Source organism: Falco cherrug, chromosome 10 (genome assembly GCF_023634085.1).
Source record: "Falco cherrug isolate bFalChe1 chromosome 10, bFalChe1.pri, whole genome shotgun sequence".
Taxonomy (NCBI): domain Eukaryota; kingdom Metazoa; phylum Chordata; class Aves; order Falconiformes; family Falconidae; genus Falco; species Falco cherrug.
Window position 1 is genome coordinate 36,242,477 of NC_073706.1, and position 137,586 is coordinate 36,380,062.

Genomic DNA, 137,586 nt, shown 5'->3' on the forward strand with positions numbered 1-137,586 from the left:
TTGCTTTTTACCCCTGTCCCCGTTCTGCATTTCCCCTGTACATCCTGTGGGACTGCCAGTTTAGAGCAAAAAGTGTTTTGGCATCTGTGTTTCCACCTCAGAAGTCTGCTGCAGCATCATTCCCGCAGCATCTCCTGCTCCTGGAGATGATGCTTCCCTGAGCAGCAGGGTACTTGCAAGCAGGCTGTGTTTCAGGTGGCGGAGGGGCAGCCCAGGCACCTCTGCTGTGACCAGGCACCCAGTGTGACGCGCCTTGGTGCCCATGTGAAAATCTGGCAGGACTGGTGTGCTGGGGCGGCCAGGCAGAGCTGGGACGGGTCCGGTTGCTGAGGCCTCTCCCCCCATGCCTGCGTCAGCCATCGGGCACCAGCGGTATCGCTCCCTGCTGCCGGCACCACCCCAAATTTCTGCAGTGACAAGGCAGGTTTTGGGCTGACTTTGCAAGGGAAGAAGTGTGCAAGCATAAATTCAGTGTGACAGCGATGACGGTGAAATAGCTCCTGTGCATGTGCCTGGTGCTGCTGCTGTTGGCGCTGGGAGATGGACCCACCCAAGCAGTGTCGCCTCATCCTGTCTGTCCTCCCGGCTGTGTTGGAGCGCTGCATCCCCCTTCATCCCCACTGCACGCATTTCCCGAGCCCTCACACGATGCATTAACAACTGTGTGCCCGTGTGGGTCAACAAGCTGCACTTGCAGAGCCCACAGGGATGGATGCAGCCCTGCACCCGTCCCCTTGCAAGTGCCTGTCCCCTTGTGCTAAGTGCCTACAGCCACGCAGTCCAGCCCAGCATTGATGCAGGGGGAACACGGAGAAGTGAATTTGCTGGGGCACAGCAGCGATGCCCGCTGGCTTCTCGCAGGCAGGAGGGCAGGTTTTGTTTCCCAGTCCGGCAGGGAGTTCCCCGCTGGCTTTTCGCCTGCCTGAGCACCGCTTGGGTCAGCAGTGAGGTGGGGCTGATGGAGCTGCTGGGGCCGCCCGGTTCCTGGGCTGGCAAAGCAGATTTTCCTGTTTTGGCCGAGCCTTGCAGCCACCAGCGCAGCTGCACCCTGGGCTCCGTGCCTGGCGGGGTCCCATCTCACCCCGCAGCATGCCCCTGGCACGTGTGACAGCAGTGGGGAAGGGAGACTGAGGCTGGGAAGGACACTCACCGGTAAGTCCCAGTTCGTGAATGCGGTCAGCACAGGCTGGGAGCAAGAAGCAGGGCTCCCCCAGCCCCTTTTCTGGGAGCAGGGATGCTTGACGCTCCCTGCAGAGCCCACTGAGGCTGTGCTGCCTCTCCCAGACCACAGCAGGGCTGTCCCCATCGTCTCCAAAACAGCAGCTCGGGTCACCCTGTGGGGCTGGGATGAGCTGGTCTTTTAAACCAGGGCCAATGTCAGACTGATGTGACACAGCCCATGGGGGTCTGGTGCGGAAAAAGTGCTGAGACACCTAATTCTGTGTTGGGTGGGTGTCTGCTCACCCACGCTGTTGTGTCTACCCACTGCCACAGCCTGAAGCCAGGGCTGGGCACCTCCTGAGTATCGCAGGTGTGTCACCGGGCACTGAATTCCTCATGTGGGGACAGGAGAAACTGATCATTAAAGCTACTGGTGGCAAGGCTGTGCGTGGAGCTTGCGTGTCCTATGGGACAGACGTCCCAGGTGGCCCTGGGCAAGTCACTTAACCTGCACTGCATTGCCCCAGCGATGATGCCGCAGGCGCGGCAGCAGTTCCCACATCCTTCCAGCCCTATGCCTGCACGTGGCAAAGCCCGCTGCTGGATAAATCAAAGGCTCTTGCTGGCTTTGCAGACTCAGCAGAGGGAAGCGCAGGGCTGCTTTCTCCCTGGGAGGATCCCCGTGCAAGAGCCAGGTGGTGTTGGCAGGGGGGCAGGCGGCTGGGGCAGCAAATGGGCACATGCCTGCCCACATCGGCCACGGCGCCAGGGCTGGGTGCCACCAGCACTGTGACGGCTGCAGACCCGCTCCCTGCACAGCCTTGCTCCTGGCACACCGTCCTGCTGCCGCTCCTCACCCGAAAGGAGGCAAGAAGGCTACCAGGAAGCATCCATGCTAGAATGAGAGCTTGCTATGGGGAAAGCAGTTAATGAAGGACCGTTCTGCTTTAAATGTGAAGCCTTCCCATAAGCCACGTCAGCGTTGCCATGTGCACAGGTTGGGTTTACGCAAAATTTCCGAGCTAGTGTGACCCCAACCTGGTGGCACCACTGCCACCCGCCCTGCTGCAAGCCCAGGAGCAAACCCTCCTGCTGCTCAGCCCCAGAGAGGCTGTTAGCTAATGGTGGGGCTTGCGTGGGGCTGAGCAAACCCAAACCCTTCCGCCGTGCTGCCTGGCCAGGGAGGGGCCAGCGCAAAACAGCTCTTGGTTTTGTGGGGATTTCCCCCCCCCCTACAGCCAGGTGATTCCACTTCTCAAAAACGAAGGAAAATGCCCCAATCCATCCTTCCTGCTCCCTTTCCTTTCCTAAGGCAGGCTTGCAGGGTACAAATGGCAAGGCTGTAGGTGAGGGGCCAGCTAGTGCAGAGCACTCCCTGCCCACAGTTCTAAACCTTCCCGCTGGGCTCTGCCTTTTAATTGTGTTTGCTCTGGTTAGAGCCCTGGGCCACCAGCACCTACTGGGAAGGAAATCCTCAGCTTGTTAATTTTGCTTGTGTCCCCAGGTCACCCCAGTTTAGCCATGGCAGTGACAGCCAGGAATGGCAGGTCAACAGCCTCCCCGCTCGCTGGCAGCCCCGTGGCCATCAGCACCACGGCTCGGCCGGGCTCCCTGGGCGGCTGGCTTAGCCGGATCCCACGTGAGTACGGCGGTGCTTGCTCTGCTCTCTCGGGCAGCATTATCCAGTGGGGTCCTGCACTCTGTGGCTCTGTATCCACTTCTCCCTCTCTCCAAATCCCTTTTTCCAGTGGGGTCTGTCAGGGTGGGTATGCTGTAGAGCGGTACCGTGCCACTCCAGGAGTGCAGGGCATCCTCGCTACCCATTTGGAGAAGGGTCTCCAGCTGCAGCCTCTCCATGGGACACTTGCCCAGGATTATAGGGGCAGTTTTGAAAGTACAACAGGAACAGATTTAAATCAACTCTGTTGTTTTTTTGCTTGGATTTAACTCTTCTGTCCATCTCTGCTCCCCAAACATCACACCAGTACCCAAATGGGCACTCATCGCTGTGGCTGTGGCAGCGGGTGTTCTCCTACTCCTCTTCCTCATCTGCATCATCAGGTGCTGCTGTGGCAAGAAGAAGCCCAGGAAGAAGGAGAGAGTCAGCTTGCATGCTGTCAGCAGCAGCACCACCGCCAGCCTCGTGCGTCCTGCTCTCCCTTCTCCCCCATCTCCCTCCCCTGGGTGCTGCCTGGTCCCAGGGCGGTGGGAGTGCAGCATGGCCAGGGATGTGGCTGAGCACGTCCTCAGGGTAGCGCTGCTCTCTGTTGCAGGTCCAGCCCGAGGCGGAGGACCTGGAGCATGGTGTGGAGCAGACAGGGCGAGGAAAGCTGCAGTACTCCCTGGAGTACAACTTCCGTGCGCAGGAGGTAGGGATGCTCGTGGCCACAGCACAGCAGGGAAAAGGCTTTGGTCCTGCATGGTCCCTCTTTGCTGCCCACTGAGGTGGCCCATACCCTCTTGCGCCTCACCCCCTGCCCGCAGCCTGCCAGCTCTCATGCCTGCACGGCATGGAGGTATCCTTCCTGCTGCACTCGCTTGCTTCCCACCAAGCCCTTGGTCATCTGGCCCCATCCCCCTCCAGCTGGTGACCTTGTACATTGCTCCTTTTAAGTTGAAAGTCGGGGTGAAGCAGGCAGCTGAGCTGAAGGCCATGGACAGCAGTGGCACATCTGATCCCTACGTGATCACCTACCTAACATCTGATGTGAAGAAGAGGTACGAGACCAGGGTTTACCGCAAGACCCTGAACCCTGTGTTCAATGAGAGCTTCACTTTCCAGGTAGGAAACTAAAGCTGCTGATGGTTTTTTTTGTCCCGTCAAGAATGTTGCAATGTTGCTCCCTGGGAAAAAAACCTCTCCAGGGAGGGAGATGTCTTTGCAACTGGGATGTGGAAGCACCAGGGAGAAAAACCTATTATCGCATCTGCTGCCCTATCCTGTGGGGCAGGGCTGCCACTGAGGAGTGAGTCCAGCTTTCGGGTCCTCCCCCATAGGTACCCCAGGCAGAGGTGCCTGAATCCACGCTGGTGATGCGGGTCTGTGACTTCAACCGCTTTGCCAAGCATGAAGTCATCGGTGAGGTCCGGCTGCCCCTGGCCAGCGTCAGCCTGCAGCACGTCATCGAGCAGTGGAGTGACCTGGCAGTGGGCAGTAAAGTGAAGGTTGGTCCTGGTGAAGAGGAAACTGTTGGGAGGGATGTGCTGTTGCTTCACTTGCCGCCGCCCCAAGCACCAGGTCCTTGGGGGCAAGCACGAGGGTGGGGGAGACCCAGCAAACCTGGGGCCAGCCTGGTGCTTGTGTCCCAGATGAGCCTGCTCCTTTGCCCAGTGCTCATCACTGGCATCTCTCCATCAGGAAGAGCAGCTGGGTGAGATCTGCTTCTCGCTGCGCTATGTCCCCAGCACTGGCAAGCTGACGGTGCTCATCCTGGAAGCCAAGAAGCTGAAGCGGATGGACTCCCATGGGCTCTCAGGTCAGCAGGGGCTGCTCATGCTTAGATCGCTCTGCTCCTGCCCAGGCCTCAGTGATGGCACCAAGAGCTGCGAAGCCTTGTAAGTGCCTCTTAGTGTCAAGCCCTGCTTCTTGCTGCCACCACCATAGCCACCCCTCACTGGCTTCAGCCTTCCCCAGCACAGATACTCCAGCTTTGGGCAGAGCTGGAGGTATCTCCCAGGAGGAGATGTCGTGGCTGGATGGTATGGGAAGCTGGTGGCAGGAGGAGGTGAGCTCTGGGCAAGGGGAAGAGGGATGGATGTTCGCTACAAGGAGCGACACATGGGATGCTGGGAATCGCCCAGGGAAGCTGTTTCATGGCTGAGCTCCTTGGTCAAAAATTGTCACTCTTGCCAGTTGTCCCCTCTCTCTGTCTCCTCAGATCCTTTTGTCAAGGTACATCTCATCCTGAACAGGAAGAAATGGAAGAAGAAGAGGACAAGTGTGAAGAAAAACACCTTAAGCCCTTACTTCAATGAGGTGCTTGTTTTTGAGGTGCCTTTCAATCACATCCAGGTAGGCTTCCCTGTAGTACCCAGGACATAGCAGGTCCTCGCTGTGGCCAGCCCCCTCCCACTGATGCTCTTTCTTGTGTACTCCCCCCAAGAACGTGGACGTGGTCATCTCCGTCTGGGATCACGACAAAGTGACGAAGAACGAGCCCATTGGCAAACTCTTCCTGGGCTGCCGAGCCACAGGCAACCAGCTGCGGCACTGGTCTGACATGCTATCCAACCCCCGCCGGCCCCTCGCCCAGTGGCACAGCCTGCAGCCCCCAGATGTGGTTGACAAAGCCCTGGGGCTGAAGTCCCACCTCAAGCTGCCCCTGCCCCCCAGATAGTGGGGGGGTCTCCTCCTCCACCCAGTGGCAGGACAGACAGCTTGTGGAGGGGCGAGGGGCTTCTGCTCAGCAACATCTAGATGTGTTGATCCCAGCTCGGTCTCAGCAAAGAGGGGACCGGTGGCTCTTCTTGACCAAGAGATCCCTGGCTGCTGGCGCAGCTCATGCCCTGTGTAATGCCCGGAGCTGGGCAGCTCGGCCCCCCCGGGCAAGGCTGGGCACAGAGCAGAGGGTGCTAAGGAGATGGTGTGGGTGCAGGAGCTGGCTCACCCCAGCTGCTCGTGGGCCGAGGGGACAAATACACAGAACTTCAAGCTCATGCAAAACCACCATGTCCGTTGATGTTTTTAAAGCAGAGGATTGACGTCCCAGCAGGCTGGGGTGGGCAGTTTCTTTGGTTGTGAATAATTCGGCAAGAGGCAAGTTCTTGGGAAGGCTTAATGTGCCCTGTGAAGGCTTCTAAACAAGACCTAGAACTTGAAGCCCCCTAAGAGGCTTGAGAGGAGAGAAAGAGGACGTGCTGATGAGGAAGGTGTAGAGATACAGGACCAGCTCTTCAGCGCCTCTGTGATAAGTGTGCTCTGTGTTCTGGCTAGAGCTTAACTGAGATGGCAAAATCAGCCACTGGTTGTCCACGTGGCTTCACTCTGCCCACTCTCAGCTGTGCAGCCCAAGATGTGACTCGGGCTATGGGGCTCCTCAGCGACCATCGCCATGGGTCAGGCAAATGAAGATGCACAGCGTCAGCCCCACGCACCCCGCACGGCCCCGCAGTGCCGGCGCAGCAAGGTTCGCACTCTGGCACCTGGAGGTGCTGCCAGGGTGGAGGGGCTGAGGCTCTCACTTTCATGCCATGGTCATGCTACCCTGATGAAGGCTGGGTTGCAGCCCTCACCTCACTTCTGGGCAGGTTTCATGTCACCTGGGAGGTTTTTGTGGCCATGTGTCCCGCCCTGCCCTGCTCTGTGAGGCCTTGGGTATGGGCTATGTACAGAAAGATGCCTCCTAGAAAGATGAGGGCACAGGAGAGGTGCCACCATCCCTCCCCATCCTTGAATATGCTGCAGTTTGGGGTGGCTGAAGAGCATCTCTGAGCCATCTGCAGGAGGAAGCTCGCTGCGTTAGGCTGGGGGAGGGAATCGCTCTTGCTCCAAAATATTTCTGCTACAAAGCAGCCATAGCACGTGGAAGATTTGGGCTCCTATCATGGAATTTCGGCCCTAAAGACAAAAGTAATTTGCACCGTGGGGAGCTGTGGGCATGACGCTAATAGCTATCGCCTGGGCTCTGGAGGGGAGAGAGTCTGGCACATTAATGAAGAGCCATTAATATTGAAAAGCGGTTAATCTGCAATTACCCAGAGCTTCATGGAGCGACCCTCTGAGAATTAAACAAACACGGCGAAGCTGAGGAAGATGCTGAAAACTCTGGATAGAGATTAATGACCTAAGCTTAACCATAAAAATCTGCTGTGTCTGCTTCTTGATAAATATGCTCCTGGCTTCGCCGTGGCTGTGAGGAGGGAAGAAATGACAGGATGGTTTTGAGATGGCTATAACAAGTGGAGTGTGGCTTCTTCTGGGGAAATAGCATCTGCTGGCAGCCACTAATGAGACAGAGGAGGAAATCAGTCACCTGAGAAAGACTTATAAAGGGATGCTTTAAAGCCTCAACCTTCAGTCTCAGCCTTAAATCAGGCTGGAATGGGCTGTGCAGAAGGGAACGTCTCTGAATTGGGTTTGGGGTCCCAAATCCATCGCCAGGTTGGTTTTTGGGGATGCTGTGTGGTGATTTAGGGCCATGAAGGACCCAGAAGTGCTTTTGGAGGTGCTGGGAACAGGCATTTCTTATTTGTGTGTGTGTGTGCACTTTTTCCAGCCTGCTTTTTTGAAGTCACAGCCTTGAGGTTCGCTGCATAATTCACAGGGCCGAGCATCAAAGCACGTATTAGTCCCAAAACGGACAAGGCTGAAGAAGGTGCAGGTCCATCCCCTCCTTGAGAAGCATTACCCCTGACACCAGTGTCTGCCATCCTCTCTCCAGCTTGGCCCGGCTCAGAGCCCGAATCCCTGGCGGGTCCTGGGGGCGCAGAGCTGCCAGGGCAGCCCGGGGTGCCTTTGGGGGGGAGCCAGGGAAGCCGGGGGCGGACGCCTGGATGCGCTGGCCCTGGGCACCCTGGGGTGAGCCTTGGTGCAGTAAAACTCAGCAAACCGATTTGTTTGCTCAAGAGGGAGAGGTGAGCGGGTGGGGATGATCTCCACCCAGCTCTGGTTTTTAATGCACCACCGAGGCTGCTTCCTTGCTCTGTCGTTGTTTTCCCTGCTCAGTCTGCCCGGTGCTCTTACACCGAGGCTCTGAGCGCTCTCCTCCGCTGGCAGGATCCTCTGCGTATCTGCTGGCCGCTGTTTGAAGCAGGGCTGGTGCAGCTGGGCTTTGCTTTGTGGCTTATTTCACCCAAAGTGAACGGAGCCTGCTCACGGGGAGGCAGAGAGCCCGTCTCGCGTAGGAGCGCCTCCTCCCCTCGCCGTGGCCTTGGCAAGGTTAGCTGCCCCTCACCCACCAAGGCCAGATGTCTGAGCATCTTCTGCCTGACCAGCGCTCCTCATGTACTCGGGGGGCCGGGAGCAGGAGGTTCCCTGGTGGAAGATGCAACAGGAAAAGTTAAAGGAGGGGGAAACCAGTTCCTTCTCAGCTTGTGTCTGTGCTGGGTTCCTACGTCTGCATCTAGAGGGCAGGACAGGTACGTGCTCCGAGCTGCGCCTGAGCCAGCTGGTCTGTGGCCCCTGCCAGAGCCTCACCAGCCAAGATTTCTTCTTCTGGAGACAGAGCGTGTGGGCCGAGAGGGAGAGAAAGCGGTGATGCTGTGGTGCAAGCCCGTGCCCACTGCCGCAGAGCCGGCTGGCAGCCATGTGGCGATGCCGGCGTGTCCAGGTGGCTTTTTCCAGGAGGCAGGAGCCAGCTGGTGGGTTAAGGGGGGCACGAAAGCAGGTGTCCAAAGTCAATCTGCACGGTGCAAGGTGCCGGGGCAGTGGGTGGGGAGTTTTTTCCTCTGCTTCATGCAAGGGACAGTCCCTCTGCATTTAACTAGCAGCTTTGCAGGTTGGTGGCAAGGCAAAAAGCAGGGCTTGCGCCAGGCAGAGGTCTGTTAAAGGAGACACAAAGTACTGAAAATGGAGGCGTTTGCTATGAAGATTTAATACTTTAGTTATTTACATCCAGATCCAAGACTTCTGGCTTCCTGAATTCCCTCCCAAAGCAAATTGTTCCCTCGTTCAGGGTTTTTTTGTAGTATTTGTCCCTGCACTTCAGGAAATCAAACGGGAGAACTGCACCAGAAGAAGGCTGAGCTTTGTACGAGCTTGCCACCAGTCATCTGCCGTAAAGCTAAAATGATTATGGGCTGTCATCGTTCAGCCTGGGTATGGGCTGGCTGTCCTCCAGCCACAGATTTTTTGGCTAGTCTCACAGGTTTTGAGAACTGGAGAGTGTCTAAGCTCTTCTCACCAGGAGCAAGCGTGCCTGTTTTATAAATATTCGTTAGCTAACATCATTATGTCTTGCGATTTTATGGGCAAAACGTGTACTTTGCCATGCATGGGTTTCTTTCTCAAAAGCTCCAGCTCCTCACTTTGTGAGGTCTTATGCAGATTTGAAGCTTTTTCTTTTAAAACATGTTTTTATCCTTTGTGGTTGTGGTTGGGGAAATATATGAGGATGCCTCTTGGCTCAAAACCCGGAGGCAGTGTGAGGATGGCTGCCTTTTGATCAAGGCTCTTGCAAAAGAGCAAGGGCTCGCCCTGCCACGCTGCGAGCCTGGGGAGGCTGGTGGAGCACAACGGTGGAGGGAGACCCCACGCAAGAGTCATTGACCACCACTGAGGTTTGCAGGGTGGGTGGGAGGAAAGCTGATACCCCTCGGCTGGAGCAGGGGAAGGGTGTACCACTCCCTCTCAGGGGGCTCAGGGCCACACTTTCACCAAAACTGCATCTTCCAAGCTGCCCAGCACACCGCCCCCCGGCTGGCTGCCCAGGGGGGGCTCCCTGGAGGAGATGGGGGAAGCTTCTGGCTGTCCCTCTGGAGTGGAAGGGATCATTAAAATGCCTTGTTTCTCTTCAAGGCCAGTATTTATATTGAAAGCACCTGCATGTGAGTACTTGTACATGGCCATACAGAGTTGTTCTGTTCCTACAGGCTCTTGTCCAGACTTGGTGATGAGTAGAAGTGAAGCGTAAAGAGCAGGGTGGGGATGTGGTGTCCATAGCCCTGCAACCTGGCTGTGCTCACTCTGCTTAGTGCCATCAGCAGGAGGGGACCAACGCTCCGGCAAGCCGGCACCCCAGGACTGGCAGAGTGGTCTGCAGGTCCGGGGAGCCCTTGGGGTGTGCTTGTGCCTATCTCGGGGCAACGGGGTGACTGGTATTTGGGCTGGTTAAGGGTAAGGTCTTCAGGGCCTCTCGTGACTTTAAGTGCTGCTGTGGGCAAAGCCAGCTGCCAGCTTGTGTCCCCTTGCTCATGCAGCAGGAAAGCTGTGTTTCTGTGGTCTTGCCAGTCCTTTCTTCTTTTTTTTTTTTTTTTTTTTTTTTTTTTTTGTGGCAGACGGAAGAGGCTGAGAGCACAGGGTCCCTGGCACAGGCATCCCTTGTGCCCACAGATCTAGTCCCACCCCTGCTGCTCCCTGCCTTGTCCAGCTGACTCCTCTTCCAAGGCCAAGCTCTCCAGCTACTTCTCCCTCTTCTCTTGCCACTATTGTGGAGCTCCAAGCCCAATTCCAGCCTCCTGTCCCATGCCAGCTCCAAGAAACCCCTCAGGGGGAGCTGGAAAAAAACCCCCCACATCCTGCGGTGTCCACTGGTCCAAAACCAGGGGAGCCTGCGTGTTCCCCTTCACAGGACCCACCATTGCTCAGAGAACTGACTGCATCTACCCTGGGGAACCTCAATACTGCCTGCAGCGGGCAGGTGCTGCGCGTGGGCAGCACTGACAGCATCAGCGACGTGAGCAGCCTGCCCAGGGGCGGGTTTAGGCACAGCTGGTCATGCCTCAGGGTCGGCATCCAGGCTCTGCTCCATGGGCGTCATCACAAAATGGGGCAACCCTGCTTCCCAGACATTGAGTGCATCGAAGCCTCTCTGGAGAAAAGGAAGCGTGTCCTCATCCACTGCAGGGATGTTTACTCTCTGTGTCCTACTTGTGGCATTCGGTACCTGATGGTCAAGCACAGCATGAGGCTGCTGGCACTCTGAGTTTGTGAGCGTGCAGTACCCGCTGAATATCCAGGAGTGTCATCAGGACCTGCTGGTGAGTTTGGAGATGTCCCCGCAGCCTGGGGACATCAACATCATGTGCCTGAAGCACTCCCTGTCAAGGAGGATGGCATGGAGCTAAACAGACAAGGTGGCTGCCTTGTTTGGCAGCAGCCCTGGAGAGGAAAAAGCAAAAACCTAAACTCCATCTCACGGGTGAACGAGGTGACTGTAGCTGTGGGGTGTGTACGACAGCAGTGGCACAAGATGCAAAGGTGGTGGCCTTCCTTTGTGGCAGTTCCTAGAGGCTGGTGTCAGCAGAAGTAGAGTGTGGGGAGCTATTTTAGGAGTGCACTGCAGGGAATGTCCTGGGCAGACCTTGCTTTGCTTTGGCTTGATGTGAATTTGGGAAAGCAAAGGGCAGTCAGACGCTGGTTCCCTCAGTGGTCCTGCCTGAGCTTTTACCACGAGCACGGCTGCTGCTGAGGAGAAGGCTGTTCTTTTGCTGTCACCCTTGATATAGTGTCATCTGGTGTCACGTCACTCCATAGTGCCTGTCCACCTGGTGCTCATAGGATGCTGAAGAGGAGGCAAGGTGTAAGGGTGAAGGAGGTGCCCATGCTTGCATGGATCCATCAGGCTAATCCGTCCAACAGGTGGAGGTTCCCTGAAGGAGCCTGGCCCAGAAGTACCACGCAGGGCAGAATCTCCTGTGTATGCTAGGTCCTCCCTCTGCCTGGCCTTGCGGGATGGTGAAAGTCCTCTGGGAATGGTGGACCATACCCACGGCGCATTCCTCTAGCACAGGCGGAGGGGAAGGAGGGAAAGGAACAAGGTCACCCGTCCCATGGGAAAGGTACACAAGTGCGAATGGTGCGTTTGCTCCTGGCCCCTGCGCAATACCCTCACTCATACTTGGTATTCACAGACCGAGCTCCTCTCTGAAGGACTTGCCTTGAGCTTCTTATGTCTTCCTTGAGGTTTTCTGCAAGGAACTTGTTCGTTCACCACTCGAACACTTACACTACTTCCTTTGGAAACCTCTGCCAGTCTTCACGTTAACCATAGCTCCTAACGTTGGGATGGTTTGGTTTTGCTGTTTTTCCTGGTCCTCTCTGGGTTTCTTCCTCATGATATTCTGGGTCTTTGGCATCTTTCTTTTTTTGGGAGAGCCGCCCAACAGCTTAACCTCTGTGCAAGGTGGCTCCAGGGAAAGCCCCACGCAGACTTGGAGGCTTGACCTTCCGCTCACTCCGTTACCACACTCACCATCCGCTCGTTCTGCATCCTACAAACACACCCGTTGTCCTGCGAGAAAACTTCTGGCTTGCTTGCTTTGAACGTCTTTATTCAACTGTTTCAGGCCAACACTTGCCTATGACAAGGTGATAACCAAAACCTTGAGCTCAGAGCAAACCTCTCCTGCTGTGCTGCATGCCAGGACCCCAGGAGGTTCAGAAAGCCTTCATGCCACCAGGCTGAAGGAAATGCCTTGGCTGTGGGGAATTTCTGAATGGAGGACTCCCCCAGTTATGATCCCTTCACCAAAAGCTGGGCTGTTCTCTGGAGTACTGGTGGGCCAGCAGTAGCCAGAACACCTGTAGCTGTGTTGAGAGTTAAAGAAAAGGGCTGTAGGGACTTTGGATAGAATAATAGAGTCAGTTTAAGTCCAGAGTCAAACCTGGCTTGTGGAACTGGCACTGAGAGACGTGAAGTGGCTAAGCCTTTCCTGAATGGGTGATTTTAGCTGTTGGCTGTTGAGCGTGGACACTGTCTGTCTGCAAATGTGCTTGCTTTGGTCTCTGTGCTTTCATTTTCTGAGAAACTGGCTTTAGCTGGGACAAGCAGACATTCCTCCTGCCAAACTGTCTGTTCTTTGCTGACGTCCAGATGGGAGGTGGATGCTGGGTGCAGTGATGCCTCTACCGATGAGCCTTCCTCCGCAGCTGCAGTGAGGGATGCTCCTGAGGGCAGAAACTGCTGGAGTTTGTGTTTTCTAGGTTGGCCTGGACCTGAAGACCCCTGTCTCCATTTGAGCTCACCATCTGGGGGACATGTATGTGCCGGAGGTGGGTGGGGACGAGGGCTGGATTGGCCTGATCCTTGTTACAGCTCTTCCCAAGCCCAGCTGCTTACTAGGTGCTGGCCCACAGCCATTACCTGGGAGCCCAGCTGAGGGCAAAACCAGCCGGAGCCTCTGCCCTGCACCTCCGCTGTGCATTTCCAGGAGTCTCACTGTGGACTTGCAAGGGGGTAGCTCAGACCTACAGGCCATCACACATTGTCACTGCGATGTTCACTACCCAAACCATCTACCTCTTGACGTTTGAGAGGGACAAAGCCCAGGACCCAACCTTGCCCACACCAGGGCTTTCTCCTTCTTCCACCTGCTACAGGGGAACCCCCCTGCAAGACACCAGCCCCCTCTCAAGGACACGCTCTTCCTTCACTGGCATCTGCAGCACAACTTGCACGATGCTAAAGGTGGTGAAACAGGAAGCTTGCAGCAGCAGATTTGCTGCTATCTATATAACATCTGAGGGGCGCCTGGAAACTATTGTCAGGGCCATGTCTGTATCAGCCTTAAAAAACCCCAGCTGGAAGGGGAGGGAGCGCCTGGGCTGGGGGAGGATGGGAGCTGTTTGGCCTCCTGTCTCCATGGGATCCCCTACACACATAGACTCCGTGTGCTGTGGCTGGCACTGGTGAGTATTTCCAGCTACATTTCCATCTGCCTCCCCTTCAGACCCATGGAGATAGGGATCTGGGGCATCCCACGGGAGCGATTACCTTTCTGCCTCTCCCAGCCCCTGTGCTGCTGTGAGCCTTGGGGCTGCCTGTAGTGGCTCCACAGGTTTGTTTTTAAAAAAACCTTGGTTGTGTTGAAATATTTTACACGGGGAGGAGCTGCAAATGCTTCCCGTGTGGTAAGTGAGGTTCGAAGAGCATGCTAATGATGGGTGGCTCACTCTGGGATTGCTTTTGCATGCACTGTCAGCAGTGGGTTGTGGGGTGCAGGCTCTTTCCCCCCTTCATTCCTGAAGGACAGAGCTGCTCCCAAGCCCTTGCAGGTGAATGGAGCAGTGCCCTTGTCCGCAGATGACCCACTCTGTGTCTCCAAGAGGATATTTTATTAGGGGCCTTGCAGGTGGATGGCTGCATGCAGGGAGCCCAGGCTCCCCACAGCCTTGAAGCCCTGTCTAGTGCGGCTGGTTGGTGGGAGGAAGAGGGAGAGGAAGGCTCCCTCCTTGGCACTTCCAAGGAAAAGCCCCTCCCCGGCTCCTCCGTTCGCCCACTCCATGGGTAGAAGCTGTCCTCCCCCTCCCCACCCCTCCACCCCTGGTGGCTGCCCTGTCCTCAGGGGCTGCCTGCCCCAGCCAAGGGAGGTGCACAAGGGGCTCTTGCACATCATTGGTCTGAGAAGGTCTCCATGCCCTTAAAGAGAAGGTGGATTTTCTGCTGAGCCACCCGAGAAGCCCTTTTATACCTCCTTACTCAGCCAGCTGCCAGCAGCTCGCCTGTCCGGCCAACGGGACTCTGATTGTCTCCTCCAGACTTGGGTGAGCTGTTTTGCATGTCTCTTAATGACCCAGCTTGCTCTTAGGGGGTGATGGGGAAGCAGATTCACTCACCTGAGTTTTAGGGTGATAAATACCAGGTGGAGGGTGACCTGCTGGGAGAAACGGGTGCTAATAAAGCCTCCTCCATCCTTTGCCTGTTGGAAGGGGTCTGTGCGTCGGCAAGTCTCCCTCTGAATTTTCCAGTGACCTTTTTGGTTTTATGCCTTCCCCTCCCCTGGCTGGCTCTGCTTTCTGGCTTGAGTGGCGAGCGGAGCCGAGGCTCCCTAGCACCGACCTTCCCAGCGCCATAGGACGCAGGATCCTTGCGTGCCATAACGCAGCGATGCTGCCTGCCTACACCGCTTCCTCCAGCTCCCAACCCGGTCCTCGCAGTGCCCTCCTCCCCAAAAGCACCCTTGGACAGGGTCTGAAATCCAAGTTTGCTGTGTCCTCCCCCAGAACAGGTGATTTAAAGCCCACGTTGCAGGCAGCGAGCCGCAGCCTGGCGTCCGTCCCCTCGCTTCCTCAGCATCGCTGCCACCAAAGCGGCTGTGTGTACGCAGGGCAGGGATGGAAGTAAAAATAGCTGGCGTTCCTGGGCCGCCCTGTCCCTCAGCTGTAGCCCAGCCACCTGCGGTGGCTTTTGCTTCGCATCGCCCTGACCTCCCTGAGTCACGGGGGCTGGCACCGGGAAAAGGCTGCCGTCCGAGGAGACAGCTGCAGCTCCTTCTGCAGCTCCCTGACCATTTTTAGAAGCACTTTTCCCCCCTCCTCTCTAAAGTAATGTGATGGGCCTGCACATTTTCCAGGATAAAGTTTCCTTGGCCCTGCAAGCTGTGCCTCCTCCCTCGGGCATGAGCCCCCATTAACACTTTGCCTCCCGCCGGAGCCTGCCAGGTCTGCCGACGGCTGCTCAGGACACTGCCTGCTCTGCCGGGGACTGCCTCACCTTGGCCTTGGCCAACACTCCTGCATCCTTCCATCATGAGATAAGAGCAAGAGCTATTGCTCTGCTGGAAAAGTAAAATCCTATTTACGGGGAAATAATTTACAACAAAATAAAGGTGCTCTTCCATCTCTTCCCTAATGTGCTGTGTCATACCTGTAAGATTTCCACTCAAAGGAAATGCAAGGAATTGTGAGGGGAAACTCTTTGTGCCTTTACCAACTCGACAAGAGCTTTCAACCCTGTTCTACATCGCCTGCGCTGAGGTCACTGCAGCAGCCCCCCCGCCCCGTGCAGGGGGTGCATACCCTGGTAGCAGCATCCCCTGGAGTCCTCCCTTGTCACCTGGGGTGGCTGCCAACCTTCCGCAGGCTTTGGGGTGTTTCTGGTTCATGAAGTGAGGCAAGACTGCATGGCAAAGGGAGGCAGTAAACTGAAAACAGCTTTTTCCTCTTCTTCCTTCATTGCATAGAACGGTTTCTTGGGGGTCAAACAAGAGAAATACCTGCAGGAATTACCGTCACAAATCTCTCTTCTTCTGGCTCAGCACCAGTTGGTCTGGCCCAGAAGTCCTACGATGCTGAGGTCTGTGTGGCTGTGAGTGTGCACATGTTTGGCCCTCACCCACAGACTGCAGCCTAGTTCCCTATACGACAAAAATTTGGGGAAGTTGGGAAATAAGACCAAACCTGTTCCTCTTTTTTTTTTTTTTTTTCTAGAGGAATCTTGCTTTGTTTTTAAACCCAAGAAAGTCACCACCAGCATGAATAATTGTGAACCTTTTTTATTGGTTTTCATTGCAGGCTCACAACCATCTAAAGCAAGATGTCTGAGTAAGTTCCCATGTTTCTGTCTCTAATACATTGTTGGCATTTAAAAACTTTTGTTCAACCGCCGACTTTTTACTCGTATTAAGATTCCTTCGCTTGTTTCCAGTTAGGATGCTAACTGCCTTTCTCTCTCCTTTCCCCTTTCTCTTCCTTCGCTTCCTTGTCCATCTGCTTTTCCTCAACAGTGATGAGGTAAGTGTGTTTCACCGGGGTTTTTCCTTTAGCGATGCTCATGGTATCATTCCTGGCTTCACCGTTCCTCCTTAGGAGGAGCTGCTGGGTGTGTGTGTGTGTGAAGAATGGTTCATGGCAAGGCTTTCTTGCTGACTCCTGGCAAAGATGGGAAGGAGGAGAAAAATCCCTTTTGAAGGCCTTTTCTGCCTCCTGGCTTGGGGTTAGATGCTTTTTTTCCTCCTTCCCTGCTTCCCCAGCCGGCCACGAGATGGTGCTGGGAAGGCGGTGGTCCAGAGCCACCTCTCCTCCATCACCCACCTACCACCCAGCCCCAGGTCAAGCATCCTCTCGCTCTTCCCCACACCCAGCACCTCATTTTCTGCCCACCAAGCACTGCCAAATCGCATCTCAAAGGCAATCCAGGGAGATCTGGATCCAGGGGAGCATAAGCAGGGTGGAGGTCGCATCCTTAGTACATTCTCCCTGGCTTCTGGCAGAGCCAGAGCAGTGATGGGCTCAAAGCCCAGGGGTGGCTGGAGAAAGGCAGGGGAAAGTGCGGGAGGGTTGTCAGTGGCTGTCAGTGAGCATCTCCTCTCAGCGTGTGTCTCCATCCTGCATCTCCGCTTGGCACCTCCCGCTACGTCCAAAACACCACAGGCTCAAGGTTGTCCTCACTGAGACAAAAGAGGACTTCAGGGACCCACAGAAACTCCCCAATATGGTGCTGACGTCCAACAGGTGCTTTTATTCCCCAGCAAACCCAGTGCCCCCAGAAAAGGCTTGGAGGGAGCTCTTTGCTGAGGTACCAGTTTTCAGATGGAGAATAAGCCCTGGGCTAACGGCACTCAAGGGATCCGCTCTGTTGTGGCCCGTGCCTGGATTCATACAAGCAAAATCCTGCTGGTTACTGGTGCTCGCATCTCTAAGCTGGATGCCTCTTCTCTGCAGAGTCCCCCAGCCCTGCCAGGAGGACCGCAGCCCCATTTGCCTATGCAAAACATGTGAGATTTTGTTACGTTTCGCTCTGCAGATCCTTATCCACTTCCTCCTCTGTGCAGCACAGACTCACCGAAATGCTGCTTTCTACTCCCCCGCCACAACATCAGATGTCAGGGTGTGTTTCCCCCGTGCTGGCCATGCTCAGCCTTGCTCGGTCCTCTGGGCAAAATGCTGAGGGAGCAGCTGCAATGCAGTGGCACATCGAAGTTGTGGCTTCCTTTTATAAATAGGAGACCTGTTGCTGCTGTTCCAGCACATCACGGGTACAGAAGGACAGGCTTGGTCTTCCAGGCTCCCCAAATTGTTTCTCACCTGGCATGCCAGGGTGAAGCCAGTCTGCACCTTGCAGCGTCGTGGCTCTCCATCTCTCCTGGCCAGAACAGCCTCCAGGCCTGCAGACCTTCCAGTTGTGTCTGTCCTCCAGCTGTGAGGAACCCCCTTCAGCATCACGTGCACTGGGTCTTTTCAGCTCCAACAAATGACACGAGAGATTCATGTTTTCACCTGCCTGGCCATCCTTCTCACCAGATGTGCCATGGACTGCTCAGAAGTAAAACCCACAGGTCCCGAGTGCCCGGGGGCATCGGGGCTGTTAGCAAAGTGAAGCACATGTCTGAGTGAAGAGGAAATTACAGAAAAGGCCAAAAGTCTCAGGAAGCCAAGTTTGAAGTTATATGCACATATCTTCATCATCCTCATTATCTTTTCCTGAGGCGCTTGGTAGGTTTTAGCTGGCAAAGCTGGGTTCAGCAGGGAGCTTCACCTTTGAGTGCCGCTGGCTTGGGGACCAACCGTGTGTCAAACCGTCCACCCCAGCTGGAGCCTGGCAGGGCTGCAGGTCCTCGGCGGGATGCAGGATTGCAGGGGGAAGGGGAACGGGAAGGGGAATGGGCAGCTGATAACCTGCTTTTCTCTTGTTCCTCCTTCTTGCAGAAAAAAAGGAGGGCAGCCACGGCCCGTCGGCAGCACCTGAAGGTATGTGGCACTGCTGGGGCTGGGCGAGGTGTGTCCTGACCACATCCTGAGCCAGCCAGCTCTCATCACTCTCCCTCCTGGAAGAGGCCATGATGTACAACGTGCCCCCCTCCCCCCCCCTCCCCGCTCCTTACTGGGTCCCCACCAGTATCCCTTACCTGGAGATGCTGGTGTTGATGGAGAGCTCCCCAAGCTGCCTCTCCCATCAGAGCTCTCTCTCTTTTGCCGACCCCCTGTCCCCGTCCCTTGCCTCCACCCCATGCTGACCATCCTCCTGCTGCCTTCCAGAGTGCTATGCTCCAGCTCGCTGCCACGGAAATAGAAAAAGAAGCTGCTGCTAAAGAAGTAGAAAAGCAAAACTACCTGGCAGAGCATTGCCCTCCTCTGTCACTCCCAGGATCCATGCAGGAACTTCAGGTAGAGACTTCTTTAACCCTTTCGCTGTGCCAGAGCAGAAAAAATTTGGCTCCATCAGTCAGCCTGTTGGTTCTACAATGGTCTTCCCATCTTGTCCCCCTTCTCACCCCGGGTGCCCTGGAGCTGGCTGGGTTGGAACTGGCTTGAGAGGCAGCTGGAAACAAACAAACAAAAATGAAAAAAGGGTCTGGCTGGCAGAAAAGCTGTGTTTCTAATGGTGTGTTGAGGCAGCATTTGCATCCAGCCAGAAGCATGGAGACCAGGAGCTGGCCTGCAAGCTGCCCTTTGCTACCTGCCCTCGACACCGTCTGGTTTTCTAAACTGAGGTCTTTCAGAGTCAGGAGGGAGGAGTCATGTGTGTGGGTCCTAGCAGTCGACATCCCTCTGCTTTTCCTCCCAGGAGCTGTGCAAAAAGCTTCATGCCAAGATAGAGTCAGTGGATGAGGAGAGGTATGACACAGAGGTGAAGCTACAGAAGACTAACAAGGAGGTGAGTTTCCCCTGGAGCCATCCTTCAGTGGAGTCTCCAGCCCATCCTTCGTGTTTCCCTGCATGGCTTGGGTCCATCTCATGAAACCCCCGACCCGTTCTTTCTCTGTCCCCCTGCATTTCATCCCCCCACAGCTGGAAGACTTGAGCCAGAAGCTCTTTGACCTGCGGGGCAAGTTCAAGAGGCCACCCCTGCGCAGGGTGCGCATGTCTGCTGACGCGATGCTGCGGGCCCTGCTGGGCTCCAAGCACAAGGTCTGCATGGACCTCCGAGCCAACCTGAAGCAAGTCAAGAAGGAGGACACTGAGAAGGTACTCCTGCCCTCTCCCCTCTGCCCATATGGAAGTTGGCCCCTGTTTTTCGGGGCTCACGCCCCACTGTGTGATAGACAGGGTTGAGTGTAAGCCTTTCTCCATAATGTTTTTCCTGCTCAATATTTCCTCCTCTGGCACTCACGATGGTGAAAAAGGAAGGTGCAGCCCAAAAAGATGTACAGCATGGGTGGAATTGGGCTCCTTTAGCTGCCACGGGGTTTTTCATGGGTGGACAGGTGGAGAGCCTTGCCTGGGTGGGTTCTCACCCTGGTGGGCACCGCTCACACCCCTGTGCCCATCCCTCCCCCAGGAGAAGGATCTCCGTGATGTCGGTGACTGGAGGAAGAACATCGAGGAGAAGTCTGGCATGGAGGGCAGGAAGAAGATGTTCGAGGCTGGCGAGTCCTAAGCACCTGCCTCTCCACACTCATCCTCCGCTCTCTCCTGTCCCCACTGTACCCCCGGGCTCGAGGGCACCGCCTGGGTGCCATTTCTCTCTGGTTTTGCAAAGAGCTGCATCCTGGCAGCAGCGGTGTAAATAAAGCTTTGGTGGGAGAGCTGGGTGTTGCATGCCTGGGGGACCAGACCCTGACCTGTGCCATGGTGCCGGCAGGGTCTGACCCTGCCGTGGGGGTCCTGGTCTGGACAGGGAGGCTTTGGCAGGGACCGTGCTGTGGGGATGGGGATGGGGGACCTCTGTGCTGTTGGTCCCCCTCTGAAGCTGGGGATGCTCATCCCCCTCATTGCAGAGGAAAGGGTGAGGCTGTGGCACCAAGCTCTGCTGGCATCCTCGTGCCAGGCTGTAACACTGGCTCCTGGCCACCTCGGTAAGAGTCCGAGCCCTGGGCAGGTTGTAGAACCTCCACCCGTGGTGGCAGCAGCAGGAAGCTTGGGGAGGGAGCAGGGCCAGGAGCGGTGCTGGCTGGGGGCAGGAGCAGACCCTTCGGCTCCATCGTGCTTTCAGAGGTGTGAAGCCAGGGCGAGCTCAGCAGCTCCTGCAGCAGCACCCTGGTCCTGGGGCACTGCAGGGCGCTGTGTTTGGCGCTGCTGGCTGTCCCCAGAGTGGTACGGGCACTGTGTTTGGTGCTGCTGGCTGTCCCCAGAGCAGTATGGGCGCTGTGTTTGGCGCTGCTGGCTGTCCCCAGAGCAGTGCGGGCACTGTGTTTGGCGCTGCTGGCTGTCCCCAGAGTGGTATGGGCACTGCAGCTGGCACTGCTGGCTGTCCCCAGAGCAGTATGGGCACTGTGTTTGGAGCTGCTGGCTGTCCCCAGAGTGGTATGGGCACTGCAGCTGGCACTGCTGGCTGTCCCCAGAGCAGTATGGGCACTGTGTTTGGAGCTGCTGGCTGTCCCCAGAGCGGTACGGGCACTGTTTGGAGTTGCTGGCTGTCCCCAGAGCAGTATGGGCGCTGTGTTTGGAGCTGCTGGCTGTCCCCAGAGCGGTACGGGCACTGTTTGGAGTTGCTGGCTGTCCCCAGAGCAGTATGGGCGCTGTGTTTGGAGCTGCTGGCTGTCCCCAGAGTGGTACGGGCACTGCAGCTGGCACTGCTGGATGTCCCCAGAGCAGTATGGGCGCTGTGTTTGGAGTTGCTGACTGTCCCCAGAGCGGTATGGGCACTGCAGTTGGTGCTGCTGGCTGTCCCCAGAGCGGCGTGGGCGGCAGGGCCAGCAGTGGGTCACCCTGCTCCCTGCCGTGGTGGGGATGTCCGTACCCCTTGCTTTCCCCTTGGGTTAGCCCAGAACTTCCTGATTTCGAGCCACCGGCAAGACCTTAAAATAGTCCTAACAGTTTTTTAAAAAAATGAAACCCCCCATTTTGCCTTCCCTCTGCCCCATCCCCCCATGAAGCTTCCGGCACAGCTCACTTCTGCCGAGCGCAGGAAAAGTGAAACGCAGCCCTCGCACCCGAGCTGTCCGTGGGGCTGCCGCGCCAGCCAGGGGAGAAGATGTCAGACTCGGAGGGGTGCCAGAAGGGTGCAGAAGGTGTGAACCAAGTGGGAGATGAATCTCCTGGGGAGAGCGAGAGGTGAGGCCTGGGGACCCAGTACCCCAACACCACGTCTGCCTCCCGGGAAACTGGGAGGCTGGAAAACTGGGGGGGTGGGGTGGGGTGATGGTGGGGAAGGAGGCTGCGTGGCCGAAATGATGATGACCCATGAGGCTGGAATGGGTCAGATGCTCTTGCAGGCTTTTGACAAGCTCCTCCAGCTAGGGAGAGGCTTAGGCTTCCTAATGGTCTCATCTTTGAACTTCAAAGCCCCTGGGAGGGGGTTAATTAAGCAGGGAACCGCAGCTCCAGCAGCGGGCAAGCTCAGCGAGGGCTCTGGTGACCTGGACCTGCTCCATAGCTGCATCAGCTCCATCTCTAAGACCAGTGGGTGATCTGCTGCCTCCCCTCCTTGCAGCAAACGCCGGGCACATCTGCTTTCTTGCTGTGTCCCCTATGTCTCTGACCAAATTAAGCTGGCAATGTTTTAGGCTAGCTGCTGTCAGGTTGTACATCACCCTGTGACTCCGCTCTGCTCTGTTGCTTCATCAGCAGAGATCGTAAATTCTGGGGTCTGTTCACTTGAAAAAAACAGCTTTCCATAGGGGTTAGAGAGGAGAGATCAGCAGCAGAGCCCACATCTGTCTGTGGTGGAAGCAGGCAGAGATAAGCTCGGCTGAGGTGTATCACCCAGAAGTACTTAGGTTTGGACTGGATTCAGGCTGAGCATCCAGGGAGCTTGGGGGGTTGCCTGATTTTTCGCCTCCAACTTCAAAGCTTGCATTAGCATTTCCCTCCAAGGCTTCTGAAAGCCAGCGCAGTTAACGTCTTCGATAGGAAAAAAACCCCAAACCCTTGAGTGACAGCGAGAGGAGAAAGGCGCATCACCTCCTGTCACTGCTGGTTGCAGTAAGTAAGTGTTTTGGCTGACACCTGACAGCAATTAGCCGTGGCTGAAGGCTTCACTGGAAGCTTCAAAAGGTGCTGGAAGGCTCCGTGCGCGCTCCCTGCCGAAACAAAGGGGAAGCCTCGGCTGCTGGGGGAGCACGGGGGCTTCTCAGCACCACGGATGCGGTTCCCAGCGCCGCTCCAGCCCGGCCGTGGCCTGCCGGCGGGCTCAGCTGGCCCTGGGGGGCAGGGGGCAGGCGGGGGTGGCCCAGGGCAGTGGGCACAGGTACGGCAGGAGCTGCTGCTGGGGCAGCGGTGGCTTGTTCCCTCCTGCGTTCCCTGCCTGAGCTTCAGCTAAACAAGAGGCAGCAAGAAGGACCTGCAAGGGGTCGTTCGGCAGCACTCCGATGGCCTTTAGAAACGCGTTTAAAAAGTGCGTATGTGAACAGTGGCAGCAGGGCGGCATATCCTCCCTAGCTGCATTTTAGAATTTTAATGGAATGTGAAACTTGATGGCAAAAGTAGCGAGAAAAATAACTTCCTTTTGTTTTTTTCTGCAGAGAATTACTTTCCCTCCCAATTTAGGTAATAGTTTCATGTGCAGCTCTAAACTTCTCCTGTTTTTACTTGTGCTGTATAAATACTTGCTGGGCTCTGGTGATTTCCACTCCCAAAATGGAGGAAGGAAGTGTTTACTCGCTGCTTGGGGCTACCTTTTGTCACTCTGTGGCTAGCTCAGCTCTCTCATCCCCTCTCCCTGGGGACAAAGCTCTTTGCTAGCTGACCCGTGTATGGATGGAGTCAGAACAGTGCTCCTAAGGCAGCTTGGGGCATGCTGGAGGTGTGAGCAGTGATGGAGCTGCCTGGAAAGTAAATCCCAAGGCTCCGTGGTGTAAATGCACAGTGAGGAGATATGGGGAGAAAAAAGGTGCTGGGTTTGCTTAAGCAATGAACCGTATCTAGCTGTGCACGTGTATACAGAAGAGGAGCTTGCATTAGAAAATGTCCTAGAAATCCTAATTTGGGTATAGCTTACTCTGTTTCCCCGTACAAACAAGGACATGCTGGCAAAGTCTTGGTAACACCAGTGTAACACCAGTGTAACACCACCTGAAGCAAACTGGTGTTACGCTCTCTTCCACGGCCTGGAGCTGTTCTATAGGAAACCGCTGCGGTGTGAGCCTGATGCGAAGCCTTCCTGCAACCAGCAAGAAGCTGGGGGGGCTCTGGGGAGGTGGCTGCTTGGGGTGTCCTGTCTTGATGGCGGGAGGTTGGGAGCCTGCTCGGTGTTGGGTCTGTCACTTGGAGCGCTCCCCACGGAGCTCTGGAGGCTCCAGCAGCCCCTGACCTGAGCTGCTGCGCTCTTGTCTCTCACGGATGCTTGCACCCGTGCCACAGCGCCGCTGCTGCGCCACGTCTCTCTTGCCTGTGGGGTCTGAGAGGAGAGATGGGCTTTGCCCAAATTCCCTGGGGCTTCCCGGCCGGTGAGCCGCCGGGAGCCTGGGCAGCCCATGTATGGTCACCGCCTGGGGACAGCCCTGCGGCGCGAGCCCTGGGCTTTTGCTTTGCCACGTCTGTCCCCAGCTGTCCTGAATTCTCCACATCCTTAGAGGAGTCTCGAGGGTCCTTGCTGGGATGACTGCTGTTGCTAAGTATACCCGTGGCTGGAAGGGGGTTGTCTGGGGAAACTGATATGTGGAGAGTCTTTGGACCCCTCAGCACAGCGGGTTCCTTGGGGAGGGATGGCTGATCCTTGCTCGGGGGTTACCGGTCCCAGTTTGACCCAGCTGGGCTCATTGAAGTGGAAAGATAGTGGGGAAACGAGCAGGGGAGGGCCAGATGGATAATGTAATGAAGCTGGGCAAGACTTTGTTTCCAAATTGGATATGGATGCCCTGGCAGGGGCATTAGGGATAAAGAACAGTCTCTAATGATAGGGAGGTATCAGGTGCCTTCACTGCCCCTTTCTCCTTGCAATAAAAAATAAATAAAAAAAAAAAGCCTGCCTTGCCTCTGAGCTTAGTTTGCAGTGTAAAGCTATGGGTGTGGAGGTGTGTGCATCAAAGTAGGGGATTGCCCAGCAGCCTTTATTTGAATTGCATTTTCTTTAAACCACAGAAGACTCTTTGCTGGCTGGAGGGCTTGCTGTTTTAAAACTCGTGGGGTGAAGTCTGGCTCCGAAACTTGTGGAATCCCTTGCCCCTGGACATTGGAGAGGCCTGGCTGTGGGGAAGGCTGGGCTGGCTGTGCCCGGGACCACGCTGGGGGCTGCCAGGACAAGGTTTTGCCAGACCAGCATTGCTGGCGTGGGGTGAAAAAGCACATCTACTGGCTGCGGTGGTGCTGGGGCTCCCGCTGCTCTGGAAGAAAGGGGGCAGAGGCACAGCCCAGCCTGCACCCCTGGGGTACCCAGCCCCTCTGTCTGGGGTGGGGGCAGGCGTCCCCCGGCTGCATCCCACGAGGGGGCGAGCTCTGCTTGGCCTGATTTGTTCAACAGCACCGATAATCCGCAGCACTGAGGAAGGCGATGTCCAGGCAGCCTGGGGGCACGGCAGGGCTTTATCGCTTGGTGGAGCAGGCAGGCATCCCTCGGTGCACATGTCACCGAGGGAGAGCTGCTGTCAGAGGGTGCTGTGGCACTTTGGTTCAGGGAGGATCCTGGTCTTGGGACCCCTCAGGGTCTGTTTGCAGCCCCCCTGCCCACACGGGTTAAGCTGTGTGGACTTTCCCAGGTTTGCTGCAGCTGACACAGGATGAGTGCTGCTCCCTGGGCATGGCTGAGCTCAGCCTAGAGATGTGCGAGGTGTGCGGGGGGCTGGTTTGGGAAGGTGGCAAGGGAAGAGGGCTTTTCTTCTACCCCCTGGTCTGGGCGTCCTCCCCAGCATGGGCGTTTTCACGGTTGTGCTGCTTCGGAGGGTTTCAGGCCTTTCCCAAAATCTGAAAGCCCTTTCCCTAGCAGTAACTGGAAGTGTAGAAGGCGGCAGCAAAGTGGTTAACCTTGGCATGCCCTGGGGATCCTGGGCCCCTCAGCTCTGACCTCCACTGACCCCGCTAACCCAGCCCTGGAGATGCTCTGCCTGCATCCCCCCCTGCATCCCCTGTCACATCCCTCACCCCCATGACCCCACGCCCAGCTGCAGGGTCCACACGGCAGCTGAGCGGGCTCCTTGCTGCCTCGGTGCTCTCCCCAGCACTGGGCTTGCTCCCAGCCAGGCACTCATCCAGCCTGGCTGCAGCCTCCAGCGGGACGCTGACTCGCAGCTGGGCAGACCTCCTGGCCGGGAGGTGCTCCGAGGCCTTGGTCGTGTCACGTTTTCGTCGGGAACAGCTTTTTCTTTGGAGGTGGCCTGAAGAAAGTTGTTGCCCAGGTGGGGACTGGTGGCCACCAGGCTTCGGGGAGTGTAATCTGGCTCCAATGGATGGTGCAAACCTGTTGTGGTCCTCAGGGGCTCGGAGGAAATGCCGCAAGGATTTGCTGCTCTCCCTGCAGCTCCCCAGTACAGTCTGGCTCCGTGAGCCTGGCCGGGGAGGACGGTGCCTGGCGCAGGCGAGGGAGGGCTCTGCTCTGCCCAAGGCAGCACCCAGCTCGTGCAGCAGTGTTGACCTCCCATGGCTGTGGTTCCTGTTCCCTTAACATGAGTCCAACAAGTTCCTCATCATGCAGAGTCTTTGGGTTCACTGAGGAGGTGCTCTGGCATCCTTTGAAGCCAAAGGCATGGGGTATGGGTTCTCCTGGGGTGGTTCTGTTCTCCTCAAGCCCTTCACAAGGAGAAACGCAGATCAATGCGAGGAAGCACAGGGGTGAATTTGTATGATGGGGACTCGGGGGCCTCCTTAGCCAGGTTGTGTTCTGGATCATGGTCATCTGGTGTGTGGGTCAAAAATATGTCCTAGGAGGTCCTGTGCATGCTAGGAAGGCAGCTGTCCTGCACGGCACAACTGCAGTACGATCAGTACTAGAACAGCACCTACAGTGCCCAAGCAAGGTCAGGGTGTCACCGTGGTGGATGCTCTGTAGCTATCCCAGTACCTCCTGCCTCGGAGCAAAGAGGACAGGTTATCTGTACTGCAAGGCCAGCCAGTTGAGCCTGAGATGTTTAGGAAGGGGAGGGGATGCCCTAAAAGTAGGACTCACCCACTGTGGACTGGGTACCCAGAAGAGGTGGCTTGTCACATTGGGCCCATGTGACATCTACCAGGCTTTGGCAGGTGTCTTAGGTAACCCAAGCCATCCTCAGTGGCACTTGACACCTATGTTTAGGCACCTGAATTGCTCGCTGATTGCCCAATATTTCCTAGGAAGTACAGGACACTGCTGAGATTTGAGCCGAGCTCTCCTGAGGCTTGGCCAGGGATCTCAGCCTGTCCAGGTGCTCCACAGAGGCTCAGTCGCGAAGGGGTTAACCAGCCCTGCTTGGAGCCCGTGTGTGTTTTCCTTGCCAGTGTATCCATCCTAACACACACCAGATGTGTGAGGCAGCTGCTGGAGTGTCTTAATCCCAGGTTTCGGCACTCGGAGTGGTCTTTCTCGCAGGCAGGTCTGCAGTGGTTTTCGGGGGGCTCCACCGCTGCTCGTGCAGTGCCTGGGCAGGGAGGCCAGCAGCCCCCGTCCTCTGCAGGAGAATTTGTGGCAAGGCGGGATGAAATATCTTCTGTTATTTGCTGCTTGAAACAAGTCCCTCCTGGGATGGGCTGCTGGGGCTGGCAGCAGAGCTGATGCTGATAGCTCTGTCTTGAGTCAAATGGGGTGAGTATAAACCCAGGAGCTACTTGGGCTCACCTGTCTCAAAGGAGCAGTGGTGGCTCGTACGGATGGGTAAAGATGAAGGTAGATGAGCAAACCCAGTTGGAGTTATTAATGAATGGAAATGGCAGCCAGTGGGCTTCTTGATTGGTGACTTGCACCCAGTGGCTTAAAAACTCGGAGCCACCTGGGAGCGACCGGTCTGAGATGTGCAAGACTGTCTATTTGGAGCTCAGTTGAGTTGGATTTCTCTTGCTATTGCACAGATGTGCAGACCTGAATGCTTTTCTACATCAGCACCATCCCACCGCCTGCCATAAATCTGTGCCAGTTTGCATCAGCTGGAGGTCTCCGGTTCTTTTGCTTACACTCTCAATTTGAAAATGCATCCTTTGCTAGGGGTTAATTCTGCATTACGAGAACCTTCTCTCCCAGCTCTAGGTGTATGTTGCTTGCTGCAGCTAAATAGACAGTATGTGCAACGGCTTTTATCAAGCCCTTGCCAGACAGTTTGGAAAATATGATCTCTTCTTCTGTGCTTGTGCATGCATGTGCTTTTCTGCTGCAAAAGCAGTTTCCAGTGAAAGCTTGCTCCAGAGCCATTAGCATCGAGAAACGCTAAACTATTGACAGACCCCCAACAATCACAGCCGCCAGCCGTTTGGGAGTGGCAAAGTTCTCCCCCAGTAAAATTGATGGCAGTAATAATTTCCTCTTAAGAGAAATGCTTCCTTGCAGTTGCCACTTAGCTTCACGTACCCAGAGCCGAGAGCAGTGTGCCTGAGCTGAGCTGCCCTGAAGGACAGACTAATGCGGTACAGGCTGCGCACCCCTGCTGCGCTGCGGCTGCTCCTTCCTCGGGGTGGCATTTGTCCCTTCTGCTGCTTCTCCGCTCCAGTTGCCGTTTTCCTGCATACAGCCTTAGCCGTCCCTTGTGGAGAAAGGCTCATCTTGACTTTTCTTTGGGTCTCACTTGGGGACATTAATGACTCTCCTCCCTCTGGATGGAGGCACTTGTTGGTCTTCAGATGTCTTGGATACGTGACGGTACTTTTGCCCACCCTTTCATCGCAGCTCCCACCCTTTGCCCAGCTTGGTGAGGGAGCCATGGGTGGATATTGGGAAGTTGAGATGAGATGCCTTTCCCCAGGACAAGGTGCAGCCTGAGGTGAGGATATAGCCTGGAAGCAGGAGCTGTCAGATGATGCTTGGGGGTTCCTTCTTATCCATTAGTCTACCCTGACCCCAGCCAGAGTAACCAGCCCGGCAGCATGAGGCAGGGATTGATGGTTGCTAAAACCGCCTGCGTTGCACAATGCGGTGCTACATCACAGCCCCAGGCCAGCTGCAGATGAGCTAATAAGTTTATATCGGGCAGAAGCTGTATTTCACTTCTTGAAAGCTGTGCCGCGCTGGTCAGCTGAGCAGTGTGGCTTAGGCACCGGGCTGTTCTCGCACAGCGCTGCTACCTTACAAATCAACCAGATGTGTTGCTTGGCTTTGGGTGATGCTGAAATGCATCGCACAGAGGCCACTTGGTGAAAGAAGGTGGTGCCTCTATTACAGGTTGCTCCTCTCTGACATTAAACACGGGAGAGGTCTGAAGGTGTCCGCGGCTGCCCGGTGTCCATCTAATCCACCTAGCCAAAGCGAAGGTCACTCCATTTATTTTCAATGGACATTCAAAGTTCAAATTCCTTCAGCAGCTTTCCAGACCTTGGTGAGCAAAGGCTAGTGACGAGGTGATGTGATGCTCTGAGGCGGCCTTTTTTAGTCATTTCCTACAGCATCTGCCGGCGGTGGGACAACCTCCTGGCAGCAGTTCCCTACAGCTTATTCATCCCGGCAGGAGCCCTTTGTCCTGCTTCTTGGCCCTAAGGTGGAGAGGCATCCCAAAGAGATGGAGCCAAGCTCCTCGGGGCCAGCAGTTCTCCTCTTGTCCTGTAATGACCCTCCTGCGTGGGCTGGGAGTGTCTTATCTGCAGCCATTGTTTTGTCTTCCTGTCTCTTTCCCAATGGCTTTGCTGATAGAACCTAATATATAGATATGGTGCCTGGTGCTGGCTGCGGTAGCCACGCTGGCTCGCCATGCCGGACCAGCTGCACCCCTCCAGGGCTTGGCTGAGTCACTTGGCCTTGGTCCTGGTCTGTAAAACCCAGATGGTAGCTCACCGTGCAGCTCAGGTGTATCCCTCTGCGCTCGCGCAGCACCCAGCGCAGCAGGGGCTCTGATGTCCTTCAGCTGTGCTGGGCTGCCCGGTTAATGCTCACACCACCCCTCTTTACTTCCCTCCCCTGGCTTTTTTAAATCCAGCTTTTGAATGTTGCATTTGGTTCCTTCTCCCTCAGTCCCCTCATCCTTTGTCCTCGTGTGTATCACCCTTGGAGCAAAAGCACCTTCTCTTACAAGGCTTGTAAGCTCGTGTCTTCCCCTCCCTGGCAGGGGAAGTGAACTCCTGGGATATCAGGTTTATGGATGTACCCATGAGGTGCCCCGGAGGGAAGGTGCCTCCTCCATTCTGTGTGAGGGTGAAGGCAGCCGTGGGGTGGGTGAAGAGGGATGCGCCTTCTAGACCCAGCTTCCTTTCCCTCTCATTTTTGCCTCCTTGCATGTCACAGGAAGAAAGTCATCGCTGATCCCAAGCCAAGGACTTCAGACTTACTATGACACGGTGCTTGTTGACTCTTTGGACCCAGCCCACAATTATACATGTTCTTCGTGTTGTTCCTCTGAGCGCACGAGCCAGGCAAAAGCTCTGGGCCAAGACAGCCCCCGCCTACAGCACCCCTTCCCTGAACACCCATGGTGTCACGCGTTGGCTTGGGAACGTCCCCTCCTGACCCACAGCCTGGGCAGAGGAAGGCTTGCTGGGGAGCATCATTGGGACTGGGCTCCTTCCCCTGCACCCTGAGCTCATCGCACAGACGAGATGCCCTGACAGCATGTTTCTGGCACTTGTAACGAGCTGTTCTGGTGTGAAGGAGATAACGCGCTGCTTTTGGCTGCTAGACACCCTGTTTCCTTGGGATTGTCTCTGGCTGCCTGCTTTGGCCTCTCTGGCTGCTCAAACATGAGTGCTTGGCAGAATGAGCTGGACTGAGCTAACCGGGAGTTAGGGATGAAGGTGAGATGAGCAAACCCTATCCATCAGGCTTAATGTGGAAACCACACCATCGATGCAGCTGCCGTGCCAACCGGTGTGCCCCTTTCACTGAACTGGGGCTCCCAGGGGGCTGGACCAGTGCTGACATCTGCCAGGTTGGTTTCAAAGTGGGGGTTGCATGTGCATGGTGAAGAGAAGTTGGGGAGGCGTGACGATAGGGAGAGAGGTTTGGGGTGGCAAAGGGAAGGAGGCACCACTTCAAAGGCAAAACAAGGAGACCTTATCTAACCCCTCGTCCTGGGGGGGCTGCTGGTGGAAGCACAGGGTCTCTGGCTGAGACAGGGCTGCTTAGTCCTTGCTGAAGAGGTGAGACTGTTCCTGCAAGACCATCTCCTCTGGGTGAGATCCCGACACTGACATGCAGGCATGGACCTCTGGAAACCATGCTGGCAGCTGATGGCACCTATAAAGAACCGGCTCTGGAAGTGACTGTACGTCAGGGCTCACGCTGACAGTGCTCTGCATCCCAACAGTACTGGAGATTAAAATTGCTTGGGCTGCATTTCTTTGCTAGCAGGACTCGAGTCTGTTTGTTTCTTCTTTTCCTAGACCATGTGTTAGCCTCCAACTGATTTTGCAACTAGTCCTACATAGCAGAGTGATTGTGTAATTAACGGGAACTGGTGCGGCCCTATCTCTCTGGGACTCCCGCCCTCCTTCCTGCAGCGATGGAGACAGACTTGCTGCCTCCCGACGTGTCACCTTCTCGGCTTCCCCTGCTGCTGGGAAGAGCTCTGGGAAGCTCTCCGGTGCTCTGCAGTGTGTTTCTGGGTGCTCCACGCATCCCTGCTCCTGTAGTGGGGTGTGGTTTTGCTGCAGAGATTTATGGTGGTTCTCCTAGCTTAAACTGTGCCAAAAAATAACAGTTGAATTAATTCTTTGTTTTTCTTCCTGCGTCTGCTGTACTCCTACCCGCTTCCTGGTGGGACCGGGAGGTTCGTTTCTGTGAAAGAATACAAGCAGCTGTGGGACTGATGGTGACCTTACTGTTCTTGGATGCGTGGTATGACTCAGACCGATGCACCTGGGCTCGGCAGCGAGTGAGGGAGGCCAGGGGAGAGAAGGTGCCTCTGTTCTGCAGGGCGATGGTGTGGGTTTTCTCCTGCACTGCTCTTTCTTCCGTGGTCCCTCAGGCCCAGCCTCTGTGCTTTTGAATAGTGGGTTGAAATGCTCCCCACCCCACGGAGATGGGGACAGTGACTCTGTCCATGTGTCACTTAGTACACAGTTCCCTCCCCTCTTGCAAGCTGTGAGTTTAGAGTGTCCTGCTCTGCTCTCCTCCCCCGTGGTCCAGCAGGACCCTGCTGACGATGGAAGAAGGATGCGTTTTCTTGCCATATCTGATGTCTTTCTCCAAGATGAAAGCCAGGAAGAAGGGCAGAAAACCTTCCCCAGAGGTCAAGCAGCACAGCCACCTTGTGCAGGCAGGAGGATTCTCCAGGCAGAGCTCAGTACCAGGAATTTCTCTTCCCGGAGCAATGCAGAGCTCAGCCTGCTGCCTGTTGCAGTGTAGGGACCCTTTTCCTCACTGCTTTCACTTCTGGTATTTCCAAATGATCTTAGCACCTTACACCATAAGAGCTAATGTCAAGACCTCTCTCTGGTCCTGGATTTCATCACCCAGGCGTGGTTTTTGTCAGCCATGAAGGCCCCCATCTCTGAGAGGCAGGCAGTCCTGCACTTGGGGTGGAAGTCTGCCAGGCGCTTGCAAGACGAGGAGCTCACACGCTGGCACGTTCCCGGAGACAACCCGGCTGTGGAGGCAAGGCGCTCTTGCTGGGGGAATCAACAGCTTTTCGCTCTGCCTGTTTCTCTGGAGGATCTCACCTCCAGTAGGTACTGGTGTGCCATCGCCTCTTTCCCGCCCCGCAGCCAGCAAGCTCCTGCCTTCTCCTGGTGACAGGGCTGCATTCCGCCTTGCCCCTCCTCAGCTCCTGCGGATCGCTCGGCATCCCTGCCTGAAATAAGAGTGCTGCTGTGATTTCATCTAGTCCCCAGTTGTTGCTGGCCCATGGCTGCCAGATTTGTCTCTGCCTGCCAAGGCACCTCCATCTTGCACCCTTGGCTGCCCTGGACCATGGGACTCACTGGCAGGTTTGGGCTGATTCTCTCAAAAAAGAAAACCCTATAGGTGCCTACTTCATCTCAGGTCTGTGGGCAATTGTGGTGAGGTCAATAGGAGTGTTCACATGCTAAAATCTAATTACTCCTGTAAGTACTTGCAGGGCTGGGACAGGCTCTTTTTCAGAGACGAAGACCTTTTGTGGTGGATCTCTTGCATCTTCTCACCAAATTTATATGGAAAAAATGCAGTGTGACAGCATCTGAGCAGCCCACAGAGTGAGGCCAGCATCAATGTCTCTGCTTAGCGGTTTTTGTTGTTCCTGATCACTTAGGGGGTGCTTAGTAAATAACTGAAGAAAAATAAAAAGCTGTTTTGAAATGAAGAGACAGTGGGAAGGAGGGAAGGCACTTCCTTCTGATCTGGCTTTAATGACCTTCCTTTTTATTAAGATTTCTGGGTGTATTTCACAGGCACTTCCCCATTTCAGCTTACCAGGCGGCAAGAAACACTTCTGCAGAAGTGATTGAAAAGAAACATTTAAATGAGATGAGAGGGACTGAAAGCAGGAGGAGGGTAAGGGGCTAAGCAGGCTGGTCCCATCATAACTGCTCCCATCTCGGAGACAGCCAGAGGAATTGTCCCCCTTCCCGGGGGGGAGCATGGGCAGGCCATGCCATGAGCACCATGGTTTGCGGGTATAAGGAGGGCTGGAATTTGCTAGGTACAAGTGCAGGCACCTGCCAGTTTGCTAGAGCAGGAGATGTCATCCCCAGAAAAGGCAGATGTGGAGCAGGAATGTGAGTTAGGGAAAAATAGCCGCTTTTTTTTTTTTTTTCCCAAGACTGCTCCCATGATGGGGTAGCATGAAGAGCAATTAGCTGAATGCATGGCAGACGGGCATTTTGCTTTAGCAGGTGGCAACGTTGTTAATCCTTCACCAAACACTCATGCATTTCTTTCATCTCCTGGAATATTAGTGTTTCATGGAGGTGAGCCAGATTTTTTTCTTTTTTTTTTTTTGCTTTTGCTCAAGTTGACAGCTGGGGAAACTGAGGCACGGGAGAGTCGGTCACTCGAGGAGGTGAGGAGGAGGTGTGAGAGCAGAAGCAGGGTGCCTGCTGCTTTCCTGCCCGGGGCTGCAGCCCGGGGGCTCCCCCCAGCCCAGCCGTTATCTCCATCCCAGGAGAAGGTTTCTCCCTCCCAGCACGAAGCCCCTCGGGCATCGGTGTCCGGTGGGTTCACCGGGGGCGCTGGGGACCCGCGGGGGGTGAGCCCTCGGCCCGGGGCTGCTGCCGTGAGCGGGGCAGGGGCGGCTCGGCGCCCTCGGAGCGCAAGTGCCCCCCGGGGCTCTGCTCGCGAGCGGCGCTGGGCGATGGGGAAGGCAGTGGGAAAGGTGGAGCGGGGAAAAAAAAAAAAAGGGAAGGGGAGGGGGGTGAATCAGGGGAGGAGAAGGGACTGGAGAGGAGGAGGGAGGGCGAGGAGAGTTACAGCGAGGAGGGCGAGGGGCAGGGTGGGAGCGCCGGGCTTTGTGTGGCGGGACCCCCGCCGCGGCTCCCCCGTGACACTTCCACGGGGCGGAGGGGGAGGGGGAGAGGGAGGTGGAGGAGCCCAGCCGGGGGTGTGGAGCGGGGGGGCGAGCAGAAACAAAAGGAAACCAGCTGCAGAACTTCCTGAGGGCGGGGAGGGGGCGGCGGAGCGCGCAGCCGGGCGGGCGGGCAGCTGCCTGCGGCGCTGGGGAGGGGGCGGCAGCCGGGACCCTGCCCGCCGCTCGGCCGCGGCCACCATGACCAGCGCGGTTTTGAGGAGGAACTCCAGCAAGCAGGGCCTGCAGAACCTCATCAGGTGAGAGCCCACCTGCCGGGGGGCCGGCTCCGGCTGCGGGGGGGGGAGCCCGGGGGTCGCGGCGGGCAGGGGACGCGCTGCGCAGCGCCCGGCTCCGCGTCCCTTTGCATCAGCTCGGTTCCCTCCTCAGCCCCGTTCTCCGGCAGATGGAAGAAAAATAGATCGGGGGGGGGCCCAGCTCCCCCTCCCCAGCGGCAGTATGAGAAAAGCAGATGGAACTTGCTGATGGCTTTTCCAGCAGCACGCACCGCTGGGGGAGCTGAGCACAACTGCACCGTGACGCTCACCTGAGCCGGCGGGGGGCCCGGCCCCCCCCGCGCTCTGCCACGGCTCGCTGTGCCTTTTTGTGTCCCCTGAGCGCCGAAGGCTTCTGCTTAGAAAAAGGATTATTTATCCGTTCGTGTATTTATTTATTTAATTATTTGTTCGGGGAGGAAACGTGCGCTGTGCATGCCGCGATGTGCGTTTTCAATTCAGAGATCTGCGAAGGGCCGGATCCTTCCCGGGCTGCGCGCTGACCTAGCTCCTTCGGTTTAATCCATCCCCACAGTGCTCCGACCCTTTCTTTCGGAGTACAATTCCAAAGGCAGGGAGGCGGATGGTTCGGTTGGGTTGGTTCCCCTTGTCAGCCGGGGACAGCCACATTGTCTGCTGGCCCTGGGGTTCGCTTCCATGTGGTCACTCGGCTTTTCCCTGGGGCTGGAGATGCTGCTCTCCTTGGGAAAACCCGGCTGGTGGCTCCAACTGGGCAGCAGAGAGGCACTCCTCGCCTCTTTCTCTTCCGTGGGAGCAGCTGGGTGGGTGAGGGATGGCATTAAGGAGTGACGGACCCGCATCCTGCGTCTTGGGCACCTCTTGGCTCCCTTGTGCTTGCCGGTGCCTGCTGGTCTCCCGCTGGGAGGTGGAAGATGCCAGCATGGGGGTTGTTTGGACAGCCCTTTTCCAGTTACTTTGGGATTTCCCTAGCTGGTAACGCAGCCTCTAAACCTCACCTCTGACATGAGATTCTTGCCTTGGAAGTGAAACTGGCTCCTACAGCCACCCAGTCCCTCCCACCATCTCCCAGGGCCCATTCCAGACCCAGGGGTGCCAGCAGAAAAGCTCCTGCTGGTGACACGGGCCCCTGGGATGGCAGGCGAGCAGGAGGAGCTGGCTCCGCTCTGTTCATCTCTGGTTTGGCCCGTCACGCATCTTCCCTGGTCTCAGCCTGGAGGGGCTGGGGTCTCAGTTACACATCCCTGCTTGGGAGCAGGGCTCAGGCAGGGGCTCGCGAGGGGTAAGGAAACCTCCACGTGGGTGTGCAGCGCCCAGGGGTGGGCTCCGACCTGGGGCCAGCTGGTACCGAGGAGGGCCAAGCAAGTGAACTGGGGTGGGAATCACCTGCTCGCAGCCGGGCGGCAACTTATTTTGCGAGGTGGCAGGTCGGGGGGAGCAGAGGGAAGCACATGTGCCTCATACACAGAAAAGGGGTGTCCAACGAGCTGTCCTTGGCACAGCCCAAGCCAGGGGTGTTTTCCTGCCCTTAATGGTGTCTCCAAGTTCTTCCTGCTGTGGATAAGGGACTTTTGGTGTCCCAGAGACTCACAGGGGCTTTTACCAGAGGAACTCTAAGATGACATTTGTCCCGAGTGAGGTTATTACGCTGAAGCCGGCTGAGGTCTGGCTATGTGGTTGTGTTTCCCAGTCCTGCTTACAGACAAGGAGGGAGGTGGAGTGTGAAGATGCGTGAGGGATTTCATCCATGGTTTGCACCCAAAAAGCCCACTAATGCTCGCAGGGGTCAATAGAGTAGGCACGATCTGCTCCAGGCACAGCACAGCCTGTTTTGCAGTTGTGTTTTCTCCTGGGGCCATTTCCCTCCTAAGCCTGGCCGTGGGGCTGGCTCTGCAAGCCCTGCCACCTCGGGTGTGGGAACAAGCTCCTTCAGTCAGGGGATGGCTCGAGGCTCCTGGCTTGAGGATACGTTGCTGGCAAGATTGCCGTGCTCTGTCTTTTGTCTGTCCCAAGGTGACCGCAGGCAGAGCGGTTACACTGCATAGGTCCTAGGCTCTTCTGATGTGCCCAAGTGCATCGGTGACCTGGAGCACAAGAGTGAAAATGGCTGCTCAGAGCCAAATTTGTGAGCACCAGGGATTTCGGTGTGATGCCAAGATTTACCTGGCCGCTCCTGCTGCAGAGCGTCAGCAGGGGAAGACAGGGAATTACCTTCTCTGAGCATCGCTTAGCCAAGGGAGCTGCTTGCTGGGCTGTTCTGCAGCTGCATTAAGGGACCCTGAGCTGGAACCAACCTAAAAGTATTCTGGATTTGGTTTGAAGAGCTGAGTCCCAACACTCAAGCATCCAGCCTTGTGCTTGAGGGAAACCCCCCAGCATTTCAGAGTGGCCCAGGCCGGCGTGTGGCGGAGTGCCTGGCGGCCATCACCTGAGCATCGCTCCCGGGAGCCAGATTTACGTGCAACGGCTTTTCCACTGGCCCTGCTGATGGGTTTAGCACAGGCGGTGCTTCGCGGTGGGTTGCTGTGCTTGAGAGCGGTGGGCCATGTCGGAGGCTCTGCCTGCTGAAGCGCTGAGTCAGCGCTCTGGGAAACATCCTTCACCTCTTCCCAGCCTGGAGGTGGGCTGGGAAAATGAGCCCTCCTTGTTCCTCGCTGCCTTTGCAGAAGGTGCGGGCAGGAGCGTGCCGCTTACGTCGGAAAGGCTGGAGGCTGAAAAGAGCCCAGGGTCATACCTTGCGGCTGCAGAGCACAAGTGGCTGGGCCAGGCATGGGGAAGGATGGGCAGCTGTGGTTTATCTGCCTCCCCTGCTTCGCCCTGCGTGCCCGGGCACTCCCCTCCTCAGCACAGTCTGCCGGGATGTCCCTGGGGAAGGATCTCTCCCTTTGTGGCAGGTTAACAGCGGTGATCCCTCACACGCCCACAAGACTTTGTATTTTTAAAGTCCTCTCCAAACATGAGCCCCTTTATCTTGCTATTGCGGTCTATTTTTCCTTATCCTTCTAATGGATTCCTATAAATAAGATAGGGATCCAGCGCCTGTCATGTCGATTCATTCAGTTCGTTATCTGCTCCTGCTGGAATTTTACTCTAGCCGTATTTATCAAGCCTCCAGTGTTTCACAAAAGAATATGGCTGTTTAATTAACCTACAAATCAGCCTCTCTGTAAATCAGCTGTGCCGCTCCTCGAAACTGGATTATCAGGCCTCTTGGTCGCTGCTGCTCCCGCTAAGTGCTGCGGTGCCTTGCTGCCGTCGCAGCCCCATAGCTGGGCTGGCGGTGCCTGCCTGGGGCATGCAGCCGTGGGGGAAGCGTGCATGCAGATGGGTGCGCGTTAGAAGCGCTACTGCTCTCCTCTTGGCTGCTTTGGTTTTTATCCAGCGTGTGGGGGAATCTCGGGTGTCATTAGGAAGCGAGCTGTGAGCTGTTCTTGAGGGGAAAGGACAGTTTTCTCTCACGCTGCTCGTATGCTTCCCAGCACAACAGGGGAGCTGGCCCAGAACAGGGGCTCCAAAGCACAGTGCTGCACGGGCAACACGTACACCAGTGCCTGTGATTGCGTGTCGTTGCAACACCATAGATGCTGGAGTACAAATAATGCTGCGGGGAAGGGGGACTGAATCTCGAGGATGAAAAAGCTCAGGGGAAGTAAACGAGTCGGAAAATTAGATCGGGTGATAAACCTAATTATTTCCTTTGTAGGATGGGACTTTTGCTTCTTTATCTTCTGTGGAGTCATTAACATGGGAAGTCAAGCCATGAGATCTGAAATCATGCTTGCGCGTCCCTGCGTTTTGGCCCGCCATACATGATGAGATGCTTTCCACCTCCAGCCGATGCCAGCACTTGCGGTCCTGGTGCCCACAAAGTGGCTGCATGGCCCCTTCTTTCTCCTCGCAACGCGCTGCTGCGTTGTCGAGCAATGCCCTGGTGATACTTGGAGTACTCCAGCATTAAGGGTAGCTTTAAAATTCCCTGAACTCCTTGAATTTTGGTATATATCAGGAGTGCAATATTGAGTTTGATGGGGATCCGGGGCTCTGCCCACCTCTGCGGGATGCCTTCCTTCCCGCCTGCCTGCATGCGATGTTGCCTGGAGCTTGCCAGGATGTGTCTCAGCAGGGAAGATGCTACTCCAGTATTTCTGTCCTGACCTCCCGAGCGCTGAGCTGGGAACGAGGAGCTTGAAGCGCTTGGGAGGGCTGGATGGTGCTTTGAAGGGGGAGAACATTTTTTTTGGAAGGTGGTTGATGCCAGGACACGGTCTGGGCACGGTTTGTTGCCTGGTAGGTGGCTGCTGTCTCTGGGGGCTGTTGCAGCACCCCTTTACTGCACCTCCCTGGGTCGTGGGTGGGCACAGGGAGTGAGGAAAGCTTGCCATGAAGAAGTGGGGCAGCTCTTTAGGGGGAGACGGGGAAAATGAACGTGCAGGAACAAGCTAGTAGCAGAGCTGCTGCGTGGAGAGAGGAAGGAGGGATGCTGGCATGGGGCACAGGGCCTTGGTTGGTGCAATTCATACTTTGCAATGCTGCCTCAACCTTTCACAAGGAGCCTGTGGTCCCTGCAGTGCTTACCCACCATGGCCTTCCTGAATCCACCCTGTTTTGATGTTTTTATTAGCGGCTGGTTTTTTTATTCCTCTGCATCCCATCGCCGGGGCAGGGCAGAGCTGATGGGCACCTTTGTGGGTGGTGGGTGGGAAGGGAGCGGTGCCCAGTCACTGCTGGCAGGGAGCAGTGGCTGGGGGACAGATTGACCCTGGTGGGATGTGCCCAGGGGCTTGCCACATCCCAGTGTGGCTTCTGTGGCACCAGCTGCCTGCAGAGCGATGTCACTGTGTTTTGCAAGCCAGGAGGGACCAGGGGCTTTGCAGCCCAGCTGAGCTGTGGGGCGAGGTGGGGGTAAGGGGCCAAGCCAGTGTGTGGCGGGTGCCCCCTCCCTGGGTGCCTTGTGGGATGCCCACCCTCTGCTTTCCCTCCAAGGAGGGCAGCTCATCCTTCTCTCTCCAGTTGTAGCAGCTCATCCATCCCCTCTGAGTGCCCTGTGGATCCATTCCCAGATTTTCCCAGCCCTGGGGCTTGTTTCCTCCGAAGCACTCCACCTACCATCGCCTTTTCCCAGAAGCCAGCTGATGGGTTTTGTCTGCTTTTAGCCTTGCTTGTCTCAGACTTCTACCTGCTCTCAAACAACTGGATATTTGGCACTTAAACTTGAGCCCGTGGAAATTTTGAGGAGCTGTAACGAGCCTCTGAGCCCCCCGGGGCTGCAGCCACAGGTTACCCGCATCCTCTGGCGGGGTGGAGCAGGACCACCACGTGTATTTGAGCATGGTTCAGCTGGAAAGGGCACTGGATGGGGAAGCTGAGGTCTGAGGCTTTGCAGCTGGGATGGTGTGTGAGAACAAATTTTCAGCTTCCAGACTCCTCTTTTAAATTTTTTTTCCTTCTCCCGCCATTTGTATGACTTAACTCTTTCGATGGAGGACACTAAAACGCAGCAGCAGCACCACCCCTCAGCTCTGCGGTGGGCAGGGAGGCAGAGGGCAGCCGGGGTTGCCAAGTGCTTCCTTCCCGTGGCACGAGGCTGGGGTGGCCGTGCCCTTAAGCCACAGGAGTTGCAATCAGTATTTGGGGGCAAAGACTGTTTTTTCTCACGAGGGCATGCTGCCTTAGCGCAGCAGGGACTGAGGGCTTGCTGCTGACTCTGGTTCCTCTTGCAGCACAACTCATCAGCGATGGCCATAAGCGAAGAGAGCCTCAGCTCTCCCAAGGCGCAGAGCAGCATATTCTCACGGCCTCCCTGCTGCCTTATGCCACTGCTTGGGTAGCAAACCCCCTCCTGCTGCCGGGGCTGCCGGGGTTGGGGGCACCACATCGCCCTAAGGGCTGTATAGCTAGTAGTGCTGTAAAAGGCAACGCGCCTGATATGAATCTCACTCTTAATCCCTGCTTGAAGCAGGGGTAAGGCTGTTGCTTGGCGCCCTAGGCTCAGACTTGTTTTCTAGTGTGAGTGTATCAAGGATTGCTGGCTGACTGTAGCCAAGGCAGGGAGGCTATGGAGGCACGCATCTCTCAGAAAGGTGAAAAGTAAAATACAAAAGTTGGGTATTGCAGTCCAAAACCTCTCGGACAAGTCTATTTTCTCCTCGGACGTGCTTCTTCCTTGCAAAAACAGAGCCCAGACTTCCTGCTTTTTAGAAAAAACCTCCGATTTCTTGAACCTTAGGGCTGAGATGGAGAGACCGTGAGAAAGGGCTGTGGTTCGAGGTTCTGTGCAGCACTGATTTCTCACACCTACTGAATACTGTGGAGCACTGGGAGGGCTCGAACTCCAGCTCTTTCTTCCCCCCACCCCCCCAAATTCCTGACCGGTGATGTTATTACATTACCACACCAGCCTATCTGTGCGCTAAGGACCCACGGTCCTGGGGGCGCAATCCATCATCTGGTGAGGGATTCTTTGGGATTCTGTCTGCCATGATTAAAACCAATAATAATAAAAAGAAGCAGTCGTTCCCATCGGCTGCCTCGTGCCTCTACGAGTGGGCTGTGCGTCACTCCCGGCATCTGGAGGTGTGGACTATCCCCTGTGCCTTTCTGGAGCCGCTGTCAGATGAGGCTGGGGGTGAAGGACCAGCCCTGCCCGTATCCCTCCTCGGAGGCCGCTCCTGCCATTCACCACCAGCTTTCTCAAATGTCTCTCGTTTCGCTTGTGGAAGCAGTAAATTACCAGCTTGGGGCTTTCCCTGCACGTCACGCCACAGTGACAGGTCAATTTTTGCAGGGAATTTGAGGAAGGCTAAACGAGACAGAGTTTTATACCTGGCACGTGTGGATGCACGGTTGCACATCTGCACATCTTTCTTTGGGCAGAAATGGGATGTGCTTTTGTGGAGAAAACCCAAGGTTCATTTAAAAAAAGAAGAGTTGCTCTTATTTTCGAGGGGGGATAGGTCTCTGCTGTGCTGCGTGTGGGTTTTCTTCCATTTCAGCTTGATGAAAGTTTGGGCCGTATCGTATTCTGTCCAGATGCCTCGGTATGCCCTTATCGCGCCAGGCGTGACGCCTTTGACACCCCCACTCGGGGGGCTGGCAGGGGCAGGCTCTGCGGCCGGCCGCGGTGGGAAGCAGCTCTGTCCTGTTGGCATCTTGCAGGCGAGCCGTGATTTATAGGAGAAATGGGGAGACGTGGCTGAGACTGCCCAGCTACTGGTGGGGTGGGGAAGCTTGGTATGAGAAAAAGGCTGAGGGTGAAGCATATACGTGCATTTTTTTTTTAGCTTGCCCCCCCGCTCTGCCCCCCTTCTTGCTCAGACTCCAGCCTGGACTCTGAAGGGAGCAGTGCAGCTGAGGAATTACATGAATGTATGGGAGGGAGAGGCTTGTGCAATGTCTCTGGCTGCCTTTGACTGACAAGCTTGTCTTTCAGAGCTACGATAACCATCTCCCCCGAGACCAGGCTGAAATAAACTCCAGGCTGTGACATAAAAATTTGTGATTTTATTTCTTTTCCCAGTCTCCCTGTGTCATACTGCTCTCCATGCCCCCTTCCTTATCCAATAGGATGATTACCCAGCTGTAGTCTTTGCTATCAAGCCACATTACTCCTAAGCCAGAGAAACCTGTCCATCAAGAAGCGTAACTGTTGCTTGCTGTCCGAGCCGGTGGTGACCAGAGATGCTTTGCCAGCCCGTGTACCCTGGTGTCAGGGAGCGCAGCTGTGGTTGCTGGTGCTCAGCAGCAGCCTCTTGTCAGGGCAATTAATCAGAGGGCTGGGATGCTACTGTGTCCTTTGTGGTGACCTTGGACAAGCCCTTGAGCTCAGGGACAGGTTTCTGAAGGTGTCCTGATAGGTGGAGGTAAACCTGGGTCTTAGAGGGATCTTTGGAAAGGACTGAGATGCTGAACCCTGATGCCTGGCACTGGTGCCCGTGGTGTGAGGTGTCCCCCTGGGACACTGCTTTGAGCCAGGGCGTACGTGATTTGCGGGGATGGAGAGAAACTGAGCCATGGCAGCATGAGCGTGCATTGCATGCTAATGTCCTCAGCCACGACTCCTGCAGTGGCCTGACACCGGTTGTCCTGAATGACGCGAGCGGAGGCATTATCTGGGTATTTCAGCATGCTTGACTCAGTCACACAGATCCATTATATGCTGTTTATAAGAGATAAATAAGTGATTGATTTCTTGGCGGAAGGTCAAGTGGGTGAGGGAGATGCTCCATTGTAGCCTTTTGAGGGTGTCCTCTTCCATTTCACATGACAGGGTGAGCTGCACATCTCTGTACCCCTGCCAGTCATGTCTGGACCCTTTATAAATGGGTGACAACTACAATATGAAATAAAGCCTGGCAGCTCTGCTCCGCCACAGGGTGAACTTGTTGACAGTCCGAGGCCGTATTCTGTCACCGGGACAAGGCGATGGAGGCTGCAGTGGATTATGTGGGAAGGAGAAGGTCCCTTGCATAAGTTTCTGGCATCTCCCTGTCCCCTAACCTCACCAGAGAGGCCGGCGGGATGGCTGCTGGGGGATGCAGGGCTACCCTTCCTAGTTCTCCGCTAGTTCATGCAGCCCCCACCTCTCGTGGGTAATATTTTCAGCAGTGGTGGATGCTGTTGCTTTCGCAGGTGATGGGGCAATATATCTCCTGGGAAACAGCAGTCGTCACGCCAGGGGTCGCATATAGCTCCTCCTAAACCCTGTTCCCAAAACTTCTTCCCTCGTGAACCCTGGCTCTGTGGGGCAGCCTACCCGACAGAGGCAGCGACCAAAATCAACACTGACCTGGCCCGGTACCCCGGCGAGCTCAGGGGATAGGAATGTCCAGTGTGCTGGTAGAGGGTTCCTGGATTTTTCTGGCACAGGTCTGCAAAGCCCAAAGCCTCCAGGAGGCATTTCATTTTCCTTTCTGGAATTAGCTTTAGTGCTGAAGGTTGGGTTTGGGCCAGCAAAGCTTCCTTTGAGCCATCGGCTGTGCAAAAGGCTCCTTGAGTCTGCAGCGTTTCCCTTAAACACAGCTCATCTGGTGCCAGAAATTTCCTTGCCTGAATGTTATTATCTCCTCAAGTGCTGGTGAGGAATTGCCCAAAGGAAACGTGACCTTTGCAGCAATGCTGGCTTGTCTGGAGCGGGCGTTCGTGGCCATCTGCAAGGGTGCAGCCAGAGCGCGCGCGCCTGTAGCATTGTTGTGCAGCGGGAGGAGGCGTGTTGTGGGGCAAATGGGAATGAACCCCCTCCCTCGGCTGGGGGTCCAGAGGGAGGTGAAGTCAAGAAAGAGCTGGATCAGAAATGGGCAGCCAGCCCCTGTCGGAGCAGAAGTCTGAGCATCCCGGACGCTTGCCCAGCTGTGGCACCGTGGCCAAAGCTGAACCAAGGTGCTTTCAGCCCATCCTTAGACCTGTGGAATCTCCTCACCTCCTCGGGAGGAGATGAGCCCCTTCCACAAAGAGTGTTTTAGCCCAAAACAAGACCTCCCAAAGCTGTTGGCAGGGATGGAGGGACCACATAAGAGAAACGACCCGGCCCTGTGATGAGGTCTTGCCACAGCAAGCCTCGCCGCAGCTCCTGGCTGCTGGGACAGCAGAGTGGTCTCTCCACTCAACCTCCCTCCCTCCTCCAGTCCCCAGAATGGTTGTGTGAGGGGTTGAATTTCCTTTCACCTCACATGAAAATGCTTCAATACAGGCATGTGGCTGAATGCAGGAGTGTAGCACGCTGTAGCTCATCTTGCAAGCCTTCAAGCTTCAGGTCTTCTTGCTTTCCATTTCCACGCCCTGTGTGGGGTGAAACAAAGCGGGGAGCTCTCAATCCCACCAGCAGCTATCAGCCTGCTTCTTCCCAAAACTGCCCCAGCCTGGGACCGATCTGGGGCTGTGCTGGCTGGAGCTGAAGGCAGGGGTATGGGGTATCAGCCCAATCCTGAAGTGCCAGCTAATTATTTCTAGAAATGGGAAGGGTGGCTGTGCAACGCCACTGTGGGCTGAGCACGTCGAGTTACTGAATGAGACTGCGAGGAATTAGAGCAAACGGGAGACTGTGGCCCCTTCTTAGAAAACAAAACCATTTGGAAATTAAATCTTTCCACCCTTTAGCTTTGAAAGGCAATTTAACAGCTGACCCCTTCCTCATACTTGGGCTTGTCCCAACTGAAATGGCACATTCTGTCTGCGGTCCCACAAAACCTTGTAGCTGACCCAAACGCAAGGACTTTGGCAAGGTTTAGTTTCTCATCTGCTTAGGGCTTTTTTTTATTTTTTGCGTGGTTTGTTTTTTGCTGAAGACAAATATTTGTGCAGCTAGGACAGTCAAAAAGGTGTCATGCTTTTCCCTCCGCCTGTTGGTGTGACTACTGCACCCCGAAGCATCACTTATTAAACCTGTCTCTGCTGCCAGGCTGTTTGAGCATGAAAGAGCGCTCCAAATCTGCTAATAAACTGGTTTTCGGTGTTTGCTGGAGGGTGCTGATATTTCCGAACCCAGGGTGAATGAGGGCTCTGGGGGGGCTTATCCACAGCCCGTCTTGCTGAAAGGAGCAGACACGGAGCTCCCAGCATTGCAGCCCTGCCACGATGCTCAGTGTGTTGGAGCTGCATCCCAGCACGGTGGTGGGCAACTCAAAGGCTGGTTTGCTCTGCGGCCACAGGAGCTGGGAAAGATATTTCCCTGCTTTTGCAAAAAAATCCTTCTCCCCAGAACGGTCGCCCCCGGCTCTGTCCTCAGCCGGTTCGGAGGATACAGGGACAGAATAGCGAGCCGGTGAGGTCATGGGGAGAGAGTTAGTCACATCCAACTGGGAAAGGGAGAGGGCTGCCAACCAAGGCTGCTCTTGCACCATGGAAAGCTCGCGTGGGTCGGAGCGGACCCCCCCTCCAGGCTCCCCTGGGCACCCCGGCCAAGCCAGGGGTTGGTGCAGCCTTGCCTCTGCACCAGCTTCCCCAGAAACTGGAGGGGGCAAAATAATTAAATCGAAATCTAACTTGTTCTGGCATAAGCATGAACCTTGCTTCTCATAACTGGGGCGATACGGGCTAGAGGGGGTTAAAAGCCTTTCCGAATCGGAGACTATCTGGAGCTGTCGCACAAGGGAGGGAGATCATGGTAGAGTTTAATGAATGACTTCATTTATATATTAAAAAAAAAAAAACAACAACCAAAAACCCCAACAACACGGTGGCTTCCTGCCAGGCCCACAGACAAGGGTTTCTATGGGAACCTGGGGGAAAATAATAAATAGGAGTGTGGGACGAGTCGGGAAGGGAGGAGGGGAGCCCAGGCTCTGGTGCGGGTCAACTTTATTCCCCATGGAGAGCAAGGTGGCAAGGGGTGACGAGCGGGGAGAAGGGCGAAGGGCGGCTGCATTTGCTGCTTGCAGAAAGCCCCCACCCAAAACAAGGCAGGCAGGAATGACACCACGGTGGAGCCGTCTCTTAGGCCTAGACCCAGGATGTGCTCGGTTCCCTGCTCCCCCATGCACTCAGCAGGGATGGGTGACCTGTCTCCATCCAGCCCCGCATCCTGGCCCTGCCACCTCTGGGGAGGTGGGAGTTTGGGAGGGCAGGGATGCGGGGTCACCCCCAGCATCCTGCCGGGGTGGTGGTGGGACCGCTCCGCAAAGGGAGGCGACCCGGGCTAAGCTAGGCAGCCTGGCTGGTGCTGCGGAGTAAAACAGGCTCCAAGTGAGCCTCCCCTGGAAAGGCTGACAAGGTTCCTAGTGGAATTACAAAAGCCAGATTTTTCTTGAAAAAAATATCTCAACTAATCCCAACTTTTTTCTTTTTCCTTTGCTGGGAGAAGGGGGCAAATGAAAATCAAATGAAAGCAGCATCTTGGTGAGGCCCCCTTGCACGGTTCATAGTCCAGGCTGTGGGCACAGCTGGGCAGGCTGGCAGACTGATGCTTCTGGGGTCAGCTGGAACGTGCCCCTCTTTCGCTCAAATGAGGGATGAAACAAGTCTCAGCTAAGGCATTTCTGGTTTGTTTTTTTCCTTTTCCCTCTCCACAAGCCCTTTGCCCCAATCCGAACTGATGTCACAGCGTATCTCCTGCAGAGCATCGGGACTGCAGTCCTGGGGGTGTGCCCGAAGTGGGGGCAGGCGCAGGTCGGGCTGGGTCCTGCTGCTGGTGGAAGATCACCTTCCCAGCTCCTGTGTGCATGCGGCTCCCATGTGCATGCCTCGCACGAGAGCGTTTCTGCAGACAGGCATGCAAACACCAGGGGAAACAGCCCTTGTGATCTGGTTTGGACCTGGCTGAGCCAGGGGTGAGTGGGGAGAGGGAGCATCTGCCCCAGCATCTGCCCCAGCATCAGCCCTGGGTACCACGAGTCAGACTTGCCCCACTCCAGCTGCCATGACAAGTCCGTTGGGTGAGTGGTGACCACACCGTGGTGGCATGTCCTTTTCTGCCTGCATCCCAGCCGGTGCCGCCAGCGGTGGAGCAGCAGCCGATGCTGGGTGGCGATGCTGGGTGGCGACTGGTGCTATCGCAGGAGGAGGAATGTGGCAGCCGCCTTATCACTTCCTCGGGGATGTAAGAGGCCATTCTGCCGACAGAGGTGTTATTATCCAGCAGATGAGATGCCTGGGAGAAGCCAGGGCAGGTTTTCCTTCTCTGCAGGGGGGGAAGGAAGTTGGGCAGGGCAGAGAGGAACACAGCCGCTGCCCTCTGCCACCGTGCCCTCTGCTCCTGCTTAAGGAAACTCACCCCCAGGGTGCCGATCTCACCCTTCCTGAGCCAAAGCTTGAGACAGAGGGGTGGAATTTCTTGCAGCACTGCAAGACCCTTCACAAACCCTTCCTGGGGCGCAAAGCTGCTTTGCAGGGAATGGTGCTTCCCAGTGGGCTTCCAGCTTGCAGGAAAGCGGCTGCTGTGGGACGAGGGGGATAGGCACCATGTCTTCCTCGGGGTTGGGAAAGGCTCTCCTGCACCCCTCTCCCAGCCCGTGCATCCCACTTTATCCTTGCACATCGGCTGGTCCCGCTGTGGAGCTGTGCCAGTGGAGCTGGGGATGCCACTTGGAGGACCGCTGCTCACAGCGGGAGCGCTCTTCTCCAGGAGCCCCCCGCTTGCTGTGGGGAGCCCAGGCACCTCGTGGGGATTATTGCCAGGTTTCACAGGCACTGCCCGACAGTGTTAAGGATGGGTTTTCCTTCTGTCCTGGCAGGCTGACAGCACAGTGGAGTGTGGAAGATGAGGAGGAGGCGGCGAGAGAGCGGCGACGGCGGGAGCGGGAGAAGCAGTTGAGGTCCCAGGCAGAGGAGGGCTTGAATGGCACCGTCTCCTGCTCGGAGAGTGCGAGTCCGGCGCAGGAAAACCAGTAAGAAATACCCACAGATAAATCCTTCAGCAACACACTCTCTCCTTGCAGCAAAACCCTCCCGCATCCTTGGAGCAGCTGTCTGCCGTTTGGGGTGGTGTGGGGAGATGGGGAAGTTCCCTAACAGGTTTGTGTTGGGGGATTTAGCCCAAACGAACAAATATGTGTTTCTCATTTGGGCAAGAAAAGCCAGAACCTGTGCTTTACACGGGGTTTTTTTTTCTGGTTTTTGGTTTTTTGGTTTTTTTTTTTTTGTCTAGAGCCTGAGTGTTCTACTGCCCTGAGAGTTACAGTAGGACAGCTTGGGCCAGGCTGAGCTCAGGCAGGGAGTCCACATCACCAGGGCTTTCAGTGCCTTGTTAAAATTCAGCTTGTGAACCGTCCTACACTGAAACTAATGGAAGTTCCTGGTATCTGCGATAACAGACACATGCCTCAGGATGTGACACACAACCCTGGGCAGATCATGGTGCTGGTGGCCAAGCAAGCGATCACCTCTTCTGGCCGGGCTCCCCGCCTCTCCCTCGGAGGGGGCTGCCCTGGCAGTGGGCAGCGAGGAGCAGCTCCTGAGCTGGTGCAGTTCACAGCTCCAAGGGTTAAAGTTAACTTCATGCTTTAATGGGGCAAGTCCTAAATGGAAATAGCTCAGGAGGCATTTATGGAGATGCTGAGCTACCTGCTGTCAGAGGGGAGCCCCCTGGAGAAGGGATAGGATGACGAGTCACGTCCCCAGCACCCCACTGCAGCATCCACCACAGCCTCCCTGTGTCCACAGTTCAGCAGCCCAGGGGCTGTGCAGAACTAGGGCTGGCACAAAAACCAGTCTGCGCTCTGAGTTGACAAACTCAGTCTCCCCGCTAATTCTGTGTTCCAACTTATCTAAATACGTTAAGCACAATGAAAAGTGGCAGCAGGGTTTGGGATTACAGTCAGAGAGAAGCAGCAGCTTCATTTTACTGAAAAAATAGCAAAAGCTGTTTATAAAAATCTGGGTTTTTTTCCATGAAAAGATCAGTTATTTCTTAGATACTTTCAAAATTATTCAGGACTCTGTTGGTTTTTTTGTCTAAAAGCATTGCAAAGAAGCTTCAGAATCTTTTGTGGCAATACACCTGGTGATGTTCTGCAGACAAAATCACTGCAGTCTGCCCTAAAAGCAAACAGAAGATCTGGAAAGTAATAATAATTGTTAGCTTTTCCAAAACCCCTTTCACACAGGGCCTGGAAAATAATTCGTAAAGGTCTTTAAAACAGCAGACAAGATCTCTGCTTTGCCGGAAGATGCTGTGAGCGGCCCCGGCACAGAGCAGCGTGCAGCAGCCCCAGTCCCGTGGGTATAGGCACAGACACGCTGCTGGCCCCGTGGGACCGTTGGCGTTGCCCAAAATTAATCAAGTGCTTAAGCATCTGTGAAGGGCGGTAATGACAAGAACAACTCCTAAAATAAGGGGGTTTGCTCCCTGCTCCCTGACGCTCGAGCTCGCTGGGCCAGGCTTTACCAGAAGGATGTTTCTTCTTTTCTGGCCATCCCCTGGTTTCTCCTGCAGCTGCTGACAGCCACCTGGGCTTGCTCACGCAGCCAGGGTCAGCCCTGGCTATTAATCTTCCGAAAAGCTTCACTCTCCCTTGTGTAAACACTGCCTCCTCCTTCACTCGGCACTTCCCATGCCGGGACTCATCCTGTCCATGTCTCTTCTCTTTGTGCAAACCCACCCTCTGCATTTCCTTGCACCAAAGGGACAGAGCAAAGCTCCTCTGCTGCCTTCCCCCCGCTAAAAAAAGAGAAATAACCTGCAGAATGGCAGGTTTGCAGGAAAGACACGCATGGCCTTGGGAGCCAGAGGGATGGATGACAGCTTAAGGGACGATGCTGATGGGGCTGGGCTGGCTTAGTGTTTCCCCTGGGGCTGTGTTTGTAGAGGGGCACAGGGAAGGGACCAGTTTTCAAACAGCATTTGGCCAGTTTCCAGCGTTCCTTGGGAGCTGCTCAGGGCCGCAAGTAGCAGAGGGATTCTGCCTTGGGCATCACCAACACTGCAGCTTGCCTGAAGCCCTGAGCAGGGACCCAGCAGATCCCTGCTCCCATCCTGGCTCTGCATCAAATTTCCTGAGCGTTATCTTGTGGCATCCACAAGCTGCTGCCACACACGCAGCAGAAAATAACCCAGCCTGGGCTGCGATGTCCTAGACCTACGCGGCATCGCTGTTTGGCAGTCCAAGGGGATCCTGAACCGTGGCAGGAGCCGGGCTGTACTCAGGCGTGTGGCCGAGCAGACATTTTCGGTGCGCACCCCCTGCTACCCGCCCTGGTGAGCCTGGTGCTTTTGTATACCCTCAGCTCCTGCATCAGTTCAATAGCAGATTTCCAAACCTCAGAGAAGTTTTCATATTTATTTTTTTTCCCCCCATATTTTTGCCCAGAGAAGTTTGCCCATATTTCAAGCCACCACGGTCATGGAGGAGACCAAGCATCTCCCGACACCACCGGAGAGCCCAGAAAGGCAAAGCAAGGACTCTTCCATGTTTATTATGTACTTTGAACCTTTGAGTTTTAAACTAATCTGTGAGTCGCACATCCTAATTCCAATTCACAGGTGATGTGACCGCCCTGTATCCCAAAAACATCTGCCAAGCCACCTCCTCAGGCCGATGCTCGCAACACCCCTGCCCACCCAGGACCCCTGGCTGGGAGGCGAGTCTCCTTCTGAATGCAGGGGGGAAAAATAGGAAACCCCCAGGGCTCCCCATGCATGGCCAGCTCGTGTCTGGTGCTGGGGGGCTGTGGCTCCCCACAGCCGTGGGGCGTTCCCAGGCAGGGAGCTGGAGTCACGCAAGCGCTTGTGAGTGGCTCAGAGCTGCAGTGGAACGTGAGGATCCAACCCCGACCTTGAGCTGGTGGCCTCATCTTCGGCTCTCGGTGACCTGTTCAGGCTGCTGCTGCTGTCTTGCCTGTGGGGCTGCGTACAAGCACAGGACAAGCAGCAACCAAGTTTGAAGCACGTCTGGTCCTAACAAGCTAGGGCCAGCTTTGGCAGAGAAGAAAAACCACACACTTCTTGGTGCTGATGTGCTGCTTTGCTTGTCTTCTGCTTGCCCGCGTGCAGCCCCGGAGCCCAGGCAGGCAGCAGGGTGCTTCTGCTGCAGACATGGGGCTGCTCCTTCTTCCTCTCCATCTTGCAGCGATGCCCTGAGAGACCCCTCTGTACAAGGGCGCTCTGAAACACGTGTCAAAAGCATCTTCTGTAACAGAGGACAAGGCTTCAAGTGGGATTTGGGAGTGGCCAGAGGAAAGAAGGTGGAATAACTGGGGGGAGAGGAGGATGGTATCGGGCTGGGGGCTCTTTCAGACCAGGTTTGGGTTTTTTGCACCGCATCCTAATTTTCCTTCTTGCTGTGTTTCAGCTATGACTTTAAGCCATCTGGGACTTCAGAGCTGGAGGAGGATGAGGGGTTCAGTGACTGGTCCCAGAAGCTTGAGCAGCGCAAACAGAGGTGGGTAGGACACAGCTGGACTAAGAGGAGGGGAACCAATGCACCCAGCAGAAGGACTGTCCCCGAGGAGGGGTGCCCAAGCCCAGCTCAAGCCTAGCGTGCATAAGAACAAGGCCAGAGGCTGGAGCGTCAGCAGGGCAGGATGAGGCCCGCACCGCTGGGATGGATGCTCTCCGCCGGCCGTGCGGGCTGGTGAGGAGGAACAGGCTCAGGGGTGCTCCAGGCTCTGAGGGTGTTTGGATCGAGCTTGGCACTCCAAGCAACAGCCTGCCAGGATGCCTGGGTTTGGCAGAGCGACAACAGCAGATTTAAGTTCACTGAGCTGCTGCAAGGGTTGAAACAACCTCTAATATAATCCAGGCCAGCCTAAAGAGCTGGTCTAGGTTAGCGCTGCTTCCTTACTCCTGTCATAGTGGGTGTTAATGGCCCCAGCCCATCTTGCGCTCCAATTCTCTTTCCCTGGGGGAAAAACAGGCAGCAAAGAGCCCCGAGAGGGGCTTGTGTGTTCAGCTGTTTCATCCCCATCTGCCGTCGCTCACCCCTTGCTGAGCTGAACCAAACTCCTGCCTTAACCACTTCCCTGGGACACCGTCTACCTGCACGTGAACTCTGGGACTCAGCTGTCTTGGCAGCTTGATGGTATAGTGAATTTTGCCCCTGTGATGACACAGCCTTTTCTTTACCCCCAAGACTGAAAAAACGCCTAAGATTAATATTTAAGGCTGAACAGATAACTAGAGCTCTCCTCTTTCTTATGTCTTTCCACACACCAGAGCTAAACCCCTCTGCACATTGGACCTTTGCAGCTCAGAGCCCACAAGCCTTGCTCAAGCACCTTGCTGTGCTGTTGATAATAACGTCTGTGGGAGCAATTAGAAATCAGCCCCACCTGCTTTTTGGCATGCTGCCTCTTTTTCCACCCTACTTGCAAAAAGCTTGTCTGGAGAAAAAGGCTGCTGTTATTCCCTCCTTGGCCTTCAAAAGAGAATTAGCTGTAAGGGTTGCGTTATCCTCTCCTGAAATCGCTCCTTGGGTTTTTCTGTGATGCTTGTGTGTTTTTTCTGTAGCGAGGCAGGAGGGTGCTGAGCAGGGGAGGGAGGTGGCATCCATGGCAGGTGAAGCCCATCAGATGGGGTGATGCTTTAAGGCAGGGGCTGTAGCTGAGCAGTCTTTTGGCTGGGGGCTGGCTGCGAGAGGCAGCTGGAGCGGCTCAGACCCTGGGGCTTACTGGGAATGGGCCTCTGGTTCCCTGGTGGGTGGCTGTGCCCTGCAGGGTCCCGGCAGCAGCTGTGCCCTGGCTCGGGTGAGGGGCAGGCTGGGCGTGCGGTGCGAGCACAGGAGGGCTGTGCCCCACGCTTCCCGGCTCTCTGCTTACCTGGCAGGGAGCAAACCCTGATTTTTCACATGCAGGGTGTTTAGGTGGTGGCTATGGATGAGGGGGTGGAGATGGTTGCTGTCAGGTGGAGCTAAACCAGCTTGTGCAACCCCTGAGGACCTTGGTGTGAAGGTGGTTTTTTGTGTTTTTTTTTTTTTTTTTTTTGTTTTTTTTTTTTTTTTTTTTGTTCTGGTTCCCTGCTTTGGGGGAGGAGGTCCATGCAAGAGGGTGGGAGCTGTGTCAGGCTAGCTGCCTGCCATACAAAGCTGCTGTGGTGCAAAAGGCATCCTATAGATTGCGTTGTACCTGCTGGCCTTATTTTTTATTATGAGCTTGCGCTTTAGCTGGAGGCATTGCAAGCATTCTGGTGAAGAGAAACTAGTTTTCTGGCCTTTCAGAGTCTGTTTGCTGTTGGTGACTGCACTGATGGTGTGAGAGGATGGCCAAGCGAGCCAGCGTATGCATCAGCTTTTTCGCTGGGCATCAATGAGGAGGGCTGGATGGTGGCTGTCTGTCAGCTGCCTTCCTAGCAGCAGAGAGGTGTGGTAGAAAAGCCTTACTTGAACCTTTTTTCAGGTTTTAGTGCTGGCTGGTGAGGTGGAAGCAGTGAGTCAGCCCTGCACTTTGGTGGCTGCCCACTAGCCAGCTCTCTAGCCTTGCTGTCACAGGCTGGGTGATTTTTCTAAGAAATGGTTGGAAGGAGAAAGCTGTCCTCCAGCTGGGGAGAGTAAGATGGCCACAACATTGTGGTGCACCGCTGTGAGCTGCTGAGAGCTCTGTGGTTACGTGCTCCCCTCCACCAACTGTGCCTGAAGGCACGGGCTGCTCTGCTTTTGCGAAGCTGATGGCTTAAACACATTCCTGGGTCTCTTCAGCCTCAGAGACCTGGGGGAATCCTCCTGTACAAACCCCACTGTGGTGGTTTGAAGCCAAGGGGTGGCCCTGGTTGCTCTGGGACGCCTTTGTTTTACTGGGCCATGGCATGGGCCGAGGTGTAATTTATTCCAGTGGGCACAACCGTGGTTTGGGTGCGGACAAGGCATCGCTCACGGAGCACTGTGCCTTGCAAGCGAAAACCCCACGTGAGCAGCTCTGCAGCCTTGCCCTGCTGTTTAGTTTCAGCTCGGGAAAAGGGGGATCTTGGGAAGCATGTTCATGTGGTGTTGGTGAGACCCTCCTCCAGCGAGAGGCTCTGCGATGTGCGAGACGCATCCAGGCGGAGGAAGGCTGTTTGGTGCTCCGCGCTGGATGGGTGCAGGGAGCCGTGGGGACAGTGTCAGGTCCGCGTTGGTGCCCCAGGACCACAGAGCATGCTGGTTTGCCTGGGATTTTGGCTGTAGTTGAGCAGACAACTGAGCCAGCACTACATCGTGGTGACAGTGTGCTCTCTGGGGTCTGAGGGGGGGTCTGATCCGCGTTTTCCTGTGGGTCTTGCCTGCAGTGAGGCTGGGAAGGTGAAGGTACCTTCAGCTCTGCCACAACTCTTAGTTGAGCTGAGTCTTGGACACTCAGTGTGGGAGTGTGACGGGACTGGTGTTACACCTGGGTGCCTGGAATTAGGTGGGACCACGAAGTGGCTGTGAGCCCTGGTGTCAAACACCCAGCAGGCTGTAGGATTGGGGATGTGTGTGATAAAACTGGATTTCTAGAGGTCTGAGGCACCTGATGGTGTCTGTAGGCTCACAACGATTTTTTTTGGTGCTTTGACCTCTGTCCCCCTCCTCTAGGTCTCCACGACAGTCATATGAAGAAGAGGACGGTGGTGTGAGGGAAACTGAAGTCAAACTGGAGCAGATCCAGCTGGGTCGGGAAAGCCTGGAGGAGATCCAGGAGGAGAATGTAGTTATCAGGGAGGAAGAGAGGCTGTGCCAGGAGGAAGAACCGGTCCAAGAGCGTGAGGAAGAGGAGAGAGCTGAGCAAGAGGTGGGATCAGGAGGAGCTGACCACCTCCTCTTCACAGGGCTGCTGGGGGAGCTGGGGGCTGCTCTCCAAGAGCTCGGCTCACCATTGCTGCTTATGCTGCCGGGTGCTGAGCCCACGTAGATGTCCTTTCGTGGTGTAACCTGGGGCTGGTGCTGCTCTCGCCTGTGTCCCCTCTGGGGGTGGCTGCAGGCAGCCTCTGCCCGCTGTGCCTGTCCCGGGGCTCCAGGTGCCAACTAGTGTCCCTGCAATCCCGAGAAGGAAAGTGCTGCTATTTCTCCTGTGGTTTTGTCGGCAGTGAGCAGGTCTTCAGGAGAACTCAAATCTAAATTTTACTGCTTGTTTTTTCTCTTCTCCAGCCTTTATTGCACCTTTGGAGCACTTTGGCTTGATGTATCTCTCAATCTTGCGTTGCTCCCAGCTGAGGCTTTCTTGCCTTGCTCTTCTGACAAGGTGTAATTCCTGGTTAATGAAGGAGACAAACCTGGAACTTGAGAGGTGTGCGAGTCCAGCAGGGTGGCTGAGCTTCAGATATCTTTTGTTGTAAATGGATTTTAACTTGCTGAGGCTAGTATGCTTTCTGCATTTGAACCGTGTGTGTGACTCTCTCTAGCCCTTCATTCTAAAGGCAGCTGCTCTCTCTCCTTGTGGCCTCTAAATGAGAAATTCAGGTTTTCGTATCTCCACAGTGGTAAGAAATCTTTACAAACTGATGCAAGGATCCCTTTTCATATCATTTTGGAGCCTTGAACCTGCAAAACTTCTCTGATTCCCAACCCTGACTGACACATGAGCTTCTTCCTGGATGTTTCAAAAGTAGATGATGTGAACTCAAAGTTTCTGTGCTCACGTATTTATTTAGTGGAAAGCAGGAAGCCTGGAGACAGGGAAACAAAAAAATCACTGTTGTTGTGTAGTAAGCAGTTGGACCAGCTCACTTCCTGGCTTGTCCATTTTCTGCACTCAGGAAAAGAAGAGAAGGAGAAATGACGAGGAAGAAGAAGCATCAGAAAAGCGCCAGAAGGCCCCAAGCCCCCCCGGCGGGGAAGAGGAGGAGCTGGGCTCGGACCACGCCACGGTGTGCTCCATGAAGGTTCGTGTGCCTGCGCCCCTCTGGAGGCAGGGCAGCCACAGCACCTCACCCGTGACGAGGAAAGATGATCCAGGGCTTGCGGTAACGTAGGGTGTGAATCCTGTTATCCCACTCCTGCTACGGGCTGGGACAAGTGGCCTGATCTGTTCCGCTCATCCGCCTCGGTTGTCTGCCTCCCCTCCTCCCGCTTCGCTTGCGTGCGCGGTGAGGCTGCCGCTGTCTCTGTGTGGGCTTTGCCAGTCACCGTGAAAGTCTGGAGTTCGTTGAGGACTCCAGGGGATATTGTAATACTGAGAAAGATGCCTGTGCTTTCAGCTTGTGATCGTGGTCAAAGGTTACACATGAACTTAATCAGAAAATGAAGTTTTCCTTCCCTCCCAAAAAAACCCCCAAAACTGAAGCACTAGAATTCCCCTATCTTTCTTAGAATAAAATCAGAAAGTATGACTTAAGCTTTTTAAACTGAGATTCCTGATCTCTGTAGCATTGTGTCCTCCCCAATCACATCTGTTTGCATTGATGCTCTTGCAAAACTTCCATTTTTAACGCCACCTGAATTGCCACCTGAATTGCATCTCATGACTTCTGTTGCATCGTCCACAAATACCCGTCCTGTCCCCATGCTTTTAAATACAATAGATACAGATAAGCCATTTCGGTAGTGAATGGCTCCTTGCCTTTGTAAGCCCTAAGCTTGTTAATTGTAGCATGGAGGGAAAAGGTGAGGAGCCTGTGTAGCCTGTTAATCTCTTGTTGGTACTATCTTTGCTTTTTTTGTGTTAAGATCTGTGCTATTTGCTGCTTAGTCAATACTTCCCGGATGAGGCGGATTGTATGGATGCTTCCTCTTGCACAAGTAAATAGATTGTAAGAGGAAGGTTTCATCACCTACAACCATCAAGTTCTTGCTCGTTATGGAGAAGCCTTTTAAAATTGAAATAAGAATAGGGGAGGGAGGGTGTGTTTGGACGCAGGCCATGTGCTAACGTTGGGTTTGAAAAGTGGGATGGGGGTGGCCAAAGCATATCCCTGGAGCGGAACTGCTGGGGAAATGTGGGAAACTCTTCCAGCACCTTTCATGTGCTGAAACTTTTGTCATTACAAGCCCAAAACACACATAGCTCCATGACCTGAGCTTAACTCCTGCTCCTAAGATTAGCCCAGGGAAAGGTTTAGAAATACAGTCTTCGTGTTTTAGACAGTGATGTCAGAGCTCACCAATACACAAAGCTGGATGTAAAGCTGCTCAGGAAAAATATGAGCTTGGGACCTTTCCAAAGGAAGGAGGATCTTTACACCCCAGCTCGCAGAGCTTTGTGTGAGCACTGAGAATTAAGCACATTGACCACCAAGAAGGTGTTTTGGCACGGGCTTGCTCAGCAGAAACACTGCTGGTAGTGGAAAGACAAGAGCATCTGCAGTGGGCAGCGAGCTCCCCAGCCAGCTGTGGCTGGTGGAGGCCAGGTACACATCTGGGGCAGGCAGATGTTGGGTCGCAGTGCGATGGGGTGTTCAGAGGGCCAGTGTGACCTGGGGGCTGAAAGAGGTGTGCGGTGGCAGGGGGGAAACCTCGTACCAGCCCTGTTTTGTCCCAGGCTGCTTGTGAGCTCTGAGTTTTGAGGTTGGCCAGGTGAGCAGCGGTGGTGTCTTCTGGCCTTCAGAACATGCTTTGGACCAGAGAAATGCATGAATCTGCCTGCAAGGAATTGCCTTACAGGGCAGGGGGCGGTGGTCTCCGAATAGCTTAGGGAGGTTTGTTCCTGCCTTGACTGTCATGCTGAGATCTACTGTCACCTGCAGGCCCCTCTCTATTGAGCCTGTTGCTTGTTTGGAAGCACCTGTGGGTGGCTTGCAGCTGCACAGCATCTCTCTGGAAGGGTTGGCAAGGTTTTTTCCTAGTGATACCTTACCTACTTGTGATTGAGAAGCTGAGACATAGGCAGGGGTCTACCAGATTCCCCTTTCAAGTGCTGTTGTGTCCCATGTGGTGCCAGCCTGCCCATCAGTGCCCCAGGGGGATGAGCGACCCACTCTCTGAAGTCACGGCTCGGAGGCAAGCATCAGCTCCTGCAGCACCGAGCGAAGGAGGGCAGCCTGCCCAGCAGAAGCAGCTGGCTGATGGGATGTGTCACACAGCTCTGCTGGGACCTTGCAGAGTGACTCTCCCCAGCACATCTCTTAGCCAGGGCAGCACCATTTCATGATTGTGCACTTCTCTAATGGGCTCAGTGCTCTTGGGTGCAGCTGTTAAATGTGTCCTCTCTGTGACACTGTCTTGTCTTGTGCTCAGCTGAAGTTTAGCACCAGCATCCTGAGAGCATCTGAAAATGAGCACCTAGTGCTGCCTTTTTGCTGCTGCCTTGGTGGGTGATGTTTCCAGCGGCGCAGGCAGCAGTGACACGGGGAGAGAAGGTTCCTTGTTACTTGGCTGCTGCTCCTGCGCTCTGTAGGAACTGCTGTTAAGAAAGAGCCTGCCCTTTTACTTGAAAGTGATTTTTTTTTCTCACTGTGTTCTTGTTTTCTGGGGCATGAAAGGGCGGTGAGGTTTAGCAATGCTTCAGCTTTCCTTTATCCAGTGGTTGGGATGTGTTTGCTTGCCTTCCTGCCTTGGCCAGAGAGACCTTGCACAGGAGCCCCTGGTGCAGAACTCTCTTTCCTTATGGCCTGACCTGCAGGGCTGCCTTGCAGGTGGCTCCACGTGCTGGCTCGCCCCGTCTGTGTGCTGCTCCGACGTGGGTAACCTGAGGTAACTCCTGCCTGTGCCGCTCTCATGCTTGGCTCCTCCCGCAGATGCGGTTGGTAGGGCCTCTGGTTTCCCCCCTTGCCTTTCCACACTTGCCACTCTCTCTGTTAGGTCTGGCTGGGAGACTGAGCGCCCGAGAGAGATACCTGGCCCTTGAGCAGGGGGAGTAGAAAAAATAGTCTTGGTTGCTGTTTTAGCTGTCAGTGAAGCTGCACATTCTTGGTTTGCCCCTGAAACTGGTTGGGATTCTGCTCACCTGCCTTGGAAAGGAGGAGGAAAGGGGATGCTCCCTGTCTCTCTGACCTATGTGGGAACATGGGGCTGAGTGAGGCATTTCTAACCAAAATCTGGGTGAGGGATCAGGGAAAAGAAATGGTTGTATTACAGTCAGCTGAGGTGACCTACATCTGTCCGAGGTCCGTGGACAAAAGTAACATCTTGGCCTTTTCTCTCCCGTTTCAGATCACAGACAGGACCGAGTCACTGAACCGCTCCATAAAGAAAAGGTATTTCTGGGGCTGACCTTGGGGTGCCGCAGGTCCCTTCTGCAAACCGAGGGTGCTGGCGGGCCCTGCTGCGGGGAGGGGAAGGAGGGACAGGCCGCCTGTGGCCCTCAAAGTCCCCCCCTTCTGCTTGAGGCACTGGGGGATCACTTTAATCTTCTTCACTGCTTTCCAGTAACAGCATAAAGAAGACTCAGCCTCCCCTCCCCGTGTCGAAGATTGACGACAGGCTGGAGCAGTACACACAGGCTATTGAGGTGGGCTGCTGTGCTGTCCGTCTGCCCCGGCCTTCGAGGAGCTCCCTTTGCTGGGCGCTGCTCTCCCACCGTGCCTCTTAGCCTTACCATCTGGGAGGTGACAACTGAATTGTCTCCCCTTGGCTGGGAGCACCCCATTCTGTCTCCATCTCCCTTCACAGCATAAAGTAGGTTTCTTTAGAGACCTGTGCCATCCTTGTCTCATCATGTTCCCTGCTTCAAGGGTGGGAGCATCTGGCAGGAACTAGCAAGACCTGCAGGTCTCCTTTTACACCCCTCGTCCCTGAGGACCTCCAATTATGGGGAGAGGAGGGGGAAAAAGAACACACTCCCTGATGGTGATCTTACTCCATTTATTTTCCAGACATCCACAAAGGCTCCAAAACCTGTCCGACAGCCCTCTCTCGACCTTCCCACCACCAGCATGATGGTAGCCAGCACAAAAAGCCTCTGGGAGACCGGAGAGGTCACAGCTCAGTCTGCTGCGAAGCCCCTGCCCTGTAAGGTACGGCACTTGCAGGACTTGCCTTGCTCGTGCGGGGGAGGGGGGGCTGGCCTCTGGGCACAGCCAGCGTTACGCTTGCGTTAGCCTTGGTACTGCGCGGTGGTGGTGCCTACCAGCTATAAAAGCATCTGCGTTGGAGATCCGACCTCCTCCATCAGGATGCAAGGCTCACTGCAAAGACCCCAAAGACCTCAGAGCTTTGCTTTGTCTGTGATAGAGTCCCAATTTTTTTTCTCTGTGGTACAGCTAGGAAAGCCTCTGTGCTGCTGGTTGGGGCTCTGTTTTGAAATGGGAATAAAATCGGCTGGTGGGGAGAAAGCGTAGGTCTGCTGCAGCGGCTAGAACTGAGCTCCATCTGCTCAGCGCAGACTTCCATCTAGTACCAAGATGATAAATCTTGTAAACTTGGAAAATGCAAAGAGTATTTTGTATTGTGCTCTTAATTTCACTTTTTGGTCATTCTCAGCAAGGCTGGTTCTGTAACACATCAGTTGCAAACCTCTGTTTATGTGAGTAAAATTCCTTCCACGTAAAAAAAAAAAAAAGCCTTGATGTTAACATGTCCTAACTATTTAAGAAAATAAATATTTTGGACCTCTGATCCAGGGTTTTGTTGAGAGTAAGAGAGGGGAAAACGTAGGCCATAGTGGGAATAGGAGTAAGTTTTCAGTCTTGGGTTTTAGCTGCAGCTGCCATAGGTCAGATTTTGTGATCTTCTAAATAAAAAAGGAGGTCAGATGTGTGGGTTTGGAAGGGACGTGACCAAAGACATGTTCACCAGCGTTAGCAGTGAAGGGTAATGAGAACATCATCTTCTCAGGATATCGTGGCTGGAGACATCATGAGTAAAAGAAGCCTTTGGGAACAGAAGGGCGATCCCAAGCCTGAGACCAGTATCAAGGTGAGTTTCTGTCTGTGTGAGCATGAAAGCACTTGCTCTTCTGTGGAAAAAAAAAAAAAAAAGAGCTTCTGGCTGGGTTGTGGAAGCATTGAGCAGGTGTTCTGCAGGGACAAGGGCTGCCTGTATCTATCAATGCAACCGCATACCCAAGAGCTCTTCCTAACAGTGAGCTGCTGTTGCTTCAGCCCTAGTAAAAACGGGGGCAAAGTTGTTTTATAACCAGTAATATCGAAGGGTGTCTTGAACGGCATGTTGTGCTCAGCCCCCGAGTTGGGACCCCCAGCCTTCTAGGCTCAGAGGGAACTGCAGATGTGAGTTGCTTTGCTCTTGTTAGGCTTTTTAGTCTTGAGAGTAAAGAAAGCATGCAAAATTAAGCGAAGCCAAACCTGAGACAGTAGTAACACTTGCAGACGGATCTGGGGGTTTGTGCCGACCAGCAAATTTGTGGGAATGCCCATTAAAATGCACTGCTTGAACTGTCCAGGCTGGGAGAGGAAGATGAAAATACCTTGTCTGTTCCCGAGCTGGTGCTGCTGCCAGCGTGGTAAATGGAACCGGCTCTTGCCACGGGTGAGAGCAGCCCTGGCTGAGAGCCCTCCCTCGTGACACCTGGTGCTGCATCTTCCCGTTCCTGTTCCACCTCCTGTGCCTGCTGCTTGAAGTGGTGGTTGGTCTGTGCAAAGAGCTTACGTGGAAGTGGCAAGAAAGGAGCACAGAGCAGGCTGTCTCCAGGCCCTCTGGGATTAGACGACTGTATCACATGCTCCTCTGGCTTCAATTGTGTGATCTCGACTGCCTGTTGGAGGAGGAAAATGCTGACTTTGACTCTCTTTTTCTCTCCTGTTCAGTCCACTCATTCTGGCAAAAGGTATAAATTTGTTGCAACAGGCCACGGCCAGTACAAGAAGGTGTTGATAGATGATGCTGCAGAGCAATAGCATGCTTGGAGAACTCATTAACCAGGTAGGTGGGGTATGACCTTGCACTGTGTGACAAACTCCTGGCAGTGTTCTGGCAGGACATGGGGGTTATTTCTGCTGGGTGAGTTGGAAGGTGCCGTACGGTAACAGCTGGAGCGTTGCTTCTGGGCAAACGTCTGACTTGCTGAGCTGGAAGCCAGTGGGCACACAGCAGGGGTTTGTTTTGGTTTCTGACTTTCTGATGCCACTAGGAAGCGTAAATACCTGTGTTAGTTTAATCTGCAGAATAAGTCCCTCAGCTACTGCTGTTTGGATGAAGATGTGTTTGCCTTTGCTAGTTTGAAGGAATAGTCTCTATCTGCTTTTTAATTTTTTTTTTCTTATGCTCTCTGATGTTGCAAGGACAAGTAGATAGCTGGAGGGCATTCTGGCTGAGTGTGGGGGCTGATGTACTCCTGAAATTCAGATGCTTCTGGGGTCTAATTCCCAGATTTACTGAATTAACCAGGGGAAAATCTTTTAATGATTTCAGCAACCTCTTGGAACCAGCCTGTAATTAGGTTGTAGAGGGGAGGACATGAGCATCTGCTGTGCTGGGTAGACCAACAGAGCAGAAAGGGCTGTCATCAAATGTGCAGAAAGGGCTGTCATCAGATGTGCAGCAAGGGGGAAGGCAGAGCTGGGTTGCTGTCTCTGTGCCCTCTTGAAACGATTTTTGGATCTCGTGCTCTTATTGTGGTTGTGTTAATAGATATCCCGGTGTTATCTTGAGTGGATGACAGTAGAGGGTTGCAGCAATAAGGAGGACTGGCATAGAGGGATGTGATAACTGGTTGGATCCAACTGGGCAGCATCTGGCACAGCGAGAGGAGAGGAAGTTGTTGGGGGTGAAAACAAGCTCATTCACTTTTTTCCTACTATAAAAAAGAAGCTTTATTTCATAGCCAAGCTTATAAATAGCTCTGTCTGCTACAAAACACCTTTTGTTTCTAAATTCTTCTTTGGGCTGTGTTCCTTCTTTCCTCCCCCCGAGGAGCTGGCTTTGAGCGCAGCACATCTTGTTTGGGTTTCTTCCTTTTGCGGTGCCCATTTACAAGAGCAGCTCTCCTGAATGCCGCTTTGAGGGGTACGACGCAAAGCCTGCTCAGAGCTGTGGTTTTAGATGTGAAGGAGGAGGAGCCCACAGGACTTGTATCTTCAACTTGATTCTCTGCCTGTGGCTTTCAGGAACCTGTTTTAAGGTCTCCTCTTTGATCGGTCCTCTTTCTCCTGAAGTCTGTTTCAATGCACCAGGTGGGATCCTACGGAGCTTCAGTTCTTTATAGCAAGCAGGTTTTGGTTGCCCTACCTGAGCTGCTGCTAGCAGCTCTAAGGAAGATATCCTCAGCTCTGGTCTCTTTCCAGCACCCTTTCTTGAGAGGCCAGTGAGTGTCACGGGATGTCCCCCTGGGGCTCCAGACAGCCATAGCTTGACACTGTGTGCTCCTTCACAAGGAAGGTGTTACAGGCTGCGAATAGCCAAATGACTCTGATGGCTGAAGGACCTTGGCTTGTTTCTCTCCTTGGGTTTCTAGCTGGCTGTGTTGTGTGCTGTGAGGCCCCTGCTCCCCAGCTCCTCTCTGCTCCCCTCAACTATGTTCATCCTTTTTCCCTGCTGCTGGATCCCTTCGTGGTTGCCTTTTTGCTGCCAAACTCTTCTGACTTGCCCCCGTGTCACTTACCCAATACCACCGCATCAGCTTTCTAGTTGCTTGAGGACGGCTACAGTTTTTCCTCCTCCCCTCCCTCCTGGAGCTGCAGGACCTCTGAGCAGGCTGCAGAGCCAGGGCTTTTCTCTAAGTGGCAATTTGGGCTCTTAGAAGCTGCCCAAGGCCGTTTGACACTGAAAACAAACCAAACCCTGTGCCCAGCAGGTTCCCTTCCCTTGCCCAGCGCGGCAGCTTGGCTGGGGTGTGCTGCAGCGGCTCCCAACGCGGGGGCACTGGTGGGAATCTGTTGCACCAGGCATCTGATACCTTCTCCTCTGTGATGCTCTCGTGCCAGGGTCCATCTCTGCAGGACTCACCGTGCCTGCTGTTTGCCTCTGCCCTTCGCTTTTGGGACAAAAGGACTAAACCATGCAGCCAGACCTGCTGCCTTCTGCTTCCCACGGTGGGAATCACTCCCCACTGGAGATGCTTCACCTTCCACCCCTGCGTGGTGGGACTGGGCTGTGGACGCAGCCTAGTGGGAAGCCCGGCAGATGCAAAATGAGCCTTATGTGGGTGTTGCTGGTTTGTTTTGGGTGGTTGTCCTCACTGTAGGACAAAGTGGATTAAGGCACAGTTGCTTCTGAAACCATCTTCCCTGGCCAGATTCACTTCGTCTCGTAAGTGTAATCAGTGTCGGCTGTTCTGCTTTGTGCTAATGCTGTGGATCTTACAAACGCAGATTTGTGCACAGGCACCCATCTTGCTGTGGGATAGTAAGGCGCTGCTTTTGTGCTGTGTGGTAAGGTTGTCTTTATCTGCGTCAGGCATTCTACGTGTTTTACACTGCGTTCTCTCTGACTTTTGATTTTGTGTTGCTGTGTGCTACAGTCTTCTCTTGCAGCACGTTGAATTCTTCTGCAGAGGCTTACCTGGGATCCACTTGTGATTACTGGTGCGTTTCCAACCTCCCTCTGTTCAACTTTTTCTTGGGAAGCTGGGAGGTCAGAGATATCCAAACTTTAGGTACTTGGTTATTCTTCCTTCTTGTTTTCTAATTTTTATTCCTTGGCATAGGGAAGGTGTTATAAAACAAAGGGGATAAGAACAGCAAAGTGAAAAGTTCAGTAAGGGTTTGATGGTAACTGAGCTGCTCTTATAGCATCATTGCAAAATTGGAAGACTTCAGAAAAGCAAAAGGGGCTCTTGATTTTGTTTCTAAGTCTGTTCACAGTTTGGCTATGGAAATTTTGGTCAGGTCCATATCCTCTGCACACAAACAGTATGAAAAGGGCTGTGTATTGAGTTTCCTGTTTGGACTAAATACGGCAATCCTATGTTAGCTGTGTAGGAACATCTCAGCATATGACAAAGTCCCTTGTGAAACAGAAATAGCTGATCTCCAGCTTTCATGCTTATAAGCCCGCTGGCGATGGAGGTGCAAAGGGTGGCTGTAATGCTGGAGAGCAGAGCTGTCTCTGTGGATGGACGGAGTTGGGGGGTTTAAGTACCCTTTTTTCAGGACACCAGGCACCAGTAAGTATGCAACTATCGTGATGTTCCCCCTGAAAATGAGACTACATGCAGTTAGCAGACAGCCCCCCCCCCCCCAAACACCCCCCCCCCCCCCCCCCCCGAGAAAAAAAGCACCTTGTTTAAAGACAGAGTTGTCGACCCACATGCTGATGCACGCTCTGGCTGTACTGGAAGCATGGTAAAATACACAACACAACTTGACTGCCGCAACAGAGTTAGTCTTCTGTGCGCTATGATTTAGTAGACTGACCAAGGAGGGCATCAAATGATGGTGCCTGGTTTTTTAGGCAGGGGAACTGCTGTGTGAGAGCAGGATGGATATCTTGTGCTGTGCCTTGGGTGGCAGGATGAGCTTCCACCTCGTTCGCAGTGAGTGAGTGTGGGGTGCACTTTCAGTGGAGAAGCTAAAGAGATGACGTGAGGTGATGTGTGTTCTCTTTGAGTTCAGTTTCTAAGATTCCTTAGAGGAGATGTGGAGCAACCCAGATTCCTTCGTGTCTCATCTACAACTGCTTCTGTTTCTAGGATTTATCTTGGTCTTAAACACAACAAAATAAACTGGTATTCCATCCTCCTCCTCTAAACTGGGCTTTTTCTACCCAGAATTTGTCTTCACCGTGTCCCTCCCCTCTCTTCCCCCTGTTACTGCAGATGGCATGGCTTGTTGGCTCTTCTTAAAACAAGTGCATGTTTCTTTTCCTGGCTCGTGACCTGTGGATGTGGTGTATTAACACGTTTAAGCTTATATACGTATGGAGAGTAACTCTTAAAGCCACAGCATGAGGCTGCTGGCTTGGAGAGGTTTTATTTAATTTTATTTTTTCCTTACGCTAGGCTCTGATAGGCAGTAAACCTAGTCATAGGTATTCGCTTGTTTGATGCCCTGTAGGAACCTCCAGAGGTGAGGGTCTGGTGGAGCAGCCTGGCTTCAGTTGACTGACCATCCCGATGCCATTCTGTTAAAGCTCTTGCTGTGCTCCTCAGCCACTTTGGGTCTAAACCGGCTCACCTCAAAGGCGGTGGTGATCTTTGTCATGGGTTTGGCAGCCAGTTCCTTCAGTTTCCGGGCATCGAAGCGTGGCTTATGTAGGAGGATGGGTAAGCGGCGGGGAAGAAAGATGCTTTCTTCTTTCCGTGGCTGTTTTTCTTCTGCTCGCTGCTGCTTCTCCTTGTTGACTGTCATCTGGTATAAAATAGCATCCCACATCCTTGTTGCCCTCGATTTAAATGGCCTGTGGTCTTGACTGATGATTGCTTGAGAGTTGTCCTTCTCTTGGCTTCCTTCCTCCTGTCCCAGCTTTTCCATCTTGGGCTCTGGGAAGTTGGATGCTTCTGGCTGCACCATCAAGTGCTTCTTGAGGCGATGCCAGCCACTGGCATTGGCTCCAGGAGGTCTTGCTGCTTCTGCTGCTGATGGTGCTGGCTCAGCTTTGAGAGGGGGGCTGGCATTTGGTAAGCTGGGGGTCAGCTGCGGTTGAGTTAAATGTTCTGTGTTGGTGTCCGTGGAGGTGGCCTCGGTGCTGTCAACTTGTGCAGGGCTTGCTGTGGCTGGATGTGCTTGCCTCCAGGGAGGGCTGGGTGTCCATGGTTTTAGGATGTCACCATCTTGCTTGGGTAATTCAGGAGCACTCTCTGATTCAGATATTTCAGTGTAGTTTCCATGGGTTGCAGGCTTATCGGTGTGGGTATCGGAGGTGCTGGGCTTGGGTGAAGGGGCTCTGATGGGCTCCCCAGTAGGAGCAGGTATGGGAGCTTGATCAGGAGGCTCTGCCTCTGCAGCAGAAAGGAGGGGAGGCTCCAGGGTGGGAGCTGTGGCCTTGCTGTCATCGAGCGGGGCGGGTATCTGCCCTGGAGATGGTTCAGAGTGGCTTGTTTCAGGTGCCGGAGAAGAAGGCCTTTTGTCTTCATGGCTGGTGGTGGTTGTTGCTTGGGTCTGATTTGATGTGGGTGTCTTAGCCCTGGGTGGCTTGACACTGTGGAAATACGTGTGCACCTTGCTGACGTAGGTAACCTCTGGTGCTCGCTCTTTACTGGGTGTACTGGAAGGAGGAGGCTGGGGGAAAACAGCTATTGAAGGGTCACATGGAGTGGGAGGGTGGGTGTCCATGCCTTCAGGTTTCTGTGGAATCTCAGGAGCTCCTGGCTTGTGTAGCAGGGGCATGGCCGGGGAGGTTGTGAGTATGAGGTGTTCGGCAATGCGCCTCTGCTCGGTGACCTTCAGCGTGAAAGGCTTGCTCTTTCGGAAAGGGGAGGGGATGCGGTGGGTGATGGGCTTGATGGAGAGGTGGGATGGAAGGCTGGCGGAGGGGGGGGCTGTGGTTTTGGGGGGCTCTTCTGGGGGAGTGCTTTCATTGTGCTCTAGGTCAGAGCTGGCCTCGTTCACGGGCGAGAGGCAGGACCGAAAGGGCTTGGCTTGCTCTGAAGCTAGGATGGCGTTCTTCTTGGCTGCCTTCTTCAGCAGCCGCTGGAGCCGCAGGTTGTCCTTCCCAGGCTTTGGTAGGGTGGGAGGGGGAGAAAGGTGGTGGTGGATGGGAGCAGGCTGGATGGAGGATGATACTGTTATGAGCATTGTCATCTCCTGGAAGAAAACACAAAGCTTAGAGTTGGTGTGGGCTTAGCCCTGGGCTAGATTCCGAAATATGCACACATAAGGCCCCCTCTCCATCTCTCCAAAAGCCATAGAGATGGAGTCAGTATTGTGGGAGAAGTGCATTGGTCTTGGTTTTCTTAGTCTCCCAGGATAGCCTCAGAGGGTCGTGAGGGTGGTGTAGCAAGGTGAGAGATGTACTGGGAGGATGCTGTATTGCCAGACCTGGAGCTCTCCTGCTCCTGGCGTTAGCACAAAATCCGGTGAGAGTTCCTTGGGACCCCAGGTGTCCGTGTCTTGGCAAGTCCTAGCGGGATTTGAAAGGAGATGTCAAGAGAAACAGAGGAGGTTTGAAATTTTGAAGCTTTGAAACATTCTCCAGAGGCACAAATCGGGAATGTTTCATGGCTTTCCAAATTCCAGTTATTAATACTCTGATACGATGTAATGTACAACAAAACAGCCATGAACTCCGTGTGTCATTTGAGTCAGTCAGCACTGGTCTGGACTGATTTCAGCAGTGTAAAGACGTCCCTGTGAAATGCTGGACTTTTCATTTAAAGTTATTTATCTGGTGGGAAAGTGCTTTGTCACAACACTAACCCTGACTGGTTTTTGCTGCGTAAAGCACAGCAGCAACCTTCTCCTTCTGCAGTCAATCTCAGATTGACTAGTAAATCAATTTAAGACTAGTTTTCTCTTTCCCTTGGGGAGCATTGCTGCTGTCCTGCCTCTGTCACTCCTCCTTCAGTGCAACAGAAGTGGGTCGTGCTCTGCTGGGCCAGGTCTTATCCCCAGTGGCAACTGCAGCTGGACTTGCTTTGGCCAACACTGTGCTGCTCCTGGGGGGATGCACAGCGGCTTCTCCTGCTCTGTCACTAACTCACCACCATCTCCTTTCTAGTGAGCACTGGTTAGATTTCCTGCACGGTGGCGCTAAGGTTCTGTGCTGGGGATAGAAAGATAAAACTAGTCTCAGTTCATCCCTTTTTCTCTTCCTGAGCTGAGGCTGAGGAGCACCAAACTTAGCCTCTGACCTGCAATGACTCTTTGGCAGCCCCCAGAAAGAAGTCTGACTGTCCTGGCTCTCAGCACAGAGCTGCTGTGTTTTGCTATGGAAGGAGGAAAAGCTATAAATCGCTGCGCTGCTTAACCCCCGTGCTGGATGCAGCTGAGCATCCTGGAATGAGTACGAGGAGGTGGGGTGGTCAGGGTTGCCCAGTGGGGCTATTGCACGTGCTCTGCTGAGTTCCTCATGGCTCCCTGCTCTGGTTAGTGTGGGTATGTAGCATGATACCCGCTATGTGGGAGCGCTATCCAGAATAAAACTCTCAGAAGCGCAGAACGGCGATTTGTGGTTGAGTTTCTGGTGCTGCCTTTGGGCTTGCGGTGCTGCGGTCAGCACAGGGCTGGGAAGCTGATCTGGGCTGCAAGCAGGTGGTGTATCTGCCAAAACTGGCTGTGGGTGGTGGGAAGAAGGATGGCTTTTTAAAAAACAATAGTTGAAAAATAAAATTAGAAAAAAATCACAACAGCAAATGAAAGCACTGAAGAGAGGTGGCATGCGGGGCACAAAGCCTTCAAGGTCAAGCCCTCGCCGTGGTGGAGGAGAAGTCCTCCGGAGCAGAGCCTGCAGTGGGCAGGGTCTGGGCATGTCCAGTAAGCAGTGTGCTACTGCCAGCAGATTTCCTCAGCGCAGGACAGACACAGACCTGTTGGAGCAGGTCCAGAGGAGGGCACGGAGATGCTCAGAGGGCTGGAGCACCTCTGCTGTGAGGATGGGCTGAGGGAGTTGGGGCTGTTCAACCTGGAGAAGAGAAGGCTCCAGCGAGACCTTACTGTGGCCTTTCGATACTTAAAGGGGGCTTATAAGAAATGGGATAGACTTTTTAGCAGACCTGTAGTGAGTTTTAAACTAAAAGAGGGTAGATTCAGATGAGATACAAGGAAGAAAATTTTTACGAGGGTGGTGAAACGCTGGCAGAGGTTGCCCAGAGAGGCTGTAGATGCCCCGTCCCTGGAAACATCCAAGGCCAGGCTGGATGCGGCTCTGAGCAACCTGGTTTAGTTGAAGATGTCCCTGCTCGTTGCAAGGGCTTGGAGTAGAGGACGTTTAAAGGTCCCTTCTGACTCGAACCATTCTATGATTTGATGATTTATTTCAGCTGCAGGCATGAGAAACCTCTTGCTATTTTGGCAAGGGGGCTTGGAGGGGATTTGTGCCAGCTGGGGGTGACAACTGTTGGGCATTCCCAGTGGCTTATCAGCCTCATGCCTTAGGCAAAAGCCTGGGATTAGGACTTGCTCTGTTCCAAGAGCTACTCTTAGAAACAAGTCTGAAAAAAGGCTGAGAGCCCATTCCTTCATCATATACCTGCTCTCTTCCCCAGCCTTGTGGGATATTCTAGATTATTCTTGGTCCGAAAGCCAAAATGCCTCAGTTGGAGAAGTGCATGCTTGCTGTTGTGCAACACTACTCTGATTCTGTTTGTACAGGATTTAGTGATTGCTTGTGTGATTCTTACCTGCTGCAAGGTGAGCTAATACATGCATCTGATGTTAGGGTTGATTATGGAATGATTTCATCTGCTGCTGTTTACTGTGGTCCCATGGCCAGCCTGTACTACCAGATAAGCTGTGGTCTAGCAGCACTGATAAACCAGAATTATAAAGGTTGACCTGCTTCAGGCCAGTGCTGGGAATACTGAAGAGGCAGAGCAGTGAACTTCCCAACTACTCTTTATTCTCCTTGTCCCACGGACTGCTGCCCCCCAGGAAAACGCAGCTTCCCAGAGGGGTCAGAGCAGGATCCTGCCTGGGACTTGCTGCGAACTGACAGGTGCCACCGAGGAGGGCGTGGGGGGTTCCTGCATGGGAAGTTCAGACAGAATCTGCATGCACCAGGAGAACTTTCCCTTTGTTCCTGAACTTAGGGGCTGTTTTGTGCCCTATACCCTCAAGATTTGTGGTCTCCTGCAATAGTCTGTGCTCTTAAAAGTCACTCTTGCTGCTATCTCAGCACCCCATCTGACTTGAAACCTGCTGTGCTGTGGGTCTTGGAGACCGCGTGGGTGGTAAGTCCCGTGGCATGCGACTGTGCCAGAGTCTGTGTGTTTGCCTAGTGAGGCAGAGAGATGCTAAGAGACAGCAAAAGGAAACCAGCTGTTAACTTGTTTGCCTTCCCCGTCATGCTTGCCTTTCATGTTTCCTTCAGAGCTTTGTGTGTATGCAGGAGAAGTTCTGCAACAAGCAAGTTTTGTGAGAGTCTTCTCCCTTACCGTGTAATGCAGCAAAAGCAAAGGGGCAGATGGACTTGCTGTATTGCCAGCAGAAAGGCTGAAAAACCCAGGGGCTGTAGGGAGAACACTGCCTGAGAAACTTGGGTGGGGTTGCTGTAAGCTGGAAGGAAACTGAGCTAGAAGCTGAGACAAGAGGCTTTCAGAGGGTTAAGTTTCCCTGCTGCTGGTTCAGCGCCCATGGGTGGAGGGGAGGTCATGACCTCTCGGACCCCCCAACTGTTCTCCTGAGCTCTGCTCTGTCTGCAATCAACCCCAAACCAGGAATGGCTGGAGAGTGTCAGCATGGAGGAGTCATTTATCGCATGATGGAAAAGTCATCTGCGTGCTGGAGTCCCTCGGCTGCACCAGCTGTCGCGCGTGGAGCAGATGGAGAACGGCAGGAACCCAATACCGCCGCAGATGGTCCCGAGCGGAGAGCTGCGGCTGCCGGGGGCTGCAGGAACGCTCGCCGCTTTAGTGACTTTCTCAGGCTTGGAAGGAAACCTGCTGATCCCCTCGGAGGAGGTGGCGGGGCAGGAGCACATCATCCTTCCCTCTGCTTGGGCAGCTGTGACCCCTGCCAGGCGCGCAGCCCTCGGCCTCGGCTCTGCCGGGGGCACGTTGCACGGTGGTGTCCTGCAGTGCTGGAGCTTTGTTGGCTGGTCCACAGGGCTTTGTGGAAATGGGTGGGAGAAAACCACCCGTAATTGCTAGATAAGATGCAGCCTGAGCGGCCCAGGGTGTCGCTCATGGCAGCCCAAATGGTAGGCGTAAACTTGTTGTTTTCTTCTCTTGCAGCTGAGCTTGGTCCTGGCTCGATGCAAACCTCAATGCCACTATTTCCTCTGCTCCACAGAAGATAATTGAAGGATGTTTCTCTTCTCCTGCCTGATGTCAGTCTGCTTTGGTACAGCCTGACTCCTCTCGAGGTGTGAGCAATACCCCGCTGCCTCCGGATGGATGAAAGGAACTAATCAGCTGGCAAAACCCACCCCTGTTTTAACCTTTTCTGTGACTCTCTGGCTTTTTTTTTTTTTTTTTTTTAATATGGCTCTGCTATGGAGATGGGAGGCTGTGGGTCTGTTCCCTCTCTTCTTTCTCAAGTGTGGGAAGAGAGGGGTCTGCTGCCCTGCTGAGCTGGCAGGGCTTTTGCTACGTGATGAAGAACTTCACCCAGTGACCAAAAGCCACAACAGTAGTGGGAGAGAGTGGGCTCAACAGACACCTGCTAAAAGAACCCGTGTTTGAAAGGAGGGCCACGGGCAGATCCTGAGCATGAGGAGGCTGCAAGGGCCACTTGTCACCCTGTTGGTGCCAGCTGTGGGTAGAGTCTTCCCCTGTTTACAGTGCAGCCTCTGTCCCTCTTTGAGGGGCTTCCATCTGCTGTCTCTGTGTACATCAAATCACATTCAGCTTACTCCCGTTCAGGGGTGTTTTTTTCTGTAGTTCCCAGATCATCCTTTAATCACAGTCATATACCTGTGCCAAAATGTTCCTGCCACTTCTCTGTCTTAGCAGCATTAGCAGCTTTGTGTCAGGCAGCTGCTGCCCTCCTCTCCCTGTCTAACATGGAATGCAGGTCTCCTTTCCCAGGGGAGGGTATTTCCCCCTTCTGGGAAAGGGATTTGCTTGTTCTCTAACCTGTGGGCTCCAATGCTGGTGACCGAAACACTTCGGAGCGTCAGAGGTGGTGGGCGTGCTGATACCCTGCCTGCTGTGCTCCTGGAGGTGGGCAGGGTCTCTGGGTTATTAATTAATCTAGGATATTAAGGCTGCTGCTCTTAAGCTGGAAGCTGCCTTGGTGAAAGGGCATCCTAGTGAGCTGTTTGGGGAGGTCAGCGCTTGCTGTGAACATGGGAAACTGAGCCCCAAAGAATGGCACTCTGGCCTTGGGCCTGAGGTCTGGAACTCAGCTCCCAGGGCTGTTTCTGAACTCTCCCACATCTTCATGATGTTAGCCTGCCCCCCATCCCCTCTTTAAAGTCTTACTCCTACCCTCTTCCCATGTCAGCATAATTTTGCAGCTAGTTTCTGCTCTCCTGGAGGGGGGGCAGTTTTTCTTTCCTCTTGCATCAGTGTGCTTTCTGCTTAAATTTACTGCGACCTGGATATTTTTTTTTTTTTGGTAAGCATTTAATAAAATTTGAGGAAGATGTTGTAACACTGGCAACTCTGAGGATTTTGTTGATGTGGGAGTTCCTGCAGCAAAGCTGTTTTCCAAGACCTTGCAACTCTCTGCTTGAGCAGTAAGAGGAGGACAAGAAACATCAGGCTGAGTGACAAGAAAAAAAAGTTTGACATATACAGGAAAAAAGCTTTTTGTGTGCCTGCCCCATTTAGGAGATCCTTGTCATCTTGCTGCATTCTTTGTTGTTACTGAGGGTAACTGACTGTAAAATGGAGTGAGCAGTGTTTGGGTGAGAGAGCGAGCAGCATGCAGAAGGCTTCCTATGGAGTGATCAGCTAGGAGAGGCACAGAGCTAGCTTCCCCAACTAATAGACCTGAGCAAGGTCACAGCTTCCACCAAAATCACTGGTGATGTCAGCTATATATATATATATATATATAAAATAATCTATAGCTTACTTATACAGCTTAGAAGAGTCAATGTAGCTGTCTGTGTAGGAGCCCAGCGTTCTAATGAACTGACTACCCTACCTGGAACCACCTAATGAAAAACATTTTTATGGAGGTGACCTTTCAAGCCGTAACGTTTCTGTGCTGTAGAGACAGCAAATGGTTTGTGCTATCCTTACCTATGCTTTCCTGAAGTGTTAGGAAGTGGAAAGTTTTCAGATATCCCTTCTTGCTGTCATCTTTCTGCTTATTGGTACCTTTGTCCTCTCCCCATCCTCTGCTGTAGCTCCTTTTGGAGGTGGGAATCCAAGGTGCTTCTGTTCTGCAGAGCGCACTGGGGAGCACAGACACCATCTGGCTCCCTCCTCCTCCCACCAGCCCTTCCTCTGCCAGACTGGGGTTTTCAAGTGAGACCAGAGTGGTAGCAATGGGGTCTATAGAGATGGCCTGGCTTGAGATGAAAGCAGGGCTACTGTACCCTTGCATGTGTGCAAGCTGGTTGCACGAATTTGTTTCAACTCTGTTCTGCAGCTGGCTGGCAGAAAGAGATGGCCAGAAACTTCTGCTGCTGCTATGCCTGTGCCCTACCAGCTTGGGGAGCGCAGAAGAGGCCCCAGAAGCTGCTTGTATGAGATTCCTCCTCTAAGGAGGGTTAATTTGCAGGGCGTAGCTTCCCCACCTAAAGCCCATGTGGACCTACATATGGTTTCAGCAGAAACAACTGCTGTCCTTCAGGTTCTGGTCCCAGCACAGAAATGAGCAGGTTGGGTGAGAAGCTTCCCAGAGGGACCAGAGAGCTCTAGTGGTGGTGAGGAGCCAGGGAAAGGCCTGGCTCAGAGCAGATGTGTGTAGCTCTTTATATGTTTGCCAGGAGAAACTTTTCCACAATTAAATTGACTTTATGATGTGCCGTTTCTCCTCCCAAAGCAACGTGGTGTGCACATGGTGGTGGGAGTGGCAGTGGGGTTACCAGAATGGTGAAAGGCTCCCTGATGCCAGGGATGCTGCAGCCCAGGTGCACTGGATGTGCATCCTGGGTGATGCTAAGAGGGGATGAAGGCTCATTTCTCCCCTCACCAGCAAGCACGGGTCGTTGTGGCTGATGATGTTGCTCATTTCAGAAGAAAACGTGGCATCTGTGAAGTGCTTCTGCTCCTCTCACTAAAATGGAAAGCTCCTGCAGGTGGAACTTGCTGTGGAGAAACAGCTGTGTGTGGTGGTGGAGTTGTGCTGCAGCCCTTGCAAAGCCAGCTGCTCCCAGCTCTCCTGCGCAGCTGCGTGTTGCGGGGACCGCTGCGCTCCCAGGGATGTGAGGAGCACTCCTGGGGACCCATCCTGCCCATGTGAGTGACGGAGAGCCGGCTGTGCCTCTCTCTGGCAGTTACTGCTCTGGTCTTACTCAGTAGGTGACTGTTCCACATGTTTCCTACATTAGTTTTTTGCAATATCGTAATTTTTGCAGCATTGGCATCCCTGAGGCTTTCGTTATGAGACCTCAGCGCGCTCTTTTCCTGGGGCTGTTGCATTTTGAGCATAACAAGGACAAACTTAAGGACTGAGTGAGTCTTTTTGGCAGGATTAAGTTTACCTTCAAAGCCTGGCGGAGAAAAGCAATGCTTTCCTGGTCCCTATATCTGTTGGCTGCCTGTGTTCCCCATGCTATCCCAGATTGCTATCCCAAATTACCATCCCCTTGGCAGGCCAACAGTGCCCAAAGAGAGAGGCCACAACCCCTACGTGGGCTCTCCATGCTCCCACCTTGAGGTGGGAGCCTCCAGGTGTTGCTCCTCTGCAACTCCTTCCCTGTCCTGTTTAGGTTATTCAGAAGGGGAATGTCTTTTCCTACAGCATCTACTCCTACGTAAATCTGGGGGGGTACGGTAGTACTGAAATGTGCTGCTTTTCCTTCTGTGGCAGGCTTCGGGGCTGCTTTTTTTCCAACAAGGTTTAACAGATGATTCTATACAAGCAAATGCAAGATGGGATTGAAAACCGTGGTCCATGAGCGCTGCAATGCCTGTTTCCCACAGGCCATAAACCAGCCTTATTTAAACCTGGGGAAATCTTAGCTGATGGAAAACTCCAGCCTGGTTTGAACACTGTATCTTTATGTAACATTTGTTCTGCCTTGAGACTGGGGGCTAGACTTCAACTGGTTCCCTTTCCAGGTATAAAATAATTACAGGCTCATTTTTATGACCACCCTTATGTATATGTGCTGGCTCATTTAACAGATCTCTGCTCGACCCTTGCTTGCAGCTCTGCCCCGCGTGGGCACGAGTCTAGAGTTGCCAAATGACTTTGTTCCTTGAAATGTGCCTGCAGTTTCTGCTCTTTGAAGGAAAGGTCAGGCTCGGAGACACCTGGGCCCGAATGTCAGAGCTTCCCCTCCTGCCACTGCCACCTTAGGGAAGGAAAATAAACAAGCTCCGAGAGCGGGGCAGCTATAAATACTGAGGTGGCAGCTGATACGCTGCTGAGCAAGGCTCTGAGCTTGCGCTTTTGGTAACTCTTGCCAGCTCAACACGCTTTCCCTAATGCTGCATGATACATATATATATGTGTGTGTGTGTATATATATATATATATATATAAAGCAGGTAAAGAACTGATCTGGTGGTGAGAAGTGCAGCTGGAGCTGGCATTTGCTTCAGAAATGATGGACCTGTTACAAGGGTCCTGATAATCGTAATGAGACAGCACAGGAGATCTCCCTGTGGTTTCGCATTGGGTCCCCTGAGGGTTTTGCTTGCAGTGGAACAATTTAATTTAGATCACAAGTTTCAGAAAGGTGCTTAATCTCTTCACGATAACTGTAAGTAATAGCAGTTTAGCAATACTAAAGACATGCACACTTCATCTTTCAAGTAAATAGAAAAAAGTGCATTGGGCTTGGGGCTTTGGAGGGGGATGGGAAGAAGCGGAGTGGGGGGGATTGAAGCAAAGTAAGGGGAGAGTGTCATTGGGATTTATATGAGCAAGCACTTTAAAGCAGAAACCAGCAAACTACAAGTGTAATTACTGGATTGGAGGTGCCTGGTTAGGTAGGTAGTCCTTCCTAAGGTTGCAGGTGGCTATGGGTGGTTGCTACGAGCATCTCAGCTGGCCTCCTGCCTTGCTCATCTCCTCTGGGGACAGCCAAAACAGCAGGTCCAGGCACTGGTCCTGGCTCCCATCCTGCGGCTCAGTCCTCATCCTCACCGTTGGACTGTCTCATCCATTTAGGTGTAAATAGCCTGAGGATGAGACCCAGGCTGTATCTCCAATGGTCCAGTCTGATCCCTTCTCTTCAGAGAGACATCTAGCCTAGACCCAGGGTGTCCGCAGAGGGTCTCCTGAACCCACAGGGAGCACGCCTTAGCTGTCTAAAGCAGACGGAGCCAGCACACCTCCCAGAGCAAACAGCTGAGTGATGGAGGAAGAGTCTACCACAAAAACCAGGAATCAATATTAACTGAAGAAAGGTGAAATTTGGTACTTACTGATGTGTAATTTGTTTCCATCTGCAATCACTTGCATGTTGGGTGCATCATGTTACCCTGTTCGGTTTACAAAATTAACAGGTCATTGTTCCTTCAAGATCATTTCGGGCGCTGTTTTCTTGTGACTTTTCAAGCCCTGCAGGTAAGTACAAAACATCAGATGGACAAGAGTGTTTACAGTAGCCAGTAAGTCCAAGAGGTTTCTCAAAAATAAATAAAGTGACTTCTTTTTGAAAGCATGAAAAGGTCCATCATTTAAAATTAGCGTGAAGAAGGGCTCTCAAGTAACACCATTGCATGTCCCCAGCTTTGCTCTTGCAAAGTTTGGCATCTAAAGTACCAGAGAGGTGAAGGGCAGATGAGGGTGACGTTGCCAGGACAGATATTCTAGCAGAGTAGCTCCAGGCAATGAAACCAGTTGGAGGCTTTTCAAGTTTGCTGGTCAGACTTACTGTTTTGCAAAAGTCAGGGTTGCAAAATGCCAATTTGGGGCTGTGCTTTTGTTGTTCGCACCACCAGAGAGGAAGAGCACAAATTCTGTCTCTGCTTGTTCCTGGCGAGGGATGTGCTGTATGCAGAGGGTGCAAGCGTGGAGAATGCTGCGGAGCAGAGGGGGCTTGGACCTGATCGGTTTGGCGAATTTTGGTTGGTTGGTTGTGTGCATTTTGACTCAAAGATCAGGGCTGAGACTGCTCAAGTGAGGTGGTGAGGATGGCACCGATACCCTCCTTTGCCCTGGCCGGAGGTGTGAGCTGGCCGAATGCCACGCAGTTATTTACTGCCTCTTGGCCCTGGGGCATTTCATCCCCTTTTCCAGCAGCCATTCCAGTTTGGGCTTTGTTTTTTCATAGCGTTTCAGGAGCCTTTTAGCGTGGGTGGCCAGGCAGGCAGTAGGTTAACCCTGCTCACAGGGAGACGGGCATGCAAAAGCAGTATCTTTGGAAATCTATACCATAAAAGCAGCTTTATACCCGGGTTAAGCTTGGTCTGTTCCATCTGACTTTTGAAATGCTGGTGAGCTATGCCAGAAAGCCAGCTCTACAGGCAAACTCTTGCTGCTTCTCCAGTACCACTGGGTGAAGCCTTGTCGCTCATTGACCTGGTGTGCTAATGCATCTCTAATCTGGCTTTGAGTCACTCTGTTGTGGATCAAGGTAGCAAAGCACCAGCAGCCGTCAGAGCCGTGGGTGAGGCCAGTTCTCATGGAAGGGATGCAGATGCTGGTGTTTTGGGGTTGGTCTCAGAGGTGAGCTCTTGGCTTTCTCCCTCTCTGCCTCCCCGATGACTGATGAGATCATGCCTGGCTCTGCAGGATGCATTGCTCTTTAGGGCAGCACTGACCCATGGAAGGACTTGGGGGGTAGGTGCTCAATCCTTCATGCAAGTACCCTAATGCAATTAATTCCTCTTTGACTGATGACTTCAACGTCTCAAAACTGCCATTGTCTTTTAAGAGTGACTTTGTGTCTCTCCAACACTGAAAAAGTTGCTGGGAGAAAAAACAGACAACAACAACCAGAGCCAACCCGACTGGAAACTTAGAAAAAACCCCATTATGAATAAGAAAATTTCAACAGAATTTAAAATGCTCAAGGACATGTTGTACCCTGCTCTGCCACTGTCACCACTGAAACCACACCAGTCTAACGAGTGCACTTGCAGTGTATGCTGCACAAATGATGCACAAGGCTGGCTTACATTTGCATCTGATGCTGAAGCACAAGCTGTTCAGATCCCTCCCTATTTCTTATGCAAAGATGTAAAGTTTCTGTTCTTACAGGCTAAGAGGGGATAAGAGGGGGCAGATTCTCCTCCTGAACGAGTTTCACAGAAGGGATAACGCACTAGAGTCCTCTCCAGAAGTGCTGATTGACTCCCTCCCTCCAGACGCAAGGAGGAGAACAGCCGTATCAGGAAGGCAGATGGAGGCATAAGTAGGTAATTTGGTCATTAATGAGAGGAAGCTCATTTGCTGCCCTTTACTCCCCTTTATGTGCCTCTGAACGTTTGAGATGCCATGAAGCCACCATCAGGAGAAGGTGTTGGCCCCTGCGGCTCCCCAGCCACCCTCCAGGATCCAGGTGGGTGATCCCACAGCCCGGCGGTCCCTCGCGCTGCCCTGTGCCAGCGCAGCTGCCGCCAGCGGTGCAAGCACTGCGCCAGCGCTCTTCCAGCCGGGGGAGCGAGAGACAAACCGAGGACCGAGGTCCTGAGCCCAGCTGCCGAGCGGGGTATTAGAGGAGACAGGGAGGAAGCGTGGTCTTTGCTCGGCCGGCTTGAGTTGTGTTTCAGATGCCTCAGGATCCCATCACTGCCAGCGAGATGGCAGCAGCCTGCTGATACTGAAATAGAGGAGCCGGTTTGAAAGTTTAAGGCTATTCTGATCTCTGCTTGACTGGCTGCATAAAACAGGTCATTGGATTTACCCAGGAATAGAAGATATTTATTTTTTATATATATATGCATATAATTTTGTCTTTTCTCTGAGTGTACTTTCTTAGTGACTGTCTGATCTGCCTTTTTATTGGCAGCTACTTCAATGAAGTTGGAAAGAGTGTTTCAGTGAACGTAGGACATCAGCAGTTCAAGGTTAGAGTAGATTAAACCCTGCTGCAGAATCCGTTTCTTTGGGGGGGGGGGGGGGGGGGGGGCGGGGGTAAAAAGAAGAAAGGGGAGGAACTGGATGAGAATTGACTTTTTGTTCCCAAATGGCTTTTGTGATTCCCATTTCCTGCCTGCCCCGAATCACGGTATAAGGTTTATAATTGAGTGTCAGAAACCAGAAGAACACAACCCTACCCTTCCCCAGTCAGCTTCATCAACATGTTTTCCCAGGTAACTTGAAGCATTTCAGTGCTGGTGTCTGTATAAGCAGATGAAGGTGCCAAAACCAGAATGGCTGTATCATGCAAAAAAATCAAAAGATGTTGTTTTGAAAGCGTTCAGAGACAACGCTGGGCGGGAGGCGGAATTAAAGAAACATTCAGACAATGAATGATGGAACAACTCATGTAAAACCTATTTTCCTTGCAAATAAATTTGCTTTGGATAACTTGACTATTTTCAGATGATAGAAGGTGTCAGTTAAAGTTGCTCTGTAGCTCCAGCACGAAGATGTAAGTGCAGAGTTGTGGGCGGGTTTGGGTGAGGAAGGACCTCAGGAGGTCCTCTGGCACAGCTCGTGGGCAACGCAGGATGCACTTCGGTATCAGATCAGTTTGCCCGGTGTTGGTCAGTAACTGGTGAACAAGGAATACATGTTGTTTCTTTTCAGGAGTTAGGTCTCTCTGGGATGTGGAAGAGCATCTGTGTTACGGGAAGGGCGTAGCTGATTTTCTTTAAAACGCTTCGTTTTTAATGAACCTGGTGCCGCAGGTTCCAGGCTTCCAGGGCCGTAGAGGTTTTCAGATGCGCTTTTCCAGCTCACTGGCTGGGCATCATCCAGCCGTGGGAGGCAGTGATCCATGGAAATGCTTCCCACTGACTGGTGTGCAATGAGCACAGGGGGTGAGGGAATTAAAAGAAAAAAAGACAAGCATTTAGACAAAGTGCCCATCTTTATGCAATTTGTAAAATTACCGGGGCTAATGTGTGCACACTGTATTTAAAGGCATCTCCCCCTGGGTGCACTGGCTGCTGCAATAGTTCAGCTGACAGCCGAAGAAGATGAGAACAGCTGATTCCAGCTCCCCTGCAAGTGGCCCTGCTATGCTGCATATTCCCGTGGCCCGTCTCAAATAACCAGCCTTGGTGCTCCTACCTACCCAACAGAAATGCGATACTGGGCCAGGTTACCCAGTGGAAACTTCTCTAGATCTGTGCCCCGGCCTGTCACTCCTGTTCAAAGAGGAACACCGGTGTGCTGTATCCCCTCCCCAGCAGAGATGCTGTTGCTGTAACAGCATGCCAGGCACAGGCTTGAGGTCCACAGGCGGATGGACTCTATGGAGGTTGAGACCCCGGTCCATGCCTGTGACCTGCACGTGTGCTCTCTTTGGCCTTGGGGCTGTCTCCTAACCTGGCAGCTGGTGAGAGGGGCTTCTCCAAAGGCAGGTGCTCGCTGTGCCTTTGCCTCTCTAAATCTGACAGCTTTAGGTAGAAACACAGCCGCAGCCGGGATCACCTCTCCCTCATCTGGTCCACGCGAGCAGTAGGGAGCGTGAGGCAGTCGGTGGTGATTTGTGGCTCTCCAGGCTGCGTGGCTGCACTGCAGCTGCTCAAAGGTGAGTCCAAGTACACCTTGCTGCTGATGCAGGGAGGAGAGATGGTGTCAAGAAAGCGCAAAATGTATATCCTAGAGCAGGACAATCTACAATAAAGAGAGGCAAAGCTGGTGATGAAAATGTTGCAGGCTGTGAATGAAACTGCTGCGCGATGGCATCAAGAAGAGAAATAAGGACTAGACGTAGGGTATGTGTGAAATAGGCAGCCCGCGGGGTGCACGGGCATCCGTCGGGACCACACCGGGCAGACGGGCCCTGCTGGCAAGGGGCCACGGTAGGGAAGACAGAGCATGGACCTAATGTAAAGATGGGCATTGCCCAGAGCAGCTGCCCAAAACATCCAGATCAGGAACCGAGCTGAGCGCAGGCACATGTGTAGAGGAACTGGGGGGGATGCTGCAGGCAGAGATGTTTGCAACTCATCCGTTATAGAATAGAGCTGCAGCAGGTAGAAATGTCTGGTTACCTGTCCCTCCTGCAGCTTGCATCAATGTCACATTTGTCAAGATGCTTAGAGGGAAATTTGAGTGATGTGAAGAGTGCTCCTGCCACTGGTGTGCAAGCAGCACTGCTGTGATGGAGGCTGTGCAAGCCTGCAAGATGCTCATGGTGCTCCTGCCAACCCACTTCCAGCAGATGGGACCACGGGAGCTTTCAACCTCGCATCTGCTGAGAACCGGCCTGGTAAGCCCAGGCTTCACACGCACTTGGATGCACATGTTTTCTTTTTCATTGATTGATCCTGTCCTTGGTGTGGGAGACCTGAGCTGCGATGCCCCGTCAGCAGCAGGGACAATCTAAAACCAGCCTGCAGGCAAAGGAGGCTGGTGAATACCATTGCCAAACTGGGGCCACCGCGAGCAGAAAAGGAGAAACAGCTGGGGGACTCCCCTCCCTTACATCCCCACTCTGCTGCCAGTTTGGGCAAATACTGTATTTCTTGGAGATGTGCCCAGCTGGTGGAATGCCCGAGGAAAATGAGCCGGTGGAAGATGGCAAAAATGCTTGACGGTGCCGAAAACACGGCGTGGAAGCTGGTTTGCTGCGTTAGAGCTTTCAGCGGAACTGGGGAAGGGGAGTGGAGGCTGCGATACCTGGCCTGGCTGTGCGTCCCCATGCAGGTGCCGCTATCCTCAGCAGCACAGGGTGCCCCCCTGGAACCCCACCCGGCAAACGCCCAGCCGAAGCCGAGGTGCTGAGGATGGATGCACTGTCCCCCTCCCACCTGATGGATAACAAAAGCATTGGCTTGAGCTAGGTTGCAGGAGGGAGGCGAGGGGATAAGCTGCTGGAAAGCTGGAGAAGACAAGCTGGAGAGGGGATTTTTGCTCGTGCATGTTACCTGGTGAATGGGAGGTTGCAGCGCTCTGCTCCCGCTCCACGGCTTTAAAAAGCTTGTCTCTACATCCTCGGCTGGGGACTCTTTCCTGCAAGTGGCAGGGAAAGAGTGGGCAGGAATCAATCTGTGACCCAGGCCAAAAATATCGCCTGTCCCGCAGCTCCGAAAGTTTTTCTCTGCTCCTACAGGCTGGGAGAAAGGGGGTACTGGAGCTGCCAGGCACACCGGAGGGCACGCTCTGCATCGCTGGGGAGCCCTGCCAAGGGGACAGGCGGGAGGGAGGGGATGGGGAGCTGAAGCCTGTGAGGTTTAGTGAAATGGAAACAGTGAGCCAGAGCGCTGTGCAAGGCACTGCAATCCTCTGCTGGCATAGCCGTGCAGCTGTGGAGGGTGTTTGGGTGGCAAAACCCCTCTGGGCACCTAGAGGGTCCTAGGTGGGGTCCAGCTGTCTGGGGTTTGCCCTCTCCAAGATGACCTTCCTTAAGTAACTCTTTTGTATCATGCTAAGAAAGGCTCGGAGTGTGGCTCAAGGCAGACAAGCTCTCTTGCTGTGTTCCTGCTCTCTTGCCTTTTGTCCAGGTCTCCTCCAGCCCTGATGTGTGGCAGAGCCCTGGCAGTCTTAGCAAGAGGTGGGTGCGTGCTACATGCCACCCACACACAAACACATGCGTGACACGTGTGCTAAGTGCTTCTGACTTCTCACTCGCCCCGTGACTCCTCATTTCAAAGAGCATCAGACAGCAAAAGGTCCCCAGGTGGCCGCAGGCTCTAACCCTGCAGCACAACCGAAGCAGTTTACGTGCAGAGGGGCAGCAGGGAAGAGCCCCTGCCCGGCTGGGAGGGCAAAGGCTGCTGCTGAGTGTTGGGATTGCAAGAGCCAGGGTGCCACAACCAGGTTGTAAGCAGTGACTATGCACCATGGAGCTGTGGGGGCCCTGCGTTTTGTTCTTGAGGTGCCTTTGCCTCAGATACCCCCCCTTTAAGCTCTGCCTGCCTGGTGGGGTGGTAAATATAGAAACATAAGCCCTGGAGGTTTTTTTTATTCCCTCCAAACATGTCCCTCCCATCTTAGCATCATCTGTGCAATTGCTCCAGCTGCTCCTATACATGGTATGACTTTTTTTTTTCCTTCTACCCTCGCTTCCCCCTCCATCCACCCCCCCTGCCCCATCCCGCTCTGTTCCCTTCCCTGCTGAGCACAGGGAGTCTGGGGCCAATAGGCTCCTCCAGACGATCAAATGTCACTATAAGTTGACAGCTGCATCACCTTGGGACGCTTGCAGATCCCAGCCTACCCTTCCCCTTCAGCAGGGAGCTCGGCACTTCTCTCCGCTCCTCCCAGGTAAGTGGGAGCCCCGGCAAGGGATGCTGCTAGGGGTACAACTGCCGAGGGGCTGAGCTTTGGTCTGAATGGAGAAGCACTAGGGAAGGGTTGGGGTCAACAGGACTTGGGATCCAGCACAGGATCCTAAGGGAAAGGCAGTTTTCCTTCCTGGCTTTGGTTGGGTATCGCATGAGGCTCATGTCCCCTGCAGAGATTTGGGTGCTCTGAACTCTCAAGGATGGGTGGTGGGAGCAAAGACTCTTCCAAGACCAAGGTGTGGGGCTGGGAATGGAGTGGTGTCTCTTGGGAAAACTCCCCCCAGCAGCAGGAAGGAATTGCTGCCCTTCCCTCCCATCACCTGGAGAAGAGAAAGCTGAGGTGGAGGGATGAGGGGCAGGACCAGTGGGGACCTGCTGGCAGGTGAGGGGGGCTGGGGGGGGCCGGGGCTAGAGAGAGACCTGAGAAAAACAAATATGGTCACAGAAAACTGCACCTCCCGCAGAAAAAAAGAAAATTGGGAGAGGAGCTCCCTGTGCACGCGGAGGGGCAGGAGGAGGGGATTAAATTCAGAGCAGTGATGGGATGTTCCCTACCTGCAGAGCTTCCAGCCCCTGCACCTGGCTGGCCTGACCCCACCTACCCTGCGTGGGGGGCATCTCCCCCCACAGCGGAGAGCTCCTGGCTGTTGGGGTGGGGGGTGTCCTGCGAAGGCACCAGCCTCGTGGGTCCCTGCCAGGCCTGGGGGAGAGGCAGGGGATGGAAGCTAAGCACGGTGGTGGTCTTCCACCCTCTGCCTCAGCCTTGCTGTTTCTAGCAAACCCCAGGCAGGGGTCAGACGGATCGGATCTCCCCAAAGGCAAGGACAGAGCTGCTGCTGGGGCAGGGGGTCGGGATCGTGCCGGGGGGTCGGTGGAGCCTGCAGCACCGCTTGGGTCCTGCTACCCTGTTGCAGCAGCAGCGCTGCCGTGGGTACTTGGTTCTCCAGCCCCAGGGGAGAGAAACGCTTCTGCTGGGGTGTACCGAGCAGTTCAGAAACAAAGGAGGAGGCAGAGGGACAGAAGAAATACATGTTCAAAAAAGTATATGTATATACATCTATACTTTTAAATTTATACATATACTTTTCTATATAAAAAGTATATGCATCCATTTTTATATTTAATAGATATATTACATATAACATATGTGTCAATAAATATATGTATGCATATAAAAAAATAGCTGCAGTGGGTTTGCAGCAGCTCCTGCTGGAAAAGCATGGCCGTGTGGTGCTTGGCAGATCATACCCCTTGTCCTCGCCTGATAGCTGTCCCTGCCAGGTCCCCTGGCCCCTGCGTGGCCACTTTTGTCCTCCCCCCTTTCCATACAGCTCTCGCTACCTTGCCTCCCTTGTATGGCCTGGCTTGGGAGGGATGATTGATGGGCGGGTTATTTCCAGGGATGGCCCAGAGGTGCAAGGCAGCCCGTACCCCCTCCCTGGCGCATTCTCAGCTGCCAAGAGGTTTCTTGGGATGTGCTGGCTCTGCTCTTTCAGCCAAAGGCAGGATCATTTAGGGCCAAAAGGGACGCAGCATTCCTGCCCACCTGAGGCTAATGAGGGTCAGGGGATTTGTCCTTCTAGCCGTGACCTGCTTAGCTCGAGCAAAATGCAGAAGCTAACCTTTGCTTTCACCTTTAAGGGGTGGGAGCAGGCAGGAAGTTTTTGGTCTGGCAAAACTTTCCCATGTGTTTTGATTTCCTTCCAAATGGTGGGCAGTATTAACTAATTGATTTTATTACATCCTTAAACCTCAGTCAAGACCAGACCCCATTTTTCTGCCGCTGTACAAACAAAACCCAGTTATTGCCTTAAGGTGCTAACAGCCTTAATCTTAGGCTGCATTTGCTGCGTGTAAAGTAATTTCCACTGAAGGGTAATCCCGAGCCAGCTGGAGACTTTCCATTGCCTTCAGCGAACTTAATCCTAACTGCAGAAAATACTGCTCTTAGCAGATTGCTTGCTTTATTGCCTTTTGGATGTAAATACGGTTTGGTTTTGTTGGCTGCTTTGATGACAGAGTTAGCTACGTGGACAGTGCTGGGTGTCCAAGAGCCTTTCTCATCTCGGGGGGCTGTTGCTATGATGGTCTGTGTTTTGCCCCTGGCTTTGAGGGACCAGATGCCTTCTGAATGCCACGAAGTGGATAGACACCTTGTTCTTCTCAAGGCGAGACCTTTTTGGCTTTCCAGCCAGGGCAGTGGCAGTCAGCTACAGCCTTAAATGCCAGCTCCTCCCGACGGAGTGACCAAACTTGGCTGAACGTTTGGTCCTTGCAAGGCTGAAACTGCATCTCACCCTGGATTTTTTTCTCCCCAACCTGCTCTATCCTGTGGGGTTTCTGCATCTGGCTCATCTCTGCACACAGTCTGCCAATGCACTTGTTATTAATTCGTTTTATCCGGGGCCCAGAAACCCCCTCAGAACTGGGGTCTTGTTGTGTCAGGGATGCTGGCATTCTCGCTCGGCTTTTATAGCATGCGGACAGATGCCATGCGAAATCCCATTCGCATTTGCAGCGCTTGGATTAACAAATATGGAAGGGTGTAGGGGAACAGCCAATGTGACAACCCTCGGCAAGATGTCCTTAGAGCTAAATTGGAGTCTAGATGAGCTCATTCCAATAACTGTTAATGGAAAGCCTGATTGCAAAGACTCCTGTTGACTTCAATTGCCTTGGAAAGAACAGCATGCGCTGCATGACGTGCCTACCCCACACCGACCAGACGTTTGCTCTCAGTGTGCATATGCCGGGCTCTCGAGCTGATTTCTTCTCCAGGATTGAGCAGTATTACTACTTTTCTCACCGGAGAGAGAGGGAAGAAGAGTTTAGCTCAAAGCCCTTTAAAAGTCGTCTTCCCGCTCCACACACACACCCCCTTGGCAAGAAGGCAATCTGGGTTTATAAATTAAAGGCAGAATCCGTGGGAGGATTGACCATAGCTCTGAGCCTTTACAGATCCTGCATTTTGGAAGAAGCCAACAGCTGGGCATCTGGCAGCTTCCCTTGATGGGCTTTTGCCAGAAGCTCTGCTGTCCCGCTGCATAAACCAACACACTGCCAAGCATTATTACTAATAGTTTGAATAATTTTTGGAGGCTGAAATGAGATTGTAAACTTGCTAGCCACTGTGCGGAGAGCAAGTGGAAATCTTTACCCTGAAGATTTGATGATCCAGATAAAAAAGACCAGGGGAGAGAGACCAGAGGTGTTGTAGCATCTGAGTAAGTAACAGAAGAAGCAGCAGGAATCAGTGCAGCAGAAAAGCCTTTTGCAGAGCTGAAAATCCGCCCAGACATGAAATTCCTCCAAGATTCCTCCTGCCTGGTGGGGTTAGAGTCCCCAGAGTACTCCTTGGGGTGGCTGTTGCACTTGAGGAGTGGGCAATCATGGCTACCAAGTTAAAAGCAGCCCGGGACCAAGAGGTCACTGAACCCAGATCTCCTGTGTCCTAGCAGATCACCCTCCAGTCCAGCTACTCAGGTCAGGTCGTAACACAGCCGTTGCTGGCACTACTTCCAGGGCAATGCTGAATTTCAGAAACAGGATAAATGAGGAACCAGAGGGGAAAAAAATGCTGGCTGTTTATTGCTGCTTAGGACATGGGGTTTTTAAATCCTGCTGGTGTTAACGTGTGGTGCCCAGGGTCATTGCTGGGGAATGGAGAGAATCCCTTATAGGGCAGGGTTGGAGCCTATGGGATTACTGCCTTCCTCTGAAATAGAAAGCTGCTGAGCTGCAGTTGTTCCTTTTGAGCCTAAGTCAGCCCACCTGCTCCTTCAAGACATCTCTCATATATCAGCTGAGTAATGAAGTCATGAATGTCATGGCTTGGGTTTCCCAGCGAGGAGGAGCCTGGCTTTCTAACTTGAGACGCGCCGCAGATTTGGAGGAAGTTTTGGAGGGTCCTTCCCCACCTCCTCCCTTGGCCTCAGGGCAGCCGACGCTTTTGGGAGAGCCACAGTATTCACCGCTGCCGTCACCCACCCCAGCGCAGCGTGCGGTATCACTGCAGTGCCCCCCGAACAGCAGCTCTGCTCTCTCTGACTCTGTCTGAGGCTCCTGTACACGCACTTGGGGTCCAGCAAGGATCAGCAGAGGGACCACATCCAGCCCTTGCACCCGTTCTGTGGGCGGTGGGCTGCATCCAGCCCTGACCAGGGCTGCGCAGAGATGCAAGGCACAGCAGCGCCGTGGATGGGCTCGTTTCTGCCCCATGGTGCAAGGCTTGGGTGTAATAAATACAGCTGGTTACACTGATGTCAACTGCCCAACCGGGCGTTTGGCCAGTTTTCCTCTTAAACTAATCAACAGATAATTGTTCATTCATTCATCAGCTGTATAAACCAGACACGCTTTTGGGCGCTGACAAATAAGTAGTTATCTCGGGGTGTATTGGTAGTTTCTGTTATTTTTTCAGCTCTGACTAATGCTTTGGAGCTGGCACCTGCCCACTTGTGATAGGGTAAAAGAACAAAAAATTTCTCTGGTCTTGCTGGAGCGATGGAAATGTCAGATGGGTGTGAGAGGACGCCCTGGCTTGTGCCCGTCTCCCTGAGCTCCGGAGGTTTGGTAACTTAAAGCCGGGTCCAGGTCTCCCCCCGTGCCTGCCTGCGGGAAGCAGCCAGGTTGACAGGGCATGTCTTTCCAGATGATCTTTTCCTCTTCCCCTCTCCTTCTCCTCTAACCTGGCTGGCAAAGGTCTGTGCTGCTCCTAGAATGGCAGTGTTGGTGGGGGACTGGCTGCTGTGTGGGAAAGCAGGTGCTTGGCTTTTTTTGTCCTCAGATGTCAACCCATCTGCTCCTGCTTGGCGTTTTTTTGGAGGCACTCTCACTAATAACATCTCTTTTTTTTTTCTTTTTTTTTCTTCTCTTCATCTTTTGTCTAGAAACCCGTTGCCGACATGTCTGATACCGAGGAAGTGTAAGTAGAGCTAAAGCCACCTGTGTGTCCTGCTCAGCTTGGCCCCGTGCCGCAGAGCGAGGGCATCCCCATGGGGAGCAGAGGCTGGGTTCTGCCCCGTGCACAGCCTGAAGCCCCCCAAGGCAGCGGGGAAGAGGCGTCTTGATTTTGAGCATCAAAGGGTCCATCAAAGGCCCCTGACACCCTCGCTGTCCAACACAGGACATCCTCCAAACACCTCTGCCCAGCTCAGCCTGCCCTCAGCGCCCGTGGCTCTGTACCTGGAATAGCATGACCAAACCCAGTGGGGTCCTTTGACATTTATGCATCAGTAGGTGCAGAAGGGAGATTTAGGGCAATCATGGGACATCACGGAGAGACCTGCAGTGGTCACGTAGCCCCCTCCTCAGCTGCGAGGCAGGCTCAGCTTAACCTGTGTCATTTTGCCCAGCCTGCTCTTAAAACTTGTTTCCCAAAGATGAGATCTGGCACCATTTTCAGGAAATCTCTAACACACATGTCCTTCATTTAGGGTCTGGCCCCAGGGCTGCTCTGGGCTTTGGGTTTCATGCGAGGTGATGGTAGCACAGGAGGGGCGGGCAAGTGGGGGCAAGGAACGGGAGCAGACCCTGAGATTGGCGTTGCTACAGCCATGGGATAAACACGGAGCAGCAGCTGGTCTATGCCAAGTTTTTCGTAGGCAGCCCTAGGGTTCAGGGAGCCTGTAGCACATCTGGGTTGGTGTGGGGCAGCGGCTGCAGGCTGGCTTGCCCGTCACACTGGGGCTGAGGTCCAGCTTCATCAGCCCCTGCACGGCGCTCTTGCGTGGGTACCACGTTATAGCCTGGTGGTGGCAGGATTATTCCTGGATGCAGATCTATGTGCACCTTCAGAGTCGGGAACGCTATTTAAAATAAAACCCAAATGCAGTCGCTTTACTGCTCTTTAAACCAAATGGCTCCTGAAAGAGCAGAGGGAGAATGGGGGAAAGAAGACACAGCAGGCTTTAAACAACAGCGCGTTGGGTTGCTTCAGTGTATTGTTTAAAACTTAGCGATGATACGGAGTGAAAGAATTATTTATCTGGTCTCAATAACCTTTTTTCTCTCTCGCAGGGAGCAAGGAGAGGGTAAGTCTTAACTCTGTCTCTAATCGCTTCCATGCAAGCCTGCCACACTCGCAGCCCGAGTCCTCTTCTCCTTTCTGCCCGGTGCTGAGATTTTAACAAAAAGTGCCGGTACAGTTGAGCAAATCTGAGGTTTCTTTTTTGTGCGTCGGTCTGTCCGAGTGTCCCTTTTGTGCGTCGGTCTGTCCGAGTGTCCCCGCGTCCCGGCGCTGGTACCCCCGCAGCCCCCGGGGCTGCCCCACGCCGATGCCCCGGTTTCAGGGGATGCCGCCAGTTTTTGTAGGGCGCTGCCATCTGCTGGCAATTTATTTTGAGGCTTCTGTACAAGTACTATTTTCTGCTTTAAAATGTAAAGCCCCACAACATGTACAAGCAATATACATAGAAACGTACGATTTTTTTCTTTGCTGCTTTTTTTTATGTACTCAGAGACCCTCTCTTCCACTTTCCTCCTTCTAACGCGTGTGTACACCTGAGTTCCCATTGCCCAAGAAAAAAATCCAGTACGATATCTCCTTCCTCCCCTTTTTATGCCTCCTCTTTTTTCTCAAAGTCATTTTATTTGCTATTTTACTTGCGGATTTGGAAGTGGCCTCTCAGACACCATCTTGCCCAGCATCCCTGAGAGCGCAAAGGGCTCTGCCATGGGTAAAGTCCTACCGATGTGTCAAGGCTGATGGTTGATTTATCTGCTTTTTTTCTCCCCTCCCCTATTTCAATGCAGAGGAGTACGAAGAAGAAGGTAACAAAAAAACCCCTTGGAACGTAATTTATCTTTCTTTGATTCTTGCTCCTGCTTTTTCCTTGTCTGTATTTCACCCTTCTCTTTGGCGCTTGCCGCTAAAGGTGATCTGAAACACTTGATCAGTAAATCAGTCGGAAACCACAAAAGTGGCCGAGCCGGGCCGTAGTGTGCAGACCCTTCATGTTACAGTGAGACGCTGGATTTGTATGAGCCGTAGGGGGTGGCTGTAAAGCTGGGAGCTAACCCGGCCTTCACCCCAGAGTGGAGCAGGGGCTGGGGCAGAGCTCACCCAACGTAGCACTGGCGGTCCCGGCGGTCTCGTTTGGCAATGCCCTCAGGTTGAGTCTACATTTGGAAATTGAAACGAGGAGCGTGTTGCCCGGCTCCCGAGGAGCACCCAGCGGGGCGCTGCCGAGAGTGGAAATGGGGAGGCAGAGAGCCGACTGGCAAAGATGAAGTTTTTTAACGTGCCTTTAGCTGGCAAAAGTTGATTTGAAAAGCTGCGAGAGACAGAGAAAGATGAGCATGAAAAGCCCTTCTCACCCAAGCTGTTTCAGCCTCTGTAGGCAGCAGGGAGAGGAAGATTTTGGAGAGGTGTTGCTGCTTTTGCTGGGCACTTTGGACACATCAGCTTCAGGTCAGGCGAGCGTAGCTGCTGGTTGTCGTCCTTCCTTTTCCCAAGGTGTTTGGATCAGAGACAAAGGCCAAATGCTGGGGCTTTCTCCCAGCATCTGCCCTTAGCGTCCAAGACATCTTCTAAGGCGTCAAAAGCAAAACTCTTTACTGGGAGGTGGAATATTTGCACGTGGAGTGTGTGAGACCAGCTCTGAGAAAGAGACTTACCCCTGTGTAAAAATGTCCATCTTGGGGCTTTTATACACAGCTGCTTTTTCTTCTTCTTTACTGCCCCCCCCCGCCCCGCCCCCCCCCCCCCCCCCCCCCATGGATTCCCCATGGCGGTGGGAACAGAGGTGCTGCAGAGTAGTTCCTGCCCTAAGCTATGCTAACTTTACGTCTCCAGTTCCCCCAGCATTGCTTCTGAGGGGATCAAGGGCTCAAAAAAGGAAAACCAAGATGCCAAATGGGTTGCAGATGCCTTCAGTCAGCATCGTGTCCCTGGTCCTGCCCAGAGGGCACAGCCAGAGAGGTGAAGGTGCTATTCATGCTCCATCCTTCATGCTTTGTCAAATGTCCAAAGAGTAAGCAAAGGGTGTTGCTTCTACAGACAAGCCTTCCTTAAAGGAGAAACATTTCTTGCCTTTCTCCTTCCTTCCCTAACTGCCTACTTTTGGGTTTCAAGAATTTAATGATTAATATGAAATTAATAGGCAGGTCACTTCCTATATTTTTAATCTGCATGACTGTCTCCTCTGAGGTGTATCTTCTCGCTCCTCATATTTGCTTGACCTCTGCATTCTCTTCCAAAGTCATCCATCCCCTTTCCATATAACTTCTCCATCACTTTCTAACCACTTTTCTCTCCAGGCCTTAGCTCACCCCAATACCAGTTCCTAACTGTTCTCTGTTTTCATCTCCCTGCTTGCTGTTGCTTCTTGTTCCATGACACTTGCCAGCTGAAGCTCAGGAAGAAGGTATGTGACATGGCTTCTGCTTTCTTTCGCTGTTCGTGCAGAGGAAAAATGTGTGTGAAGAACTCCAGAGCAAGTGGTCCACATCCAGGGGCTGGGACCCGGCCCTGAGCCACAGACATCAATGTGCTGATGGGCATTGATGGCATTTATTGAGCTGGCAGGAAATTGGGCCTTGCTTTTTGTTTAAAAACCCAATCAACCAACCAACCAAATACATAAATAAAATACATGCATATATAGAAATAGAATGCATATAACCCCCCTGGATATTGTATACACAAATATATATAATTTTTAAATATAAATACACATATATGTGTATAGAAACATATATATTTGGTTTAGTCTACCTTTTTTACAGAACTGCTTGACATTATTTTTGTCACAGTAGTGTCAAGTCATCTCCTTTCTTTCCAAAAGCTTGAATTTTTAAAAGGGAGGGGGACACCCTGTAAAGTTCATATTCATCTGTTGAAATTCAGAAATGAATTTATTTGAAATTTCAAAAATTGGTAAATGGTGGTGAAAATTTTCTGCCAAAATTTTCCACAAAAAAGATTTACAACAAAAGAAATGCAGCACTTTTATTACTGGTTACAGATTCACCAAAAGTCAGTTAGGACATTTTAGCCAGCTCTAATAAGGAATAAAATATTGGATGACTTTTTTAATGTGGTTTTCATTTGTGGTCATACTCCCATATTTCAGTAACATTTATAACCTCATAATATGCCCATAAAAATGTTATTTTTAATTCTCTTTCACCCTGTAATTCCATCATTGTGTATTCTTACCCGTAACGGCCTGGGAGCTTGGCAAACCTCAAGAATGTTCCAATAAGATATTTCTTGTTTTCGTTTTCTCCCATTCCCTTTGCCATGTGATGTGTTCTGCTTGCAGAAGAGGTTCAAGAAGAAGGTACGTGGAATGGCTCCCCAGCCCCTCTCCCCTCAGAAGGGCTCGCTGCCCACGCGCCCCTCGACTTTGCAAACGGGTAGAAGAAAGCTGGAGGCAAGAGAAAGATGCTGGGACAACCCATCCGCTGGCAGAGGGCTCCTCTTGTCCCTTGCCCAAATTTCACCAAGGGTGCCCCCTACCCCTGAGGACCTGCGTGGGCTCCTACCCCCAGCCTGGGGCAGGGAGCCGCTGGGGGCTGCGGGTGCCAGCCCTCCAGCCAAGCCGCTGCAGGCTCCGAGGCTGAGCTTCAGCCCCAGGTGTCTGTAACGCCTGCCGCTGCCGTGGGATGGGGTCGCTGGGGGCTGGCTAGGGACGTTTCTCTTGGGTATCAACTGGTTTCTCCTGTGTAGTTTGGCAGATAATGATCGGATGGATTTTGAGATCAAAATCCATCTGTGATAAGGTATGGGTGTAGCCATACCTTACGTGGTACGCATTCTATAATATGCCATATTATATATATAGTATATATTATAAGTTTATAGACTATAATATATCATATTATATATAATATAAGCAATAATACTGTAGAATGCAGATCTTATTAATTATATCTATGCAGACACTGGCAAGTAACCCCAGCTGGCTCCCCACATTGCATGCAGCCTTTGCAAGGTGGAACAGGCAGGGCAGAGGAGAGGGGCTGGAACAGAAACCCACCCTTTGCACTTGAGAGGTTTGGGATGTGGTGCTCCGGGTATGAGGAGCCAAAGGGTGCGTTGGTTCCCGATTTGCAAAGCTTTGTGCGATGGGCACCTTTGAAACAAAGGTAAACCTGATTGCCATGCCGTGGGAAAGCCCCTCTGGGCGGTTTGCAGGGTCTTTACAGCATCCAGGTGCAGAAGGTTTTACATTTCTTGTACCTGCGTGTGCTTTGGTTGCCCGTCTCCATTTCACCTCCTCCTTTCTTTCTCCATTTCATTACCCGCTGTGGTTTTTTAGACCCCCTGTTGCATTCACACACTTTTTAGTCTAACTTCTCATTTTCCATCTCATTGATCTTGCTCCCTACCATGTCCCACCTGATGAAGCTCACGAAGCAGGTACGTGCCATCGCCTTTCGAACTGCTCCCCACCGTCTCTTTGGCGGTGATGGGGGGGGGATTCGAGGGTGGTGCAAGAGGTGCAGGACCCAGTTACTTCACCTTATCACTTCTGTTGCCTTTGCTTTCCACCTCTCTGTGGCCGGGTCTGCCACAGGCTAACACAGGGGAATTGTCCCAGTGCAAGGTCCTGCTGTGCGCAGAGGCAATGGCAGGAGGTTGCTCCTCTAACACTGGAATTAGACATTTCAGCATGTATTATTTGAGCTTCCTGTGATTTTTTCCCTCTCCAACAAATTTTCACCTCTTCCCTTCACATGGTGAAGTTGCTTCCCATCAACATGTGCCTTTCATTCCTTCCCCTCCTGGCCATTAGTGCATCCTTCACTCGATAAAACTTTTCCCGCTGGCTTAACAGAGTTTTCAGCCTGTGCAATAGCCTATAATAATGTGTTTCTCCCAATGTTCCTTTGCATCCTGTCCCATGGCTCGTCCCACCTAAAGAAGCTGAGGAGGAAGGTATGTGACATGACTCCTGAATGTCTGTCTGTCAGAGTAAGCTCTGGTTTAGCCATAAGCTGTAAGACAGCAAAAGGAAGCAGGACTTAGAAATAGGCATATTAACAGAGAATAAAACTTGCCATGTTTTGTTTTTTATACTCTCTTCATTCACGTCCTGTCCTGACATTGAACGCACCGGCGACGCTACGTAGTAATTGTTGCATGAAAAAAAAAGAAGTATAAAAACTGCTAGGAAATGTAAACCTCTTGAAAGGATGAAGGTTGCAATGCCTTCATGCTGAGACTGCCTGGGTGTCCCCGGGAGGCTTGTTTGGGACCACTGGAGGTGGGTCGGGACAATGTGCAGATGTGCCCATGATCAGCCTGCTGCCACAGCGGCTGTCAAAGCTGCGGAGGGGTTTTGCCCTCCTTTGCCAGGCTGATGTGGTCACGATAGCCTTTCCTTCAGCTTAAACCCCTGTTGGATAGAGCAGCTGGTGGTAATTTTGATGCTTGAGCTTTGCAAATGATTAAAGATGGCTTTCTTCTTCATGCAATGGAGTCTCTGGACCACTGTTGCACAGTAGTACGTGCAGCCACGTGCCACCAAAATCCTGGCCCCAGGCTGTAAATCCGCTTGGGCATGCACCAGGGCTGTGAAACGGCACGCTGCGCCGGGCTCTGCACAGCTGCAGGAACGTGCGTGTAAGGCAAATGGCTGATACGGCCACTTAAATCAGCTTTTAATATCTCAGATCATTTGTACCCTTACTTCCAGCAGTGCTTTTCAGATCCGTATTCATTTCATTTCCTTGCAATATATTCTCAGGCTTTCCCTCCCCTTCCATTTCGCATGAGTGAAAAATTGTTCTGACGTTTCTAACGCTCTTGTCTTCTTTTGCATTTTGCTCTGTGACTCTTCCCACCTGCTAAAGCTCATGAGGAAGGTATGTGCCATGGCTTGTGAATTCCTCTGTTTCTGTCTGGAGCGGTAATGCGTGCAGGAATTCTGGAGGTGGCTGAAGAGGAGAGGATGCAAAATTATCCTCTGTGTGCTCGCTGACAGCTATTTCGCTCTCGTAGGATAAGCGGTGTGATGAGTAATGAGTACTTACCGCAGCTTTGAAAACAATGCCCGAAGCAGTGGCTGGGCAGTGCTTATGTGTTCCTCGGCACTCCGCTGCCTCTCACCAGGCAATCGGTAGAGACACCAGTTGGTACGGGGATAGCGTTCCCAAATCCGTTTCCTCTATGCCGTGCTCTGGGGCTGGAGGTGGGATAGCCATGCCCTGTGGTGATGCTCCATCCCTTGGATGCATCCACCTCATCCTCCTGCCCCCCTGCCACCGTGCAGAGGCAAAACTCACTTTTGCAGCGGTGTATGTGGTTGTGGAGAGACTTGCATCTGAAGTCCTGAGCAACGAGGCATGTTGTGGCATACCTAGTCTTCTCTTGGGCTAAGGACTGGACCGATGGCACTGTTTTAGTTGCAGTGTATTTGCGGAAAATGCCAATTCAGTGAAAAGATGTAGTTGCATGCTTTTCCCATAACTATTGGTATTTTTCCGGGTTAATGTGTGTTATGCAAAAACGGGGGTAGCAGGGTTGAATTTTGATTGATTTTACAATACGAACGGAAGTCCAGCTCTGGTAAGAGGATCTGTGTGATTAGCAAAATAGTAGGTCATGCTTATTAAAATACCAGCCTGCCAGCCCAAACCCATTTACCTTTCAATTGCCCTTCTGCCTTCCCCTCTCTGCATGTCCAGCGAGGCTTTCATCGGATACTTGATCCTGCAGGTCGAGGAGCAGTCATACGCTCGCACTTACCTTTCCCCGTCGGGGTGCAGTCCTGCACACCAGTGGTGAAATCCTGGGCACTAAGGAAATCAATGCCAGCTCCCCCAAGCCCATTGATTTCCGCAGAGGCTGGGATTTCTATGCACATGAATAAGAACAGGCTGTCTGTAACCTTTTTGCACAGTCAAAACTATGGGTAATGGACTTGTTTTAATACAAGCAAATATTTCTGTCAAGCAAAGGTTACCAATGGCACATGATAAATGTACATTAGTCATCTGCACCTTTTATCTCCCAACACCCCCTGCCCCTCCCTCTCCATGAATTTCTAATTGACATCCATATGTGCCCTCTACTTCTTTTTTAATCTTATTAATGGTTTTTATCCCCTTAACCCCTCCATCCTGGCTAAAAAAAAAAGTGTAAGGTTTTGTTAATCATCCTGTTTCTTGCTCTAATTCTCTTATCTTTCTTTGCATCTCCTTCCCTGCTACTTCCCTCTTAAAGAAGTCCATGAACCAGGTATGTGACTTCTGAATTCCTCTGCGTCAATCTGAAGGGTTATTATGTGCTGGAAATTCAGTTGCACTTGGCAATTTTACAATTGGGTCATGTTCTGAATTGGGACAAAATGGAAACTTTTCAAACAAAGTAAAACAAAAAAAGGAGATGCCTTGCTTGGCAACTATTGAAAATATTTTTTTTTGTTTAGTTGAAACAAAACATTTTGTTCCAACATTTGCCCCCCCTCCCCTTCTTTCCTCCATGGAAGATTTCCAAATTTTGAAACAAAAATTCTATTTTAGATGCTTTTGAAGCATCGACTTTCTGGATAATGTGGAGTATATTTAGTGTAATGCAAGAACAGATCCGGAATGAGAGACTGTCACAAAGCAAAAAAATGAAAAGGATTTGTTCTAGAAATGCAGTATCTATGCAGTCTTTTATGGCTGTTAAACCGTTTCTATTTTTTAACCAAAATCTTAGCTAAATCTACGTGAGTTTTAAAATACTGAAATTCAATTGAATCTGATTTCTGTTGGGAAATTATACCAGTAACTCTAATATTATACTCAGGAATTCAAAGATGGTGGAAGAAAACAGATAAAAATCAAATATTAATGATAAACTGTAACATGCAGCTTCCTTACACCTTCCACCAATAATAATTTCCTCTGCTCTGTCATGTGTAATAATGAGGATAAGAGCTAACTGTTGCATGAAAAATGTAATAACACTTTTGTAAACAAATATTGCAATATATAAGCTGTAATAGTAGCCCCTGACTGGACTCAGAGCCATCCTTACCCCGCATACAGGAACGTTATAATGCTTATTACAGGGAAAAACAGAAACTGAACTTGCAGCATCATCTAAACTGTCTGTGAAAATTATGCTGTGCCATTTGGAGCAGCTTTATGAAAGCAGCCACACCTCAGCAGCCCCCCAGCCCCGTTATTTCACTGCTCTCGGCAGAGGGACAGCAGCCTCTTAGTTTAGCCGAGATCAGGGCTTTCGCCAGGGTCGAAGTGAGTGAGGTGAAAGCTGTCTGATTGTGTTTTGCATGACTTAATACTTCAACATCCATGCGCCGCTTCTCATTTCCCTCCTGTTCTCGCCACTCTTGCTTCATGTCCTCGTCTCCTTTTAACCATCTTCATTCTTGTCTGTCACCTGCTCCTAAGGTTTCTCTGACCTTGCTTTGCGCAAGGTAAAGGTCATTGCTACCACCCCAGCTGCTTTACCTGCCTCTGTGCATCTTTCTCCTGGTATTTATTGAACTGCTACTCACTACTTGAGTGTTGGTCTCAAGCTTTGGCATATATATGAGCTTGAATTTTATGCAGGGCACCAGGTATTAACATAATCTGATTAACAATAAAACCATACCTACAGACTCCCTGTGTTTCCTTTTCCCTCTGTAACACAAAGTATAACAAAAAGGAAAGATGTAAATATAACAAGCTTAAAAGAAAACTTTTATGTCAGAGGGAGACTGTTCCAGCTTTTCACATCACTGTATGATTATTTAGTTTCCTTGTTATTAATGCTGTCATTGTCTAATAAATCTTCTAAGTCACAGCTTTGGCCCGCACAAGTTCAGAGTGGTTGCTGCTCTGTGATTCTTGCTCTAATTCTTTTATTTTTCTTTGCTGACACTTTCCACGTAACCAAGCGCATGTGCGTGACATCTAAATTCCTATTAATCTGCAAAATTCCTGTACATAGGAATTTGAAGCTGTTGAAGAAAACCAGAGTCATGACAAATCAATCCATTCTTAAGATTCCCTAAAATTTATGTTCCCTATAGGAAAGTATAGTTATGGTTTGTAACTGGGAAGTCACCTTCCGAGAAGCTTAGAAGAAACATTTTAGTGTCCCTGAAAACTTTTAGGGCTGTGGTTACCCCACAGCCGGGGCAGAGGGAGGTACCCGAGCTGCAGAGACAAGCTGCTCACGCTCACGGGCATCGCTGGCAGCAGGGTCCCGGCACGCAGGCGCGAGCGGCTTCTGCTTTGCAGCAGACAAGCCCTGTGTAGACCCCAATACTTCCAGGTCTGCAGAGCTAAGTTCCAAATCTGCCAGTGAAGGCCCTTAGGTGGGGAGCTTCAGATGCCGAGCGAGAGATCCAAAGCGGTACTTCCCTGCAGTAACTCATACCCCCATACCTGCCCCCACAGCTAAAGGGGCACGGGCACACCTGACACACAGGCTACCCTGCACACTTGTAGAACTTTCTTCTTGGGTATGCTTGCTTTCACATGTAAGGGTCACCGGTGCTGCTACAACTGCCCACTGTTTATATATTTGCATGATATAAACTGTTGCAATTCATCAACATTCAAATTCCCTTTATCTTTCATTTCTATGGCATTCCTTCCTTGTCCCACTTCACACCCCACTGTAACTACTCTCCTTTTCCACTCTTATTAACCCTCCATCCCTATAACCTAGTCTGCAAATGATACTCCTTCAACCCAGTCTTACAAAGTTTGAGGTGATCCCCTCCTGAATAACTTATTTATAATTCTTTTATCTTCCTTTCCTATGTTTTTCCCCTGACACTTCCTACTAAATGAAGCCCCCCCTCCAGGTATGTGATTTAACTTCTAAACCCCCCAGTGTCTGTCTGCAGGGATGGTGTGTGTGGGAAGCCAATACAAGGTGACAGGAGATAACAACCTCTCAATTAATGATAGCTTGTAACTTGCATGCCTTTGGGGGTGTGTGGGTGTGTGTGTTGGTTTTTTAGTTTAATATTTTTTTCTAGGTAAAATGTAAACAGCAGCGAGGAGGAGGAAACTTACCTGTTGCATGAAAATTTTACTAAAAACTACGGGTACACATGTACTACTGTGAAAGAGTAGCTCAGCAAAAAAGTGCCCTTATGGAATGGGTTAAATTCTGCACTGTGATATGAGAATGAGTGTTTCTTCCTATAGGGAAAGCTTATTTTCAAAGCTTGGGGCAGAATTTGACCCATTGGCTGTACACAGGGAATACAAATACCGCCAGATTTTGCATTATTTTTATGCCTGCTTTTGAAAATATTCTGCGGTGCGTATATGGCTGAAAAGCAAAATTTGCCCTGCAAATCTGCCCCGCTGATCTATTCTTGCTTTGCCAAAAAAACCCAGAGGAATGGAACATAGACCTGCACAGACTTTGAACGAACGTTTTCTTCCTATGAAGTAATCTGGTTGTCATTCTGTGTTGCAAATGGAAGTGAAGACCAGCAGCACGTGTATATAAACATCACAGTTGTCTTCAAGGAAGAAAATGGCCTCAGCTACAGATGTAGAGAAGAGCACTGAGCTGCTTTGGAAGTTAGCTGAACACTGACGCTGAGGTGCAGCAGGTATTTCAGTAGGTTTCCAAACCACTCTGGGTTTATTTCAAATGACTGACATCCTGCTGTAGAAAAGGATGGATCCAAGAGCGCTTGGAGACTGCTGACCATGTTCATGTGCATATTTCAAGCCAAGGGAAACCTTGCTACGCTCTGCTATCAGGTTGTGCTTCACGGCATATAATGCTCAGAAGTTTATTTTGAAGGGCTGCACTATTATCGTAAATCTGCCTGTTTCACCTAACTGAATTCCTTTCCTGTGATTTCTGTTTCTATGCTATTTCAAATGTAATTCATTTATTTCACCTCAGGTTTACGTCTTAGCTTCGCCCCCCTCTCCCCTTTTCCTCTCTGCCCCTCCCCCCCTTTGGCTCAAAAGCTCTTTTGGTGTGTGAAATAACAGGTTTCTCGTTCTCATTCTCTTATTTTCCATCGCATCTTGTTCCATGACACTTCACACCTGAAGTTCATGAGCCAGGTATGTGACATGACTTCTGATTTACTCCTCCTAGCTGCAACACAAGAGTGTGTGTGTGTGAGACAGAGAGAACAGGAGTCCTGGGTTGACAGAAGAGAACAAAACAAGAGAAACAAATATTAACCACAATGATCAGTTGCAGCCCTTTTCTCCTTTAATCTCCAGGCTTACCACTGCCTTAACCTTACAGCATCTTTAACTCCTGACAGCCTCTCCAGATACCTTTTCTCCCTGCCTTAATTCACTAATTCCTTTACTTTTTCCCCCCTCCTTTATTTTTCACGCCCCCCTTCATGCATTCCTTGGTCTCTTTCTCAGGCTTCCAAGAGCTTTAAACATCTGTTCTTTCTCTTTTTCTTTTCCTATTTCCTGTCTTTCCATCACTGCTTGCACCACACCACCCGCAGAGGAAGCCCACGAAGAAGGTATGTGATGCACCTACAGCCTCCCTCACCCTTTTTCTTTTTCAGTGCTGGGGAAACAGTGTTAAAAACACTGACCTTGTTCAAGAGCAAAGAGAGCATGGGAGGGAAACGGTTTCTTTGGATGAACATGGAGAAAAGGGCTGTATGTTTGCCCAATGGAATCAGAAAAAAGATGTTGTTTCTTCTTGTCTGATCTCCAGAGAGCCCGAGGTTCCCAGCGTAGCCGGGAGGGAGCGGGGAGAGTTGCTTTTAGGAGAACAGTGCCGGTTGTGGACTGACTGCTCTGCTTCTTCTCTTTTGCTTTTATGCTTCAACCTACAGCTGATGAAGGCGGCGAATACTGTGATGGTAGCTCGGTGTTGTCTTAGGACAACAAAGTCATCTTTCTAACACCTCACTCTCTTTTTCTGTACTTGCTTTTGTTCCTCACTTGATTTTTAAACTCAGGAACTGGGCCAAAACATCTCTGCCACAAAGAATTGCTCACTGTGCATATCCAATCACCCCCGGGGGGGTCACTGCTGTGTGGAGATCCCTGCACAACCCTGTTAGCATAGCAGATGGTGAAGACCAAGCTCTAGAAGCTTGCTCTGGACTTGTCTTTTAGCTAGGACCTGTTGTGTCACAGATCTCATCAGCAAACCTTCTCTATCTCCCAAAATCAGCAAAGTAGCTCTTAAATCCCTGTGGCGTGCTTGAAAATGGACGTGCCTTCCTCATCCATCCTTAGGTGGTCATGGTCTCCAGGCCTGAATCTCCAGATATTTAAAATTCTGCTCCAGCCACACACTGAGTTGTGCTAAACATGAGGGGTGTGAGTACCTTTATTCAGACTGGCTGGGCGGGCATAGGCTGTGCGTGACCCCTGGCCAAGCGGGAGTACATGGCTGGGGACGAGACTCGTGTGAAGGGACCAAATCCAAAAGTACACAGGGTCAGTTTTGCTCTTGTGTGTGGGTGAGAGAACTTAGCGCCCCCCGGGCCAAATTCAAACCCAGTTTTAAATGTATAGAGAGACCCTCGTGGACTTTTACAGGCCTTTGAAGTAGCTCTGTTGTGTTCTGACTGCCCCAACCCCTAGAACACCTGGCCAGTTGTTTTGAAAGACAAAGCCCAACGTCACTTGTAACCACCCTGAATTTTCTGTTTCCTCGTTTTGTTTTGCTTTTGTAGGGTTTTTTTTGTTAGCTTGTTTTAATTTTCTTGCTTGCTTTTCAGGCTTTTTTTTTCTTTAGAGAAATACCCTGAAGACCTTTCTAAGCCCCTTTCTCTCCTTTTTCTCTTTCTTTCCTTTTTTTTTTATAGCATATTGACTTTTTTTCCCCCTAAGGACAGAGTGTGAGTTAGATATGTTGCTTCTGAGAAGTGGGATTAAGGGAGGGCGTTTAGGGAGTTTGGAATGAAGTAAAGGCAGTTCAGGTGGGCTCATAGAGAGGGGGCCACTGTGTGAATACCTCATAGATCGGGCAGGAGAAAGCAAGGTTGTGTTTATGGTGGTGTGTACTCTCCCTAGGCTAATCCTTTTGGAAACCAGAAACTCAGAGACTCTCTAATCACCAGGGCGGTGAACTTGGATTTCCAGTGGCTCTTGCCTTCTTCGGCAGGGTTCTCTGCGGGGGTTTTGTCACAGCCCCATGGTTTGTGGGCAGAGTGACCAGAACGTCAGTCAAAATCCACCATAGGAACAGGAATTTGCTATGACAATTCCTGTCTGTCAACAAATTTTGACCCAGTTCCTTGACTTGGTGTCTTGAAAGAAGGGGCATTTCAAAATAAATTGCATCCCCGGGCTGCTTTTGGTGCATTCAGTATGGACCAATGCTGGGTCATGCACTGCAAAGGACAGGTTTATTACTGTTCATTTATTAATAGAGGTTCCTATTTCTTTTGTCATCCCCTTTTCTGGTTTTCTGGAAGTACCTTGAAATGTTGTAACTACAACTTCTTATTTCAAGAGCAACTAACCTTCATTTTTCTTTTTGTTTTTATGATTGTTTGTTGGTTTAAATGAGTTTAAAGTGCTGATTTGGTGGCAGCTGAAACCAAAAAACGAGCGTTTTTTGACAGACAGATGTTGATTCTGGCAACCAAGGTCAACAAACAAAACCAGCTTCCTGCCCCCCAAGTGTTACTAACTGGCAGCCTGAAGTTAAACAGGGATGTTTATGAAAATTATCTGGGTATGTCACGAAGGAAGGGAATCCTGTGTGAATAGCATCCCTGATAGATTGATTAATCATGATTACTTTTCCTCTCTCCAGATAAAAAACAATTTAAGTCATGTGCTAAGAAGCTCACTGGCTATTTGAAAAGCAAAACAATTTAAAAAAACAGATGGAGAAATACAGAAGTACGCTGTGGGCTAATGGTGTTTTTCTGCAGGAGTGATTTGTGACTTCCTTTATGCGAGTGATCTAAAACATTTCAGTAATTACATGCTGTTTGTTTTATTAACATTGCTCTAGTATCTAGAGGCCTCAACTGAAACATGTTTTGGTAGGCAGTGTTCTTGCAGTAAATGAGAAAAGTCTACCCCCCAAAAGTTCATAACTGGAATCGATACTGGAAAGCGTGAGAGAAAGGAAAGGTTTGTTTCTGATCTCTTACGCATCTCTCATGTCTTTTCCCTTAATTATCTCAATAACCCATTTCCAGCCACTTTCTCCACTTGTTATTATTCAACATCCTTGCAAATGATGTCTCTCCTAAGTGTTTTCCAGTATCAGCTTTTGCTACTTTTTTCCTCTTATAATGTTTCACTTTATTTTACCCTACTCTGTTTCATTTGCTGTTCCCGATTTCCTCCATCAGTCCCAGAACAGCTGGATGCAAATAAGCATTTGAAAAAACATAATATAATAGCTTTCTGTATCATGATATGGATAGCAGGGCTCATGCACCCACTCCTGAGGGACACTGTTTTTACTTTTACTTTACAAAGCTGGTTTTTTGTGTTGGTTTTTTTTTTAACTGATTCAACAGCTGTGAGCTTTTTACCTCAGTTCCTCCCACTGAACCAACATGGGGAGAGTCTTGTACCACAGAATCCAGCAGCATCCCTGAAAGTTCAAACGTAGTGTGAGGTTATGAAAGTAAACCTGGGTCCCTGTGAGACCAGGCCAGAATAAACACATAGGTTTAATTTACTTCTGTTTGTGAGAATAACAGTGCTGAACTTACTGGCATTATGCTGGAGTTAATAACTAAAGTTTAAAAAGCATAGCAGAGAGGGGAATTGATGGCAAGCACAAATGTTAAGCAAGTAACTCATAAGACAGCACATTTTGGAGACCCAGGGAAAGGTCACTTGTTGCAGGGGAAGACTTCTGACTGCCAGAGGGCCCAAGCTGACAGCTCTGTGATGGCTTAGCCTGCCCGTTGGGGTGCTATACCTCTCCTGGAGATGCAAAGATCATTCCCATTAACACCGATGGGAATTTTGCATGTACCTCAGCAGGAGAGGATGCTTACTAAGAGAGGACAGCCTTTCCAAGCTGGGTTTGAGGAGCACCACACAGTGCAGAGCGATAAGCATCTTCCCCATGGCACTGAGGTATCTCAGGGACACGTGCCCTAACTAACCTGGGAGTCAATGATCCCGGAGAAAATGTGTGCCATGAAGTTTTTCCCTCCTGGCCTCCATGTGAGGCCTTTGAGCAAAACCGGTGAAGCCCAGTTATCATTGACATACCTGTGAATTCAGGTTAACTTTAGTGAAAGAAGTGCTGATTGGAAAAGGCACAGTTTCTTGTATCCTCCAGCCCAGCTGTCCTCCTTAGAGCTTTGGTCAGGATGGTTTGAGAAAAATAATTTTGCATTTACATGAAACCATTGCTTTCCAGACACTACGCTTGGGACTTTTACATAGTCTCCTGATTGTTTTCTGCCGAATTCTGTTTCAAGGGCAAAACCAGATTCACTCCTAGCAAAAGGGGTGTGTGAGTGTGTGTATTTCTTTTGGAAGTGCTTGAGATTTAACCAGTTTCTCTGGGACGTTTCCCCTAAGATTAAATTTCCCTTCCCTCCTTTTACTTTAGCAGCTGGCATGATCTCTGTTGTTCTAACTGTTCTCCCTCTTTTTCCCCTTCCTGTTTTGCTCCATGTTTCCAAATACAGAGGAGAAGCCCAGAATAAAGTAAGTATGAAGGACAGGGAGCTTCAAAGCCCTGGGATCATTTTTCTGATCTAGCAGAAGCCCTTAGATTGTCTCTTAGGCCAACGGACACTAGAAGCCTTTATCCCACCCTCCCTGGCGCCACGTCCAGCTGCTCCCGCTCGCCTTCCCGGGATGGCTGCTTTTGCCAGAGGATGCCTCAGCAGTAGTTACTGCCCTGGGTCTTAAGACCAGTTCCTGACAAGAGCTGGAGAAATTGTCAACTGTCCAAGATTCAGCAGTCTCACAGTACCCCGAGATATAGCCAGCTCAACAGTAAATCCTCCGTGAGAGGCCATGGCTGGGAAACTGCCCGTCCATCCAGGATCACTGACAGTAGGAAAGGGGGCAAATATGGGTCTGGGCTGGCTTAAGCTGAAGGTTTCCAACGGACCTTCTGGCCCTGGGCCCCAACACCTTCCCTTCCCACTCTGCCAGCTGCCCAGAACAGAGCCTGCAGCACTGCGCCAACAACCTCGCAGGCCAACATCTTTCCATGTGGTAGGGAACGACCATAGGCTTTGGGAACGAAAAAGGTTTGTTAGGGGTAACTCCCTAGGACAGTGCTACTCTGGAGTAGTTTTCCACTGACCTGCTGTTTCACCCCTCTGTATCTCCATCTCCATCAACATTCCTCCTTGTCAGCATCCTCCCTGAGGGCAGGGCAGGTCAGGGCGTGCTATTTAAAAAGCTGCCTGTTCTTTAAGATGAAAATCCTTTTTTTTTTCTTCTTTCTTTCTTTTTTGTTTGTTTTGGTTTTGACTCTCTGCAGACTAACTGCTCCTAAAATACCAGAGGGTGAGAAAGTAGATTTTGATGTAAGTATTCCTGAGCTGGCTGTGTTTGTCTGTCTGTACCTGAGCCATACACATGTGTACAAACACACATAACTCCTCCTGTATTGGATATTGCTGAGCATAAAGTCAAGGACAAAATTATGGATGCTTTGCTGCCTGTTTTCAGTGAAAGGCTACTCTCTGCTCCCTGAAACTCTCTGGTTGCATTTGTTGCTAATGTGGCTAAGCTAAAATAATGTATTTCTTTTTTTTCTCCTTAAATCTTTGAAGCCAATATATGAAGAAAGGAGAAAGTAAGTGTTTTAGGAGATCTCAGATCCCCTCTCCCATTGTTGTAAATGGCATGAAAGTTGCAGGCTGAAATAAAGCAGGCTTATGCACATCTGTTGCTGAGAAACTCTACCTAAAATGACAATAATAAACAGAGATCCACATACCTTCCTAGAAAGTTGATATAAAAATGAAGACGCTTTGGTGTTGAAAATTTCCACTTGCTTTGCCCAAGATGCAGTAACATTTTCTAGGTAAGATTCATATCTCAAAGCAAAGAGGACGCAGCTAAGTATATGCGAAGACAGGCATCTAAGCAAAGCCAGGGATAAAATACGGTGTAGGGGAATGGGAGATGTGGATTCTGTTCCCTTCTGGGCTTCTGTCTGTCACCTGCATGAGTCTCTGACTGTCTCTGACCTGTACCAACAGCCATTTAAGCTAATCCCACAGATTTCCAGGGATATCTGCAGACAGTCCCTGGTTTTGTTCCTCTGTGTAGGCAGGGTGCTGGGAACGTCCAGGGCATGTGTCTAGAGCGATATGGGCTTACTGAATGTACTGTCCTGCTGTTCTAGGACATCCAAAAGAAAAGGCAGAACAAAGACCTGATTGAACTGCAGGCCTTGATTGACAGCCACTTTGAAGCCAGAAGAAAGGAAGAGGAAGAGCTGATTGCCCTCAAGGAGAGGATTGTGAGTCCCTGTACTGCCATTTCCCTGTACTAGACTGGATCCTCTGTAGGTGAGAAGTTGAATCCATTGGTGCACTGTCAGCCTTTGGCAGAAAGCTGTACCGCTGTGTGCAGAAGTGACTGCTCGAGTCACCACCAAGTGGCTTCTCCCCACATCTGTCCCCTCTCTCAGCCTCTTCTTTTGCACCTGGGAATTGCACACGAGACCCTTTACACGTTCTGGCAAGGGAGTAGGTGGCGCACTCTACAAACCACAGCTCTTGGTGGTGGGATGCGATACTGGAGGTGGGTAAAGCCACAATGATGACTCAATGCCTCTGCAACTGCTTCTTGCAGGAGAAGCGCAGAGCTGAAAGAGCAGAGCAACAGAGGATCCGGGCTGAGAAGGAGAAGGAGCGTCAGGCAAGGCTTGCAGTAAGTGTCTTTGCATCTCTCTCCTTGTTTCAGCATCAAATTGGAGGCTATCTCCAGAGACAGAAGGATACTTCAGATTCTGCCTGTCTCAGTCTGAAGAGGAGATGACCACCCTCTTAAAGCAAGGGCAGGAAACAGGAGTCGCCGATTCTCACCGACTTGCTTATCTGATTACCTTCCCTGCAGTGACACTGGCTGCTGGGGAAGCTGCGAGTCTCCCCTGGGGTAACTTGTTTCTGTGTGTCACTCTTCCCAGGAGGAAAAGGCACGGAGAGAGGAAGAAGATGCCAAGAGAAAAGCTGAGGATGATCTCAAGAAGAAGAAGGCTCTGTCCTCCATGGGTGCCACATACAGCAGCTATCTGGCTAAGGTAAAAAGCATGGCCCGGTGGAAGAAATACGGAAATGTTAAACCACAGGGGTGATGGGGAACAGTCTTTATTACAGTTGAGAGAACAACTCAGCTTTCTTTCTGGATCCCTAGCAGCTTGTCTTGCATGCTTTGTCACTGAAATAATTCCATTCAGGCTGTATTTCTGTGGTCTGACATTAATTGATGTTCTGAAAACAGGCTGATCAGAAGAGAGGAAAGAAGCAAACAGCTAGAGAGACAAAGAAGAAGGTCCTGGCAGAGAGGCGCAAGCCCTTGAACATCGACCACCTTAACGAAGACAAGCTGAGGTAATACGCTTATCCTAACTTACTGAAAGTAATCCACTGAACTTTGGTCTTGCTGTCCTGGAGTCTCCTCTGGTGAAAAAAAGAGGTAGAGGAGAGGGCCTTCCTTGAAATTCATCATGCGACAGTGTTCAGTTGTGCCCTTCCTTGATCCAGAAAACAGAGGGGAAATGGGGATGTGGGGAATTGTTGGAATGGTTTGGGAGCCATCTAGCCGTGCTGTTGGCACAGCCCCGGTAGCCTCTGCTGCTAATCAGGGTTAGTCATTTACAGGGCTAGGTACAAACTTTAAACCCAGCTCTGCGATTAGCTGAACAAACCTAGAGATCGAGATCTGTGGCATTCCCAGGGATGAGTTAGAGCTGCTAAGGTATGAGTACCTTGCGGTCTCCACGGAGGCTGGAGGTTTGGGAGCTGAATGCTCTGGTGCAGAACAGTCATCAGATGACAGTCTGGACTCCACTTGTTGGAGTTCACACATGGTTGAAAGATGAGGTTGGCTTACCTTGGCCCTGAAACAGATGAGATTGCACAACGGCAGCTGCTCTGCTCATCTGGGTGGACTTCAGAGTCCTCCTTCCTCCTGATCTGAATCCCCTGGACTCTTCTTTCTTTAAGAGTTAGGCAGAAAACTAAATTTATAGGAAATACGTTAGCATGTGACACATGCAAGAGTACAAGTCCAAAAGGTTCTCAGGTGAGAAAAACATGACCTTGGAACTGGTGAGTAGCTTTCAGAGAACAGAAGGGGTTTGCAGGAACTGCATTAATGTATGAACTGCATTAAATAAAACGTAAAAACTCTCACTACTAGTGATGTGAAAACCATAGAAAACACACGATGTGATGTGTTTCTCTCATATTCCTTTTCCCATGAACACACAGGGACAAGGCTAAGGAACTGTGGGACTGGTTATACCAGCTGGAGACTGAAAAGTATGACTTTACAGAGCAGATCAAGAAGAAAAAATATGAGGTGAGCTGAGAAGCCATTTTACTAATGGCAGCGGGTCCAAAATATGAAAATCTCTGTGACTCCTCTGGCAAAAGCCATGTGGTGACGTCATTTGGGTCTCCAGTGCCCTTTTACAATATTTTAAGCAGCAAGACATCTGGAACTGCATTCCCCTAACGTACATGCTTGGACTGGATTTCACATTTTAGGGTGAAGTTGAATAGAGCACTCTCAGGGTTTTCAGTGCCCCATGGAAAGGCAATCCCAACAGAAAATGGGCTCCCTGCACTCTGCTCAAACACAACTTGTCCATTCTTGTTTATCTATAGGTACCCGTGGCTTGAAAATTCAGTAGCTCTTAATTCACTCATCTCCATTGCTAAGTAGTATTTTTAAATTCATCTTTGATTTCACACTTGAACGTTGTAAGCTTTATTCCCATCCCAGACAGATTCCCTGTGGACTGAGCTCTCTGGAGTCACTGAAAACTGTCTCCAGGCAGGAGCATGTGACTGAAGTGTCAAATGGTAACAGAAAGTGGACGTGTTTACTTCACAGTCCCAGGACAGGGCTGCACTCACCTACAACAGGTTTCAGTGGCTGAGAAATCCTACTGGATCTCTCTCTGCCTTGCCCTCCTTTTAATTCCCAATCACACAGACACATGCTGACAGAGAATGAGCAACACCAATGTAACTATCTCAATCTCTCTTAGATTTTAACAATGCGTTGCAGGCTGCAGGAGCTTTCCAAGTTGTAAGTACAATGAACTTGCCTGTGTAACAGCAGCAGCAAAGGCTACCAAATGCATGAGCCTGTGGCATGGTCGGGGCCCGGTGCCAGACAGAAACTGGCACTTGGCTCCAATGCAGAGAGAAAAGAGAAATCTGGATCCTGTGTCTCTCCCTTCCCTTCCTTTTTCTCTCCCCTTCCATTCTTTGAAAAGAGATGAGGCGGTAATTTAGGAAAAGAGTCAGGGTCCCACAGGGATGTGGTTAAAGAACTGAGCATGCAACCCATGCAGAGCATCTCTAAAATAATTCCCTATCCAAACCTCTGGTATTGCATGCATGGGGGAGGCACCCTGATGCACCTGGGATACAGGCAGAAGCTTAGGGATGTATGTGTAGGAGCTCGGACTTCACATAAAAGAATGGTATGGGGTTTGGAAAGATTCTCCACCTTATGGCACATGCTTATCCAGACCCAAAATATTGGAGAGGGCTAGATTAAGGGTGACATGTCTATTGGGTGTGGTAAAGGAGGAATTAAGGCAGTGCCAGGGGAGTTGTACATGCTACGCTAATGAAACTTCTGCATAAAGAAAGAGATGGGTGGCTGCTGATGAAAAGCAAGGAGAGGAAGTACAAAGAATGAGCAAAGTAGAAGGAAAATGCACAGCTGAGATGGGAGAAGAAAAGCGGAAAAGCAAAGGGAAGATGATAGCAAGAAAAATGTGAGGAGAAAGATAAGTAAAAACAGCAAAGGGGATGAAGGAGACACAAGCAAGGATGCAAGGGAGAGACAAAGGAAGGAATTGGGACACACAGGAGTGGAGCTGTTCTTTAGCTCTAGTGTCTGTTGCTCTTTAGTGCTTCATTGGAGACTGAGTGTTATAGTCACTATCACAAGGTTATCACTGAAGGTAAGTCTGAAGCCCTTGGGTCAAACTGAAGGCAGCTGGTTCTCTTCCACACTTGGGAAAAATACTCGGTTGCAAAAAAAGAATTTAAACTGCTACAGCAGATATTACAAATTCCATGAGTAAGTATAAAAGCAAGTGATCTGCTGATCTTTCCTTCCTTGTGTTGTCCTGTTCCTGCTAACGTTTCAGTCTCTTACTTTGTTTGTTTGCCACGGAAAGACACCAGCCAGGAAATACCAGTTGTTGCACCAGCTGAATGTATATACTTGTTTTGCACGTGGGGAATGTCAAGTGCCACTTTAAATGTTCAAATGTTGGGTCATCAGTTCTTGGACTGCAGAGCCAGTGGAGAATTTTGAATTACACCAGAAGCAGAAGCGAAGCACATGTCTTGGCAAGTGCATTTTTCCACCCCAGGAAAACTATGTAGAACCCTGACTGGGTTACAAGTGAGGAGGCGAAAGGGCAAAAGAAGGCTCTCTATCACACCCTAATTCTTGTGGGCTTTTCCATACCTGAGCTGGAAGAGTCCCAGGATTTTGGTAGCAAGTCCAGGACTATGGGCCAGGACTGAGGTGCTAAGTCAGGCCGTAAGGTGCTCATCCTGTGCAAGGTAGGTGTTTGCTTTCCTGTGCATCAGGTCGAAATATGCAGCTTACCCATGGTTAAACAGAGATGCTCCATCTTGTAGGACAGAGTCTCTAGCGGCCTGCAGTTATCAACAGAGCTTGGGAAGGTCTTCACAGCCCCCACTTCAACCTTTTCCTCTGTGGTTGCTGAAGCCCTCCTCTCTGGACCCTTTAAAAGTCATCTTCTCTTATTAGATGAGTGGCTGGGAAGGTGGTGACTGCTGCAAGCTCCTCATCCCCTGCTCTGCCAGCCAGCAAAGGTAGTCCAGCAGAATGTGACACCCATCTTCGATTCTTGAGGTGCCCACCCAAAGACCACTGAAGCTCTTTGAGCTTACACACTTCCTAATGTATAGAAGTAGGGGAAGAGTGAGAAGGCGAGGTTGACACATAGAGGTGATGGAGCCATCCAAGAGCTTTCCAGTTGGCCAGGGTGACACTCATTCTCATTCAGTCACCTGCGGTTTGACATGTGAGTTCATATGAGATTAATTTTTACCCATAGGAACTCTTCTAATAAGGGTTATAAAATTCTAGCTCTTCTTTCCCTTGACATGTGAAACGGGCTTGCAGATTTATTGCCAAAGAGCAACATTTCTCTCCTTCGTGCAAGGGTGAACTTTCATTTCAAAGGACAAACCCGTACCATAGGCACCTCTTTCCAGCACTTCAACAGGTAACACTCCCCTCTCTGTGAGGGAACAAGGTTTCTTTATCTCCAAAAACGCTGGTCATGTATGTTGTTTGCAGATTGTCACCCTCAGGAACCGGATCGATCAGGCTCAGAAGCAGTAAGTACCTATATCCCCTTCCTAGCTCCTGGCTTGGGGATATCTTCTCAGTGTTAAAAGTAGTTGCTTCAGCCTCCACACCGACATTTTCTTGTTGCAATGAAATGAGGCTAGAGATGGAAGGGTACCTCCCATCCTGCCTCACACTGAGAAAATGAAGGGGAAACTGAAGTGGATGTAACACCTAACAAGACAAAATTGTGTTTCTTCACACCATGTCTGCAAAATTTCCATCTGCTCATTGCTGGGGTTTTCAAACACCTGACTGAGGTGCTTTGAATACTTGAGGGAATATAACCCTTGTTTACGAAGGACAAACAAGTGGTTGCTAAGATTATGAGGAATGGTGTGTAACAAGACTAACATCTGGGATTACTGTTGTGAGTTCTTTTCACTCATCATCTCCCACTTTCCTTCCCCACAAGACTTCTATTTCATTAGATTTTTTGAGTCTAACTATTCCAAGTGTTTACAGTGAATTTATGAGAGACCAGGGCTAGACATAGCCTGGGGGCTAGGGCACGTAGGAAACTAACAGCCACAGAGAAGGAACTGCTGGGAAGCCAGAGAGGAGAGCTCTCCAGTGGTGGGATTTGATCTGAGCTTCTGTATCTTCTGTATCTATCTTCTTAGCAAAGCCAAGCCAGGAATGAAGTGGTGGTCTTTGGTGGTATCTTTGGATGACAGCAGTGACCGGACACTGCCTTCCCACTTTCCCAAGCCACCCTGCCTTATCAGATGAATGTAACACTGGGGGCTCAGCTGTCTGTAGATGCCAAACATAAGGCTTGACCTTCCCATAGTATTTTCTGTACGGAGCTGTAGGCTGATAAAGCTCAGCAGAATGTGCAGCTGCAGAATGATGCCGTGGCTTGCCTGTGTGTTGCTGCCTTTCTGAGAGGCAATACCACACCACCCACAACAGGCTGTACCATTTACTGCATGCTTGTTCCCCCCAAACACATGATAATTTCTCAGGATACAGGCTCACAGAATGGTTTGGGTTGGAAGGGACCTTAAAGATCACCTGGTTCCAACCCTCACCTAGTTCCAGCCCACCTGCCATGGGCAGGGACACCTTCCACCGGACAAGGTTGCTCACAGCCCCATCTAGCCTGGCCATCATTTGAAAAGTTTGTGCTGAGAAGCCCACAGCTTGTGAGATTTGTGTGTACTTAAATTTCTATCCACACTAGATTGTATCATAGCAAAGCAATGCCTGCCATACAAGGACTTATACGAGGATCAAGTAATCTTTTTGCTTCAGACTTTATTAAGTCTCCTTAAGTACACTCTAAAGGTTAGGCATAACATCAAACATCACAGGCGCCTGTGGAGATAAAAGGACTCTGCCTTCATTTGAGGAGCTAAGCAGTTCCATACTAGGTTTTGAACCTGTGGAAAGGCTGGCAAAAGGGACACCGAGATGAATTTTAAGATAAGCAGGAAACGCTCTGCTCTCTCTCAAGTAAAAGGTCAACTTTTTTAATAGATCAAGTTTAACTTGGGCAAAAGGTAAAGTATCCATTATGTTTAACGTCTGTGTCACTGTGCTACATCTTTCTGTAAATATGGTGAGTCCCCATGGGTAGGGGCAGCACCACAAAAATCTCCCCAAACACGTTGTCCACATTTTTGTCTGCTCCTTGGAGGAACCAGTGGATATCTGTTGATAGCAGGGCCCCACCACCTTGTACTCGACCCCCAAACCCATGCTCTGCCATGCCAAAGAACTGTCCCGGGTTTGCATGTGCTTTGGTTCAAGAAGCAGCCTCATCATCATGTGTGTGCGATGGAAAGGTTTGGTGGTTGTGCCGAGCCCCAAAAGCCAAGGTGCTGCCTACGGGAGCCAGTGCAGATTCTAACTCAACTAACTTCATGCCTGGCACCTCTCTGACTCCAGGCATGCCTGCCTCTCATTCAGAAGGTAAGTGGCTTGCATGTAGGATTGCCCTTCTGTGTGCACAAAGATACTATTCGGAGAGAGTTTGCCTCAGGTGCTTTTCATTGGGAGCATAGCTGGACTCTCACGCACACCATGAGCAAGACGGGGATACTGACATGAAGGGAGGCCTAAAAGTTTGTTTGGACCGTTTTGGAGGCTCTTGCTCTCATGATACAAGGAAGAAGCCACTCTGCCTTTGCTAGAGCAAAGCAATTCCTAGTTGTATTTGAATAATCGCTCAGCTTTTTGCCTCCCCTACTAGATGATCAGAGCACCTGGGGAATTTGACCAGAGCTCCTGGTTAATGAGGACATTTTCTCCAGAAACAGCTCTGAATCCTAAAATCCAGATCATTGCAGATTTGAATTCAGGAAACATCAGGTCTGTGGCTGGATAGGCCTGCCATTTAGTTCTGAGGCCACCTGGACTGCCGTCCTGATAATGCAGGAATCTGGAAGGGTCCACCTCTTTCAGGCATGCACATCCTGGCCTTTCACTAAGAGCCTGAGGAGGAATCCCTTTCCACAATATCTACAGTATTTTCCTCAGGATGTGCTCTATGGCAGGTGTACCCAACGTGAGAGAAGTGAAGGCAGTTCAAACCTGATCTAAGGGTCAGAAACGCGCAGCGGTCACAGAGCCACACTGCTTCCATCATGCTGCCATGTTTTTCTTTCTTTCTGTATTGTAGCAGCAAGAAGGCAGGAGCCAAGGGCAAGGTTGGCGGGCGCTGGAAGTAAAGAAGCAGGCAGGATGGCCCTCCATGGCATGCCAAAACCCTGCTGGTCTCCTCTTTCTTCCTTCACCAATCACTTGTGTTCCCATGCCTCGACGATAACAAAAATCACAACATCAGCCTGGGTTGGCTATCGCTGCTGCTTTTCTTCTTTCCCTTCCTGGAGGGGTCTAGCGGCTTCCTCAGTCAAAAGGAAGCAGGTTCCCTGTGGAACCGAGATGACTCCTTGCTGGCATCTTCAATTCCTGCTGAGCATGTCCTTTATCCTCCTGATAGCAGCCCTACGCTGTCCTGTAGATTGCTGTGTACAAATCTCTGGATTTTGTAAATAAAGCATGACCACCAGTACCTACTTCAATGACAGCCCTCTGGAACAGTGTTTCATATTTTATTTAACAGCATCCCATTTTGCAAGGATTTGGGAGTTGGTCCAGGTTCTTATTTAATATCATCTGATCCAGCTCTACAGCTGGGAATGAGGCTCAGCATCGTCAGCAAAGACCCAGGACTCAGGTCCTGTTCTACAGCCACAATACAGGCAGATAACAAAAGCTGACTGTTCAGGGGGAGCTCATAATCTGGATGCCAAACATAATTCAAATTGACTTAAAGGTTTGAGTGACGAAGGAAATCAAAGAATCGGAAATAAAGGAACAAATCCATAGAAGTGGTAGCTTTCAGCACACATGATTTCTTAAGTGCAGTCACAGTGCAATATAGAGAATGAGTCATTCAAATATTAGATTAAAATGTTTATTGATGCTGTTAACCTACATGTAATATCAAAGCCTGATAATGAAGTGTGAATCGGTTGGATAATCCAGCGCAGATGTCAAAACACAAATGGCTGTTCTAAATTTGGGATGTGAGCTACGCCATAGGGCTTCTTGTCTTTGCCAACCCTTGAAATGCCGTGTTGGGAGCGAAGTCCACCAGGGATGGTGGTTCTCCCCCACGTTTCCAAACTTCTGGCTGTTTCTGGTGCCTATGTTCCCACTCTGGCACTCTGTTAGCACACGCTGTGGCTTCATAAATTCATGAAAGTGGTTTAGGTGCCCTTCAAAGGTCACCTAGTTGAACCCCCCTGCCCCGGGCAGGGACACCTTCCACTGGACCAGGTTGCCCCCAGCCCCGTCCAGTCTGGCCCTGGACACTGCCAGGGATGGGGCACCCACAGCTGCTCTGGGCAGCCTGTTCTGGTGTCCCACCACCCTCATCGTAAAAAGTTCCTCCCTTACATCTGACCTAAGCCTAACCTCTTGCAGTTTAAAACCCCTGTCCCCTGTCCTGTCACGACAGGCCTTGGTAAAAAAAAACCTCTGTGTCATTCTTATAGGCTCCCTTTATAGGGCCTTTTATAGGTTTATAGTCTTTAATAGGCTATAGGCTTTTAAAGGCCCCTTTAAAGGGCCTTTTATAGGCGCCCCCCCCCTCCCCGAGCCTCCTCTCCTCCCGGCTCAGCAAGCCCAGCTCTCCCTGCCTTGTCCCCGCAGGGGAAGGGTCCCAGCCCCCCCCCCCCCCCGTTTCCCTGGCCCCCTCCGGGCCCACTCCGACAGCCCCACGTTGGCCTGGCGCTGGGGACCCCCGGGCTGGCGGCAGCACCCCCGCTGGGGTCTCACCCGGGAGCAGAGGCGGAGAGCCACCTCCGTCCTGGAGCCGTGAGGAAAAGACCCCGTGAATCGCAGCCAGCGCTGCGGCGTCCCCCACAGGCGCCATTTTGTAGGCGCTCCCACCCCTCCCCCGGCCCTGCGGCTCCTCTAGGGGACCGTCCCCAGCCCGACGGGCCGGGTGTGCCCCCGGGGCGGGCTGTGGTGCGGGGGGCGGCGGGGTGACGGGGTCTGGCCCCGCCGGGTCCCCCCGCACAACCCCTCCGCTCCAGCAGGGGGCGAGAGCTGCCGTGACCGCCCCAGCGGCAGCCGCTCTCGGCGCCGCGACGCTTCCGGGCCGGGCCAAGGCCATGGCGACGGGCGCCAGGAAGGCAGTGTGAGCGGGCCGGGCCGGGCCGGGCCGGGCTGGGCGGCGGGGGGCGGCCGGGCGGGCTCGGGCCGGCCTGGGGGTGCTGCGGGGGTGTGCTGGTCAGGCAGCGTCGTCCTCTCCCCGCAGGTACCCGCTGTTCCAGCTGGGCGGGCCGCAGCTGCGGATCTTCCGGCCCAACTTCTACATGCTGGCGGTGCGGCCCGGCGTGCCGCAGCCGGAGGACACAGTCCAGTTCCGCGTCTCCATGGAGTGAGTGCGGGCACGGCAGGGCATAGCCCCCCACCCCACCCCCCCGGCCGCGGGTGGGCCCAGCGCCGCCCCGGGGGTGCAGAGGGGCCCCCGCCGCGCCCAGCCGGCGCCCCGGGCCGGGCGCCACACGGCCGGCTCTGGCCGCCTCCCTCCGGGCTGCGGCTGGTCGGTCAGCGCAGGGTGGGAAGGGGAGGTGCCGGGTAGCGCGCTGCGGGCCGGGGGGAGCGCCTGCTGCATCAGGGAGACCTTCCGGAGGGCGGCCGGGGCGCTGGGTTAGTTACCAGCTTTGCCTGGCGCCGCTTGCTGGGGGTCGGTGAGGCGCAGCCCTCCCGGGTTGGGCTTGGGAAGAAGGGGGTGCGTACGAGGGGCGTCCGGGGGAACAAGGTGATGGCCAGGTATTTGTCAGGACTCTTTCAACCTGACTGGGCTGGTTGCGCGCACTAAAGCCCACAAGGCTGGGACAGGTATTGAAAAGCATTGGAAATTGGTATTCAGAAGATTAGAAAGGATTCTTGGCTCAGACGCTGAGAAAGCCTACCCACGCTGTCCGAATACAGAATATACATGGGGTTTTGTCTGTTGGGGCTACAGAAGAAGACATGCCTATTCCAGAGTATCAACCAGTCTATAAATACTCGGGCTCTGTTTTGTTTTATGTCAGTATTTATACTCTTCCTTCTTTTTCTCCCCAAAATGTTTTTGCATTGCCTAGAATGACAAAAGTGGATATCAAGAATTACCTTGAAAAAATATACAATGTGCCGGTAGCTGCTGTGAGGACCAGGATACAGTACGGTAAGTGCAGTTGAGTAATGCACGGGAATGAGTACAGCAGTCCTGCGCAGCCAGAATAGACTTTCCTATCAAAAGATCCGTTAGATTTAAACAAACTTTGGCTCCAAGGGCTTAGCTAGTGACGTCTGTCAGCTTAGTTGTTTATTTGTCCCTTCAAATGAATGTGTACCACTTCATATTTGGATGCTTTGATTAGATTGAGACATAAGCTTAGTTTTAGAAAGAAAAATCTGAATTTGAAAAGCCTCATCGTCTTTACAGTTATCTGGTTTGTGCTGTATGCTTTTGTAGTTGGTACTGTTTCTCTCTGAGGACCGGTGGGTGTCTCATTTCAGAAGGAACTGCTTAATGTGTTATAGTGAAATTAGTAATTAAACTTGATTTCAACCAGAGCCTTTTTTTGTAAAAAAAATATATGTGAATTGAGATTACCTGGCATGCACACAGAGGTGGTGTTGTGGTCTAACAGAAGGCAAAGTTTGTAGAGCAAAGGAAAATGTTCTATTAGACCAGTAGGTAATGTCAGAAAAACATCTTGACAGATCTTCAGCTTTTCATCACCTGTTGTTGCCATACTTCTTCTGCAGGCTTGTATGCTTCTGCTCATGGTGTTTCTCCCCTGTGCCACCCCTACAAAAAAAGCCCCCACCAAACGCCAAAGAACCAACATAAAACCAACCCAAGGGAAAAAGAAAAAACATTCCTAGTTTAAGTTATGCTGAGCTCTGACTTGAAGCAGACGGGCCCATCTCTAATTGAAATAAGCTAAACTTACATAATGTCACCTTTACATATGAATGCTTCCTCTCCCAGAGCTTCTCTGACTGCACTTTGGAAAGTCAGGAATGTAATTTTCATGTTAGTTACTTTTCCAGTCACCTGGCAGGAGCGACTTGTTGGTTAGGACATATTTGATGGCTGGATTTTTCTTTTTTCATGCAGTGACTTTAGGAAAGTAATGGTTGATTACAATGGTAAGGGTAGGGGTGATGTTAAAGGGATTGGGAAAAAAGAGCTGTAAGTGAAAAATGGAGAATGAAAGAAAAAGCTTCAAAATAAGGTTGTAAAACTCAGAACATATAAAAGAAGACAAAGATAATCTATAATATGCTTCTATGAAAAACAGAATTAAATAGTCTTAAATACCAAACACATGCAGTTCCAAACAGCACTGAAAAATATTTATGCTTCTCCTTAGAACCATTTTGTCCCCCACTGCTAATGGAAGTGATGGTACAATGCATATATTCAGGGATAAAAAGAGGAAAGGGGTTTAGAATGTCTAACAGATTGAGAGCTTTAATGTCTGCCTAACATGAAGGGAATAAATTGAACTTCCCACTCGGTTGTGACCAGCATACTTGCAGAACGTTGAGATGCTTTGGTTTGTTTGGATGTGGAGTGTAATTTCCTGGTGTATAAACTGTAGATCCAGCTCGTTAGCTGGGTAGTAAAAATTTACAAGTTTGAAGCTGTTTAGTAGTTGTTTCCTCCATGTCTTCCTAAGACTGATGTTGGGGGCCAGGAGTGATAAAACTGTCCTCCCTACTGAGAAGACTTATCTCCATGCTTCCTTGCAAACTTTGTGTGTGACGTGAAGGCACAATGGCTGTCAGCAGCCTGAGTCCGGTGGTGCCTAGGTTCCCTACATGTAGATGAGGTAGATGACACACATGAGTAGTGTCAGCCAGTTTCAGTACACTTTGGTAATTGTGATGCTGTGCTGGTACTGAAGAAACGAGTATTCCTCTTAGCAATAAACCAGAACTAGTGAAGTCCCAGCTTCAGCTTGGCCTTGCTTTGGGAAACTTGGAAGTCTTGGGAAGTAAAAAGCGGGATGCTCTTCACTTCTGCAGGCGCTAACAACAAGAGGAATCACAAGAATCATAGAGTGAAGAAGCCGGATTACAAGGTTGCCTACGTACAGCTGGTGAGTTAACATGGATGCTTGTGGGGAAAGAGGAAGGGACTGTTAACCAGCCAAAGCTACAAGTATCGTTCAGTGAATTGTCAAAGCGGCTGAATGTTTCTGCCAGTCCTCTTAACAATGACAGTACGTTCCAGAATGTATAAAGAGACTTAAATGACTTAAGTCTAAAAATCAAATTCAAACAGATGTTTAGTTTTCAACTCCAGTATTGGTTTGAGGTCTGTATATAAGTTATGGTCTGATGTCATATGGTGCTCCTTTGCCAGTGAGTTTCGTGCTGACCTTGTACTGTCTGTGCTGGAAGGTTCACGACTTGTGTGGTTGATTGCTGAAATGTCCAGTAAGTGAAAGAATGTATTGTAGGGGTAGGGAACTTCTTATTAAAGCTTTTTGGATTTCAGAGAAGACTTAAGGCATATTCCCTGGAGAGGTTTTAGTCATGTCTAACAAGCGTGCTTTGTGGCTAAAGTGGGTTCTGAAATGCATGTTGGTTGCCCAGTGGAAAAGGACCTTCATGTTCTTAGGAGTTCCTTTCATAACAGGAGCATATTACAGTTTAGACTTCTCTTGGGTTTACCTGTCTCTATGTAAAAAAGAAATGCAACCGGTGACAGAAAACCCCTTCATATACCAAAATTACATTAAAGGGATGCTATTTATGGTTGTAAAACCATAAGCTCAAAATTGCTGTTGGCATAACAACCTCAGTGTTACTCCATCCTGGGACAAGGATTCAGTGTGGGGGGAACACTGTATGATCTTAAAGACTGCGTAAGACTTCATGTAGACTTGGGGTACAACTAAAGAGTCATAGACAATGGGAAATCTGATGGTTTTTTGAATTTTTCAAAGGTTAAGCGTGCTTAGAAGTTTTTCTCTTAAGCCCCTTCTGGCAAGGGGATGGAAGCAAAAGTGAGGGCAGCATGTTTTTCTAGACAGACCTTATCTCTAAAAGAACAGTATAAAGTACAACGTTAACAGAGAGAATTGTATTTAGATGAGGACTGGCCTTGTTTTACTATGCTGAAGTGAAAGGCAACCTCATCTTCGTGAGGATTTTGCATTACAATGGCTAAAAAAGACATTCCTTTTTCAAGGAAGAGCCTCTGCCTTGGTGGGCAAATTCTCCCTTCTGGATTGTCGGTGCTAGGTTTTTGTCTGTGAGAGAGCAGGTGTGAACGCATTGGCAGCTGAGGAATTGAATGCCAGGAATGAAGTTGTGCCTTACAAGTTGCTTTCTCTGTGTGCTTTTCCTTAGTAGGTAATTGCAGGCTCTTTTCCATTGTCATGGCCTCTTGGTAGTGGCTTTGCTTTTAGAAACTCGTTTCCCAAGATTGAAGCAGATACAGATCTTTAGCAAACTGTGGTCAGTTCTTGAATTTTGTTTCACTGTATTTAATGCAGTCTTGTTTCTTTTGTCTGCTGAGTTGAGGTACAACCCGTAGATACTCGGGGGAAGGAATGGGAAGCAAAATGCTGCTGCTCTGTGGAGCAAGCCACTCATTTAAGGCAGTGTCTTTGTGCATTTATTTCACATCAAATCTCTGAACCTAGAATAGTTGCCGTTACCTTAAGGGTAGCTTTGTGCTGGACTGGAGGATCACCCAAAGCTGGCTTGGTACTGGAGGCAGTTGCAGAGCAGTAACTGGTCATTCCTCCAGCCTCTCATTTTGTCTGCTGGGCGATGCACAGAGCCCTGTGGCAGTGTGGCTGAGGGCTCCTCTTGGTACGTGAGGCAGCAAGTGGCCCTTAGTGCACTGTGGTGTACTGTAGTATCATCGTAAGTTTTTAAAGAATGCCATGTTTTCAGTCTGTCCCGTAAGCGACATCGAGGGACCACCTTTTGGTGTTGTATCTCACCTCAAATGAGGGAATTCTGACCATTTACTAAACTCTTGTCAGTGAAGCTTAGTCTGTGCATTTTCCTCTCACCTCATTCCTGGTCTCTTTGCTCTCTTTTTTTTTCTCGTTGTTGGTGGTGTCTGTGCAGTCCTTTCACATTTTTGTTTTTCTGTCCTTTTTTTTTTTCCTTTCTCTTTTTCCTTTTGTTCTTTACTTTTCATCGCCAGCTCTGATGTCTCAGACAATGAGCTCCCAGTTCTGTGTTCACACCAGCTTTAAACAGTGGGTGAGGCCAGAAACCCCATGTCATTTCTGAAACTGAAGGTTTTGCCTTAATTCTCATTCATGGTGTGATTCAGGCCGTAACAGACCCCATGCAATCCATTGTTAATATCTGCCTAATTTAGGAAAGTCTTTGGTAACCACTGTAAAATCCTTATTTTTATGAGAGTTAGTTTGCCTCTGTCGTGAATCAGAGTAGCTGGGCTTTCCCACCATGTTTACCAGCTGTATTTTCTCTCATTAATCGAGTTTCAAGTTAAAACTGCTTATGACTGGAAAAAGAAGGATGTGTTTTTGGAAGGTCTTGGGTTGATCTGTCTGTTGCCCTCTAGGTGGAAGTATTGCTCTTTCCAGTGTGACTGAGCAGCAGCTGCGGTGTGGTTTACCTGAATGAAATTGAGCATATTCTCATGACCAGTTACACTTCCCTGCTTCATGAAACATCACCTTATGTGTCCCAGCGCAACGCACATATCCATTAGCGTACTGCAAGTGTCTCAAAGGTGGAGGGTGTATGAAGTCACAGTCAGCGTACCCTTAGGTGTCAGATTAGTGCCCCAGCTGTTCCACATGTAAGAATTGTTGTCCTTTCTTTTCCAAATACTATTTCTTGGAGATTCAGAGCTGTTTACTTTATTCTCAGGCGGTAACTGGACAAATACATGATCTGTCCAAGCATAATATTTTCACACTAAAAAAATACCTCAAATCATAGAAGGCTGTGGATCAACAATATCTTGCCATTCTGGAGCCCGCCTGCCTTTTTTTCCCCTTTTGGAATGTGGTGAGAAAGGTTTAAGTTAGAGACTTACAGTCCTGGGTATCAAATGCTACTTTTTTAAAATAACACTTTATTTTCTTATTTAAAAACAAAGGTATATATCTTTGCAGTGTAGATAAAATGAATGTGATACAGCAACCTTTCTCCTTACTCCAGTACAGTTATAATTATCCTAATGTTATTACAAAAAAAAAAAAAAAAAAAGAAAGAAAAAGAAGAAAAGAAATCCAGTGAGAAACTTTTACAGTTGCATCAACATCAGGGAAATTAAAAAAAAACAACAGCATCCCCTCCTCCTCCTTCAGGGTTCTCACTGGTTTAGCTCAACAGGTGTTAGCACCCGTGGGAGCACAACTGTAGACAAGCCTCTGGAATCCAGACCTATTTTTAATTAAACCTGTTTTGAGAAATCTAATGGAGATGGCTGTAAAAAGGAGTCTGACCTTGTCAACATTAGGACTAACACCTATTTAGCTGCATGAATGATGGCACCGGTGGGAACATTTTTGCAAATGCTTTCTCCTCAAACCCTCTTTAGAGTGTCCAGTACGTTCATAGTAATTAACCCATTTGCACATCAGATGGGACAGCAGTTTTCTTTGGACATGTAGTGAGTTCAGAGGAAACGCGGATGCTCTGTACCCTGTGTCATTCCTGTGTGGATTTCCAAAGCTGCTTTCTGTGCCGTTTCACTATACGTTTCAACATCAGATGTTACCACTGCAATAGTAAAACTGTTGAAATTCACTGGATTATTAAACTTAGCTGCATTTGCTGCTACTGCTGGACTGAATCCTGTGCTGTTGGGAGTCCAACATTTTTCAGTTAATGATACTATAAGCATCACTTTTCTCCTAATTCTGAAGGACAGTAGTAAGTGCTTCAGTTATCTAAATAATCAGAAGATGTCACGGTTGTTTACGTGATCAGTATTTGCTGCTTCATTTCTACACAGTAATATCTGTCCTGACCTTCCATTCCTAAACTTTTCAAGGGACGAAAAGGTCAGAGAAGTGTAAGTGAGTTTGTGCCAGATAATCCTTCCAGCAATTTTCTGACATGAGGCTCAGCAGTAGAAAGGCTAACACTTCATTTCATAGGCCTAATTATGGTCACTTAACCTCTCATTAAAATGAATGGAAGCAATTTGTACCGCTTGATGTGATAACTCCTTCTACAGACTCAGAGAGCAAGGTATGTTATTGCCCTTTGTAACACAAAGGCTTGAAATCTAAGAGGAAAGTACGGGTTTGATGCTTAGGTCATTTTTTTCTCTTGAAGGATGTTAGCATTTAACAAATGAATCCTCATAAGGCCTTGCATATAAATCAGTTTTACATTTGGGTAATGCTGAAGCGAGGATTAGAGTTGTGCAAGGAGCAGAAGTTTAATGGCTCATTTCTGTCATCTAAACGCCGGACCACACACCTCACTTTGTCCATAACCTTAGTATTTGTAGGAAGAAGGCAGGTCTCTCAGAATAGCAATGTGTAAAATCATCATGTTGCCTTTACTTTTTAGGTGTTTCAATACCGCCCCTCTGAGTTGCCTTATTTGTGGTTTTTTTTTTTCTTCTTTTTTTTTTAACATTGTAAGTACTCACTTAGATATAAGAGCATGTGGTGGTAGAGCTGCTCCTGACAAATTTCAGAGTATCAGTGTATCACCTCACACTTGTGGAAAAGTTCTTTTGCTGGCAGTGCAGCATCCAGTTCCAAGACAGACTAAATTATCCAAGCAAAATTATTTTTCTGCCAGTGTCTGTCTTTTTTAGAGGATTTTCTTCTTTAACATGGCTATGTCAGGTAGGAATGTGTTCTTATTTTCTCCCTCTTTCTCTATACTTCTGACTAAGGTAATTGTGCTGGCAGAAGTCCTAAAGGAGAACCAAACCCTAACATTCTTAGAGCTTATTTCAGCTTACATGCATTTCAATAATTCAGTTATTAAAAGGATGGCCTTGCTTAAATGGCTTGCAAAAGATAAAACAGTGAACAAATGTAAAGTCTATGAATAAGGCAAAATTTTGCTTTCTGGTGAATATGCCCATTTCATGTTCTAGCAGTTTGCAAACCAGATAAAACCCTGATGAACTTGGTAGAAATTTAGTTGTTTGGTTTATTTCCATTAGGATTTCATTCCGAGGGCGCATTTATCATATGGTTGTCAACTGGTTGCTGTATAGAAGGGAAAACTTTTACAAAGAGGAAATGTAAGAAAAAGCAGCACTGCATAAAGGAGTGACGATCACCCCATTCCTTTGTTAGGCATTTGTTTAAGAAGGTGGCTTATGAGCTTGAACCTCAGTAGTGTCTGGCATCGAGGGGAAGATGCACTGAATGTAAATATGCCTGGACAGTCTCAAAATCCTTTATGTAAGTTGATGCCTTTTGGTATTTCTGAAATTTTGAAATACCCAAGATACAGGCGTCTTCTGAAAACTAGCTACTGAGCATGCACAACAGCTATTTTTCATACAGCTTTCATCGCTCCAGAGTCTTACAGTGCAGTATTACTGCATAGTATTGTTACTTAAGATTTATCAACCTTCAGTTCTCAGGGTGTAATGTCTTGGCTGTTTCAAATTGTGTCTGGCTGCCAGCCAAAATCAGAATTTCTTCACAAAACAAGAGCTGGAAAGAGCCAACTTGTCTCTGCTGATTTTGATTTATTAAAAGACTCGAGATACAGATTGACATTTTCAGCTCAATATTTGACTTTCACCAGCCTTGAAATGGGAACTGTGAGCACTTTGATAAAGAGCTGAAAGGTTTGTCTGGTTTTGTTACAGCCTCTGTGCGTATCTTTTTCTTTTTTTTTTTTTTTTTGTTGTTTTTTTGTTTTTTCTCCCCTCTTTTTGAAATAATAACTGTTTTGCAATGCTTAGTGAATTACCATGGATGTTGTTAGTATGCTTTAGGGACAGCTTTCCTTCATTCTCCAATAAGGGAAGTACATTGGTCCTGGAAGCATACCAGAATGGAAGTGCTGCATAACAAGAACAGTCCCTTACTACACTGTTACCAATATAAATAGTTCTCAAGTTTTCAGTGTAGGTGGTATGCCTACCATGTTAGCCTGAATTGTTTTTTGACTTGTTTAGCTAAAATGGCTTCCTCTCCAGGGCAGACAAGTCCTTAGAATTGGCCCCATCTGTTCAATAGGTACCACAGGGCTGCGTGACCCGCTCACAGTGCAGTTAAAACACAGTATTTTTTTCATCATATAAACAAATTCTTCTTCAAATGATTCAGTGTGCTAAAATCTTGGGCTGCGCTTGGCCTCGAGGGTGCTTGCTGCTGATCCTACGACAGGAAGAGTTGCAGTAGGCTATGGCTTTGGGACTGCTCAAGGGCGTTGATAAGGCCGGTTTCTCTGCCTTGAAATGGAACTGTGCTTTAATTGTCATAGGACAGCTACTGTAAGTATACCTGTTGGTGATTCAAAGGCACAAAAGAGTTGAAATCCCAGAGTGTACGGTGTTGAAGGGTGAACCTCGATTTGTTCTAGTTGATCTTTTCCAGGCTAGAATCAAGGAAAGAGCAATGTACACAGCAGCTCCCTTGTTTTTGTAGTATGGTCAGGCTCTTAGGAAACCCCCAAGAAGTATGCACTACAAAAACAACCGGAGCATTGCTGGGTATGAGTTGATATTTCCTAGATTCCAGTCTGGATAAGCTCAACTGGGATAAGTCATGTTTTTTCTTTCCAGAGTGTATGCTTGAGGTTTAAATTCTTTCACACCTGTAAATTACCAGGTTGAGTGTATACGACTGAATGAAACATAGCACACATTCAGCTGGGTCAGGGACATGGTGATGTTTTTTTTTTTGATTTAATTATGTCACATTTCTGATCCCAAAATGTGGTATAGGTAGCCATGTTGTGGAACACTCCTTTCATGACCTTTGTGGAACCGTTTCATAACTGGGCCTCTTGTTTGATTGTATTTGTTGCACAAATGTAAAGAATGGCTGATCTGAAAAAAACCCCACAACCCCAACATCAGAACACCGAAACCGTTTTCCATCTGAAGTAATTCAGTGCTTTTGCTGAGATGTCTTTATGCAGTACTCTGCCAAAGAAATTAATGTATGGTAATGTTTGTAAATATTTTGGAGAGTAATTTTAGAACTATCAGATATGAATTTTATTACGCAAATTCCCTTACAAAATGGAAGGACTAATATTGCTGAGTTTAATGAAGTTGTGCTTAGTGCAAACACCACTAGAAAGTAAATAGGTAATGCTAATGGGATAGCACGTTTCCACAGAATAATCCTTTCCTGCTGTTAGATAAAAACCAGAGAGCAAGCAAATGTTTATTTTCCAAGTGAGAGGCGTAGATCTGATGATGATGTTTCACTAAGATGACTTGTCTGTTAGGCAGAATGACTGATGTAGATGTAATCACTTTAATCTCATTAGTGATGTATTAGACAGATTGTTCCCACCATAATTGTTTTACACTGTATTCTTTATTCCTGTTGATAAGAGACCTCTGGTATCTGTTACTCTGTGTTCCAACTTTACACCCTACAATAACAGCTTCTTGGACTGTTCTCTCTTATCCTTAGCAGAGATCTAAGCAACTATAACCACTACTCATATCCTGAGTGTTAACATAATGAATGCTGCTCCGCTATGTATTTCCCCAGTGGTGGTACTTTAACAAAATCACTTGATCACTTATTTTGCTCATCTTGCTTTTACTGTATGACTCGTCCAACATCTCTGAGGTGGTTCAAAGTCTTTGAAGAGGTGTCCTTCTCCTGACCGTTCATCTGTAAAAAAAAAAAAAAAAATAATAACAAAACCAACCAACCTTGTCAGTGTCTTATTAATTAGTGTGCAAAAAAGAGAGGCTGAAAGTTGGCTTTGGGGTGGGAGGGATATATGTGTATCTTTGGGAGAGGGGTGGAAAGAGATCTTCTGAGGTTAAGAGGTACCATTTTGCACTGGCTGAAACTTCAGGGTGGTCTTTCGTTGTAAGTATATGCATCATAGCTACTGCAGAAGGGCTGGAATGTTTCTCTGACCATTTGTTTTCTCTTTAGGGCCGAGGACAAACCTTTCAGTTTCCCAACCTATTTCCAGAGAAAGAACAAGACACAGAAACTCGCTCTCTTGAAGACCTCAAGGATAAATATATGGAGAGAGAGGAGCAGAGGCAGAAAGGTGACCCCAGACGAGGTGGAGTCCCTGACTGGTTTGGACTTTGATGCAACAAGCCAGCTGCCTTTCTTTAGGCTCAGAGGGATTTTGATCAGCAGAACTTGCACTCTTCCCTTCTTGTAATGACTGAACGTTTATTCTTGAGCAGCCCTTGCTAGCGTGTCTTTTTCCTGGCTGTTTGTGCTCGGCAACAACAAAATGGCCCTAAAGAAATAAAAAGGTAAAACAAATCTGACTGCATCAGGTCTTTCCTATGAACTTGTGGGCAATTTCTAAAATGTGGAATTGCTTGTGTTGACTGTGAGAGTGGCATTGTGCTTACCTTCTTCCTGCTTCTGCGGGTTGTTTTGTGTAGAACTAGGAGGTATTTCATTTCCCAGGATAAGTGTAGTTTGCATCAAATAGAATGTATAAATGTCAAGATAGGTCAGTCGAAAGTGGACTTGAAAGTGTAGCTAATTGGTTTATAGGCTCAGGACATAGGGTTCCCTTACTGTCAGTTACTGTGTCCTACTATCCTGTGCGTTGCCTTCCTTGCAGGTGGCCCCTCCTTTCACGGAAACATGCATGTGGTCGGATTGCACGCCTTTAACGGTTGTGTGGCATTTTGGAGTCGGGGTTTATAGGACAGACTTGTGACCGGGCACACGAGCGTTTGATCCCCAGAAGCATCAAGGAGCAGACAGAGGTGGTGCGCAGTCTCTGCTTGCTGTTGTGCGACACAGGTAGTTGCCTTCTGCGGCCAGCCTGCCCTAGGAATGTTTACTGGCAGGGCTGTGCTAGTATTCCTTCCCCTGCTCGCAGGTACCTTGCAGTGCTGGCAAGAGTCCTGTGTGGACACAGTTGTATTGGCGTAGAAACACTTCTGCCAGTGTAGGCTGTTTTGTGCTCAGGACTAATAAAAAGAGTCTTTTTACTTTTTCTGGTGCAGCTCCCTCTGCTTCCAAGTTGCTGATGCCAGGGCAGTGGTAGAACTTTTCTAGGCCTTCCGAGCTGCCACGTTCAGGTTTTTCATTTCTTGGCTCTGTGGCTGTTCCTCTGTGCTCTGATGAGGATATTTCCTCTTTTCCTTTGTCAAGTAATGTGCTCTGCTGTTGTGTCAGAAATGGCAGGAGAAAAGGAGGGCTAGGAAGCGCTTCATCACAGATAGAGAAGGATGTGCTTCTTCAGGCTGTTGGCTACAACACCAGCACATGCAGGGTTTAATGTACAGCTAGTGTTTCCCCAGCTTTTGATTTCTGCCACTTGGAGCAACTGGCAGGGTAGTGAATGAGCCCATGCCTCGAACACTTCTACTGGAGTGCTCTCCTTTATTGTTCTGTGTCTGAACTTCTTGTTTGGATAGCTAGCAAGATGTTTACAGGGAAACAGCTGTTCCCCAGAGAGGCAGTCCAAGTAGGGTTTTACGCACCCCCTTCTGTTCATTAGTTACCTCTTTCCCCCTGCTACTTTTCTTCTGCACGACAGTCCATCTCCTTCTGTGGTTTATTGCTTACAACCCCAGTGACTCTCCCACACCCTTCTTTGTCCAGTTTCCAAGGGGGATCGTGCGTGATCTAAGTTAGCTGGTGCTTAAACAGAGAGATGCTCTCAGAGAGGAGGGAGATAAGGGAGGATTTGCGACTCCCAGCCTGCCAGAAGAGTTAGAATAGTAGATGTGGAAAAATACCGACTTAACTGAAAACAGTTCATACGTCTGGCATATCTGCGAAGCCAACACTTCCAGAGTTTTGTAGTGACATGCGAAACTCCAGGTTAAATCAGGAGCTGGCCTGCAGTTTAAAAGCAGGATGACTGAATTTATCTAGGCATGGGGTCGCTCCTCTGCTGTACACAGCCTCCCCCTCCCTCCTTTTTTAAGTGTATTTTTTTAAAGGGGCTGTTTCTCAAACTTGGCTCATTGTGGAGCTGGTCCATATTGGGGCTGGAGCTTTGTTCCTACACTATAATATTACAGAGTTTGCTACTTTTTCTTCACTTTCCTTTGTGGTCACCTCCAGTATAGGTAACTCCATCTTCTTCACCATGGTGAAGGTAAAATGAAAAGAATTCATCTAGTGCTGCCGTACATCTTCCTAACTGGTTGGTCAGCCTTGAGTAAGCAAACAGTCAGGTATGTGATAGTTCTGGATAAATGAGGCTGTATTCCATGTGTTATGCGTAAGAGTGAGAGAGAGATTAACCGTCAGCCTCTCTGCCTTCCCGGTTGCAGAGTGGTAACAGGAGAGGTTAAGAGTCACCAGCTTCTGTACTGGCATTGAGAACCCAAGGAGGAGTTCATTTGCAGTCCCAAATAAGCTCTAGGCTAAATGAGTAGCAAAAGCCCCTGGCTAGGTCTACCATGCTTTGGTACTCTGTGATTTCTCCATGGGTGATTAATTTATAGCTTATGTTCAAAACAGGTTTCTGTCTGGAGTGGCACAAAAGGGAAGAAATAGGTGACTATACCTGTATCTATATGAAATTGCTGCAACCACATTCTGGCAGATACTCAAGTTGCTAACGAGAGCAATGTTACCAGCTACCTCTAAAATAGTATTCCTGTAAAACTAAGGTAAGATGAAAAAAAAAAAAAAGCCCCTGACCCACCGTTACTTTGTTTTAATGCTCCTGATTGCCCTGGAAGTGGGATTAAAAAGATACTGAGTCTTCTTCAGTCTCTTGTTGGTCAGCGTTTCTGAGGAAGTGCCGGTGTTTAATATAATCTCGTGCTTCACAAATCCCATCCCCCAAACTGTACATGTAGGCTAGAAGGTAAGAGAGGAAGATGATCCTTGAATATGAAGGCAGAGATTGTATCATGTACCAGAGAGAAGTATAGCAAATGAGTGGTGAAACTAGGACGAGGACTTAGAATTCTGTAGTTTTATTCAATAAATTGTGCTCCTTCCAGCACATCCTGATTTTTTTTTGGATGATGGAAGGGATCCGCAGATCCTATGAGGTCACATCTAAGAGGTCACATCTAGCCCTGCGATCAGAGGTGTCGAGCTGTCCTTGGCTAGGTCAGCAGCCATACCTGTGGGCCAAGGATCTGGATATACGTGTGAATAACTTCTCCAAGGACCAAAGTAATGACTTGGTTGAAGAGGCTGATGTTCACTGTGGTGCAGGAGAAGCCACATCCTGCACTTGGCGTGCGCAGCTCTGCAGCTGCTGGCTTTTCTGACGTGCAGAGGAGATGTTGAACACAGTTTCATTCCCCTCTGAATGTGTGCAACCCCCCAAAGAGAGTAATGTGCTGGAACAGTCAGCGGATGCGCAATCGACTGCGTCGGCCGCTCTGGTGGGGAAAGGCAGCCGGCTGTGATGAGCGTTGTCCCAGCAATACCAGTACACTTCAGAGGGAACATGCGATTGCTTTTTTGTTTGCTTGTATTTATTATTTTTTAAAACAAACCAGAATGAACTGCCGAGGCAGCGAAGTGACTCTGTACGTGGCTCTGCTAACATTATAGCTTCGAAATGAGTTTTGTGTAGTAGGTCATGCGTGGTTGGGTGCTAGGGGCAGGATCCTTGTTGGTTGAAGCGGATCACATAAGAATGTGTGGGTGTCTGCAGGTGACAATATTACTGTGTCTTGTCACCACTTGTCACCTGAGCCTTGCTAGGTGACCTCGGAGAGTGCAAATGTTTGTCTTTGCAGTTTGCTTGAAGTAGGAAGGCACATGGTGCCGCTCTGCTGATATGTGGTTAGACACGAAGCTCTGGTAGCTTCATCTTCTGTTAGCCCCACTATGTCAAAGATTAAGCATGGCCTGCACATCATTGGCCAGTTTTACAATCCTGGCCGTAATTCCCTGTTTGTCAGGTTACTGGTGGTTAGAAGAGAAAAGGCTAAATAAAATAAATCATAGGAAAGAAGTAAGTACAACCTTAAGGTGGATTGCAGAAAAGGTATATGCTAATCCATTAAGCGAATATTCCTGCTCCGTGCAAAGGAAAGCCAAGTCACAGGGAGGGTAGATGGCTCGCTTTCATGGCTGAACATCCCTGAGAATGGGTAATCCAGAGTTTCTGATACCTGCTCCTGTGCTGGGACCCCCAAATTACGCATCTGGTGACAGAAAGGTGTATTCAGCGATGTGATCCACCGTTGACCCACTGCCATTAGCACTTCTGAGTGAATGGAGCTGTAGGAAAAATTTGCTTTTTTTTCCCAAGGCCATCTTGCTGGGGAAAATGTCTTTGTGGTGGGGAAATTCCTACTCCATCCTGGTTATCTCAATTACATCAAAGTTGTTGTTGTTGGTTTTTTTTTACTTCAGGAAAATTATTTTACTTATTTGAATTTTCAGCTTGTAGGACAGACTGATGCTTCTTCAGCTCTGGCGTGTTTGTGGAGCGGCTTGCAGAGAGCAGTAAGGGGGTGGATAGAGGACGTCTGCTTAGTGTGTGAAACAGGGCAAGGTACACAAAGCAAGCACTATTTTTGCTAGGAGGACTGAAAGCTGTAAAACCGTTATCTTGACAATGCTGCTTTCTTCTGAAGTAGAGTTCAAGGACTGCTCGGAGTCCAATTTAAAACAGTTGTCTGAGAATGGCTTTCCAGGATGGCTTATATGCCAAGGCTCATAGGTACCGTGGCTAAAAAGGAACATTGTGATAATCTCTTTTGACCTCCTGAATAACACAGACCATAAAATTTCATGCCGTAGTTTCTGTGCGTAGGCCAGAAGCTTGTGGTTGAATGTTAACCTGGAATGGAATTCAGGGCTTGAACTTGACAGGCATTGCAAGACGAAGTACTTTGGGCCTTGTATAAGCTGGGCCCAAACAGCAGGAAAGTCAGCAACACGTCGTCATCTGTCCTGTGAATTCCTTAAAGTGGGTGTAATGGGGAAAACTGAGCGTTGCTGGTTAGGAATTGTGTTTGTAGAGAGGAGAGGTAGTTTTTATAAATATTATTTTCTTTAAATGCAAAAGGTTTTAGACTAGCTAGGATGACATCCTGGCTAAGCCATTTCTTTTACAGTGATTTATGGCTGTTTTGACAGAATTTAGCTCTTGTATATAGTGCGGCTTATCAAAGTGTGGGCTGCTGTTGTGGGCACACCCAGCTTGCAGAGTGCAGATGTGTCACTCTGCGGCCTGAGAACACAGTAACTAGGGCCTGGTGCAAAACTAATTTGTTTTAGTTACAGACCAAGACTAATTATCAGTCTCTTAACAGCTGAAGGCAGTAAAGGTTAGTAAATGCTGCAAATGAAAAATGATTAAAATTTTGGAGAATTTGCGCAGTGCAGAATTAGGCACTGCATTTTCTTCTGTGGTGACTGGGACTTCAGAGAGCATCTTGAGGCCACACATGATATTCTAGTTGGGTAGATTTTGCTTGGGATCTGTCTTTTAGTGCTATCAACATTTCATTTTCCAAAGTTTTTGGTTTAGGAATCAGACCAATGTCAGTGATTCAAGGCTTGGAAAACTTCCTTTCCTAAAAAAAGGCTTGGGAAACTCCCTCTGTTGAATCAGTGTGGTTTAGAAGTATTTTGACCATTGTCTGTCTGTATGTACCTGGAAAATAAAAATTTCTCAGAGACAAAGCATAGCTTAGTGTAGCTAAGCAAGAGAAATGAGCCGACTAGAAAGAAAACTGGCTTTGGGGTGGGCAGGTGATATAAGTGGAGGGAAAGGCCAGGGAGCTATTCTGGATTGTGTGGTGCATTTCCCGTAAGCCTGTGCTGGAAACATAATGCTGGTGAAGGCCTCTTAGGTCGTGTAGTCCATCTCCTCAAACGAAGAGAGCCTGCTGCAGATCGAGCTCTGCCAGTGCTTGCACACATGGCAAACCTAGTGTGTGGTGTGTCACAACAGCTGTCAAAGACTGGTCGTCATACCCAGAGTCTCTAAACATCCTGTTTATCCTTGCAAGGAGGAACACTTGATTGAAAGATAAATACAAAAAAAAAACCAAACAAAAAACAAAAAACCCAACCAACAAAAAAAACCCCAACCCCAAAACTGGCGCTAGCAACAACATTTACCCTTGGGCTAACAAACCTGAAAACAAAAGAAAATAAACTTAGGATGGAGGCAAACACATTTCCACACAAGGCCAGATTCTGAAAGGGATTTAGGAGCTTAGCTTGTTTTGGCATGCTTGAAAAAGAAAAAGCCGTCTGGGTGCCAGGATTCTTAGGGCTCCGTATGTGTGCGTGTGTATCAGGGGAAGAGCATGGGGAAAGATGGGGTGTCTGTGGTGGTGTGAGGGGGGAATGGAGGACACTGGAGCTGCCAGAAAGCTTTGTGCAGGGTCACCCTTGGGGCATAGTTTGCACAATTTTTTTTATTTTTTTTTTAAATTAAACATGCCGAAAAAAAAATCTCCAAGTTGGCAGCAAGATTTTTTTTTCTTCCCCCTCTGTTTGTTGTTCATTTGTTGCTGCACGGGAGGTCTGTTTACTTTGCTCAAGAGAATGAGGGACCCAAGAGGCGCTGCTCTGCATGCGAAGCTTTTATGGAAGGGGCTAGGGGAGGAACTTCCAAGCCTTTTGAAACAGAGCTGGAAGAGTTTGTGGGCTGTTTCTTTTGTTTTTTTGCCCAATTCATGTTGGGCCTGATGTTGCTACTGCTTATGCACACGTAGCTGGGCCATGGACTTCAAAGATGGGTCCTGCTGTTAGGGGCTGATCAGGCACATCCTCTACAGGGTGAGTGTGAGGAGGCCTGAGGAGCCCTAAGACTTGATGTTGAAGCTCTGAGTAGCTGTCTTAACACCACAGTGCCCACCGCTCTGTCCTGGGACCTCTCCTGGTCAGTGCTGGGGTGGTGCTGCTCTCTACCACCACCTCCCTGTTAACCCTTCTGGCTGAACTGGCCTGGAAGCTTGAGCTGGGTTTGTCTGTGCCATTAAGGTACTCTCATGGGTGAGCCACTGCAGCCCTTTGTTCCAGGGATTTAGTGTTTTTAAAGGGGGCTTTTCCAGAGTTGTGTGGCAGCCTACTGCTGCTGATCTTTGTTGCTTTAGATGACCTAAACAACTTCTGAATGCTTCAGTTTTCCCCAGCTGGGCTTACTAGTGGTTGCAACCTGACCAGAGGTCCAGCTGGAGGAGGGAAGGTGGAGACCCGCTTGCTGGTGTCTCAGTGGATGAGGCAGCTTTGTCCAGCTGGACCTTCCTTGTGTCTTATGATGCTGAGACAACTAGAAAAGAACAGTGGGGAGAAAACTAAGGGTGCTGCGCAAGGAGGGTGAATGTCTTTAGATTAACAGATGGGCACATCCCTGGGGATACTTTCACACGCATTCTTCTGGGTTCTGGGCAGCAAGAGCAGTGAGCACGCTGTGGTGTGAGGGAGGGGCTGAAGAAGGCAGTGGGTAGTTCAGTTGGAGCAGCCTTTAGAGCTATGTGGCGTCCTGCCATTTGGAGTTCTCCTACCCTTTTTGGTGAGAAAGGACAGGACTGATGGGTCTCCCTATAGCCTCAGTCTTGTGTTTGAAGCGGCCGTTTTCCAACCCAAGTCGGTTCTTCTGTCCTGCCCTAATGCACAGCAGAACAGAGACATTTCAATTGGCAGCGGGAGTTGACTCCTTTTATCTCCATGTTTCCTGTTTTAACTGACAGGGAAGCTGCTCAGCAATCCTGGGACATCTTTCTGTGTTGTAAAGGATCCCTTAAATACTGGGGCACACCATATTGTTTTGGCCACTTGGCCTCCAAGAGGAGAGGGAGTCCAGGAGCCAGCTGTGATTGTAGTTAGGGATACTACAAAAGACCTCTTGTGAAAAGAGATTGAAAAGCCTGTAAATATTAATTGTAGATGAGTGAGGAGTGAGAGGCAACATGATTAGAGATGGCCTCTGCAGAAGTACCTCCCTTTATGATATACGTGGGTGCGGGCTGTCAGTGAAACAAAAAAGGAGGGCAAGATAGAAACTGACACAGAAATATTTTCACTCAATGTTGGGTTAGATTAGTGTTGTGCAATTCTTTGCCACAAAATAGCAGGGCCAAGAACTTTGCTGGATGCAGACACACACTGGCTGTTTCTGTGGATAACCAAGATATCAAAGAGCTAATCGTAATATTAAAAGAACAAGAGTTTTTGGGAAGTTGTCAGTGCCACATGCGTCAAGGCGCAAGCTGACTGCACCAGATGGAGGTGGGGATAGGAAGAGACTTATTTCCTTAGGAAGCGAAATAGCCTGCGAGCTGTCTCTTGCAGGGTTTCTTTTTCTGACCTCTGGATCAGCCTGTGTCATGCTGGATAGTCCCAGCCAAGCTGGAGCTTGGGAAGGCTGGCAAGGCTGGCAGCTGTCTCAGCCACAGTAGGTCTAGTTGTGTGTTAGACTCGGTGGGAAGGTAGAGCACCTTCTGCATTCTCCAGCTGTCAGCTCAGAACATCTTGATTTCCTGCCCCCCTGTCCCGTCCCGTCCCGTCCCCCCCCCCCCCCCAAAAAAAAAAAAAAAAAAAAAAAAAGGTCATTCCTGCCGCCTGGGAATGAGGAATGTGAACTGAACTTCCTAACTGGACTCAGCTGAACATGGGTCAATTCCTTAACCTCTCTTTCTGCCTTTGTTTTGTGTCATAGGCATTATGTAGGGATGATCACTCTCCTCTGCCCTTACTTGTCTTCCTGGCTAACATCTAGGGGTCCTTAGGGAGAAGTGCCCCCTCCATTCCCTTTATGGTTGAGTATGACGCACTGTACAGAATATTGATATACTGAGGTTGAAGGCTGGTTTCGTAATTTGCTATGTTTTAATCACCCTGTTAACTATCTGGAAAAAGTAGTAGGGAGCTTTGGACACCTTGGCTGTAGAGCCATGCTGTTCAGTAACAACTCCTCAGTAAGAGAGCTGTTTATTTTTATTGTATTTTCTTTTCACTGCTTTTAATAGTTGTAAACAACCTCTGTGTGGAGCGTGTCTTGAAACTTTGACCAGCTGGGTGAGGGGCCTTCATATCAATTTCCAGCCTGTGGAGAGGAGAGCACAACAGGTCCCTGACTGCTCCAGCCACTTCCTGCCTGCCAAGGAATGCTGGAAACAGAGGTCGTTATTGCACAAGTAATTAAAGGTTCATCAGCCCTACCTCTCCGATTCCTTAAGGCCATTGTAGTAAGGGACAAATACTCCTGCTTACCCACTATATTTGTTTTCTGCTTGCTCTTGTTTTTCTTGGCTTGAGAAGAGGAATTATGAAGACTCTTGGGTAGGATCTGGGAGCGCTGCGGTCTAATGCATTTGGCTGTGGCCCTGGCTGTGTTGTGGAACGCTCTAGTACTGAGAAGTGGAGTGTCTTCAGGGACCCCTCTCTTCCTGCTTCTCCCCTATATCCAGACACTGGAGAGGTGGCTCTCAAAAAGGAGGTCCAAGTTGCCCAGGCCCTGGCACAGGGTAGATGAAGAAGCCAGGCTTGGGGATAGCTGTAGAGCTGTTCCTCTGAACGGCTGACGTGCCTCCTGCCCTCGCGTTAGCAGATACAGAGATTTTACTACAGCTGAGCTGGACTCCAGAAATGTGAGATTGGCTTATAATGGGAGGGTGTCCTGCGGATTTTCTTAAAGGCATTCTTTTATCTTTCTGTGATTTGAACTCTAAAGTTCAGATTTTTGTACATTTTCTCTCCATTACAGTATGCAAGAAATTACTTTCTTTGTCTTTTAAATAGACACCGAGACTTGCATATGGGCAGGGGGCTCCTGAAAAAAAACCCCAACAAAAAACCAAATATTGTGAGTCTTTGACAGAATTACAGGAGCAGGGCGGACTGAGCCATCCACCCTTAAACCATCTGTCCCTTGAGATCTGGAGAGTCTTCTATCTCTGGGGAGCACAGCCCACAGACATGGGAAGTCATGCTGCTGTCTGCCAGATTTTCCTTCTGTGGATGAATGATCACCACCACCACCATCACCAAAGAAACGAGCCCCCATTGCACTGACTCTCCTCGTGCTTCAACAGCAGTGGAAGAAACAGCTGTGAAGGAAAAGAGAGCAGTCTGTCCATCCTGTTGGTCGAGTAATATGGTGAGTGAGCCTCACAGTGTTGCTGCTACTGGGTGGGCTGAGTTCGGACTGCGCTTACTACCTGCACCTCAAGAGCCTCCTCATTGCTGAAGGCGTTTTGCCCCAGAGAGCCTGGCTGTAGGGGCTTGGCTGTAGCTCAGGAACAGCTTGAAGGGCACATGTTGGGTAGGCAGATGGAGCAGGTGATGGAGATGATCTGTTGAAGAGGGGGAAGCGTGCAGTGAGA

At 50.9% G+C, this 137,586-nt stretch overlaps 6 protein-coding genes and 1 long non-coding RNA gene across 11 annotated transcripts; 6 read left to right on the top strand and 1 right to left on the bottom strand.

Moving 5' to 3' along the window:
• The first annotated feature begins 1,024 nt into the window (after positions 1 to 1,024).
• SYT8 (synaptotagmin 8) lies at positions 1,025 to 6,034 on the top strand. Its single transcript, XM_005439128.3, has 9 exons — positions 1,025 to 1,152; positions 2,666 to 2,800; positions 3,147 to 3,304; positions 3,435 to 3,530; positions 3,776 to 3,943; positions 4,159 to 4,326; positions 4,520 to 4,637; positions 5,040 to 5,173; positions 5,265 to 6,034. Exons 2-9 carry the CDS (start codon positions 2,683 to 2,685, stop codon positions 5,496 to 5,498), a joined length of 1,194 nt encoding a protein of 397 aa, XP_005439185.1. The 5' UTR covers positions 1,025 to 1,152; positions 2,666 to 2,682; the 3' UTR covers positions 5,499 to 6,034.
• Positions 6,035 to 16,265: 10,231 nt separating this feature from the next.
• On the top strand, positions 16,266 to 20,004 carry TNNI2 (troponin I2, fast skeletal type). Its single transcript, XM_055722579.1, has 7 exons — positions 16,266 to 16,270; positions 17,887 to 17,971; positions 18,185 to 18,226; positions 18,515 to 18,643; positions 19,044 to 19,133; positions 19,268 to 19,444; positions 19,758 to 20,004. Exons 1-7 carry the CDS (start codon positions 16,266 to 16,268, stop codon positions 19,854 to 19,856), a joined length of 627 nt encoding a protein of 208 aa, XP_055578554.1. The 3' UTR covers positions 19,857 to 20,004.
• A 1,303-nt stretch (positions 20,005 to 21,307) lies between these two features.
• LSP1 (lymphocyte specific protein 1) lies at positions 21,308 to 72,405 on the top strand. Of its 4 annotated transcripts, none has more exons than XM_055722222.1 (11): positions 21,308 to 21,472; positions 47,294 to 47,446; positions 50,849 to 50,938; positions 54,041 to 54,236; positions 55,201 to 55,407; positions 58,532 to 58,575; positions 58,748 to 58,829; positions 59,194 to 59,334; positions 60,155 to 60,235; positions 61,084 to 61,198; positions 71,043 to 72,405. In XM_055722222.1, exons 1-10 carry the CDS (start codon positions 21,393 to 21,395, stop codon positions 61,171 to 61,173), a joined length of 1,164 nt encoding a protein of 387 aa, XP_055578197.1. In that variant the 5' UTR covers positions 21,308 to 21,392; the 3' UTR covers positions 61,174 to 61,198; positions 71,043 to 72,405. The 4 variants fall into 4 exon arrangements, with proteins under 4 accessions (XP_055578197.1, XP_055578199.1, XP_055578198.1 ...); XM_055722224.1 differs by having other exon boundaries at positions 21,309 to 21,472; positions 55,201 to 55,326; XM_055722223.1 differs by lacking the exon at positions 21,308 to 21,472 and adding an exon at positions 33,981 to 34,136.
• On the bottom strand, positions 64,952 to 67,849 carry PRR33 (proline rich 33). The gene has a single exon (XM_055722221.1). It carries the CDS (start codon positions 66,952 to 66,954, stop codon positions 65,308 to 65,310), a length of 1,647 nt encoding a protein of 548 aa, XP_055578196.1. The 5' UTR covers positions 66,955 to 67,849; the 3' UTR covers positions 64,952 to 65,307.
• A 10,517-nt stretch (positions 72,406 to 82,922) lies between the features above and the next one.
• LOC129736993 (uncharacterized) lies at positions 82,923 to 88,153 on the top strand. The gene is made up of 3 exons (XR_008734287.1): positions 82,923 to 82,976; positions 83,118 to 83,208; positions 88,118 to 88,153. It is a non-coding gene; the product is annotated as an uncharacterized LOC129736993 (long non-coding RNA).
• Positions 88,154 to 100,938: 12,785 nt separating this feature from the next.
• On the top strand, positions 100,939 to 114,712 carry TNNT3 (troponin T3, fast skeletal type). Of its 2 annotated transcripts, XM_027805364.2 has the most exons (10): positions 100,939 to 100,996; positions 104,765 to 104,783; positions 105,574 to 105,619; positions 106,447 to 106,563; positions 106,899 to 106,976; positions 107,233 to 107,346; positions 107,547 to 107,656; positions 108,539 to 108,629; positions 111,633 to 111,673; positions 114,310 to 114,712. In XM_027805364.2, exons 1-10 carry the CDS (start codon positions 100,954 to 100,956, stop codon positions 114,356 to 114,358), a joined length of 708 nt encoding a protein of 235 aa, XP_027661165.2. In that variant the 5' UTR covers positions 100,939 to 100,953; the 3' UTR covers positions 114,359 to 114,712. The 2 variants fall into 2 exon arrangements, with proteins under 2 accessions (XP_027661165.2, XP_027661152.2); XM_027805351.2 differs by lacking the exons at positions 111,633 to 111,673; positions 114,310 to 114,712 and adding an exon at positions 109,324 to 111,611.
• Positions 114,713 to 116,185: 1,473 nt separating this feature from the next.
• On the top strand, positions 116,186 to 127,615 carry MRPL23 (mitochondrial ribosomal protein L23). The gene is made up of 5 exons (XM_055721749.1): positions 116,186 to 116,337; positions 116,458 to 116,580; positions 117,293 to 117,375; positions 119,232 to 119,305; positions 127,268 to 127,615. Exons 1-5 carry the CDS (start codon positions 116,312 to 116,314, stop codon positions 127,430 to 127,432), a joined length of 471 nt encoding a protein of 156 aa, XP_055577724.1. The 5' UTR covers positions 116,186 to 116,311; the 3' UTR covers positions 127,433 to 127,615.
• The last annotated feature ends 9,971 nt before the right edge of the window (positions 127,616 to 137,586 follow it).

What these genes read in the sequence shown, in the direction of transcription:
- SYT8 (XM_005439128.3), top strand. Translation starts at nt 2,683, where the DNA reads ATGGCAGTGACAGCCAGGAATGGCAGGTCAACAGCCTCCCCGCTCGCT. An exon ending in CAGTGGGCAGTAAAGTGAAG is followed by an intron (nt 4,327 to 4,519) that starts GTTGGTCCTGGT and finishes TCTCTCCATCAG; the next exon opens with GAAGAGCAGCTGGGTGAGAT. An exon ending in TGCCTTTCAATCACATCCAG is followed by an intron (nt 5,174 to 5,264) that starts GTAGGCTTCCCT and finishes ACTCCCCCCAAG; the next exon opens with AACGTGGACGTGGTCATCTC.
- TNNI2 (XM_055722579.1), top strand. An exon ending in ATCTTTTCCTGAGGCGCTTG is followed by an intron (nt 17,972 to 18,184) that starts GTAGGTTTTAGC and finishes TCCTTCTTGCAG; the next exon opens with AAAAAAAGGAGGGCAGCCAC. An exon ending in GATCCATGCAGGAACTTCAG is followed by an intron (nt 18,644 to 19,043) that starts GTAGAGACTTCT and finishes TTTTCCTCCCAG; the next exon opens with GAGCTGTGCAAAAAGCTTCA.
- LSP1 (XM_055722222.1), top strand. Translation starts at nt 21,393, where the DNA reads ATGTCAGACTCGGAGGGGTGCCAGAAGGGTGCAGAAGGTGTGAACCAA. An exon ending in TCTCCTGGGGAGAGCGAGAG is followed by an intron (nt 21,473 to 47,293) that starts GTGAGGCCTGGG and finishes CTGTCCTGGCAG; the next exon opens with GCTGACAGCACAGTGGAGTG. An exon ending in CTTGAGCAGCGCAAACAGAG is followed by an intron (nt 50,939 to 54,040) that starts GTGGGTAGGACA and finishes CCCCTCCTCTAG; the next exon opens with GTCTCCACGACAGTCATATG.
- PRR33 (XM_055722221.1), bottom strand. Translation starts at nt 66,954, where the DNA reads ATGACAATGCTCATAACAGTATCATCCTCCATCCAGCCTGCTCCCATC.
- TNNT3 (XM_027805364.2), top strand. Translation starts at nt 100,954, where the DNA reads ATGCTTCAACCTACAGCTGATGAAGGCGGCGAATACTGTGATG. An exon ending in CTTAACGAAGACAAGCTGAG is followed by an intron (nt 107,657 to 108,538) that starts GTAATACGCTTA and finishes ATGAACACACAG; the next exon opens with GGACAAGGCTAAGGAACTGT. An exon ending in ATCGATCAGGCTCAGAAGCA is followed by an intron (nt 111,674 to 114,309) that starts GTAAGTACCTAT and finishes TCTGTATTGTAG; the next exon opens with CAGCAAGAAGGCAGGAGCCA.
- MRPL23 (XM_055721749.1), top strand. Translation starts at nt 116,312, where the DNA reads ATGGCGACGGGCGCCAGGAAGGCAGT. An exon ending in ACGGGCGCCAGGAAGGCAGT is followed by an intron (nt 116,338 to 116,457) that starts GTGAGCGGGCCG and finishes CTCTCCCCGCAG; the next exon opens with GTACCCGCTGTTCCAGCTGG. An exon ending in AGGTTGCCTACGTACAGCTG is followed by an intron (nt 119,306 to 127,267) that starts GTGAGTTAACAT and finishes TTTTCTCTTTAG; the next exon opens with GGCCGAGGACAAACCTTTCA.